Source organism: Prosopis cineraria, unplaced genomic scaffold (genome assembly GCF_029017545.1).
Source record: "Prosopis cineraria cultivar Desert tree isolate PC_DT_omini unplaced genomic scaffold, ASM2901754v1 PC6, whole genome shotgun sequence".
NCBI lineage: Eukaryota > Viridiplantae > Streptophyta > Magnoliopsida > Fabales > Fabaceae > Prosopis > Prosopis cineraria.
The window spans coordinates 3202792-3343939 of record NW_026555337.1 but is presented as its reverse complement, the minus strand read 5'-3'; the positions used below and the strand labels follow the sequence as shown (position 1 = coordinate 3343939).

At 34.9% G+C, this 141148-nt stretch overlaps 13 protein-coding genes, 2 long non-coding RNA genes and 1 other non-coding gene across 27 annotated transcripts in view; 7 read left to right on the top strand and 9 right to left on the bottom strand.

The window, feature by feature from the left end:
* The window catches only part of LOC129313652 (uncharacterized), a 2676-nt gene extending 1071 nt beyond the window's left edge, over window positions 1-1605 (bottom strand). The window contains exons 1-4 of one of the 4 annotated variants that reach the window (XM_054956929.1): window positions 1458-1605; window positions 1159-1333; window positions 143-1061; window positions 1-8 (exon numbers count right to left, since the gene is read on the bottom strand). The exon at window positions 1-8 is cut by the window's left edge and continues 111 nt beyond it. In XM_054956929.1, the coding sequence (XP_054812904.1) occupies window positions 1-8; window positions 143-862 (728 nt within the window). In that variant the 5' untranslated portion in view covers window positions 863-1061; window positions 1159-1333; window positions 1458-1605. Of the gene's footprint in view, window positions 9-142; window positions 1062-1158; window positions 1396-1457 lie in introns of those variants that run through there. The other 3 variants (XM_054956931.1, XM_054956933.1, XM_054956930.1) reach the window with 3 other exon arrangements.
* A 7046-nt stretch (window positions 1606-8651) lies between these two features.
* Window positions 8652-9725, bottom strand: LOC129314415 (uncharacterized protein At1g08160-like). Its single transcript, XM_054957859.1, has one exon. The coding sequence runs from the start codon at window positions 9601-9603 to the stop codon at window positions 9013-9015; it is 591 nt and encodes a 196-aa protein (XP_054813834.1). The 5' UTR covers window positions 9604-9725; the 3' UTR covers window positions 8652-9012.
* Window positions 9726-24236: 14511 nt separating this feature from the next.
* On the top strand, window positions 24237-31053 carry LOC129313514 (uncharacterized). Its single transcript, XM_054956700.1, is given in 19 exon segments — window positions 24237-25534; window positions 25627-25713; window positions 25796-26000; window positions 26089-26224; window positions 26755-26856; window positions 26973-27054; window positions 27140-27199; window positions 27283-27335; window positions 27424-27590; window positions 27857-28067; window positions 28321-28375; window positions 28482-28538; window positions 28658-28793; window positions 28796-28905; window positions 29821-29885; window positions 29970-30026; window positions 30114-30207; window positions 30322-30462; window positions 30549-31053. Coding segments are annotated over 19 exon segments (2889 nt in total). The 5' UTR covers window positions 24237-24568; the 3' UTR covers window positions 30654-31053.
* Window positions 31054-33585: 2532 nt separating this feature from the next.
* Window positions 33586-35332, top strand: LOC129314214 (cyclin-dependent kinases regulatory subunit 1-like). The gene is made up of 4 exons (XM_054957573.1): window positions 33586-33742; window positions 33824-33911; window positions 34009-34069; window positions 34947-35332. The coding sequence occupies exons 2-4, from the start codon at window positions 33859-33861 to the stop codon at window positions 35097-35099; spliced, it is 267 nt and encodes an 88-aa protein (XP_054813548.1). The 5' UTR covers window positions 33586-33742; window positions 33824-33858; the 3' UTR covers window positions 35100-35332.
* A 13111-nt stretch (window positions 35333-48443) lies between these two features.
* Window positions 48444-49076, bottom strand: LOC129312882 (probable histone H2B.3). Its single transcript, XM_054955662.1, has one exon. The coding sequence runs from the start codon at window positions 49024-49026 to the stop codon at window positions 48592-48594; it is 435 nt and encodes a 144-aa protein (XP_054811637.1). The 5' UTR covers window positions 49027-49076; the 3' UTR covers window positions 48444-48591.
* A 307-nt stretch (window positions 49077-49383) lies between these two features.
* Window positions 49384-51865, top strand: LOC129312883 (uncharacterized). The gene is made up of 2 exons (XR_008593751.1): window positions 49384-50741; window positions 51308-51865. It is a non-coding gene; the product is annotated as an uncharacterized LOC129312883 (long non-coding RNA).
* A 2520-nt stretch (window positions 51866-54385) lies between these two features.
* LOC129313806 (zinc finger protein ZAT5) lies at window positions 54386-55531 on the bottom strand. The gene has a single exon (XM_054957213.1). The coding sequence runs from the start codon at window positions 55313-55315 to the stop codon at window positions 54578-54580; it is 738 nt and encodes a 245-aa protein (XP_054813188.1). The 5' UTR covers window positions 55316-55531; the 3' UTR covers window positions 54386-54577.
* An 11082-nt stretch (window positions 55532-66613) lies between these two features.
* Window positions 66614-68196, bottom strand: LOC129314455 (uncharacterized). The gene is made up of 3 exons (XR_008594120.1): window positions 67635-68196; window positions 67091-67520; window positions 66614-66999 (listed from the first exon to the last, which is right to left on the bottom strand). It is a non-coding gene; the product is annotated as an uncharacterized LOC129314455 (long non-coding RNA).
* Window positions 68197-73193: 4997 nt separating this feature from the next.
* Window positions 73194-75887, top strand: LOC129313524 (E3 ubiquitin-protein ligase RZFP34-like). The gene is made up of 12 exons (XM_054956724.1): window positions 73194-73330; window positions 73409-73496; window positions 73583-73642; window positions 73767-73799; window positions 73920-73997; window positions 74276-74319; window positions 74421-74461; window positions 74580-74662; window positions 74758-74849; window positions 75177-75246; window positions 75354-75395; window positions 75485-75887. The coding sequence occupies exons 1-12, from the start codon at window positions 73275-73277 to the stop codon at window positions 75638-75640; spliced, it is 843 nt and encodes a 280-aa protein (XP_054812699.1). The 5' UTR covers window positions 73194-73274; the 3' UTR covers window positions 75641-75887.
* A 763-nt stretch (window positions 75888-76650) lies between these two features.
* On the bottom strand, window positions 76651-81358 carry LOC129313564 (protein SOSEKI 3). 4 transcript variants are annotated; one of them, XM_054956791.1, is made up of 7 exons: window positions 81154-81357; window positions 80627-81018; window positions 80450-80519; window positions 80106-80221; window positions 79157-80027; window positions 78180-78471; window positions 76651-78075 (listed from the first exon to the last, which is right to left on the bottom strand). In XM_054956791.1, the coding sequence occupies exons 2-7, from the start codon at window positions 80814-80816 to the stop codon at window positions 77998-78000; spliced, it is 1617 nt and encodes a 538-aa protein (XP_054812766.1). In that variant the 5' UTR covers window positions 80817-81018; window positions 81154-81357; the 3' UTR covers window positions 76651-77997. The 4 variants fall into 4 exon arrangements, 3 of the variants coding, with proteins under 3 accessions (XP_054812766.1, XP_054812767.1, XP_054812769.1); XM_054956792.1 differs by having other exon boundaries at window positions 76651-78073; window positions 78179-78471; window positions 80627-81357; XR_008594004.1 differs by lacking the exon at window positions 76651-78075 and adding an exon at window positions 78827-79019 and having other exon boundaries at window positions 78331-78471; window positions 80627-81358.
* A 19017-nt stretch (window positions 81359-100375) lies between these two features.
* On the bottom strand, window positions 100376-101974 carry LOC129313613 (uncharacterized). 2 transcript variants are annotated; one of them, XM_054956874.1, is made up of 2 exons: window positions 101814-101974; window positions 100376-101691 (listed from the first exon to the last, which is right to left on the bottom strand). In XM_054956874.1, the coding sequence occupies exons 1-2, from the start codon at window positions 101865-101867 to the stop codon at window positions 100978-100980; spliced, it is 768 nt and encodes a 255-aa protein (XP_054812849.1). In that variant the 5' UTR covers window positions 101868-101974; the 3' UTR covers window positions 100376-100977. The 2 variants fall into 2 exon arrangements, with proteins under 2 accessions (XP_054812849.1, XP_054812850.1); XM_054956875.1 differs by having other exon boundaries at window positions 100376-101717; window positions 101814-101957.
* Window positions 101975-113917: 11943 nt separating this feature from the next.
* On the bottom strand, window positions 113918-116501 carry LOC129313468 (shugoshin-1-like). Of its 2 annotated transcripts, none has more exons than XM_054956613.1 (9): window positions 115781-116501; window positions 115655-115692; window positions 115188-115296; window positions 115073-115096; window positions 114870-114956; window positions 114728-114772; window positions 114540-114633; window positions 114396-114459; window positions 113918-114307 (listed from the first exon to the last, which is right to left on the bottom strand). In XM_054956613.1, exons 1-9 carry the CDS (start codon window positions 115913-115915, stop codon window positions 114085-114087), a joined length of 819 nt encoding a protein of 272 aa, XP_054812588.1. In that variant the 5' UTR covers window positions 115916-116501; the 3' UTR covers window positions 113918-114084. The 2 variants fall into 2 exon arrangements, with proteins under 2 accessions (XP_054812588.1, XP_054812589.1); XM_054956614.1 differs by having other exon boundaries at window positions 114888-114956.
* Window positions 116502-116737: 236 nt separating this feature from the next.
* On the bottom strand, window positions 116738-122403 carry LOC129313467 (uncharacterized). Of its 4 annotated transcripts, none has more exons than XM_054956609.1 (13): window positions 122105-122403; window positions 121746-121917; window positions 121595-121657; window positions 121381-121486; window positions 120861-120965; window positions 120699-120775; window positions 120387-120569; window positions 120014-120102; window positions 119633-119824; window positions 118796-118934; window positions 117951-118175; window positions 117808-117865; window positions 116738-117074 (listed from the first exon to the last, which is right to left on the bottom strand). In XM_054956609.1, exons 1-12 carry the CDS (start codon window positions 122356-122358, stop codon window positions 117818-117820), a joined length of 1653 nt encoding a protein of 550 aa, XP_054812584.1. In that variant the 5' UTR covers window positions 122359-122403; the 3' UTR covers window positions 116738-117074; window positions 117808-117817. The 4 variants fall into 4 exon arrangements, with proteins under 4 accessions (XP_054812584.1, XP_054812583.1, XP_054812585.1 ...); XM_054956608.1 differs by having other exon boundaries at window positions 116738-117070; XM_054956610.1 differs by having other exon boundaries at window positions 116738-117070; window positions 118817-118934.
* Window positions 122404-130288: 7885 nt separating this feature from the next.
* Window positions 130289-130422, top strand: LOC129314697 (small nucleolar RNA Z247). Its single transcript, XR_008594208.1, has one exon. It is a non-coding gene; the product is annotated as a small nucleolar RNA Z247 (small nucleolar RNA).
* A 2903-nt stretch (window positions 130423-133325) lies between these two features.
* Window positions 133326-134075, top strand: LOC129313211 (secreted RxLR effector protein 161-like). The gene is made up of 2 exons (XM_054956175.1): window positions 133326-133762; window positions 133829-134075. The coding sequence occupies exons 1-2, from the start codon at window positions 133326-133328 to the stop codon at window positions 134073-134075; spliced, it is 684 nt and encodes a 227-aa protein (XP_054812150.1).
* A 4237-nt stretch (window positions 134076-138312) lies between these two features.
* Window positions 138313-141040, top strand: LOC129314625 (probable glucuronoxylan glucuronosyltransferase IRX7). Its single transcript, XM_054958103.1, has 4 exons — window positions 138313-138817; window positions 138901-139262; window positions 139380-139630; window positions 139792-141040. The coding sequence occupies exons 1-4, from the start codon at window positions 138520-138522 to the stop codon at window positions 140270-140272; spliced, it is 1392 nt and encodes a 463-aa protein (XP_054814078.1). The 5' UTR covers window positions 138313-138519; the 3' UTR covers window positions 140273-141040.
* Window positions 141041-141148: the final 108 nt, after the last annotated feature.

Sequence of the window (141148 nt, the reverse complement as noted above, 5' to 3'; positions counted from 1 at the left end):
AGCAATGCCTACAAACATTTAACAACCCATCATCAGTTGCTACACTCATTATTAACACTACAAAGCTTCAAACTTTATACAGCCAAGAGGGGCAAATATATATTCTCCGTGAAGACACAAGTTATTTTTAGTAAGGACAAACCTGAATGCGATTGCGATGGGGAAAATGAGATACAGCCCGATGGCCTGACAACTCCTGAACTTCTCTCTGTCTTTCTCTCTCAGCCTTGTTTAGCATATCAAGCAAAACCTGTCTGCCACATAATCTGCGAATCCCTCGACGAGTTTGATCACTCTGGCCTTCATTTTTAGTTATAACAAGCCCATCACGAACACGTTCAATTTCTGCAGATTGCCCTTCTCTACTGTCCTGCTTGATACTCATCTGTACCCACTCTCTTATGATTCTTACCCTCTCCTGCTCTGTTTCGCCAAGCCACTCGACCCTTGACCTGTTGCTTCTGATGGAGATGCTGGACGCATTATCTCTAGCGCCACTGTTCATCCATTCTCTAAAGATTTTCCTTACTCTTTCCCTTTCAAGATCTCCAAGATCAGAAGAGTTTTCACAGCCAGAACTGTTTAACTCGTCTTGCTTATCACGAGATCCATTTTGGCCTTGTGATTGGGGCCAAGTCTCGTTCCCACCCAAGACTAGAACATGCCTCTGTTCACCAATGAAACCATCAGTGCTTGGTTGAGCTTGACGACTCACCTCATGCTCATCCTCGATCTCTTGCCATATCTGCAAAAGTGAAGATGACCTCCCTCCATCTGCACGCCTACTCGATGATTGAGAATAGGAGTCCCTAAGGAAAGAAGAGTCAAGCACTGACACATTGTGCACACCAACAATAGCCATAATTTATTTTTCCCAACAACAAAACAAATCTTTACAACCCATCTGCTCGATGCACTAAAATTCGCATTAGGTAACAGGGGATGGAAAATCAAAGCACTCCTTTCACAAACAGGTCATTTTATTTGGCTTTATAGTTGTTAGCCCCATCAGGAAAAGAAATTTCTAACTCGGTAGAGCGATACTATAACTATACCTTAGCCTGCAAAAGAAAAGAAACAATCAGTCACATCAATTTTGTATCTAATCCCTTCCTCCAAGCCAGATATATAAACTTGAAAATTGATAAAGTAACTGACTTGGGTTTCAATTTTGGTATCTAATCCCAACACACTGAATCTCATGATTCCAATGTGAACCTCGGATTGAACAAGCTCAGGGAAACTGAGCAGAAATCAGCCATCCGGCTCACTGCATTCAGAGAGGTGGGGTTCTTGAACTGGTCTCCAAAACAAGAAACCAGGAACTCCATTTCTAATGGAAAATAAAAAACCGCAATGCTCTTAAACACCCGAAGACAAAAAGCGACGCAGAATTCAGGAATGTGATTCAATACGAATATTTAAGCGAAAAAAAGGTGAGTAAAAGTGAATCATACCAGTAAAGTTGTGGTCTTTTGTTTAGAAGTAAAGGAACCGAAAACTAAGATGGCAAGTGTGAAGTACTTGTGAGAGAGAGACAGGGTGCGAAGGAACATGAAGGCAGCAAGAAGAGAGGTCAAAGCGGCGAATTTACAAATAATGAATACGGACACGTCATTGGCTGTGTGGCATTTCCATATATAAATAAACCGATCGAACGCTCTTACGGTCTCGATGTTGATATTTTTGATCAAATCCATTGCCATTGACACGTGGTGGTCTTCCTGACCGTTGAAGTATGTGTTCCTATCGTAAATTGAACGTCAAGTCTGCGTAATCTGATGTGGTTTATTATTTCCCATTTCTTTACTTTTCGGTGAATTATCAAATTAGCTCTCCCTCCTTAGTCATGAGATTAAGTTCCAAATAAATGGAAAAACAAGCCAAGGGAAAAAGATCCGTTTTTGCAAATCCGACGACACTAACGGCGTTCTATCTAATTTCACTTCTTTCTAACGGTCTGTTTAATATAATTCAAGAAAAATATAATAAGATGATAATTCATCTTAGATTCGGATACTGGTGCGTGCGGCGATCCTCTTTCACGTAATGAATGAATGAATTGAGAAAATGTGCATCTCTCAATTTTTGATGATGTTCTTTAATTTCTTCATTATGAAGTGTATGTTCTTTGCTTTCGAAAGATCTGTAGTAATATATTGTTCGTATTAGTATTCATATTCATAAGATATCTTGCAATTTGAAAAAGCATTCAAACAACGCTTGTCAAACGCGTTAAATTATGCAAGCATGGCGTGATGGCATGTCATGCATCTATTTATTTCCGTAATTTCTTTTTACTTGTCATTTGAAATTTTAAGACATAGGTTAAGATATAAAATATTTTTTACCGAAATTTCTGATATGTCTTTATTTTAGTAACTAAGATTGTCTTAGACTTTAAGTCAGCGAAGATAATGATATACTATTTGGAAAAATAATAATGTTGTCTTGACATTTTAAAATGACTAATAAATAAAAAAAATTAGCAACGACAATTAGCAACGACAATTATTTAAAGAAAAGGAAGAGAGTTCATTGGTGACCATGCCATGCATGCTATATATTGATTTGGTTACACTAATTAGCATTGACAACTGATAATAATGCATTAGTGTTTATTATTTAATTATTGCAATCGCATTAGATCACACCATGATTAAGTGTTCTGTTTAAGCCCACGTATAATATAAATCACTTTTAAAAATTTTCTAAAATTCTACATTTGTTTCACATAAACAAAAATATTTTTTAAAGAATAAAATTTAATCAAATCCCCCACATTCAGTTTTATTTATAAATTACTTTCAATATTTTTTACAAGAATAATCAAGGAAATTAAAGTTTTTAAAATCATTAACTCTGCTAATTTTTTTTATATTTTACCTATATTAAATACGTTTTCAAAAAATTTTAGTAAATAATTCATGTGGTGCCTTATAAAAAGGACCATAGAACTTCCTTCAACTGCTTTATTTTCTTTTCAATTTCATCATCGACGTCTTGAAAAATTTGAGAGCATTGCCTCCTTTCATCCAAACTAATTTAAATTCTTACTGTATGGAATTGATATTATCAATGCTGCTTTATTGGTATTTTTATGATGTATTTGACGTGTTTAATTTAATATAATTGCATATTAAAACTCAAACTTAAAATTATAAAATAAGTCAATTTAACTCCTCGAACAATCAAACCAACCGCCCCTCTTTCCAAATGATTTATAAATAGAGACGGGGAGGGAGGATACTTAATTAATCATTGTTCAAGAATCTCATCCGTCTCTACAGTAAACTATTCTCTTTCTTTGGACTATACAAACATGACTAAAACGCAAGGCGATAAGGAAAAGGCTAGGAACTTAAATGACCATCGGATCAGCTAATGAAAGAGCGAGTGCATCGCAAATTTAATGGTTATTAATTTTTTTTTTTTTTTGGCCAATGAATGGTTATTAATATTAACTGGACATCTTCTAAACAAAAACTCTGAAAAAGTCGGTTCCCATTAAGTAATCAAAAGGTTGGCGGCATAGAAATTAAAGTACAGTCATCATTAGAGTTCCCAAAAAGGCTGACTCCACCACATGGCATGCCTTTGTGATCTCCCCACTCACAAGTGCCATTAATTGGTGCACTTGAGTCTCCTCAAAACACTACACAGATTTGGATATGTTAATCTAAAACTCAAATTTAACAAGCTCAAGAATCAAGCTTTTTGTTGGGAAGGAACCTGATGTTCATGGTCGTGTCCACCCAAAGCTGCTTCAGTCAAATCATCAGCTTGCTTTATATGCAACATTTGCATATCACGTGTCCTCTCCAACCTTTTTTTTTTTTTTTGGTGATGCGCTCTTTAACTTTATTATTACGACTTTATGATACTTGATGCATTTTTAAATTTATTTTTTCGAAATAGTTTAAGAAGAAGTATCGTAGTTGGCTAAGAGACCTTGACTTATATGAAAACGAAAAGTTTTCCCTCATATTTTATACCGTTTTAGATATCATGACCTTTTCCGCTATAGTGTGAGCTACCATTATATTTAGTGTATATAATGATTAAAATTTACCAGAGAAAGAGCTATAGGTATTCGGCGTTTGGTATATACGTCATGTTATCCCGGATGATTTGTGTGTGTGTGTGTGTGTGTTATATGCGATGATATAATAACATTTAAAGTCAGTCTCTATGCGCTAATATCATATCTGAGAAAAATAAAAGGTGACATGAACTGTTATACCTTAGTTATATAATTTATAATGACCTATATCTAGGATGTACTCCTCCAATCCTGTTTAAGAGGCATATTTTAAAAGTAATTTTTACTTTAAAATATATGATATTTTGTAATAATTAAATTATTTTTTTAATTTTTTTTAATTTATGTAAAAGTATTTAATATAGTTATGTTATTATTTAAAATTGAGATAAAAATAAAAATATATATATTTTTTATAATATTAAAAAAATTAATTTTTCTTAATAGATATTGCAATGCGTGAAATGTCATGATTTGAAATATATGTGATGGCATGCCAAAATCTGCTTAAAAGGAATTCGACGTGATTTTTTCATGATAACATACTATTGAATCACAACTGCTATATATATATATATATATATATATCAGCATATATAGTATAAATGTAGCAATTGGAAACAATATTGACAGGCACCCAAAGAGTCAGAAACAGTGTTCCAAATCAATTGTCAATAACTATATTTGGAAGAAATATGAATAATTAAAAAGTAGAATGCGGGCACACATCAGTTAATGTGATTTGACTAGGAAGACTTTGTGCCTCTTTGAATGACATTTGAAATCAATTTTTGGGATTAAAATTATAATTTTATAAAAATATATTTAAATATTTTTACTATATATTAAAATTAATTATAAATCTAATTTTATATTTTTTAAAACTATCTAAATATTTATTATACATGTTAAAATTAAATACAAATTCAAAATCATATATTTTTTATAGATGTGCAGACATTTCTATTTATATCAAAATTAATTATGAACAAAAAGAAATGAATTGTAAAATAATTTATATAATTTTTTAGATAAATTCTTAAAAAAATATAATTAAAAATATGAATTAAAAAGTAGGTAATAGTAGCTTATGAGATAATTATAATTATATATTCATAATTAATTTTGACATGTATCGAGGCAATTGAATCTTTTTAAAAAAATTATAATTTTAAATTTATAATTGATTCTAACATATATCATGGATGTTTGGATATTTTTTTGAAAAACATAATTTTTAATTTATAATTAATTTTAATGTGTAACAAAAATGTTTGAATATATTTTTACAAAATCATAATTTTACCTGATTTTTTAATTCTACTTTTTAATTTTGATTAAAATAAATTATGTACATCAATTATATTTAACATTAATCACATTAATTAATTTTTTTATAATTAATTATATCAAACTGAAATTTAAATACATACATATATATATATGTGTGTGTGCACGATTTCTTGATTGTCTATGGATGGCCTGGAAAGAGCAGAAACGACATTTCTTAGAGTTAAAGGAATAAAACACGAGAGCTTGTAGTGGCATGCGAAGAAAAGAAGCAAGAGAAAAGAAAGGAAACTTTAATTTTTAACCCAAAGCCTGATCTAATTGTTTGGTCACTTAATAACAGGCAAGTGAGATGGAAGGAAGTTGAGACTCGAAGCATTACAATTGCCGACATTTCAAGAGAAGCAATAAGAGGAAAGAAGCAGTGTTTGAGGTGATCGATCAAGTTGGACAGATTAGCAGTCGTGAAATGAAGCCCACGTCGATCGAGCGAGTGGGAAGTGGGGGGTTATCCTCATCTACAACCATCGATTAACCCATTCCTGGATATCTTAAACTAAATTATTATTTCCATAAAAGGAGGCTTAATCATGGTGATGCGACAGTGCAAGGACAAACACAATTATACAAGTTGCTCTCCAAGTTTAATCTTCATAGATTCTTCTCACATCACCTACGAACCATACGGACCCTTGTCTCTTCCCTTCGTCATTTTTTACCAACACTCTGCGCCCCCGCAAAACGTACATCCTATCAGTATCACTCTCAGCCTCTCTAGCCTCTCATTAATTCTTCTTAAATGGGTTTTATTTTTCATTTTAGTCTCTTTAGATATATGTATATATATGCGATGTTTAGAGAGTGTAAGCTTTTTCCCACCATATGTCAGACATGATAAACTCTCCATTATGATATTCTCTGTTCATATTTTTACGGATCCAGGGTGTTCTGATTTTGGAAATTAATGCTGCGTAGGGCCGCAAATGTCCGCAAAGGAAATGCCGTCCAAGAGACTGTTTGACTGACTCGAAACACATCTCACACTTATCTATATTCCTTCTCCCTAACCGATGAATGTCCTGTAATCTTGTTCATGCACATGGCAGGTTCCCCCCTGAGACGTCGTTGCTCCGATCACTTCCATGGTTCCATCATCCTCGTCTCATTGTCGCCCCGAAAACGATTTTCCATAACCCAGATCAGACCAAGTAAATAATGCACAAAAAGTCATTGTTTTTTACGTACCTCGGGGTTCTGGTATTCACCAGCAAAGGGGTTTATTTTATATGTACGCCTTGATGGTTCGCTCCACATGTTCTTCAACAGAATAAGCTCGTCGTTTTCCCAGCACATAACTGCAATCATGCAATATTGCGTAGGCAATGCTTTATATTCGAGTGCGTTAATTTGTATGGCGATGGGACTTTTACGAATGCTGATCTTAACATGTCACAAATAATTCAAAAATCTTTAAATATATTATAGGTGTATTTACGTGATCATGTACGTACGTGTCCCTAAAATCTTTAAAAAACACCTAGATGAGTGGAAAGGTTGGAGATCGATGATGTTGCACACCCACAAAATCTCGAGAAAGAAAAGAAGGAGAACATAGATGTACTGCCTTCGATTCACTTTATTAGGTGAAATGGTTTGAGTCATTGAATTGATAGCGATGTTTTATTTTAAATAAAATATCTAAACTATCCTTAAAAAGTAAGAGAGAGATAAAAAAAATAATATTCCTTCTATTTCAAATTATAACACACTTTTAGAAGATTCAACATTTCAAAATATAAGATATTTTGACAAAAATAAAGTGTTATTAATGATACTTTTTCAATCTTACCCTTATCATGTATTCTTTTTTTCAATATTTTTTTTATCAATAAAATACTGAATGAGGGGTATTTTTTAAAATTTATATTTTTATCTTGAAAAAGTAAATTATAAAATATATTTAATGAGCTCTATTGATATGTAAAATTTTATTTAAAATTATCTTATAATTTAAAATGAATAATGTATTATATAGTTTATTTATTTTTGAGAGTTATATTTATAATACTATTAAATTTTATTTGTTATATTTTTATTATATTAATATTAAAGAGATTAATAAAAATAATTTATAAATATGGCCGAAGGAGCATCCAACAATGTGCGTACAAATTAAGGACGTTGAGAAAGAAATGCAGTGTTTAAACGTGTAATGGGGTTTTGTGTGTCATATCGTATCAAATCTTGTCTGTTAACTGCTCCCCCTGCGCACCAAGGTCTCCTGCAACGCTCCAATCCACTTGGGTCCAATTCGTGGGATGTATTTATGTTTGCGCCATTTTTCTTGTTGCTGAAAGGCCATCAATTACATGCCAAATTGTCATGTATTTTCAAACCCCCCCCCCCCGGGGTGCTTTACAGCTCAAGTACTCGCAATTAAGTTCAACAAAGGAGCCCGACCACCAACTTGTCCTGTTGTTTTTAGGTTTTTGCCTTGATTGACACCTCTCTTGCCTCACTCTTTTTCGGAAACGCATCACACTCCAATCATCGCTTCATGATCTTTCTGAGTAATCGTTGTCCCCAGAGAAAACGCCAAGAAAACAGAAACAGCTGTGGTACTAATTAAGTACACGTTACAGTGTTTACTTTGTTGGGAAATATGCGAATGCCAAGAGTAATTTATCCTTACGCATACTCTCGTTTTGCTTTACTTGGAGAAGTTGTTTCCTCCTCAGCATTCACTTGAAAGGTTGGTGGCTTGGTGGAAAATTGAAATACACCACCAACCACTGACCCCGTAGACGTACTACACCAGCAAATCCGCAGTCCAATGCCCATCCATATATAAATGGGGTCATCTGCTTTACAATCCTTTTTGTTTCCCAGAATCACAGGCTTTGGAAAATGTATTATCTTAATCAATTGAAAATAATCATTATTATCTTCTTTTCGAACTAGTAGGATTTACCGTTTTTATCTTGATTCAGAATTTATAGGGGTTTTGTAACTTTGTTATGTTCAAAGTTAGTGTTATAATTTTAAATGTGGCCCTGGTTTCAGGACCCAAATGGTTTTTCCTAAAGAGGTGCTCTGTGACTCTGTCCCTGTATTGTTTTTGTTTTGGCGTGCTAAGGAGTTATATTAGGCCCGTGAATAGTGCACATCCAACTATATAATTGGTGTTAACAAAGAATGCTGCTTTAGTAGAAGCCCAATAGTGTAACTCTCCAAAAACAGAGCCCAATAAAACTAGAAGGTTGGTTTACTCAAATGGAGGTGCCCGACCAAGTAACAGTAAATAAAGATATAACAATCATCTTAAAACAGACATCCATGTAGCATAGGAACACAAATATTTGACATCCATATAGCCTAAGGAAAGACCAAAAGAGAACCTGTAAACCGGAAAGGGGGGGGGATCAAGAATGATGATTGTAAAGAATACATAGTAGAATCTCCAATTACAAAACAAGAGAACAAGCAAACAAAAAATTGGAAAAAGAAAATGACGAGAGCACCGAAGCCATGAGAATTCTGTCACGCCAAATACTATTTAATCAACACAGTAATTGGGATTGAGTTTGCATATAAATTCGATCACCGTCATTAGATGTACAAACACCGGCAGCAATATTTCCCTGAACATGGATAGCAATAAACCCGATTTATGGGCTGATTTAGAGTTCTACGTCACAGTAGACCCTCTCAAAGCCCTTGGACTCAGAGAAGTGTACCAGAACGGGAGAGCAAAAGATTCTCATGGTTCGTTCCTCTGATTTCCACAGCCTTACCTTGAACCGTATCCTTGCCTTCATCAACACATCCAATTCAATATCCCCGGATCGCTTCTCCAGCCTCAGGTCCTTTGGCATGGACCCGTATAAGGCCACCGTCTGAGAAGTGAGCCTCACCTGCAAACGAGTCACATTTCTATGTGACTGGAAAAATGGTTGAACCCCGTTGGTCGCTAGTGTCTGGTCCTTATACTTCGCCGAAATCTCCACGGAATCATAGTAAAATGAGACTCTAGAATTGGGGTTGTAAGATCTTATGGTGAAATCGAAATTGGCATAGAGGTGATTTGCGTCGGTTAAGTTAAAATTGTGGATCGAAGCATTTTCTACCGTGTAAACCAAGCCTCTAGGTTTGAGAACCAGCCAAGTTATGAGCACAGCAATGCCCAATAGGATCACCAAGGCTAAAATTCCAATGGCGATGCAACGAAGGAGGCTTGAGCGTTTTCGTGAGGGGGGAGGCGGAGTGGCCATTTCTAAAGGTTGGTTCTGCGAATTATACTGTAACCGTGCTTAAGAATGCAAAGCAAGGAATGACATGTTGAAGAAGCAAATGGTGTGCATATATCGTGGTGTGCATATACCGTGGTGAACCCGATGTAAGATATCTCTCGGTTGTCTCTTCGTAATCTTTCTTTAAATTTTTATTCAACACTTTTCTCTTTTAGTATTTCGTGTTCCAAACTCAAGACATCTAAGGGATTGTTCAGGTCCAGAATTGTTCTTTTCTTCAGATTCAAGTATTACTTCCATTATAGTCACAAACAGCACAGTAGCTGTGTTGGGAATAAAGCGATATCGTGTGCCTATCCAGTAAGGTTGGATTAAACAAACACAGCAACTTTTAGGCGCACATCTTGCGTCCAAGATTGGTGAAATAAGCCAATGAATATGAACTAATCCAATGGGGTGTACCAATGAATGTCACCAATACTATAACACCTTCTAATGATAAGTTTTGGTTCCTTAGAGCTCGATGAGGAAGGAAAAGGAAAAATGAAGGCAATGCACGGCACAGCTTTGCCCAGTGCTTGAGATTAATTTAATGAGAAAAGAGTACATGAATATGTACTGGCTCGGATTTTTGAATTAGGGACAGGAGGGAGAATGGAATATGCCACCATCACAAGGAATGGTCTATTTGATTCCTTCTATGAGGCTTAATTTTTAACAGGGCTATGCGTGGATTCTACCTTTGGCTGCACGGAATTCCAAAATCACTGCAATAAGTTGATGCCTTTGTTTGCTTCTCGGGTTAAGCAAACCACAAGGTGTTATGAACATTGGATGCCATAACATATTGTATATCATCTTTTGCATTCTAAATCCAATCTTGTTCAGTGTATGTGTACTGATTGAATTTGACAAGGGAGATGACACTTCAAGTTTTACTATTTCTTGTATGCCTATGTCTTGCTTCTTTTTGAACTTTTCATTTTAAAAATACATCAGTGCCCACCTTTTCCCCCAAACCCGCCGCTAGTTTAAAAAAGAGAGCAAAATGTCCACAATTTTGTTTTTCCTTTGTGGTTCAAGTGATTGAATCCAGGGCCCTATCTGTTTCCTGCCTCTCAAGTTCAAGTTACACTGTCAGAAAGATTTAGTTGTAGGAGATTTATAGTTTCGTTTAACTGGACTATGGACTTCTCCTTTTAACCACCTAAACTAATAATGAAAACTGTTAGCATCAGATGACTGGATGAGGACTAAATGACAATGTCGTTTTCACTTCCACATGTGCTTGGACAAGTTCTCGATGGCAAATAAACGAGGATGAGGTACATCTAGTTGAAATCCTTGCAGTTGGTTAAGGCATGATGTTGTGTGTGTGTGTGTGTGTGTGTGTGTGTGTGTGTCCAAATCAGACAAGACATGGTGAAAATGGGCAGGTCATGATCATCCAATCCTAAACCTGCTATAACAGAAAAATTCTGAGCCAATATGATGAGAACAAAGTATATACATTTCTAAAGTTCTTGGTTCTCCATTGTGCCTGAGTCCTGACCTAAAAGAGCACCTCCACCTCATTCTTTCCCTTACATGGATGGTGACTTACACATGCCAGCCCAGCCTTCGTACGCTATTCTTAAGCACAAAGTGGGATGAAACTTCTGCTAAAACTACCATTTTCCAGATTTAACTTAATATTATATTTTGAACAATAAAAAGACATTAGTTTAGAATTGATGGGAAAAGAAACAAAACTTCGTACCCAAACCTGCAGCCTCCAGAAGGTATGCTTAACGCGCTTCAAATAGCACTATGACTGGCTCAGTCCAGAGATGAAACCCGACGCTGCCACGTCCCATTTAGCGCGTGGGGCCGCTAAATGGGATGGAAGGATTATTTGTAGGGTGGGAGGCAAAAGGTTTGTGGAAAGAAAAAACGAGTACTGAATGGTGTGGACATGAGGTGTGTGGAGCAGCGAAGGTGGTCGACGCATATACCTTGGAAGATGCGATTTTTACAAACCCCTTGAGAGAAGGAAGCGCCCATTGGATACTGAAGCTCCCTCTGCTTTTTAAACCCTGTCATACTTTATGATTTTCTCACCTCCTTCTAGCAAATTCTCACCCATGAGTTGAAGTCTTTCCTCGATGGCTCTCTGTTAAGGACCGGCCGGCGACTTCATCCCTGCCTCCCCCACCACCGGAGTTTCCATATGGCCAAAACTTGGGGTACAATTTTTATGTATTTGCTATCAGGTTCTCATCCACTTGCCATGCTCTTCTTGAAGAATCTAGCTGATGGCAAATATAATGCTGAACTTTACCTATGTGTTGTCCTTTGACTTTCTGGTGGCTGGGGGATGGTGGGACTGGGAGGCGGCTGAAGGAGATCAGATCATTCATTTGCAGAAAATTGGGTCATTCGTAGTCCCTTTTTCTTCCACAGGGCAACTTCAACTCTTTGGCATTAACTTCATTCTGTTTTCTTTCAGCTTTATGTGGGTCTTGATGCTTGACCAGGTTTGAAACTAGAAGTCGTCTGTCGGTGATTTTGCTTCGGTTTTGTGACTTTATCCGCATCAAGCAATCTACTGGGTGAGCAGTAGCATTATTGTGTTAGTATGTTGAAGAGACCAGAACTATGTGATATCATCTTATTTTGTATTGCCATCGACATGCATGTTGGAATCACAATAGTAAATAAATTGAGTATTTAAGGAGTCGCTCATACAGTAAAGTCATTTTTTCAAGGAAGGTGTGGTGCGGTATGGCTATGTCTCTGCTGTGTTTATATCTGAGATACTGAAAAAATCTATTATCGATTGCTTCTGCGGATTCAGAATGAACAATTGAAATCACGTGTTTTGAAACGAAGAATCAATTGATCAGCTCCAAAAAGAAAAGGTGAAAATAATAATAACAATAAAGCATCAACACGTGGTGGCTTTGACAGAAGAACCACACGATCGTATACAAATTAAACCGGTAGTTCCAGGTGCTCAGCTACCACCGATAAGCCCCTTTTTGATGACTTCGACGGGAGACATGGCAAGGCAGAATATTTAATTAATTAAATAGCACAAAGTGCCAAAATAAACGTAAGCAGCACAGATTTTGTATTTCAGTCACTCTGAGTGTTTAAATTCAAAAAAAAAATTGTAATTGATGTTAAAATTAATTGAGATTAGAAAATTGAAGTTAGAAATGGTGATTTATATTTGAATACTTTTCTTTTAAGTCAGTTTAAAAAACTTAAATTTATTTGGATGATATGATTTAAAAATCAGTTGAAATATATAATAATAAAAATGGACATAAATTTTTTTATATATATTTTTTCAATTAATTTGATAATTTTAGGCTAAAATATTATTAAACTTAAAATAACAATCTTTTAAAAAAGAAGATTACAAATATAAAAAACATTGATAAATCAAAAATCCTAATTTTTTTAAAAACATTGAATTAAATTATAAATTTTAAAATATTCAATTAAGAAAATTTAATTTTTTTAAAAATTCAGTTGAAAAAACTAAATTTATTTAGATGATAGATTTCAAAAACTAGTTTACATGTATATGATAAAAAAGAATATAAATTTTATTGTATGTATGTGTGCGTGTGTTGGCAAAAAAAAGCGTGCGCGTATGCGCTCTGTATGTATATGTACATATATATTGGAACTAATTTAATGTTTTTAAAGAAAAATATTAAGCTTTAAATTATAACTTATTAAAAATATCATTAAAGGTAAAAAATGATGATTAAATTCAAAATTTTAAATTTTAAAAAGTTAGAATAAGTTGGTAAATTATAAAATGTTAAAAATAGTAATGTGGCTCCATTAATGATTATTTAATAGTTCAATGAAGTTAATGTGAGTTAAGAAAAGGTAAAAAAATCTTATGGGTATTATTGTATGGGAAGATATTGAATCTTAAAAGCGAATAGGTGTTTGAGTTAATAGTAAAAGTTATCCCAAAAAAGGTATTGATGAATTATATTATGATTAATTGTAGAGTAAGCATATTTGATATCATTAAAGCTTTGTAAAAAGCTTTGGGAGTGAGTATTTGAAGGATAAAAATGTTTGAGGTAATCGAAAAAGTTCTTTCTTGTGCTTTTATGTGTTAATTAATTTATTGATTTATATTTGATAATTTAAATGTGTGAATTTCAATTAAATGCAAGTGTAGCATGAATTACTTGAAAAATCCACTATAATAATTTTGTAAAGTTCGATGATATGATATATGCAAATTTCTATGAAACATTGTTAGTGGGGTACCATAATGTACTTCTTTAGAGTTCAATGATATGAGTCGACGGGGAGTTCAATGATTATGTGCTTGGTAAAATTTAATGACTTGATGTGTCAATGGTTCAATGAAATAAAAATTGTAAAATTCAATGAAGTAATATTTATGGAGTTTAATGAAATGTATAGTCGAAGAGTTCAACAAACGTGTAAAAGAAGAGTTCAATAATCTGATTATGCGTATTCATGTGATTTGCATGTGTGAGATTAGTGTAGTGATGATGCTATGCGTGCTTGACATGGAGAAATTGCATGCCTTGAAATATTGCTTATTTATGCATTGCATGATCATGAGAGATAGGGAGTTCGTCTAAAAAGATGAGTAAATAATTAAACCCATATGGTAAGCCTTCCACCTGAGCTTAATGGCTTGCTTGGATTATTTACATTATTGTCCCACTTGTTCAACGAGAGACTGTCCTGCTGGTTTAACAAGGAACTCAAACTTAGCTAGTTATCCACTTGCTAAATAGGAAATTAGTATAGGGAGAATGACACCCCATAGTATGAGAAAATGGGAGAAACTATGACTCACCAATGAGAGGAAACCTTGGCTGAGTGATCTCTCTCGCATGTTTTGGTTATAATAGTCTCAATTTATAAACGATCCCAATGTGTTATAGCCCACGGTTTCATGTCAGAGGCATAAAAAAATATAAAGAAAGTGTGATCATGCATCTAATGATAAAACCCTGGTGAAATAAGTCATGTGATTAATCCTACTTCCATGTAAAATTGTACTATTCAATCATCATCTTATGAGCATGCATTGTTAGGAATGAGAATATTGAATTATACTCTTGATTATGCTAAGTGATTTTAAATAAAATATCCTTGCCACTCACACTTAAGTTGATTGATATGCATTAATATAAGTTAGATAGACTTTAATTATTAAAGGGTTATATTCATCCCACTATCTTCAATATTACAAGAACTAGTTTAAGGGAATAACTGTTGTCAAATTGTGCCTTGAGCCACGAAGCATGGCATAAAGGCTCACTAACCATGACGCAGATGCAACGAGCCACAACGTATGCCTCTATTTTTGTACTAATTCACTGTTTTCTAATTTTACGCAAATGTAATGATTCATTTAATGAACATATACTCCCGCTTAATTACTAAACTGTGATTTTTGATTTGTAAATATTGTTTAGGATATTTTAAATTATTGAAAACATAGGATCCTATTTGTGAAATTTGACAAACTTGTCATTTTTACCTCGAGATAATCTCTTAATTACTTGAGATTTGAAGTTAATCAGGGAATAGTAAGGGAGATTTTACAAGACTCATCTCTCTTGTTCAATATATTACAAGCTTTGGCTCTGATGTAGAAAAAAAAAAGGATTCTAAAAGCTTAAAAATTCATGGAATTTCTATTGTAAAGCTTCCTCGTTTCATTTATTTTATGTAATGTATTAGATATTGCTAATCAAGTCATATTTTGCACACATTTACACTTATAGATATTTTGAGCCCTGCAATGTTATATGTGAGATGCTAAAGTATTAATAAGGTGAAAATATTAGTGCAAGTGTAAGGACATTGATTTGATTATAACTATGAATGTTGATTGTAAAATGCAGTGTTAAAACCTCCCACTATAGTTTTTTATATTATAAGGGTTAAAGGGTGAAAATTTAATACTATTAAGTATATGTACATGTGATATGTTGTACAGGCAGTTCTAAGTCTTTTGAGTGCACTTTGGGTGTTAGGGATTGCTTTTGGCACATGTGTGGAGTTTTGGACACCCTTGAATTGTGAAAAGTGTGAAAATGTGTTCAAGTGTTCAACTTTCTTATATAACTTGATTTGAAAGTAAAATCCATTTCATTAACTAGTTTATGAAAGGAGCTTTTCGTACCTAAACTGTCTCATTTGGATATCGGATGGGGAAATAGAGCACTCAAAGGTCGCCCTGGGTTGCTATGAAATGACAACAAAATTGCTACCTAATACATGCAACATGACACGACGGGTGGCATAGAGAAGAACAATCATAGTGCATATGCACATATTATGGTGCACTATCCTGTTTTTCATAACTTTGATATTTTTCAAATGTTTTTGAATTTTTTCACTCTTCTGAGTTATTTCATATTTCAAAAATATTTTTTTTACTTTGATTTGAGGTGATATTGAATGATGCTTGAGCAATTTGTAATTTATGAAAATTTAGAATCTCATTTCTACAAATTATAAACTTGATAATCTTATTGGATCAATCTAATGATTACCTTAAATTTAAATGTTAAAATGTAATTAGGTAAGAAAGATATAACAAAGTGCATCACGTATAAAATAATAATAAAACACATAAGCATGCTTGAAAAGATTAAATCATATTATTTTTAATTTCTGAATCAATCAAGCATGCTTGATCGTTTTTACAATCAAGTCATCACTCAACAAAACTAGCATGTTTGTAGGAAATAAAATAATTATATAATAGTTCCAAAATCACACGGGCATGTTAGACAATTTAAAATGTAGATTTATAACGATCAAACAAGTCTTTAGTGAGCACAACATTTCAAAAATAATTGATATATATATATATATATATAAAATAATATTTTTTATTATAAAAAGAATAATCATTGCTACCAATTTTCCAAACTAAAACTATGCGTACAAAAGCGTGCTCAACGTCATCAACTTAAAAGCTACTATACAAAAATTAATAATAATAAGTATAATTTCTTAATAAGTCTCAATAATTTATTTTGTCTATAAAATCAATTCTAGCAGTTTTCGATGTTCCCTATGTAATCTCCAAACTATTTTATCCATTGACTAAATTAATTTCTATAAATTTTGTCTAATTTTTTACCTCTATAAATTTAATAAAAAAATTATATTCAAATTTTCCTAAAAGACTTAAACTCTATCTCTAAAGTTTATCTCCCCATTTTTTCGTTTCATCTGTGTGACTCTAGCTCTTATATTCATCTTATTCATAAATGAATTTAAACTTTGAAGAAATTTTATAGCTTATTACATTACAAGTGAGTCAATATTTATCTATCGTGAACCTCTCATGACATTAAAAACTACTTTAAAGTATTCAAATCAATGATGTAAGCAAAATAATATATATAGCCTCTTAAGATAACTCACTTGCCTTTTTAACAACCTATGGGAACATCTACAAATTTAAAAATCTACCTATTTCTTGATTTCCTTACCTTATCGGGACTTGAAAACATCAAAAAGAAAAATAAAATGGGAAGCTATATTTCTAACCTAAATTTTCAAGCCTAAGAATAGATGAAACTGGATTTTTAGAATCCAACAGGCAACAATGCCCATATGAAGCTTTCACATTTGATCTGTATCTACTTCTCGTGGTGCCGCCGACCGGGGGAAAAAGAACAACTCCCTCGCGCAAGAGCACGCACCAACACACCTAAATTTTGTTAATTAGGTAAAAATTAATACCCACAAGGTTTAAACAAATAATGGGCCATGACAGACCCACAGGGCTTAAACAAATAATGGGCCCGTGGCCCATTACTTGTGAACTATTATTTTGTTAATTAATTTTTTCAATCCATCTTCTTTTCTTTTAAATTTTCTTTTACTTATTTTATTAACTTTATATATATATATATATATATTAACTTTTAACTTCTCCCAAGTATCTTGTATTTTGATTTTATAGATATTTTAAATCTTCCATTATAATTAATCTACAATTGAACAATGTCCCTTTTAGAGCACAGAAGATTAAATCTTAAATTCTGTATTTTGCATCCATATAATTTAAATAATACTTATATATCTATTTTTTTTGAAAAGATAAGTTAAACTCCCCATTTTTCAATCCTACTTTTTTTTTTGAACGAACCCTTTTGCAATCCTACTTAAACTTATTAAATTTCTCCTTCCTAAAAAATATCTTGGAATAAAATCCTTAAGGTTTATTCAATTTTGAGCAATTTCTCCTCAAATAATTATATGGTAAATTCCAATTACCATAAAATATTTTCTTCCTAACCACTTAAATTTAAAAATAAAAATATGGGGATGTAACACTAATGGTCCAATTCAGAACGCGTGTGAGATACACTCACCTGATATCCTTGTTTCCTTAGCTAATTTTGTCGTGCACTGTTAAAATCTCAAGTTTAAAGTAGTTTAAATCTACAAAAGAAAAAAAAAAACACGAAGAAGAAACTTTAAATTGTATGCAGCTCAAAAAAAAAAAAAAATTACATTATACGCTAAGAGATGATACGAGGTGCTTCCAGTTTGTTTGACATCTATTGTTTTGACTTTTGATGAGCAAAAATATCTTGCATGGGCATATGAAAGGTCTAAGCTTGTGTTACAAATTAGAAATATGAACCTAATCTAAAGTTTATATTTTTTTTAATGGTTCAGTCTTGAGTTTAAAAAAGTTTGATCTAGCCTGAAAGTTTATTTAAAAATTTATTTAAAAGTAAACATTTTAAATAGACTTATATTTTTAGTTTTAGACGTCTCAGATATACTTTAGAATTATTATAATATACAATATAATCTGATTTATTAACTACAATATATAATAATTGATACGACTTACCAGCTACAATATAATATAACAATAAAATAACAACATTAAAAACTAATATATAAATCAGTATGATTGAAAGCATAATTAAAAAAAATAGATTGATTAAAAATTAAATAGTAAAATTGATGCATTTTTATATATATATTACATAATATATGTATAAATGTATGTATTTAAGTAGGTTAGTCCATTGAATTTAAATCTAAGTCTTAAAAAAAATAAGCCTGGCTTATTTAGTTAAATAAACTTAAGTAAAGATTTGAATCTAACTTGAGTCTATTTAATAAATAAATTAGATTATGTTTAAAGTATGTCAGATTGCACGTCACTATCACGAGCCTGGCTTATTTTTATCTCTAAGCATATAGATGTAGCCTTAAAGTTAAGAATATTATGAACCAACAAGTCTATTGGGCTGGTTCACTTAACTCATTAATAAGAGTGTGTTGGATTGGAGAAAAATCAACCTATATTTACATGATTGGCTATTAAATATTAATAATTAACAATTTTATATGATCAATGTTTTGTTAACTCGATATCCAAATTTTATGATTGATGGTAAAGATGAATGGGACATTTTAGTGCTTAGATTGTGAGACTGTTTTGCAGTAACTTGACAATTTTGTTTAAGCCTGTGATTTGTGTTATTTGCTTCTTAAATTCCTATTTGTTCAATCAACTTTGTTTATGCCATGTTTTGAGGGATTAATGTTATAGGTAGAAATTTGATTCGAGAAACTTCCATGATTTTTTTAAATATGGTAGGCCAAGTGGGTTATTTCACATCTATTGCTGGAAGCCTTGCCAGGACACGTGGATCCCATCATATATCATATTGTACGGGCCAAGTTGATCCTATCGCAGATGTGGCCTTGGCCAAATTTAAGAGAAATATTTAGGGAGATCAAATTTATCATATTATTTATAGTCCATTTAATAAAAACAAAACATTTAAATGGTATTAAATATAAATTGATCCTAATATTAGTGATAGTAAAAGAAAGGTAGGAAATCAAATGTGCATTCTGTTATAAAAATAAAATCAATTAAAAAAATGTCATACAAGATTTTATTTAGATTACTTTGAGTATTTTAATTAAACGGACTATAAATGATGTGGTGCACCTAATTTACCTAAGTATTTCTCCTAATTTTAATTATAAGTAGCGTGGTTTTCATTTAAAAACTTGTGTGTGCTGTGTCATTTGAAATCTAAACATAAGGTGATCTTGTTAGGAAGGCAAGGACTTAAACTTTGTGACTTCTTTATTGCAAGGGAAATAGTAGACTCATATGTAAGAGAAAAAAATGTTGAGATGTCAAACCGCATGTTATTGGGTTTTGGTTAAACCTTTCACAAGTTGGTTTTGCTTAAAACTTTTGGGTAATGCATTGTTTGAAATCTAAAAGTTAGCTTGGTCTTTATTCAAATATCAAGGACTTAGTGATTGTGATGTTTTTAATACAAGAGAGCTAACGGGCTCATATGTGAGGGAAAGATTGCTAGGATGTCCATGTATGAGTGAAATTGTACACGTATAAAAAACTCTACGTTGAATAAAGTTGAGTGTTTGAGTTTAATATTAAAAGAATCCACACTCTCAAGTCTTGAGATTTAAATTACAATAAGATAGGAGAAAGTTCAAATGATGTAGAGTGCACAAATTTCTTTTGAAACCTAAGCTAGTTGGCTATTACTATTTGAATTTCAAATAAAACTTTTTTTGTCTATTGGTTAACAAAATAAAACTTTTATAACACTTGCTAAACCTATGTAACATTAGGCCCATAAATCATGGGAAAGTATAATTGATCTCCTTACCAAAGAGTTTTATATGCAAATTAACTTGCCATATAATACATATAAATAAACCACAACTCTATCTATCATTAGATATATTCTTTCTTTTTATATAAAAGAAGGATAAATTATCCTTCAATAGCACCTGTATTGTTACAGTCTTTTATGAGAATACACCTTAAGTTTTCATCAGGTTCATAAACCATATGCAATCCATACCACACACTTAAGGCATTATTTGCATGACAGTCTATGGCTAAATTTATCCGACGAGAGACCTATGATATGACAATATCCCTTTGATGATTCAACATCTCTCAAATGTCCATAATGAGGTTAGTATCCTTATGAGTATCTCTGTTACCTCTCTGCACAAGCTAAACAACATCAAAATAGTCCCACTGAAGCATAATCCTACGATACCTTACTTCCCAAGCGACCTTAAGGCTTAAAAGAATGGCCTATAGCTCAATAGAAAGGTTGTGCCCTTTGGTTAGTGTCGACAAGAAACTAATGAGGAATTTACCTGCACAGTCCCTAATCAGCCTGCTAACGCATATTTACATGAATATTCCAAAAAAGCTCCATCCACATTAATAACAACCCATCTTGGGTTCAAAAGTTGCCAAATTTCCATAGGGGCTGAAGTCGCTCATCTTTCCCATTGGATGCCTACAACCTTGATAACTGAACTAGAGATAGATGAGTAAATACCCTAAGCTTGTGTAACTAGACTTTTATTAAACTAGTTTTGGCCTTCAAAGACGCGCTCATTGCGCGATCTCTATAATCACCAGTATAGCACAATAAACATAGCATTACAGTCAGAGGAAATAGCAATGGATTTATTTCTAAGGTTCTAGCTTATGCATTATTTTAACTCCAACCTAAAAAACTTATGTTGATGCTAAAGTTGCACTAATTCTAGCCATATCTGATGTGCCTTATAGCAGTCCCTTAATGCATTAGGTGAATCTTCTCTAGGCCCAAGGCATTACGAGTATGCATTGCTTGCACACATTCCTCTTCTCAATCGTGCAGCATTAACGAGCAACCTATCTTGGTAGCCAACCCACAATAAAGTCTTGCATCTTTATAGTGCTCAAGCTTTCCAGATATATTGCCAAACCTTATCCTTACTTCTATCAAGATCCACCAAATTGTTATAAGCTGCTTTAATTGACATAATACCACTCTGGTCCCCTTTCCACTGCATATCAGAACCTTTATTAATAACTTCACAACTTTTCAAATGTTCTCTCAAGCGACCTTAATCCCTACCTATCTATTTGATCCACTGCGTTTAGGAACAAATTTAGGTAAAAGATCTTGGCTGCATTTGCACTTTATACGTATTATCTTCACCTAAAGCGTGTCACGCTATTTAATTAGATTTCGCCCCAACTTCATCATGCATGACTAATTTTGGAGTGTAGCATGTTTGATCCCTAATCCACTAGAATAAGGTTGACATACTCTGTCCTAGCTAATAAGGTGGATTTTCTTCTTTGTAGTAGTATGCTCCTATAAGAAGTTTCTATTGCTTTAGTCAAGCTATTCACAAGTGCTAGCGGGCAAGAAATCCATTTGCATAATGTATCCCAAGATGGCGCCAATGACAAGCTTAATCAATGTCGATCAACTTGTAAGAGAAAGTGTCATGGCCTTCTAGTTTGATAAGTGAGCCTTCACTTTGTCCACCATATCTGCAAATGAGTTCTTTCCTGCCTTTTTATGATACAAGGGTACACACAAGTACTTACCTAAATCAAGAGTCTTAGTAAATCCTAGAATTGAACTAATCTCTTCCTTATGAATGTTATGAATATTCTTTAAAAAATAGATTATAGTCTTTTGAACATTCACTTTCATACTCGAGCTAGCACAAAACCTGTCTAAACAATCACTAATAACCCCTACTTGGGTCATTGAGGCCTCAGTGAACAAAATAATATCATCAGCAGAAAAAAAAAGACAAGAAGCAGGAGGGCCAAATTTATCGAATCTAACAGGATTCTGATTGCCATCCTTAACAGAAACTTGAATGAGATATGTTAATCTCTCCATACATATAACAAGTAAAGATAAAGATAGCAGATCACCTTGGTGTATACCACGTGTAGAGAGGAACTCCTCAACCTTACTGCCACTCCATAACAATTGCATAGTTGCTGTGGATACACTATTTTGGCTAGAAGTGAATCTTCATTGAAAATGAAAAGAAAACATTTTCATGCTTAAATCCAAGAAGAAAAGACGGGTCCACAATCTTGGAAAGGTTTTTTTTTTGTGTTTGTGCTGAGAGAGAGAGTGTAAACGTTATTAGCAGCGTCGTGGAAGGGAAACATGGTGTTGTTTCACTGGGCATATTTGAAATTGGAAACTAGACATGGGTAGATCTATCCAGCTCAGTAAAACCTTAAACAAACCCAATAAATTTCCTCTACTACCCTTCTTTTATGAATTTTCTTGATTCCCGACCTCCCCATCATTGCCCAGCTCGCGAAATTTCATCAATTTCAAATTACTTTCTGCTTTCATCATAGGAAAAATGACATTGAGAGATGACAATAGCAAGATAATCACAGCTAAGGATCGTTAATTGTTGAAACTGCATGTTAAGATTTAGGTTTAAGAAAAATAAACGGGTGAATGAAAATGCCTTACATGGCCGTCGTCAACATGACCCTAAATGCAAATTCAAGAAAGTTGGTTATAAACATTGAGAGATCAATCATCAATCAATCATGTTGTGAAGTAGCTGTAAACTGCGAAAACATTTTAAATCTTGAAAGATTAGTTATCAATTTTAAGAATTCACTTGTAAATTTTAAAAAATTAGTTGTGAATGAATTATAAATTATAAATATGGATCAATCTATGTTTTTAAAGAGATAACGATCTGATTTTAAAAAGTCTTCTTTCATATTGATTCAAACTTTTGATATTTACAAAAATTTTCATTATTTATAAGTAATTTGTAATTATTATAATATTGTGAATTGAAATTCGAGATTTATAATTATTTTTTAAAATTGTACAAATTTTTATAGTTTAGATTCGCAGCTAAAATTTCATGATTTGCAATATCAACTGTACCAGTACTTCTATGTCCATTTGTTTTAAAAATGACCATTTTTTAATTTTATAAATGGATAGTCCTGATATAATATAATTAATTATCTAGAGTGGTTCCTAAATGCCATTTTTTCCTTCATTATAATCATCATCGAACTTTTTTTTTAGCTAAATTATAATTATTACCCACTTGAGTTTACAAATCCAATCTGTTCAATAACTTCCTCTCGGGTTACATAATTGCTCCTTTTTTCTGCAGACCACATCGACATGCAAGTGTATTTTATTTTAAAATAAAAAATTAAATAAATAATATTTTTCCAATGTATTTGTTTGTGGAAGTTTCATGGGGGTAAAATATGCACAAGAGCGTTGGCCAAAAAAAAAAAAAAGAATATGCACAAGAGTGTTGGAAAATCAATTTTTACGACACTGCAGAAAAAAAACTGCTTTTTTATTTAAAAATATAACATATTTTTAATTAAATTTTACTCATAAATAGTTATTACTTTTCAATTAATTTATCTTTTCATATTTACTTCTATTAATCACCTTACAATAAATATAAAATTATTATTAATAAAAATATTTTTAAAAAATAATAATTACATCTCAAAAGATTAAAATATTTTAAAATTTTAAATATTTTATTTTTTAAAAATATTTATAAAAAAAAACTAACTGAGGCTTTTAAAACTTTGGTGGGATTTTTGTTTTTTAACACCCCCAACTCCCAAAAAAAAAAAAAAAAGATATCTGAGAACTAGATTGATAGAAATCACGCAAGAAGCGAGGGAGTCCATATCGGCCTAATTGCTTTTTATTTAAAAAAAAGCGCCGAGTACAAATACACAAAGCACGAGGGCTAGGCATAAATAGGGAGTAGAGGAAAAGACAAGGAATCACCATCGCAGGGTAATTTCGTCATCCATGAAAAAAATGCGTTTCTCTTCTTTCGCCTTCCCCAAAGAAACCGACCTATTCTCCAAGTCGTGTCTCCAGCCCAAATCTCTCTAATCTTCCAACTTCTTCCACAAACCCTACCCTTTTTTGGGGACCGTTCTCACTCTCGCAGACTCCGAATATAATTCTATTTCTTGTGTTTCAATTCGTGCTATTTCCTGTCAATCTGAGGCGCATGCGATTTATTTTCGGGATCTGGGTTTCAATTCCTACTCCTCTTCTATCGGGGTTCCCGTGATTCAATCAATTTTTGCGGGGCTATGGCGAACGGTAAGGATTCCGATGAGTTCCTGGTGTTATCGAGGGTGCGGACGGGTCTGAAGAGGGAGTTTGCATTCGCCATGAAGGCGCAGTCCGAGATCTGTGGATCTTTGGGACGGACCCGCGGCAGCAAAAACAAAAATGGGGTTCAAGATAGTCCTGTCAACAAGAGGTCCAAGAAATCTAGTTCCTCTAGAGACGAGCAGAATGGCGCGCAGCTGGTGCCGGAGGATGTTGTCGCACCCATTGTTTTGGAAGATGTCAAGGGAAAGGAGGTAAAGGCTGTAGAGGATATGGAGGATGTTATGAGCGAGGAGGAGGCTAAAAGTGATGTGGTGGATCTATCGGGTGACGACGAACCCAAGAACCCAGTGAGTGAGCCGATGGTTAAGAGGGAACCCATGGATGAGGCTGCAGTGCCCATTTGTGATGAAGAGCCCAAGGGCGATGATGTAGAAACTTTGAGCGACGATGAGCCGAAGAGTATTCCTACGCCGGAATCACTGAAGGAAGCTACAATGGAAGATATAGCCCAACCAATTTGCCAACACGAGTCCAAGGAACATCAAACTAACGAAGACGATTTACAGAAGTCTTTAACGACCGAGAACCTGAGCGGGGGAGAGACTTGTTCTCCAGAGGAAAAGGGCGCTAATGTGACTACTCCCGTATTGCTTAATGATCACAACAAGGTGAAGGGGCCACCGAGGCGGTTTACACGGTCGGCTCTAAGACAACAGCAAGATGATCCGAAGCTATCAAATGATGGAAAAGAAGCTTGTGATGGAGCCATTGGATTTGGTGATGTTAAGAGGGAAAGCGAGGATGCTTCATTAATCACTACGCCAACTCAAATAAAAATGTCGAAGAAGAGTGCCTTGAAGAAGTTCCCGACGAAGCTAAAGGACCTTCTAGCTACGGGGATTCTTGAGGGTCTACCTGTCAAATATGTTCGGGGAGTGAAGGTATGGCCTTATTTCACTATATAGTTCTAATTATTGTCATTTGGGAATTGTTACTTCAGGTGTAAGTCTAACGGCGTTTGAGAAATTTGTAGGCACGAAGACCTGGAGAAACTGGGCTCCGAGGAGAGATTAGACGCTCAGGGGTTTTGTGCTATTGCGAAGTTTGTAACGGGGTTGAGGTAGTAACCGGAAGATATGCTTGATAAATTAATTTTCTTTATATTCCTCGGTTAACTTTGTGATTTTTTTTGCTGAAAGTAGGTTGTCTCACCCACCGTGTTTGAGCTGCATGCTGGTAGTGCAAACAAACGTCCCCCAGAGTACATATACCTCGAGAATGGGAATACGCTCCGTGATGTCATGAATACATGCTCGAACGTTCCCATGGATGTTTTGGAGGAAGCAGTACAGAAAATCCTTGGGGGCTTCTCCCTTAAGAAATCTGCAATCTGTTTGAATTGCAGAGGTTTGAAATCCATACGTTTGATTTCTGTTTTGTCCATTTGCTTGCTTGTTCCCAGTAAACTTCAAAGTTGATTGTGTTTGCATTACAGTGGCAATATCTCAAGCTGGCACGGGATCGTCAAGACTACTATGTGATACTTGTGCGGGGTTAAAAGAGTCTCAACCTAGCCATATTCAAATAACTGACGCTAGCAATTCCTGTTCTCCGCCTGCAGTTACTCTCAGGTGTCTTTTTCGTTTTTGTTAAATAAAATCAGCACGTATGCATCTTATAATAATCGGGGTACATTGGAGAGTACCAGAGAAGCATGTGCCTTATTTCTCACTTCGTTAATTTGTTTACCTATTTGTTGTATTTTTAGTCTGGGGTGCTCGTACTGTGAAAACCTAATATTTTTTCTATAAACGCTGTGAACACACAGCATTTATTATGCTGATTAGAAGTTAGATATTTGTCTTTTAAATTTATTCATAGCCATGTTTTGTGAGTCCTTTTAATTCTTACTTTTTCTCTCCCATTTTTCTCATGTTAGACATTGAAGATTACGACACGTGCTAGGGATTTTAATCTTTATTATATTTTTAGGTTCGTCCAGTAGGCATATTTTTGCCAGCATCAAACTTTGAATTATCATATTGCACGCCTGTATTTAAATGCACGTACATTAGATGTTATGTGATGTTTATATCATTAAGTGGTTGAGATCTCTGCAAACTGGTAGAGTTATCATTGTTGTGACATCTATATATTCCAGATATCCCAGGTCTCCAGAACCAGTTGTTGTTCCATCGACATTAAACAGTGGGATGAAGCACACTTCTTCTCATGGCAAGAGTCAAGGAAGAATAACTAAAAAGTGAGTTTGTGCTATGCATATCTAAGACATTTTGGTGGGTTATCTGAAGTAGCTTATTTTGCTCTCAAGTCTTAGTGGAGTTTTGATCTTTGCTACCCACGGGTTTTTTTTAATAGGGATCTGCGGTTACATAAATTGGTTTTTGAGGAAGATGTGTTGCCAGATGGGACTGAAGTCGCCTACTATGCTCGTGGACAGGTCACTTTTATTGACATGGGTTACATGCTTTGTCTATTTTTTGTCATTTGCTTCTTTTCTTAATGTTCTGACGTTGTTTGCACAGAAACTCTTGGTGGGTTACAAAAGGGGGTATGGAATTGTTTGTAGCTGCTGTGACTCTGAGGTTGTTTTTCTAAGATGTACTATATAATGTGTCATATATATGGTTTGGGCTATTCCTTAAACTCGCCCCCTTTTGATGAGCAGGTAAGTCCCTCACAATTTGAAGCTCATGCTGGTTGGGCATCGCGACGCAAGCCGTGAGTTTTTCTTTGTAATCTGTTATCTGATGCCTTGTGTTTTTGGGAATTAATTTCATTTTCACTCAACATTTTTTCTTCATTGCAGTTATCTGCACATATACACTTCCAATGGAGTCTCTCTCCATGAATTGTCCATTTCCTTATCCAAAGGTCGGAGGTTTTCTACCAATGAAAATGATGATCTCTGCAGCATATGCTCGGATGGAGGGAGTCTTTTGTGTTGTGATGGATGCCCAAGGGCCTTTCACATAGGTGAAACCAATTTTTGAAATAACATTGTATAGTTTTTTTATACGTGTACCAATACTGAATAACAGCTGAGATGTCTTCAGTAACTTTGATGCAAAGAGATTTTCATAGTTTTCTATTACCTCCATTTTTTTTTTTGTGATTTTCTCTCCTGCAACTTGAACTTCAGAGTTGCTCTTGTTTTTGGTCATCCTAAGTGGTTTATGTTTAATGCTTTAGTTTTAATGAGTGCTGGATTAACTTTCTTATTTTGTCGGGGTAAATTGCAGACTGTGTTCCTCTGCTATGCATTCCGACTGGCACTTGGTATTGTAAATATTGCCAGAACCTGTTCCAGAAAGACAAATATGTGGAGCATAACATGAATGCATTGGCAGCAGGAAGGATGGCGGGGGTTGATCCTTTAGAGCAGATAAACCAAAGATGCATTCGCATTGTCAAATCTGTAGAGATTGACCATGGTGGATGTGCATTATGCAGGTGATTCCTCGCATTCCTGGAGTGCCTCCATATTCAAACTAAATTTTTTTGTGATCTTTTCTTCCTTTGGAATCTGTTGTAATCAACAATAATTTTTTTTTTTTGGATGTCATATGACCCTACTATTGCTGTGCCTTAAATATTCCTGTTTCACTAAAAATGTGACTTCTCTTTACCACCGTGTTTGATGCAAGTCTACAGTTGGTTGACACTACTATAAACTTCTGATTTTTTCCTGATGTCGTGTTCACAGAAGCCATGATTTCAGCAGAAGCTTTGGTCCTCGCACAGTGATTATATGTGATCAGGTATTGGTTTTGTGCATAATAACTCACCATGTTTTGATAGATGGATGTTTTAATGTATATGCCACTACTCTATTCAAGTAAAGTCTTGACTGACATGCTGTTGCAGTGTGAAAGGGAATATCATGTAGGCTGTTTGAAGGAGCATAACATGCAGAACTTAGAGGTGCCTGAAACTTTTGTTTTAAATTTTCATTGTTAGCCCTAATTGAAGTTTTCTTGCTCCACCCAAAAATAAATAAATTTAATCATATATACGGTTTTAATGGAGGTTATTTTTGCCAGGAATTGCCTGAAGGAAATTGGTTCTGCTGTACTGATTGCAGTCAGATTCATTCTTCTCTGCTTAATTTGGTCTCTTGTGGGGCGGAGAATCTTCCGGATTCTCTTTTAAGTATGATACAAAAGAAGCATGAAGAGAGGGCCAAGAAAATGGGGGTGGTCTAGATATAAAATGGAGAATCTTAAATTGGAAACTGGCTGCTTCTGATGAAACTAGGCAACTGCTTTCCAAGGCTGTTGCAATCTTCCATGTGAGTTTGTGTTTCTATACTAGTTGATGTTGATTTTTCATTTTGGTGCCTATCTTATCCAATTTAATTTGCTTGAGAGCTAGTTGTCATTTGGAGGCTGTGACCAATATGGGAGTGTGCAGAAAATGGGAGACTATTTGTTCAGAAGAAGGCATAGTGGCCAAAAGTCAGATAAGACGGGAGTAGTGATAGAGGTTGGGGGTGGGGGTGGGGAGCAGTTAAAAGAAGTTTTTCAGTGGGATGTATGAAGAGAATAGCCAATGGGGATGGAGGGAGAGGATGATTTGGTTAGGATCTGCAATTAGTCTCCTCCCCCATCTGTTTTTTTTTTTTTTTTGGTCTGCCATTCGAACTTGCAACCTATAGGCTGAGTGTGCAGCACACTGACCAACAAGCTACAAGTCTACTTCTCCATCTTTGTTGGTGTTCTATGCTGTTGTTCATCTATGTTTGTTTTAGTGTATGTAGTTGGAGTGCCTTAATATGTACTTGTATCCCTAGGTGCTTATATGAATTATGGACCGAACTTGTGAGTGGAAGTAATATATTTCAATTCTTTTCTAGTTCTTGTGTAAATATGTTCTGTTATCTGGTCATTTTGTGAGCTGTTCTGGAGGCTATTAGTGGGGTCCTAACAGAGGCTTACTGATGCAGAACAGTTATAAATGGGGGAAAATTGGGGGGGGGTTAAGTGGGAGAATCAGAGAACTCTTGGGGAGGAAGTTGGGAGAGTTCAAAATGGTCTGGTCTAAGTCTCACCCTACACTGACTAGTTATGTTGGGAGCCCAAGGATAACGTTAAAATAAATTATTATTTAATTGAAGTGCAAAATTCTATTTCTAGTTTGTAATATTATTAATCAATATCAAAATTGGTAATCTTATATGCAAACTTAACTTTATATTGTTTTATAGGAGCGGTTTGATCCAATAGTTGATGCAAGTTCAGGCCGTGATTTCATTCCGACAATGCTTTATGGGTAAGCACGATTTTCTTCTGTATTGATTTTCTTGCCTTACATGATTTGTGAGTGAGTTTTACTCTGTTGGTTGGATTTTTACAGTAGGAATATCAGGGGTCAAGATTTTGGTGGGATGTACTGTGCAGTGCTAACAGTCAAGTAAGCATGCGGGTGGAATATTTTGGTGGGATGTACTCCTCTGACCAAATGCTTTTTCTTGCTTACGATTTTTTTTTTTTTTGGCAGCAAAGTGGTTGTTTCTGCGGGCATATTTCGTATATTTGGAGCAGAGGTGGCAGAGCTTCCCTTAGTGGCAACAATTGCAGATTGCCAAGGACAGGTAGTTTTATTTCACTTGTTCTTGCAAGCTGTGAGTTTGGGGGAATATTACAAGCTGCAGAACATTCTATTGAATGACCATGCATATTCTGACTGGATATTGTTATTTTTGTAGGGTTACTTCCAGTCCTTGTTTTCTTGCATTGAAAGGCTGCTTGGATCTTTAAATGTGAAACAGTTTGTCCTGCCAGCTGCTGAAGAAGCTGAATCAATATGGACAAGTAAATTTGGTTTTACAAAGTTAGAACAAGATGAGGTACGTGTATTATTTGTGTGCTTTTGGCTTGATTTGGTTCCTTGAGATTCGTTAGTTGGTGGACTAACAGCCGTATAATGTTACAGGTAAACAATTACAAGAGATATTATCACATGATGATATTTCAGGGGACATCAGTGCTGAGGAAATCTGTTCCTGCACCACCCGACGTGCGCGTGAATGCTGTGTGAACGAGGAAATTTTTGCGGGGGGGCTTTATGGCACAGTCCTTTTAATATTTTTTTTCCTTTTTTTTGGCGGGGGGGGGGGTGGGGAGGGGTTTCCGGGGTGCAGACCACATTTCATTTCAGTGTATGTACAGGGATTTATCTTTTTTGGTGTACAGTTGAACAGGCAAAAACACCTCTAGCTGTAATGATATTTTTTGTAGCACAGAAATGGAGGATAGAACGGCGACATAGGGGAAGCTAGGACAACGCAGATTCAAAATTAAAAAGAAAAAAAAAAAGAGTTGATGTTAAAAATTTTCCATCACTTAGTGATATCTTTTTTTGGGAATCATGTATAATTATTTTATCTTTTTTATTATTCAAGTCATCTGAGAGTGACCCGTGCCACTTTTTTAGTAGACGTTTTATGTGAGTAACATTGGACGCTTCAGAATAAATTATTCAAATTGTGTAGTATGATACAAAGGTATTTTTAATGGGAAAAAAATTCACTTAGTTTAAATATTTACACAAATTCATTTGGTCGTCTCATTGTCCCCCATCTCAATGAGCAAAGGTGGTGGATGCTTTTAAATATAAGAAAATAATTAACTTGTTTTTAAAAAATTGGTGTGGTGTTATGATTATGTATAAAATTGAAAAAAGTGGATTAAACTATTCTCACAACTGATGGAATACATTAGTCGAGTGAAAGTAAATATTAACTTTATAAAAATTAATTTTTAAAAATAAAATAAATGTTTATTGAAATTTATAATTATAATTTTATTTATAAACAAGTAATTTTTTTTATATTCGAAAGTTAAGCTATCCATGCTTTTCTTTCTTCTAATTCCCTGTATTCTCGGTCCTGTCTGATGTACTTTTTTCCAACTTGGCTTGAATAAATATTACCCTTTTAGCCAAAGTAGAAACAAAGAAGTTGGTTAATGATAAACAGTAATATTGGATGAACGATTTTTAAGCAGTGATTGGTCTTCTTTTATTTCTTGAAGGTTACACTCTTTTGACTTGACAAGCTAACATCAATTAATAGTTGACTTTTTTAGTTTCAGTTTAAAACAAAAATAAATATTTTAAAATTTTTTAGAAAAGATATTATAGATATAGACCTCATGCGTGATCTAAGACAAAGAATGCAAGTCAAGTATACTTCAAAATTTTAAATAAAATATGTTGTTTAACTTTTTAAAATAAACTAATCAATTTTTAAATAGTACAAGTCTGTTATTTATATTTTTAAAGTGCATAAGGATAAAAAAAATTCAAAAACAAAACAAATTTCTTTTTAATATGTGGTGGTAGTAAATTATACAATAGAACGAATTATTGTTTAATGTTTAATTTATGTAGGGAGACGTTACTTTTTTAAATAATAAATTATTATTGATATTTTAATATAAATTGGATAATAAATTATAAAATAATTTATGTAAAATAGAATAAATTATTTATATTTTAAGTATAAACGAATTATTTATCTCTATTAGTCCCTTTGTACAAAGATGGAAGACATTTTTATTGTTTCGAGTATAGTTAATGTACATTTTTTAAAAATACCTATAATAAATAAATTATTTTAAATAAAAATAAATATTAAAATATAACTATATTAATTTAAAAATAATTAACTATTTTATTAAAATTAGTTTCCATTAAAAATAGGGAAAATGACAGAAAAAATTTATTTAAATTAGGTAAATGATAGATTGATATGACGAAATGGTATAATTCCCCTGCAGTCTCTTAAGATCTTTTTATCATTAGGGAATTAAAAAAAATGACACTTTTGCCTAGACATTCATCAGAGTTGAAAATTCGCAAGTCTTCATTCACAATTTTGATTCCAATATTAACAAGTTTTGTCTCTAAATTCACAATAATTTATTAATTATTTGCAAGTTCTGGCGTGCAAGTCCAAACAAGCATCAGAGTTAAAAATTCGCAAGTCTCCATTTACAACTTTGGTTCTCAGGTTAAAAACTTTTGTTCCTAAATTTGTAACAATTTATTAACCATTCGCAAGTCTTGGTGTGCAAGTCTAGATAAGCATCAAACTTGAAAATTCACAAGTCTCCATTCACAATTTTAGTTCTCAAATTAAAAACTTTTGTCCCTAAACTAACAATAATTTATTACCCATTTGCAAGTCTTAGCGTGCAAGTTCAAACATGCATCATAGTTAAAAATTCGCAAGTCTCCATTAACAACTTTGGTTCTAATATTACCAAGTCTTGTTTCTAAGTTCGTAACTATGCAACAAGAAATTATAATTTATCAATACCCTCTAAATAAGCATTGGTGCCTACGTTTTTTAGCTTTAAGCATGGAGAAAAAAATGAAAACTTCAATCATTTACACACACCCACATCAACTTCAACTGTTACCTATGAGAGGAAAAAATTTTAAGGAAGAGAGAAAATTTACCCATGTACAGCATACGCAATAGAGAAAAAATGTTTGCTTATATATATATATATATATATCTCTCTCTCTCTCTCTCTCTCTATGCATAGCAACCAAACAAAACAAAAACTCATGTACAGAAATTAAAAAAAAGAAACACGAGAAGAAGGAGAAGGAGATGAAGGAGAGTGAGACGGATTAAAAGAATATCATGAATAAAAATGTGAATGGAGAACTTAAGAACCCAAGACGGATCAGAAAATTTGCAAGTTTTTTTAGTGAGGATTGAGATTTTTGTTTATTTTAAGAGTAATTTGGTCATTTTATTTGATTTTTTAATGAAAAAATTTTTAAGAAATTTTAAAAAAATTATATCATTTTATAAAATCAATACATCGTTTACCTAATTTATATGAATTTTTTTGCCATTTTTTCTTTAAAATATCTTAATTTTTTAACGCGGGAGCGTCTCTATTAAGAAATCTTTTTCGCTTACGAATTTACAATCCGACCCCTCTGTCACTATCCTCGAAGTCTTGCCCTTTCCTTCACAGGTCTCAACTCCTCTACATTTTGTTCTTATTTCCGAATTCCGACTACGGTTCTCTACTCAAGTGGAGCCCAGGGCCTCAAATCTTGAACCCTCCTTTCCTCTCGCTGCTTTCTCTGATTCTCTCCTCCTGGTAGTTTATTATATTCCATTTTCTCTCTTGTCAATATCAGTTTTTCCGATAATTTTCTTCTAAAGTTCTCTATCTGCGCAGGTTAAAGTACGAATTGACAAACCCTAGAGTGAGAAATGGGTCAGATCCAATATTCTGAGAAGTATTTCGATGATACTTATGAGTATAGGTAACCACATTTGACTACTGTCTTCGCCCATTATCGTTTACTTATCGTGATCAAGTGTAAAATTCTCCATCGTGACTCGTAATAATTGATTATTCAGGCATGTGGTTCTACCTCCTGAAGTGGCCAAACTTCTTCCCAAGAATCGTCTTCTTTCTGAAGTATGTGATTAGGGTTCTCTTATCTATATGCTTGTTTTATGATTAGCCTTGATCTTTTCATTACATATACTGTATCAGTCAGATTCACAGCCAGCATAGTGTAGTCTAGACTCTAGATTGATAAATTCTTGTAACCCACTTTTGATCGACGATTCTATAGAATTTAGAGACGATTAAATCTTCGTGCAAGGTTAAATAAAGGCTTAAGTCCTAACGAGTGAGCCTTTATCCACGCTGAAGATTGATTAAGATCTTGCGTCAACTTTCAAAACTGATCATTAGTAGGCTTTTTTATCGATCTGATCCCGAGTGGATGTACATGGTGTATTACGAAAGATATAATAGAGAGGAAAGAAATGAGAAGGACAATGACCAGATATGGATCCTATTTATCATGCATTATTTTGTGTCACTTTCTTTGGTTTTTTCCACTTTCTTTTCTTTATTTGAATGAATAAATATATAAATGCACAGGATGTAGTTTGGTTTTTATCCTGTAAAGATTAAGGGTCATTGGGATGGATGGATGCAGACAGTGACGGCCTCTCTTGAGGCTATTTATTTTCATCATAATGAAAAAAATGCGTTTTAATGATTTACATGCTTTAATCAACTGATGTGTCTTGGGCTATTCATGTAATATTCTCTAAGTTATCCTTGTTTTAGTTCACATGTACTACGGGTACAGGGCAGTATGTTCTGTGTCTCTATCATTTTATGATTTTAACTGCTCAAACATACTTCATTATAAGTTATTTGGATCTGTTGTATGCTGAATGATATTTTCTCAATTTTGCTACTTCTTTTTAACTGATTTCTATCTACTAACTTTGCGCATTTTATGAAACTCGGAACGTTATGTTGCCTTTTGATATAGAATGAGTGGCGTGCAATTGGAGTTCAGCAGAGCCGTGGTTGGGTTCATTATGCAATTCATCGTCCTGAGCCACACATAATGCTCTTCAGGAGGCCGCTGAACTATCAGCAACAGCTGGAAAACCAGGCTCAGCAAAACATGCTTGCCAAGTGATCCACCTTCGGTTAAAATCTGAAAACAGGTCTAAAAATTATCTGTATTTTAGAGTTTGATCGAGGATGCGTTGTAAAACCTAGCACAATGGTGGACCTCTGTAGTGGTTGAGATGGGTTTCAATTAGCATATGAACCGTGTTCTAAAAACACGAGTTCTCTCATTTCTGAGACTCGTTATGTACCATTGGTGGACTAACCTGCTGTGTTCAATGGATACATACTTCACTGTCACTTGTTCCAAACATTTTGCCGGTGCTCATTAGGCAATGTGTTTGTGATTTTGTTTTCTCATACAAGGTTAAGGTGCAAATCTACTTATAGAGTACTACTTGCATCCATAACTTAAGTATGGTACAATTTTACCTATGAATTCTCAAAAATTGAAAATCTCAATTCGTAATGTGGCCAAATGTCTTGTAAAGATTGTGGGTGTCACCTATTATGTCATCTGTGAATGGATTAGGGGTAAAAATATTCAACAACAACAACAACAACAACAACAACAACAACAAACTTTTATCCCATTAGGTGGGGTCGGCTACATAGATTGCAAGATGCCATTGTGCTCTATCATTTATCAAACTTTTAGGAATATTATTAATTAAGAGATCGCGTTCCATAACTTCTAAGAGTGTTCTCTTAGGTCTTCCTTTAACTCTCTTAATCGGATTCAAAGTTATATGTTCCACTCTTCTCACTGGTGCCTCCTTTGGTCTTTTTTGTACATGCCCAAACCATCTCAATTAATTTTCTACCATTTTTTCCTCAATAGGTGCCATCCTCACTTTTTCGCGTACGTACTCATTTTGAATTTTATCTTTACGTGTATGTCCGCACATCTATCGTAACATTCTCATCTCTGCTACTCCAACTTTATGTTCTTGCTGTCCCATTAAAGCCCAGCATTCACTACTATATAACATTGCCGGTCTGATAGCAGTGCGATAAAACTTTCCTTTAAGTTTATTAGGCACCTTACGGTCGCAAATAACTCCTTTAGCTTTTCTCCAATTAAACCACCCAACTTGAATTTTATGTGAAATATTTCCACTGATTTCGCCATCATTTTGAATAATGGCTCCCAAATATCTAAACTTTTCCACTTGAGGTATAATTTGATCTCCCAATTTCACTTCCAAATTATTGTCGAATAGTCCTTTACCAAATTTACAATATAAATATTCCGTCTTACTTTTACTCAGACAAAAACCTTTCGACTCCAATGTCCTCCTCCATAACTCAAGTTTGCAATTAACCTCTTCTCTTGTCTCTGCTATAAGAACTATATCATCCGCGAAGAGCATACATTTCGAAATTTCCTCTTGAATATGTTTCGTCAAAACATTTAAGATCAAGTTGAACAAATAAGGACTTAGAGATGATCCCTGATGTAGTCCAATCTTTATAGGAAAATCCTTTGTTTGGCCACTAGGCGTTCTTATACTAGTTTTTACCCCCTCATACATATCTTGTATGGCTTTAATATAAGCAATCCGTACTCTCTTTTTTTCCAACGCTTTCCAAAGCACTTCTCTTGGTATACGGTCATAAGCTTTTTCCAAATCAATAAAAACCATGTGTAGATTTTTATCTTTACAATGATACTTTTCCATTAATCTCCTTAGTAGATAAATCACCTCTGTAGTTGATCTACCTGGCATAAAACCAAATTGATTTTCAGAAATACTTGTCTCCAATCTCAACCTGTGCTCAATTACTTTCTCCCACAATTTCATTGTGTGGCTCATGAGTTTAATCCTTCTATAGTTAGTACAATTCTAAATATCTCCTTTATTTTTATAAATAGGAATTAATGTATTTCTCCTCCACTCATCAGGCATTTTCTTGGACCGTAAAATCACATTAAATAACTTAGTTAACCATCTCACTCCTTCTTCACCTAAACATTTCCACGCTTTGATAGATATACAATCAGGTCCGTTGGCTCTACTATTTGTCATTTTCTTAAGAGCTTCCTTTACCTCCTTATCACGTATTATTCGATAGAATGACAAATTTTGTTCTCCTTCACCAGTTACTAAATCCTCCAAGTTATTAGATGAATCCTCTCCATCATTGAAAAGTTTAGAAAAGTAAGTCTCCCATCTATTTTTAATTTCATCATTTGTAACTAAAATTCTTCCCTCTTCATCCTTAATACACCTTATCTGTTCTAGATCTCTTGATTTTCTTTCCCTACTCTTGACAATCTTATAAATATTTCGCTCTCCTTCCTTCGTCTCAAGGCTCTTACAAAATTCTTCAAAAGCTTTACAACGAGCTTCACCTACAGCTCTCTTAGTTTCCTTCTTAGCCATACGGTACCTCTCCCAATTTTCCTCATTGTTACACAAATGTATGGCTTTAAAACAGTTCTTTTTATATTTGATTTTGTCCTGTACACTATTATTCCACCACCAAGACTCCTTATCTCTCAGACTAGAACCTTTTGATTCTCCCAAAATTACTTTTGCAACCTCCTGTATTTTTTTAGCCATATCCTCCCATATGATGTTAGCACTTCCCTAAGATTCCCAAATTCCTTTATCCAAAAGATTTCGCTTGAAAATATCTTGCTTCTCATCTTTTAATTGCCACCACCTAATCTTTGGTGTTACTACTTGTCGACGTTTTTGGATTTTACTCATAATACACACATCAAGGACTAGGACCCTATGTTGTGTCGTTACAGCACACTAGTACAAAAATGACTTTTTACAGCGGTTAAAAATGACTTTTTACAATGGTTAACGAGACGATGTTGTTTCAGGGGATGTAGAAAGTCCCTCTTTTTACATCGGTTATAGAGCCGATGTTGAAAATTATATACAAGAAAATTAAAAAAAAATTTACTTTAACTTTTTACACCGGTTCCGATCCCAACCGGTGTAAAAAGTGCACCTTTTACACCGGTTCCTTTTACACCGGTTGGGATTGGAACCGGTGTAAAAGGTACACTTTTTACACCGGTTATTACCATAACCGGTGTAATAACTGGTGTAAAAGGTGCACATTTTACACCGGTTGGGATCGGAATCGGTGTTACACCAGTTATTACCATAATCGGTGTAAAAAATATTATATTCTACAACGGTTGTGGTAATAACCAGTGTAAAAAGTATTTTATTTTATTTTATATTATATTTATTTTATCAATTTTACCCATTCCTGTGCATAGAAATTGCCAAATCGGATAGCCCAATTAATTTACAATTGTTTATCAAGTATTTATCAACTATACAAAGCTATTTAACTATTAAAAAAACTAATAATTGTCTAAATTGTCAAAATTGCCATTCCTGTGCATAAAAATTGCCAAATCAGACAGCTCAATTCATTTACAATTGTTTATCAAGTATTTATCAACTATACAAAACTATTTAACTATTAGGAAAACTAATAATTATCTAAATTGTGTCAACTATCAAAATTAAAACATGTCTAAAAGTAACAAAAAACCTCACAAGTTTTCCACAAAATAGGTTGCCCAACGTATGCGGATGTCTTCAATTTCAGCTTCAGAAAATGCATCCAAATTGTCGAACATTTAAAATTTAATTCATAAAGTAGGCATATTAATCAATCTCAAATAACATAATAAAATAAAATTTTTAAAAATATATATATATTTACCTCTTTTGTAAATTCGGTCATGCCTAATGTGATAATATTGAGCATGTACCTCATGACATATAGACCGCACAAGTTCGTCCTCACCGGTAGTCTATGACTCTATATAAGAATAAATCATAAAAAATTAGTAAGAAATCTTAATAGTTGAACATATTAATAAAGTATAGCATCACCTTTGGCTCAATCCATGTGGGATCCTTGAGCTCATGTCCATGTTTTTGTAAGACTACATTTTGATATGTTCTCATTGTCCTATGATCAAGATTACCAAGTTAGTAAAAATCTTCAAAAAAAAATTAAATTAAATAGTTTAGTAAAAGTATTCTTACAAGTCTATCGTCTTCTTCATTTCTTTCCCAAGTTTGTAATGGAGGGAGCATAAAAAGACGACAGTGTTACTCTTCATTGAAAGAACAAATAACTGCCAATGGTCCTTGCTAAATATGATACAAGTTAAAGTAAATCCATATTAAAAAACTATTAATTATAAATTGATTCTTACGAGTGCACATATGGAGCCATAAAAACGTCCTTTTTGACTTCACATATTCTCTGTTGGACGTACGTGGCCCTTAACTCTGGAGTATTACCTTTCTCTGTCATGTGATGAGGGCAAAGGAATCCAAACTTATCACCTTTGCCCGATGTAATGCATAAATGATGAAGATACCTACAACAATGCAATTATATTAGTTTACTAAACTTGATGATTAAGTTTACTTACAACAATGCAATTATATTAAAGAAAAATATACTTACATCATAAATAGTTCAATGTGTGGTGTGGTAAGTTGATTATTTGACAGAAGTCGAATCAAATCTTCCCGTTCAATTGTCACTATCATGTCTTTCTTGCCCACAACCTCCGAATCCATTTCTAAACTCTTGAACTCGAATGATAAATCATACGCCATTAAATCATTCGCTGATGCGGAGTCAACGAGGGTTGTGGAAGCTTTGGGAGATTCAATGAGGAAAGCTTTTACATAATAAAAAGACAAGAAATAATTAATAAAAAACATATATTAGGAAGTTGCTACATAATAAAAATTCATGAAATTTCATACCACAGCTTGAACTAGATTCACAAGTCTCTTGGGCTATAGGATAAAATTGCCAACAGCTTCAACCACAGTCTTCACCTCATCAGTAGGGAATGGAACAAAAGCATCTGGTACTTTTGGATCTGCAACCACCACTCTTACTTGATCATCTTGAATTTGCGTGTGGTGGATGGTTGACCCCAAGCTATAGATGCTACCAAGAGCAACCAAGCATTTATTAGGATCTTCTAGAAATATCTCACATGGTTCACCAATGTTGTCACCAGAAAGACCCTCTGACACATGCTCAAGAATATTACTCCCTTTTGTACTATAAAATGCAGGAGATGTATGAACTGGTTCAGCAGTTGTCTCCTGTCGTGAACTCATCATGCTCATCATCTCCTCCTTCATTTGCTCTTTCATTTGTAGAAGCCGAGCTGCAAATGAAGCTTCAAACTCATCCTTAGTCTGTTGCCTCACAGTGGATATCAATGTATCAAGCTCTTCTCTAGCCACTACACCTCTTGAATTGGGACGTGCAGGTGCTTCAAAGTAGTCCTTAATGCCCACACCATATCCAACGCCCTTCACACGACCCGGATGCTCTGGCTTGCCTGTAGCAACTGTTAAGATATTATTTCTGCCCTCTGAAATGAAGCTTCCTTGGGCTTGTTGCTCCTTAAGAGTATCCTATAATATAAAAATAAAAATATTAATTAATAATATATACAATTGTATAGAAATTTAAAGAGACAAGGAATAATAATTTTACTTACAATCCTCTCGGCAATCTCCCGTGCTGTCTCACTTGTATAGCCTCCTTTCTTGTACTGATATCCATATCTTCATTTCTCCTCTCGAGAGATAGGTGATGGTGGAGAAAGGAGTATGGAAGGATCAAACTTGGCTTTTTCTTCTCTCTTCTTCTGTTTCTCTGCCATCAGTATATCATCAGCTCTAGCATAACCTCCACAAGACAGGGTGTGGGGGCATTGATTCTGCCTAGCCATTTCTCGCCCTTTAGCTCGTTTTTCCTGTTAATAAATTGAATTTTAGATTTATAATTGAAGTAAATCTAAATAAAACTTAAATAAATTAAAAGTTAACAAACCATAGCCTTTTCAGAAGTTCGAATCTTGACAAATTCTTCCCAAGTATCTTCATCAAGGAACTAGTATATATCAAGAGGATTGGGACGAGCCTAACCCTCTGGCAGCTCGATAAAGATATATCTTCTAGCAAGATCAGTCTTAAAATTTCTCCAACGTGTTCTATAGTAAGAAATCAACTTGTGTCGACAATCTTGATTAGATGGAACATCGTATGTGAGCTACAATGAAGACATAAGATAATAATCAATAATTACCCAATAATATATAACTATAAAAAATTTTTAATTTTTAATTACTTACCTGAATACTTTCCCAAATCTGTTCCTTCACACGTTCTGGCACATCAGGCCAGTCCTCAAACACAATAGGAGGCTTGGTACGTGATAGGAGGCCAAGAAAACTAACAAACTTGGCTTTATGTGGCCCTATCGGATTCCATCTCCGGTCAAATTGAATTGATAACCTACGCCCAGCACTCCTACTTAATGTCAGATCTCTTAATCGTGTGCCACGTCTCCCCCTCCTCACAGACTGGCTCTGACTCGGCTCCTCACTAGGGGTGCCCTAACTTAGCTCCCCACTAGGAGCAACATCACCAATTGATTGGCTCTGAGTGTCATCACCTTGATTCTCCATATTCCTATTAATTCAAATAAATGAAATTAATTAAAAAAATAATCAAAGATAAGATAATTAAGAAAAACAATCCCACAACATAAATTTAATTGAACTAAATTAACATACTTTAATTTCAAAACTAAACTCATATAGGGATATTCTCCCATATCCCTTCATGGTGATCACTTCTTATGGCATATTCATCATCTACTTTATCTACTACATCCAAAATTGGTAGCCCACTTGAGAAGTTAGGAGTTTCAGAAATATCAAAATTTGATTCATGATCGTCATTACTATCAATCATCCTTTTTCCTTTAAGTGCTATTGACCAATTTTTATTTGCTGGATCTGTGACATAGAAAACTTGTTTAGCTTGGTCTGCCATAATAAATGGCTCATCTCCAAAAGTTAGTTTTTTAAGATTAACCATTGTAAATCCAAACTTATCATCACGAATACTATTGACGTCAACCCACTTGCATTTAAAAACAGGAACTCTAAATTTTATATAATCAACCTCCCAAATCTCTTCAATAACCCTAAAGTAAGTCCTGGATGCTAGTTTAGGTTTCATATCTTTTAAACTAGAAAAGTGTACGGCTTCAGCCATTATCATAACTCCATTATTTTGCACCGTACTCTTCTCATCCAAAGACTTTGTATAAAAGGAATACCCATTAATATCATAGGCACTCTAACATATAACATCAAAGTTAGGACCTCCAGCCAACCATTTAACTGTTTCAGAAACACCACTTTCATTCAAAATTTTTTGCTTGAACCAATTCACAAAAGTCCTATTATGCTCTTTCAACAACTTTTGTTCTGTCATTCTCATTCAATAATTTTTTGCCTTTAAAAGTTCTTTATGAGAAGATATGTAATCTTTAACTTCATCAATATTATTCAAGATATATAAATGTGCTTCTTGTAATTCATCATGATTCATGCTCTTCACTGATACTCCACGTGTGCCTTGACCATATTGCCTTTTCTCATGACGAGATTTAGGAAGTCCAATTGATTCTGTACTTGACAAGTAATCAGAACAAAACTCCATAGCTTCTTCAGCAACATATTTCTCAACTATTGATGCTTCGGGTCGAAATGGATTTCTGACATACCCTTTCAGTATTTTCATGTATCTCTCAACTGGGTACATCCATCGCAAATAAACAGGGCCACACAATTTTACCTCCCTTACTAGATGCACTGTGAACCATAATGTCAAAAAATGTAGGAAGAAAGTGCATTTCAAGTTGGCACAAGATAGTACAAGCTTCTTGTTCTAACTCTTCCAGTTTACAGGGATCAATAACTTTACTGCATATAGCATTGAAAAAGAAACAAAGTCTGGTTATTGTAAGTCTTAAATCTTCTTTCAATATGCCTCGAATAGCCAAAGGTAATAGCTGTTGCATCAAGACATGGCAATCATGAGATTTTAAGCCTACCAGTTTCAACTCTTTCACAGATAAGCTTCATAATATTTGAAGAATACCCCGAAGGAACATTGATTCCATGTAAACACTCACAAAAACTTATTTTCTCAGATTTGCACAATGTATGAGAGGCTGGGGGACAATAAGTTCGTTTACCTTCTGGTCTTGGGTATAAGTCTTCCCGTATTCCCATTTCCTTCAAATCCAATCTTGCATTCACACCATCCTTAGTCTTACCTGGTATGTTCAGAAGCGTTCCAATAATACTATCACACACGTTTTTCTCCACATGCATAACATCAATACAATGCCTTACTTCAAGATTACGCCAATATGGGAGGTCAAAAAAGATAGACTTTTTTTTCCATATGCTTTTTGCACCAGTATTCTTTTTAGTCTTACCGAAGACAATATTAATGTTTTCACACGTTCATATACTTGATCCCCAGTCAAAGCATCCGGAGCATCATTGTGTTCTTGGTGATCATGAAAAGCTTTCTTCAATCTACGATATGGGTGATCTCGTCTAAGAAACCTCCGATGGCCAAGGTAGACTGTCTTCCTTCCATGAAGTTGATGGTAGTTTGTGCTTTCTTCACAAATTGGACAAGCTTTATGACCTTTCACACTATAACCAGACAAATTTCCATACGCAGGAAAAATCATTTATAGTACAAAAGATCATAACACGTAACTTAAAATTCTCCTTCTGATTTGCATCAAACATTTCCACACCTACCTCCCACAACACTTTCAAATCTTCAATCAGAGGTCTTAGGTAAATATCAATATCATTTCCCAGTTGTTTTGGTCCCGAAATCAACATGGATAGCATCATGTACTTCCATTTCATGCACAACTTAGGTGATAGATTGTAAATCACCAAAAGAACAGGCCATGAACTATGTATACTACTAAGACTACCATAAGGATTCATTCCATCGGTAGAAAGTCCAAGCCTCAAGTTCCTTGGCTCATTGTCAAATTCGGGAAATAATTGATCAATTTTCTTCCATTGAGGAGAATCGGCTGGATGTCGAAGTTTTCCATTAGATATCCTCTCATTTGCATGCCACATCAAGTTCTTTGCATCATTAGTATTTGCAAACAAACGCTTGAACCTTGGTATAATTGGAAGATACCATAAGACTTTTGTAGGAGCCCCCTTCTTTTTGTACCGTGGTGTCTCACATTTCGGACACTTCTCCTCCCCTTCAAGCTCTTTTCTGTACAACACACAATCATTAGGACATGCATGTATTTTTTTATACTTCCTACTCATTGGACATAAGATCTTCTTGGCATCATAATAACGATTTGGTAGTACATTGCCCTTCGGAAACATTATTTGAAGTAACTCTAACAACCATGTGAAACTTTGATCACTCCACCCAGCTCTTGTCTTTAAAGTAACTGGTTTTAACACCCCAGATAACAAACTAAAATCAGTGCACCCCGGGTATAGAGGCTTCTCTGTGTCAGTGCACAAGTTATCATACACATGTGCTCGTTCAAAAGCCTCTTCCCCAACATCACGGATCATGTCCTCTAATTAATCTTCATTCGTTTCTACTTCATCATCAAGATTATCAACTTCCACACATTGAGATGTGTTACTATAATTTTCCAATCGTTCACCATGCCAAATCCATATTGTATAATTTTTGCAAATCCCATCACAAACTAAGTGCTCTCTTATTTCGACAACACCTAGTCTCCTCTCATTTAAACAATTAACACAAGGACAATAGAACCTTTCACTATTGTCAACAGCATTTTTCTTAGCAAATTCCAAAAATTCTTTCACCCCATTACCATACTCGTCACTCGTTCGTCTAACATTCATCCAACTACGATCCATATGTCACCTCCTAAAGAATATAACTAATGTTATTATCTTCAAACTATTTTAAGAAACTAAGTTCCTAATTAAATTAAGATTTGAAAAAATTTCGGTAGAATCTCCTCTAAAAATTAGATCTCCCAAGACTTTTAAAAAAATTTGCAAGAGAAAATTGACAATTTTAAACTAAATAAATGATCACATACAACAACCTGAGGCCTTATGAAGCCACTAAAAGCAATCCCAGCAACAATCAATATCATTAAAAACTAAATTTAAAAAAATTAGAGGAAAGAATAAATTAAAAAAAATTTTGACAGAGTCTCCCCTAAAAATTGGACTTCTCAAAAGTTTTAGAAAATTTTACACGAGAAAATTAACAATTTTAAACCAAATAAATGATCACATGCAACAACCTGAGGCTTTATGAAGCCACTAACAGCACTCCCAACAACAATCAATATCATTAAAAACTAAATTTAAACATTATAAAATTTAAAAATTTATATTCAACACATACCTGGGTGGCGGCAGTTGCAGCAACAACGGCTCAACACGGAGAGTGAGGGAGAAGGAGTGGTAGAGGGGGGCAAGAGGGAGGGAGAGGGGCAGGGGGCGGGGGAGTGAAAGGGTGGGCAAGGGGAAAGGGGGAGGGGAGTGGGTGGCGGGACGAACGGGAGGGGAAAGGCCGAGGAAGGGGGAGTGGGAGGGGGATGGGCGGCGGGACAAGGGGGAGGGGATGGACGGCCGAGGAAGGGGGACTGGGAGAGGGAGGGGGTGGCGGGACGAGGGGGAGGGGGAGGGGGTTGGGCGGACCTAGGGGGAGGGGAAGGGGGCGGCGAGGGGAAGAGGGGGAGGGGAAGGGGGCGGCGAGGGGAAGAGGGGGAGGGGGAGAGGGGTGGGAGGCGAGGGGAAGAGGGGGAGCGGCAGGACAGGGGGAGGGGGCTGGGCGGACCGAGGGGGAGGGGGAGTGGGCGGCAAGGGGAGGAGAGGGAGGGGGCTCGGCGGACAAGTGGGAAGGCTGGGCGGACGGGGGAAAGGGGGGCCGGCGAGGGAAAAGACAAGGGGGAGGGGGAGTGGGCGGACGAAGGGGAGACGAGAGGGAGGGCATGAGAAGGAGGAGAGGGAACTGATCAATGAAGGGAGGAAAAAATAAATTTAAAAAACACTTTTTACACCGGGTGTCCAGGCACCCGGTGTAAAAAGTATTCTTGTTACACCGGGTGCCTGAACACCCGGTGTAAAAAGTGACCTTTTTACATCGAGTGCCCCCACCCGATGTAAAAACTATACTTTTTACACCGGGTTCCTAGGCACCCGGTGTAAAAAGTTATCTTTTTACACCGGGTGCCTCGACACCCAGTGTAAAAAGTGTCACATAATTCAAGATAATTACAAAAATGCCACCGCCTTTATTTTTTACACCGTTTGCCTTCCAATCGATGTAAAAAGTACCCCATAAATTTTATATTGTGTACTAGTGGCATCTCCGAGGATCACCTTACAATTTTTACAAAGTCTTCTATCTGTGTTCCTAACCAAAAGAAAATCAATCTGTGACCTTGAGGCTCCTCTTTTGTAAGTGATGAGATGCTCATCTCTCTTCTTGAAACAAGTGTTGGCAATCTTAAAATCATACACCAATGAGAAATCAAGAAGAGTTTGTCCTTCATTGTTTAGCTCTCCAAAACCAAAACCACCATGCACCCTCGCATACTGACCAGCTTCCCTCCCGACATGCCCATTAAAATCTCCTCCAATAAAAATCTTTTTACTCTGTGGTATGTGTCGAATCAACCCCTCCAGATCCTCCCAAAATAATTCCTTAAGACTGGCTTCTGTCCCGACTTGCGGCGTATAAGCACTAACAATATTAACAGCCTCATGTCCAATTATTATTTTTAAGGAAATAATTCTGTCTCCAATTCTGCTAATTTCTACAACGTTCTTCTTCCACTCCTTATCTATAATGATGCCTATTCCATTGCGTGCACTTACTTTTCCTATATACCAAAGTTTGAAACTCTTGAATATCCTTAGCTTCTTCTCCATGCCATTTTGTTTCTTGCAAGCAAAGGATATTGATTTTTCTTTGAATCATAACCCCTACAACCTCTACAGATTTACAATTTAATGTCCCAACATTCCAAATACCAAATTTAATTTTGCTCTTATGGACTAACTTCTTTAGCCGTGTGCGTCTAGAATGACGCGGTAGCCCTTGCTCATTTAACACTACATCCGGGCGCCAATGCAGCGGCTCTAACTCACTTATCACTGTACTCGAGCCATGCAGCGCGTTACTTACGGGCAAAGACCTAGCATTAACATTATAACATCTATTGTTCATGTTCATGATAGATTCAACAAAATTTTACATTGGCTATTAATGGCCTAACACAACGCTCCTTTACCCGGGCTTGGGACCGGCTATAAACATTAGCGAAGTTAGGGTTAAAAATATTCAAAAAGTAATAAATTATGGTGCATTTTTTTCCCATCAATTCTTAAAAAAAGTTAAAAAATTCCTAATTTGTGACAAAGGTAGATGTAAAAGATGTTGATATTTTATTTAACTTAAGGTGTAAACGTGAAAATATGTATTCAGATTTGTTCTAATTGACAGAAATTAATCCTACCTACAGCATTCTATCTTGTTACAAATCATAGTTACATCAAAATATTTCCATTCAAAACTCCTCAATAATCTACCCCAACGCCCTTCTCTTGCTACTCAAGTTATCTCAAACTCTCTTCCATCTATTTAATTTGGATAAATATTGTGCTTAAAGTTTATGCTAGTTAAGATATTGAACACTTTTATTTTCTCATTTACACTTTAGATTAAATAAAATTTTAAATAGCTTAACACTTATAGTCAATTAATACTTGACAAAGTATGTCTCTGTTTCATATTGTGGATTTTTGCTTATTTTTTAGGTTTTATGAGTAAAATTGCACCATAAAATGATATATGGATATTTTGCTTGCAATTCATTTACACGCAATGTAGCAGGTGCCAATCTTTAATGCATGTTTGGCTTATGTCACAAATATAAAATTTTTGCACTATTTTTTAGGATTCATAAATAAAATCGTAGCTAAGGATAAGGATGTGAGTAACTCTTTACATCAAAACCCTTGTGGAATTCTCTTTTCCACTTTTCCTTTTAGCTGCAGCTTCTAGAATCTCGAGTTTCCACAGGAGGGAAGCACAATTTTTTTAAGAAATTGTGGAAGAATGAAATTATTTCAGTGAACATATTTTTTGAGGTAGATTGCCTGCCTTCTACGCAAGCTCCTTCAAACGTAAATGAATCGATAACAATTTTGTTCGCTTCATCTGTTGATATTACTCAATACTCATCCCAGTTTCAGTTGGAAGAAACCACAATCAGGTGCCTTAAAAGCCAGATTCATCTGATAGGTTACCTTAGCATGTACCCAACATCCCCTTGAACGCAATTCAAGTTCAGGATTATTTATAATGATGGCTGTGTTATGTGGATCCTCAACAGAGATAAGTATTTTACCTGCTATGTCAAGTCTAACGCCAAAATCTAATCATTATTTGCTCGTTGAAATTGATCACCCGATTCCTCAAAAAAGGAAGATGACCAAGAACAAGAACAGACAATATTGAAATGAGGGAACTGACAATTTAGAGCTTCATTTGCATCACAAAGAGAAAATTACAAAGGCTAGCATGTCCCCACTTCACAAGTGTCGTGAAACATCGGATTCGCACTTCTAATACCAAAACCCTAACAAGCAAATACATAAAAAGAAAAACCTAAGAACTCGTGAACTTGGTAACAGCCTTTGTACCCTCAGAAACAGCGTGCTTTGCCAGCTCTCCTGGAAGAACCAGTCTCACTGCGGTTTGGATCTCCCTAGAGGTGATGGTCGGCTTCTTGTTGTAGCGCGCCAAACGAGAAGATTCCTGAGCTAGCTTCTCAAATATATCGTTGATGAAGCTGTTCATTATCCCCATCGCCTTGCTCGAGATTCCTATATCAGGGTGAACCTGCTTCAATACCTTGAAGATGTAGATCTTGTAAGTCTCCACGCTTTTCTTCGACTTCTTCCTTTTCTTATCAGAACCACCTTCCTTCGCTATCTTCTTCTCTGCTCTAGGCTTCTTCTCCGCAGGCGCCGGAGACTTGTCAGCGGTCTTCTTCTCCTCCGCTGGCTTCTTCTCTGCTGGCTTTTTCTCTGCCTTTGCCATTCTCAGAAAGCTGATTTTCTTTGTTTTAGACAATCAACGCGAGAAACAGAGGAGTGCGATTTGAAGAAAGGAGCAGAATTGTCATGTGAATTTATGGGAGATGGCCGAGAGAAGTGATTCGTTGAGTGGGTTGAGTTCGGATCGGTGACGTGGAGGGTTAGATTTTCGATTTTTGAAGCGGACGGCTATGATTCATTTGTCATTTTTTGCGAATCTCTTTTCCTATTTGGCGGGAAGGATTTAGGCGGGCGCCCGAATGTTTTAAAAAAGCGCAGAAGTTGAAGTCTTGGAATTTGAAGGATTTGAAATTTTATTCCAGAAAAGAGGGGGAGGTTTGGGGGGTAGTGGTAGGAAGATTCGAAACTTTAAATTTAATTTTCTTTTTACCGAGAACATTTAAAATTTAAACTACGCCAAAATAAAATGACTTCTTATATTCATGTTTTATTTATAATATGATATAATTTTTATATGTTTTATATTATACATTCCTTTTTTATATAATATCTGATATTCTATATTGCCGAATTAAATTTGAGCCTTATTATATTCAAATGAGTGATGCTCTTTCGAAGACAACTTCTAATTTTAAAGGTTGTGAATAGTTTTAAAGGCTGTGTCAGATCACAAGAAAAATAGATTAAAATTCTCAAGCAATCTAACATTTTTTTTTTTTGGTAGTATGGATTTGGGAGAACGTGAAAATAGAAGAGGAACCCATTTTTTAAGTTGTTTGGTGTGCAAGATCTCATTTTTTAGAGGAATTTAATTCCATCAAAATTTATCGTGTTGCTTGTGAGTAATTTTTTTTTATTCAATTCCATCAAGAATATAATAACCATGTTGCTTGTGAGTGATTTCTCTGCCATGACCTCGCCATTGCCGCTGCCACTGACTCTATGACTTCAAATTGTCCCCTCTCGACTCCTCAATCCTTTGTCTCCCCTCCTCAAGCCTTGGATCGTGGCCTCCCTCTTGGAGGACTTGATCCCTCAATGTCCTCAATCATCGATCCCTATCATCTCTCATTGTGTTTCTGCTTCTTGATTATCCATTGTCTCCATCTCTGTCCTCTCGAAGAGTACTTCCATAGGAACATTGTTGTCTTTGAAGAAATGGAAGCTTTTGGATTTGTTTTAATAGAGCAGCATTGACGGAAAAGGTTTTGGGTTTGACTGTGCTGTTTTGTTTTTTGTTTTTTGGTTTTTTTGTATTTTCCAACAAAGATTGTCTTTTTTGGGCAAAATGCATGTGCCCGCTCATAAAGCTTGCCTCTTTTTGATAGTGTCTATTTTTTTTTTTTTTTAGTTATCATTGGTGGTTGATATTTGCACAAAAATGGTGGCTTTTGGTTCTTCCCGGGATTGCTAGTGTCTTTATGGTGGCCGATTGTTGGTTCTATGGTGGCAAATGGATGTTTTTTATGGTCAAAGTTGTTTTTTGTTGTGGGTATAGTTTTTATGATTAGGTTATACTGATAATTTCACATTATAAATAAATATTTTAATTAAAATTTATATTACACTTTTATAGACATACCAAATAAATTTTTGAAGCCACTTCTATTTTAACTTTCACTTTCGTCATAAACTCTTTTGTGCTACCACATGAGATATGAAATAAACTTTTTATAATGTCCTTCTTTGCAGGAATAGGTGTATGATAGAAATATTGTCTTTGCTGGAATAATAAACAACAAAGAGTTTAAAGTAGAGGTTAATCTTTCATCTCCCCATCTCAACAGTATCATTAAAAATATGAATAGGTCATATTTGATGTAGACAATTTGAGCAATTAGAATGATGCTATTACTCATAGAAGTCTTATCCATGATAAGTGAGACAAGTGAATTAAAAGGTTTGATAAATATAATACTTTTCATTATAGTATTGATATTAAGTTTCTACATACTTTTAAGATTCTAACCTTTTACTAAAATGGCATATTTGTTAATGTTTTTTCAAATTCAATAGAAACACTCAACTTCATTAGTAAAGAAAACTTTAAGCCCCGCCCTCTTTTTGACACTATGAAAAGAAACAAGGAGCTCATCGTGAAAGATTACATCGTGATCTTTGATTACGGTTTCATAGAGACTGAAATATGTATTGATTGGCTTGTTCATTGGGTGTAACAAATAATTTCAATGGTAAAATCATAAATGACACATCATTTAGGTGTAGAGATATCCTATCAAAAGATTTGATTTATTTTTTGTATCTTTCTCCCAATTTACCCATGCCTCTTTTTTTTTTTTTTTAACGAAGCAATTAATGTGCAGGAGATCGTGCACAATCCCTGACTCCGATTATCCATTCACACATCCGAAGATGAGACTGCAGAAAAAATTTACCTGTGTATGCAAATGCAAGGCTACGCGTGGGTGCTTTACCTGTCTCGTGTCACTGTGTTCATGTTTCTTTAGGCTGCTTACCAGACCCAGGCCCCATTTATTCCAAACTTTGCCAAGAAGTTAATTACGCAATATGGTGACTATTTCAAAAAGAAGAAAAAGATCATTAGTTAGGAGGTAAGTGCTGGACTCACGAGCCGTAATGTATTTTAATACAACATTTTAGCAGCACGAGGATCTCACAGCACCTCAACTCTCACAATCGCTCATTTTCTAACTTGGAGCAAAGCTTATAAATATATACTCCCTCCGGTCCTATTTATAAGTCATTTCTACCAACCTCATCAATACCAATACAATAAAAGTACAAGGAATAAAAGTAAGTAAAATTCCAAACATGCCCCTATATAACAAATCTAAAAAGTAATGTCCTATTACTTTTTCTCTCTCATGAAGGGTAATTTTGGAAATACCTCTCAAATATTACCTAAAAAGACGCACCGTGACTTATAAATGGAACCAAATACACCTTCTAAAATTGGACTTATAAATGGGACCGGAGGGAGTATCATTTATTTAGAGACCGTTGTTGTTGCTGGCCCCCCCCCCCCAAAAAAAAAGAGGTTCAAAATACAGATAATGAATTTTGCTGCCCAGTATCGAACTGGGGACTTCAGATATTGTGTTCACGGACTTTTTGGCCGTGGCAACTTGGCGCAAACCCTCTCTCTAGTCTTGGACACAATGCAAAGCGAAATTTTTGAAACCCCCCCCCAAAAAAAAAAACATTTTCTGAGGACTTTCTCGTTAAATCTTTTTTTTTAATTTGGTAACGTAGATATGGATTATCATGTTTAACAGGATAAACTAGAGTGCAAAATGGGGATTGAATTATCTAGCACAGGATTGTGTAAAAATTTAATTGTTTGAACAAATTCAATTCGGTTCAATTCATAAAAAAAATTAGTCTAAAGAACTCAAGAGATCAAAAAGATTAAGACTAAACATTTAGACCATTTGGCTTGGCCCAATTCTATTAAATAATTTTAATATAATTTAAATATATTTAAATAGTTTGAAGTGTGAATGCAATATCTCTTTTATCCACATTTTATCCTTATATTTAATATAATTTTAATTTAATTTATTGTTAAATTATTGTTGTGATGTATATTAGACATTTTTATGGAGTTTGTTACATGTTGTTGTTGATGTTGTTGAAATTATGAAGTTAAATCATTTGAATTGTAATTAAAAATATTTTTTCTACTATTGTTAGAGATTGTTATGAATTTTTTATGAGTATAAGTATTTTTATTATTTTAATTGAATTTATCAAAATAAAATGAATGGTTAACTCTCATATAGGGAAAAAAACAGTTAAGTGAAAACTGAATTATTGGGACCATTTTTTTAATCATATAAATCAAGTATGATTCTGTTAATCTTTATAGCTAGATTAAATTGAATTATGAGTTGTCTTATTTAATTTTTTTTTTTTAAAGAGATTAGATCTTGAATTTAATCAAAATTCAATCGCGCCCGATCTTTTGTACAAGTCCAATCTAGCCCACTCTTGTAACGTGGTGAAATATCCGCATTAGTGTTAGGAAGGGATCTATCGTGCCTGTTAAGAAATCGAGGAAGCCGAACACGTGCGAAACAGATTTTTGGCCGGCCTAATTGGAGCGGAAGAAAGGACAAAAGAGAACCACTGCTTGTTAAGTTGTTATAATAGAAAGGAAAGGAAGGCCAGAGGAAGAATGAAGTGGACCCCGTAAATTGCGTCTTGTTTTTGTCCGGTGCCGCAACAGGCCAAATTAGCCCAACCAAACACCGGCGAATCGGTCGAAGCAAGCGAACGAGAAAATCAAAGGTGCTGTATCTCTTATGTAGAAAAGGCGGCCTATGCCGACTCGTGACTGGGCTTACCAAATACGACAATGGGCCCACTACGAAACCAACTCATCCATCGCCACTTGTCTTGCCCTTCCCCCCTTCACCATAACTCCATTGTTGTTTCGTCCATCGTGTTTAGCAGCAGTAGCTCTCAAGCTTGTTCATTAATTACATCAACCACCTCTTGCTCCACGCTACACACACTTGACAGCCGTGCAGTCTGGAAAGCACGTCACAGCCTCTTTACCATGACTCGGTCTCCCTCTTTTTGGGTAAGGTTGGGTTTGAGGATTGTTGGAATTAGAATAGGGATGAGGAGTAAAGGGAGAGGTCACTCTAGAAGAAGGGAAGCTCTCCAAAAGTACATGCGTGGTAGTGTGTGTGTGTGTGTGTGTTGTTCCTCTTGCAATCCTGCACCTCACGCAATGCCTATGTGTCCACATGCTTCGCTTGCCGCACCCACTCTCCACAACGTGCACTTAACTCCCTTTTAGCCTTTTTTATTCTACGCCATCCTCACTCTCACTCTCACTCTCACTCCCACTCCTCCTTCACAATTATGCCCCCGCTCACTCCGTTTAATCCCATCTCACTTCTCCTTGTCCTCTTTCTATTATCCACTCCGGAGGAGAGAACATGTCAGCAATAAATAACCAACCACAGAATTTGGAGTTGGCGGGGGTTCTGGCATTTATGGATTCAGTTTTCTTGTGTTTTATCCTCTCTTTGTCATTAAATGAAACACAGTGCGTGGGCGACAAAGACTGAGAGCGAGAGAAATAGAACTCTTAGCATTATTATACACACACACACACACACACATATCAAATAAAATGACGAGCACCCAAAGGGAACCTAATCCACCACTTTTGGTTGTCCTTGTGGCTGTCCACGCGCCATAGCCTGAATATGCCGTGCCATATCCCCCTCTATTTTTTAAATACACTCACACACAATTTCTCTCTTTCTCCTCAAAAAATGTTTACCAGTGGAGAGTATCGTAACTTTTTGAGGACATCGTAAAAAAGAAAAGGACCCTTGTCACTCCCTTTTCGTGAATCAAAGGCAACCCAACAACACCACTAGCCATCTAACTCACTCAAAGTATTCCGGCTCCGACAACAAACTATGTTATCTATTCATTATAAACTGAATGAATCGTCCAAAGAATACATAATTGTCGATGCTAATTAATAATTCTGAATTAAAAACAAACGCTCTATTTCATATAATTCACATTGATCGTTCACCTCCACACCTCTCACCCCCAACCCGGGTGAAAAGAAAAAAAGCTAATATTCAATAATGGCAGTCCACCAAAGCCGAAGCAGACAGCACCAGAGACTTCTGCGCCGCCGTGAACTGGAACTTGGAATCCCGGAGATCGTCCTCCGGCGCTGGCAAATTAAGATCCAATTCCAGAACATTCCTTTGCTTCAATCCCGCGGCTGCGGTGTTGGCCGGTGCTCTGTGCCTCCTCATGTGGCCACCCAATGCTTGTCCGGACGTAAACTCCGACCCACATATCGAACACTCGTGAATCTTGGCCTTGTTGGTCGCTAGTTGAAGAGAAACCTGAGAGCTCCCTTTGAATTGATCTTCCCCTCCTTCTTCAAACTCAAAACCTGCAACTTGTGCGGCGGGTGCTTGTGGGGGCTCAACCTTAGGCTTCTTGTGGCTTGCCCTGTGTCCGCCCAGGGCTTGAAAGGAAGGGAAGGATTTGTTACAAGTTCTGCACTCGTAAACATAGAAGCCGCTGATATTCTTGGTGGTGGGAGGCTGCTTGTGAGGAGCATCCCCGCTCTGAGCCAAGAGAATCAAGCAATTAGCCATGTCTTCTTCTTCTTCTTCTTCTGTGGCGTCCAGAGTGGCGGAGGCGGAGGAATTGAAGGACAGGTTATCATCGGCGGAAGCAGAGGAGGAGGTGGAGTGAGTGACGCTGGCGGAGAAGGGCCTGTGGCGTTTCGTGCGTTTGCCCTTGGCGACGTTAATAGAGGTGGTCGACCCCACAAGCTGGTCTGTGCCATCCACGTCCATTTCTGGGGCCAAAAGAGGAAAAGAATGGAAGAAGAGAACTTTGAGAAATAGAGGACACCAGAAGAGGATGGTTTAAGGAGAGAGTGAGGGTTCACATATGTGTGTGTTGCGTGGTGTATGTATAAAATATATATATATATATAGAGAGAGAGAGAGAGATACGTGGAAGTGAGTGAAATGGGAGTAAGAATGGGTTAATGGGTTTGTTATTTGTCGTGTGTCTGTGAGAGAGAGAGAGAGAGAGAGTCCGTAGTCCATAGGAAAGGAGGCGTCTTCAGTTTATAAACAAACAGCTACTAACTCTGAAACAGCCTGCCACCCCAAATCTCCCTTGCGCTTCCAAACTTGTATGTATGTCACCATGTCTTACTAACGGAATTAAAAAAAAAAGAAAAGAATATCGAGCCTACCCTCCATTTCTCACGCGCTTTCACTCCACGCTTCATTTCTCGCCACACCTTTTTTCCCCTTCATGTTTTTCAACGGAGGTAGTGTCTTTGTTCACTCGATATGTTTAACTCAATAAATTAACGTGACTTTCCACCCACATAGTAGGCTATCTCATTTAAACACCAGATCTCAGAATTTAAGATTGTGTGAATATAAAATATATTTTTAGAAAAGTTATCTTTGATTGCACTGACAATACTTGAATTTAATCTAATCAAATAATCATATAAAAATATAATGTTATGTTGATATTTATAACATTGTCATCTATCTTTTTCGTTTTTTTGGGCCAACAAAACATTTTTATCTACCAATCAATGGAAACATTTGGCGCATCTTCTTACCAGTCTGTATTTAATATTCTCATGATTTTCAATTAGTTAGGAAAAACTAGACACTTATTTTGGATGGAATGGGCATGGAAGACTTTTTATTCTTTTTTTTTTTTAGAGAAGGGTGCGTGATACACATTTTCAACTCAATTAAATTTAAGGCGATCGATTATGACACGATGAGATCTATATTAAAATAAAACTAATAAAACTAGGACTACTCGGTTGAAAAAGGATTAAGGGGAAAAAGTTGCAATTAGAGGCAATAATAGTAAGGTGGGCAGGCATAAAATATTATCGATTGATTGATTTGTTGCATCTGAAAAATGTTATTGCTTGAACTGGATCAACTATTAGCTATTAATTGTAGCGTTTGTGAAGGGATTCATAATTTATTATTTTCCGTGTGTCAAGTAAATGCCAAGCACGACAAAGGACTCGAGTGTGTAAGATGCAACAAGATGAGACAAGCTAATTAGATGAGTTAAGCATGAAAATTAGAAAAATTATATTAGAATTAAGAAGATGAGGAAGATGATTAATCCTATAAGTCGAATAATAGAAGCATACATAGAAGAGAACGAAGAAGTGATAACTAAAGTGGTGAAAAAAAGTAGAAGTTAAAGAAAAGGGGTTGGTGTTAACGTTATGAGTCGGCTTCACAGACTCTTTCTTGGTTGGTTGATGGGGCATTAGGTCATTGAACCACATTAAAGTGCACAATTTGCACATCCCATTATAAAGCATAGTGGGGCTGCACGTTAAAAGCATGTTCCTCCTTTCTCACCAATCACACTGTTCCTCCAGTTCATTCTCACTCACCAAAATTTCATCCAATCCTGTTCCTTGTTGAGATAATCTTGTTCCTCTCGGTTAATTAGATAATTTCTTCTTCGTTTTCCAGAGTACAACAGGTTGAGGAATGAGGAGGTTGCAGATCATCTTTCACAAATATTTTTTTGATACCCTCTGAATGTGAATGGGGAGAATTAATGAATTAATGTGCTGCGTATAATTAATTATGTTATTATTCACACAATATCCATAGACATCACGCTCATCTTTGGAGCATACAATGTTTCTAAAACTCACCCAACTAATACTATCCTCGGAATAAAACTAGTATTCAACGGAAGGGAACAAACCACATGATGGCAGTGTTAATAATGTACGTAGATCTAATTCCAACTCGATGAGAACCAAACAGGAAGACCGATGGTGGTTAAGATAAGATGGCTTGTATTGTTGTGATATTACGGGTAAGGATTAGACTTTTAGGAGAGTGGGATACATGGAATAGAAGTACTCTTTTTTCCCCCCTGACACTATTAATTATTAAAATGTTAGTTACTCGAAGTGTATCGAAAATCATTGACTTAAAGGATCGTGTCCATTAAGACATGGTCCACCAGTAGGTGAGCCACTGAGTTACCCCTTAATCTGTATTATACCCTTGGGAACTCGGAAAGATCTATACCTACCTGAAAGAAAATTTCGCACCCATTGGTAGATCCACCTACAACTCTACTTCTTTAACGTCGGATCTCCGCAATTATAAGTGAATGCCTAATTCTTAATCATTTTCATATTTCAATTTCTTAATCTAATTACTTGACAACAGTCTGTGCGGGTGTGTTGCTGATACCAAGTGTTCTAGACTGCAACAGTAACTAAAGACCCAGTCTTTACGCGATATCTTTCATTGGTGAGGGTATCTTTTTAAAAAAAAAAAAAGAAAAGGACAAGAAGGAGGAGGAGGAGAAAAGAACGCTTGCATCCAAAGTATTGCATCATGTTTTGTCCAAACAAAAAAAAAAGAAAGTATTGCATTATGTTATGTGGTTCATGTACCACGCGTTGACCCAATTTTTGTGATATATGAACCATAGGTCATTCGGTGTGACTAGTCATTAATTAATATACTTTTGGCAATAAAACACAGGATATCGATCCGGATTACTTGATTACTCTAATTAATTCATTGAATTTGCTTTACTGAAAAATCATTGAATTGAATTTTAAAACACTTTCGTCAGTATTTAATTTACAACGACTAATTAAGCTGATATATATTGATCTCATCGGAGTGCATTTGATTAATTATTCTGCAGGTTGTACGCGCGATCAGATTTGATAGGAAATGATGAATACTCGTGGAAGATCCGGGGAAAAAAAACATTGACGTTTTAATTTAATTAGGCAAATTGATAAGGATATCCAGAACTTAAAATTCCTGCAACGCCTAATTACTTACTCTTTGTCACGTTTTTGTTTCAGTGTCTATAAGTAGACGGGCCAATCGGCACTCCACCTTCATATTCTTTCCCCTAACCATGCAGAACATAGTAATTTCGCCAAAACAGGAAAATTTATGTGTAACTCATCGATTTGGTAAATTAGGCCATCGTCAAGTACTGTGTAGGCACCTAAAAGAAGCCATTTTTGGCGTTCACTGGGAACAAGCTTTCGAAGGCCGTGTATGTAACTGAAAAAATTACTGCACGTGCATTGATGTTGATAACATATATGGACTTATATTGTGGTGGTCATGGTTGCACATTACCAATATATATATATATATAATGCTCCTTGTATAACAGTTATTTGAAAAATTGTTAACTATTGTATAGATGAGACAAGAGCATAACTGTTATTTTCAATAACTATTATATAATCTCTGAATTTATATAGTGGTTAATATGAATTACCGTCATGCAATCTTATTGTTTTTGTTTTGTTTTTTTACGAATTATATAGCGATTGCTTTAAATAACTATTATATAGTTTTTTTAAAAAAATTAATCTCATAGACTATATAATAGTTATTTATAAATAACTGCTATATATTTTTAAAATTTTATAGCAGTTATTTGAAATAACTCCTATATAATTCATTTTAAAAAAAATTTACCTCTCTCTATTTTTATGAATTTTACATCTTAGAACTTCTAAAACTCTATTTTCCTCCCACAAAACCTCTCTTATTCACCAAAAAGATGCTCCCCTTTACCAAGAATCTTTGTTTATGACCAACCCCTGTTAACCGTCGAAGGTACACCATGGATTATTGTCGTTGTCTCCATTGTCATCCTTAAGCATGGGTTTCATATGCCATGGGTTGTTGACGTCTACTAATCTCTTCCATTATTGCTCCTTAAGCTTTCTCTTCTATTGCTTCTCATGTTGGTATTTCCCTTTCTCCATGGTTGCAATCTTTTTGTGTCCTTCAATTTAGTCAACATACAACTAAAAAAAAAATGGATTTCTACTCTTAGAAAAAAGTTAGTCATTAGCTGAAGGTTTCGAAGTCATCTAGATCCGAAAGTCCATGCATCCCTTTCCATTGAAGTTGCCAATGCCTATTGGATCTGAAGTGGCCGTCATGATCTGGTCTTGCTCTTGCTCATTTGCCGAAGCTCATCCACATGCTTCGAGCCCCAATCCCGTGATCGTTTGATTTCAACCTCTATCCACACTCGCGTTTCTACCTTTAGTTATAGCTTCCATCATTTTCTCAAGAAATTTGTTTCTAGCCTCTGTCCATGCTTCTCCAGGTCATAAACAAAGTTGTTGAAACTTGGAGGGATATATAACTGCAAATGCCTATAAGTTATTTGACGAAATTTTCATGTCTTTCAACAGACTTAATAGTCTTGGTTTGCTGGATTAGACATTTCATAAATCCAAGTTTAGAAAAACTACATGTTTTTTAGAATTTTTAATGCTTCTAGAATTTTATTGTTAGATTTGTTGCTAGAATTTGTTTCTATATTGTATTAGTCTTCAAACAGTCTAACAGTTATTTTAAAATAATTACTATATACACCTCCAAAAATCGCTATATATTTGCTTAGAGAATAGAGAATATATAGTGCCATAATATATATAATGATTAGAAATTGTTATATATAGACAAAAATAATTGTTATAGACATTTTTTTAAAGTAGTGCCATAATATAATATGGACTAATAATATTTGAATAAGGTGCTACTCCCTCTGTCATATTTAAGGGAGAGAATAATTTTTTTTATCTTATTTATAAGGTATGTCATTAAATTTTTATCATAAATTTTTCTTTTCACTCTTTATTAAATATTGATGAAAGAAAATAAATTATTAATTAAAATATGTAAATTTCACAGGGATAAAGATAAAAAGCTTATTAAACTTTAAAATTTTTATTGATTTTAGTGAATATATTGAAAGTGAGTAATAAATATTATTGGAAGGGATTTTTTAAGAAAGAAGGAGGAGGGGCACATTGGAATAATATATAGTGAGGTGTGGTCGGGGGAGTCATTTGGGGTTAAGTCGGGAAGGGACATGGCCATGATAAGGAGTCGATGATCTAAAACCTAAATCGTAGTGAACTGACTTGATTGGTGGCGAGCAGCCATAAGCTTGTGGTACATGCTACCTAAGATCCATTCATCTGTCATCAGTTGGAGAACCAGAAAGTTAAAACCCCATTTTATTATAATTCCCAATTATTAGTTCCAGCCCAGCACACTTACCAATCCGGATTATTAGAAGAAAACTATTATCATGGGTAAGTGGTTCTTAGTTGGCATCGAGAAGGAAGGAAACAATTAAATCACCCTTCTGCACCTGGCGGTAGCAAACTTTAAGGTTATTAAAGGTCGACATTGCAGTTTTTCAAATGATTAGTAGAATAGGGACGAGACTGCTGCTTAATTTGATGTATAGTAAAATGAACACGTACATGTATACGCCAATTAATTAATCCATCCAAACCCGACGAACAAACAGATCTAGAGGAGTTTCAATGCACGGTGGGGGAGTAAGAAGGATAAAGAGAGGGACAATGGGGAGATTGTTGGCGTGGCAATTATGTGTGTGTTTATGTATGTGTCACGTAAATGTAGTGCACATCCTCCCATTTTTGTTATCACTCTATTAAAATCCCACCAAAATGGTCCATGACTCCATTCTACCCTTCCCCATTTCCCTTTCCAATTTCAAGGGTAGATATATATTAGTCATTCACACACACAAATGAATGATTATATAGCAAGTGTGTTCAAAATCAATACAAATTGATCATACCAAACTAAATCAAATTGTCATCAACCTGTCAAAATCAATTATAAATAAGGTTTGATTTAGTTTTTTTTTTTAGCAAAACCCATTAGATTTGTTCAGTTCAGAGCTTTTAAAAACTTAAATCAAAACAAACCAAGTCTTATTATATTTGTTATATATATTTTTATAAATTTACAAGAGTTTTATTTTCTCTTTTTCAAGTTTATTTATTTATTTGTAAATCATCAGTAAAAATAAGTCACAATTAACTGAATGTTATTTATAATTGTTTAAGATAATTTTTCAATTGTATAATCAAGTGTTTTAAAAATAATATATTTATTTTTAATAGTTAAATATGCTAATTAATTGTTAAAAGAATATTCCTTTGTGCTCAATAGATTTTTTATTGTGAATAATAATTAATAGTTAAAAATTATTAGTGACCATGAATATATATTGATAACTATAAAAAATATTTATTAAAAAATTAAATTTAATCCAAATCTAAATCAAATTGAATTAAATCGCTCGAAAAACCTAACCAAATCAATCAGAGGAACAAAATCAAATAGGTTATAGACTACAATGAATCAATTGGTTTGGTCATCGCGTTGCTCCTCCTCCGCATTAACAAACTAATATCTTTATATATGTTTCATTTATTTATTCATTCCCTTATGCCATCTTTTTGTGGCAATTAAGTACTTCTTCGATCTTTTTTATAATTTATTTTTATCAACCTCATTAATATAAATGTAAAAAAATATAAAGAATAAAAGTACATAAAATTCTAAATATGTTCCTATATAATAAATCTAAAAAATAATATTATATTGCCTTTTTTTCTTGTAAAAAGTAATTCTAAAAATATTTTTAAATATTATTTAAAAAATTATACTGTAACTTATAAATTAAATTAAATTAACTTTTTAAAATATCACTTATAAATAAGACAGGAGAAATATACTTAATTACAATAGGTGAGACTAAAGTACGCTTCAGCTAGCTACCAGAAAGAAAATAATAACTATGAAAGTAAATGGTTAGCTTTGATCATATTTATGTGATGGTATTTTATCCATCTTCTTACTCAACGACAAAATACTATGACCACTCTTTCATTTTGTTAAAATTACAAAAAAAAAATCTCTATTTTCAAAATCCATATTTTAGCTCAATCTTTAACACCATTAAAATATTCTGTTAAAAATTTTAAAATTATTAATATCTAGTTATCTTTTCTCTTTCTTAAAATTTTTAAAAAACTTTAAATAATTAAGCATGTCAGTATTTAAATAAATAATTTAAAATTTTTTCTTAAAATTAATGCAATTTAAAGAAAAATAAACATAAATTATATTGAGTAACTTATTAATTAGATTAAATTCTTATCCCATAAATTTTTTAATCGCATGCTTGAATATTATTGTAGCTAGTTTATATATTTATTTTTTAAAAAAATTAAAAAATAAATACATTTTCATAATTAAAAATTTTAAGATATAGATAAAAAATAAAAAATATATAAGCATTAATTTTTTTTTTGAGTAATTGGAATGATTTTTAGACAATACATATAAATAAGGTTTTTTTGTTCTAACATATGTAATTTAACGGTAAACTAATGATTAGGCAGATGGAAATAAAATCTTAAAAATAAAGAGAATATATATTTTTGTAACTGTTCATGATAAAAAAAGGTTAATATAAGTTTTAAAAATAGAAGGAAAATATTTATAATTAAAAAGAAATAAAAAAAGGATGTCAGAATATTTTATTCTATATTCTACAGACACATAAATATATATATATATATATATATGAAATATTGTTTTTGGGGCCAAGATACATAGATTTGTGCATATAAAGAATAGAACCGGTAATAAAAACATTCAAGTAGTGGACTCTAAGAGTATTCAAAATTAATATAAATCAATCATACAAAATCAAACAAACATAAATCAATCAATTTATAAATAAGGCTTGATTTGTTTTTTCTTTTAATAAAATTGATTAATTCAGTTTGATTTAAGTTTTTACGTCACAAAACTTGGACCAAACCAAACTAAGTTTTATTATATTTATTATATATATATATATATATATATTTTATAAATTTGCTAAAGTTTTTCCCTTTTTCAAATTTAATTATTTGCAAAGCATTAGTAAAAATAAGTTATAATTAACTAAATATTATTTATAATTGTTTAATTTTTTTCAATTTTATAATCAAGCATTTTAAAAATAATACATTAATTTTTAATAGTTAAATGTGCTAATTAATTGTTAAAATATTTTTTTTGTGTTCAAGAGATTTTTTCATTGCAGATAATCTTAATAGTTAAAAAATATTAGTGGACATGAATATATATTAATAATTAAAAAAATATTTTATTAAAAAAGTTTATACTTGATCTAAACAGCTCAAAAATTTAATTAAATCGGTTAGAGAAAAAAAAATTGAATAAGTCTCAGACTATAATGAGTGGTTTGGTTCTGTTTTTGTTTTTTTTTTTTTAAAAACCAAACTAAATCAAACTCGTGAACATCTTGGTGGACTCAAATACTCTAACTCCACTTTGTAACAACTCACACTGTCACACGTCATGGAAAACTTGGCAACCACTCATTTTTATAACAAAAGATTTGGTTAGCAAAAGCTCGATCATGCTTTTTACATTAAATAACAATATTACCACCAACCACGGCTGAGGGCGGAAAGCCTTGTCAATTACAAAAATCATGTTGGCAGAGATATTTTCAATTGAGCCCTGCCAGTGATGGAGTCAGGATTTTGAATCAGAAGGGATGGAGTCAAGATCCTCGACGCAAAAAAAAAAAACTTTTATGCCATTTTCAAATTTTTTGTATTTCTTTTTTTTTTCTTTTTATTTGTTTTTCAATTCAACTTTACAAGTGTAGTAAATCAGCGAAATGTATTCAACGAATTTATTTTTGATATTGAATCTTTATTTTTTATTATTATTTTTTAATTAGTTCCTGAATAGTGTCAAATTATTTGAGATAAGAATGATGTGTGTTTAGTTTAGTCAAATTTAAAGTTTTTTTATTTTTTAAATGATTGATAAATAATATTAATATTTAAATATAATGAAATTATGAGCTAATATTCATTGAGTTTTAAATTAAAAAAAATTAGATTTTAAATATTGGTAAAAAAAATTAAAATGAATTTAAAATTTAAAATATTAAAAACTTATACCTCATGCATATCATTTTTCCCAAGTTGATGGGGCATACATGTCGCTCAGCCCATGAGCCCGGCAATGTCCACTTATTAATAGATATGAAGTAATTAAATAACTATAAGAAGAATCGCCTGTGCTCATCATTTACCAATATTTTGTGTGGCCCTCGATGTTGCAATTTTTATCAAACGACTATTTCTAACATTTCCCCCTCAATATCAATAATCGGACCACGCAAGATGGGATCCAAGACAGTGACTTGCCCCAGAGAAACCATTTTATTTTCTGATTCATCAAGTGATCGACGAATATAAAGTCCACATCATGATCAACTGCTTGATACATGAAAGTAATTGATTAAAGTAGAACATATATAGAGACCGCCGGGGGGGGGGGGGGGAAGCGGGCTAGATGTGTTTCTTTGGTTGTGGTTATTGTTATAAAGTATTGATTCGTATGGTGGAAGAGAATCGAATGAAAAGGTCAACCTTTAGGGGATGAAAACAAAAAAAGAAAAATTAAAAATGGCATTGGCATGCATACTTGAGAAGTAGGGGATGAACTACTTAATGACGTGGGAATAAAAGTCATGTTGAATGCCACGGGAATGGAATAAACAAGAAAGCCTGGTACTCACCCCACTGCTCCTGCTTGCAACTAGACACCCCCCCACCTTCATCATGGCTAAAACGGTTCTTCGTCGGCTGTCGGTGAAGCAACCTGGCTATCACAACACACTCTTATATATCAAGTCATTCCAAACGCTCCTATTTATATACATGGTGATCAAAGGACGAAGCATGTGTGTGAGTGACGCAAAGATAGCTCATACTGTTATAAGTATGGGTACAATTTCACAAATTAAATATCCACTCGAGGCAGAGATGAACTCACGGCTTACGTTTGCTTGAGTACTACCCAATGAAGTTTCGTTATCCAGCTGATGTCACAGCAAAAATCGTGGAAAAAATGAATTCTATTTACGCTGAGGCGATATCAATTGCAAAATGTTCTGGCTCGGGTCTTAGAATTGTTGGCAGTGTCAGGCAAATCAACTTTTAAAGGGCACATGATATGAATGGTTCTAATACTCAGTGAAGCAATGCTAGTAAGTGACGAACACTGTTTGATGCTGTTGCCACTTAATTGAGTGACAATTAAGTGAAAAGACAGGGCATTAGAAAACAGAGCGTCAAGAGATGAATATTCAATAGATGCTGATGATGAGACGGTCCCTTCAAACATACGAGGGTGGATGAGGTTATTTAGTGAGGGAATTTCAGTTTCAGCTGAGCTTAAAGGAGAGCATGGGGTTGAATTGCTGAAATTGTGAAGCACGCACGCGCGCACGAGTGTATTAACCATCCACGTAATTTCCATGATCAAGTCAGAGCGAGAACAATGCAGTGCCAATTGATGCGTGGCTCACAATTTGCCTCTTCAATGCAGCTTCAATAATGTACAACTAAAACCATTCCTACACTGTAGTTATATCCAAAGCTTGAAATCAATGACACGACTTGACTGCCCTGAAGCCGAACTCCTTGCTGTTCCCAGTCCAAGACATCCAAGTTGGCAATTTTATTCTCATGAGTTCTGGCTCGTTCTGTTGAACTTGTCAAGGATTCCGTTTCGAATTCTAACGCTGAATAATACTTCATTATTTCATTTTGCTCACAGAAGCAGTGGATGATAATTTGACATAACCAAGTGGAGAAATAACAAGAATCTTCACGGCCTTTAACACGCCCACTGAATGGCCATATCAAGCCATTAGAGGACATCTCGACAAGGCACGCGCCTCCAATATTAGTTGCTATTGCCTGTCACAGAGTGAAGTCAAGCCAACATGCACAATGGATCGGAAAACTTCCCATGGAGGTTATGATACAGCGGTTAATTTTGAAATACTCGTGCTTTTCTGACACGTATACACATGGAGTGGCTTCTGAACACAGCAAACAGAGAATGGAATCATCCAAATGCGCAATGCTTGTAAAAGCATTTTAGGTGTTTAGTTTTTTCTTTAAAAGATTATAATTAATTATTGTCTCTGACATATATCAAGGGTACATTTCATAGCTTTAAATCTTTTGATCTTTTCACTAAATGACTAAAATATATTTTTTGTTTATTAATTTTTAACTGCACACAATTTTAAGTTTTACAAAAGAAGCAAGACTAATAAAATAAAATCAGAATTAAATTAGCTGATTTATAAAATGTAATTTAAGGTTCACATAAGTTTTACTAATAGCATTGGACAAAAACGATGATATTCAAGATTTTCTAAACATATTTCGTGGGTCATGTACCAGCCATTAATTACACGTCGTTGTACACGCTAGTTCAACTAGTTTAATGGCGAGACGATTTGGATTTGTATCCTGGAGTGTGACGCATGACGACACGCCTCTTTGTCTCCCGATCACGGTGTTATTTTGTCTATTACAGGACGAAGTCCGCTTCTAGACATGAATCTTCACAGTGGTTTCATTACAGGCTTACATTAAAATAACACTGAAACGAAGAGCCAAGCTGACTTTTTTTGTTATGAACTCGAATCCTTGGTTGAGAAGAGCGTCAGTAGTCAGCCACAGCTTCAGATTTGGGAGGTTAGTTTCTACCTCACAGCCTTGGTCGACCTTAAACATTATTAATTTTCCTCAGGCAAAAGGCGTGGATATTGAACTAAATCTAAATACGTACATGGGAATAGGACAGAGCTTAACTTACTTTCAGTGTTAACGTGAGTTGAAATGAGTCACAAAGTGTGGCCAACTGTGAATTGTGAATGCTGTACCCTGACAGAGACTCAAGAGCCCTGTAGGGTGAGGAAGCCACCGCTTCGCCTTGGCTGGTTACCACCAGTTTCAGATAAAACTCACTTTCCTCCACTTGTATCACCTCCATCTTCACATAAATGCTTCTCTCCCACACAAGCCAAAAAAATAAACCTGCATGATCTTCTTGCAGAATATTAAATGGTTGTGTGCGCCTTGAACTCGTATCCTCGTGGGGCTTTGATCTGATCCTTGCTTGAGGTCTTGTGATGAGGCTAATATGGAGGACACTTCGAGATCTTCAACCTCGGTCTTCAGCTTCCTGTGCTTGCAGCTCCTGCAGATATGTTGCTGCATCTCCCGAGAATACTTGCCTTGTGTATCTGCAAATACACAGTAGTTCCGTTAAATCTTGCCACTAGTTTTGTTATGCTCACATGGATAAACACACACAGTCCCCGAATTGTTAAGCTCACATGATTGACTTGAAAACACACCTTAGTTATGTTGGGAGCCAGAGAACGCAAAGCATACAGCGCATGCTTCATTCGTCCTCTCCACCTCGTCTCAGAAATCAAAATGATGGAACTCTCAGCTTTCGGCCTTTGTTCTGAATTATCAGCACCAATTGTAGCAGCCGAGGCGGTCGTTGCAGAAGAATAATCTCCGTCGTCGCCGTCGCCGTCGTCGTCTTCGAATTCCTAATGATCTACCGATCTCTCTCTCTTGGCCTGAACGTCGCCATGAAACACGAGAAAGAGCTAAGCGGAGAGTGTGTGGAATTAGTTCATCACTGACAGCTAAGGCAGTGTCAGGACAGACAAATGGGTCGCAGCCCGCAGGGCAGGGGCTTGGAAGGAATTGGCAATTGAAGAAGATATCAGGTATGGGATCGAAGGTGAAGGGGAGTGAGCCTTGGCTCTCACCACAAATCAAATTAGTGAACTGATCAAAGTTTGGATCGTCGTCGAAGTCGTGTACGCCAAACTCATTCATGTTGTCATCCGTGTCATTCACATTCGACGTCGGCGCCATAGATGGATGTTGTGAAAGCCCTAATCCTTGTGATCCTTATCATGTATGTCAGTTTCTGCAGCTATTTATGTATGCCGGCCCGTAGCTAAAAGGGGAGGGGTTTGACTTTAATCTATACGGGTGGGACCAAGGACCAAATCGGTGGTTTTTTATCCACTTGCAAAAATAGTTTTACATTCATTTGAAGAAAGCTCCAAGAGAAAAGAATAAAACTTAAGGCATTTCAACTGGGGAGTTATAATAAGATCGATATTGTTCATATGAACCCAATTCAGTGCAGCATGCAAGGAATGTAAATGATCCAGGCACATCTAGTCACAGGTTTCAGTTCCAGCATGCTGGTTACAAAGCTGTATGTGGCGTCAGCATCTTGAACGTTACCTGGATTGGTATGCATACCGTGTCAGCGCACGCAGACATAAACCTGGATACAAGCCTCCCTGGTGGGTCGGTTTCTGACGTGCGCAAGTTACTATTATAGGCATGAACATGAATGGCGGTCTATGTATATTTATGGACTAGTGTTTGAGGAGCATAATCAAGCGGACATACATTCGCTAGTCTCGAGTTTGTATATTTTTACCTTTAATGTACAGTATAAACAAGGCGGTGCTCCAAAAGGACCTAATATTCTCATTGCACTGTAATGGGCCCTCTAGATTATTGGGTTGGGCATCACAAACATAAAGGCCGGATGAAGTGTTTCCAACGTTTAGGAATCGTCCGGACTGTTTGTCATAATTGGGCTCCAATGCATGTAATGGGCCCACTTGAGTATTGGGCGGCCCAATGGTTCAATCTCCGAGAAACAGGCGCCAGCTGATGGTGGGGATTTGGTGTTTTACGATAGTTGATTTCCTGGATTCAAAGTCGTGTATAAATCTGCAGTCTTTTCTGAATTTATGGTGTTTAGAGCGGTGGAGACTGGTTTGTATGTGCACTGGAAATTAAAATTACTAAATTAAATTACTACCCCTCTAATCTTGTTTATAGGTCATTTTTATTTTTTTATTAGAATTAATAAAACCCTTAACTCTCTCTCTCAAAATTTAATAAATTAATAACTGGTCATATACTAGTTTTAACAATAAAATGTTAAAAAAATTAATTTTTAGTCCTTCAATTTTTAACTCAATTCATTAATTATAACTTGTTGTGACTTAATCTATCAACTTTTGATACACTTGTGATTTAATCCTTATTTTTTAATTTTTTGTAAAAAAGTATCCTTACCAAATAAGAGAAATAAAAGAAATACTTATATCTTACTCTAAAATACCCTTCTCTTTTTCTTGACGTGAGATCTAAACCAACATGAAAATATATAACTAACAAAAGCTGATGAATCTAGTTACAGCGAATCATAGTTAAGGAACTGAGTTTCAGTTAAGTTAAAAGTTAAAAAACTAAAAGATTAATTTTTTAAATATTTTAACATTTAATAACCTTTCAAGTTTTAATGGGGGTAAAGGGATGAAAAATGAACATAATAATCATTAAAGTACCTCTTTAATAAGATAAAACCAAATACACTCACTCTATCCTACAAGTAAGACTAAAGGAATGCACTTTGTGTAAAGTTACAAATAGATCCTGTGAAATATACTTATTCACAAATAAGCTTACAAACTTTAGAAAGTAGGGTCAGATTTCGTGGGATGAGTGTGGTTTGAAATTATAGTGCAAATACAATACTGCTTTTACTTGTAATGCATGATCAAATTAAATATTGCATATGTGAAGTTATAGTTATAAAAAATTGAAGTGATAATTGTAAATTATTAATAAAATATACGTGAATGATTAGCATTAAACTTTTTAGTAATGCACGATTGGTTTAACTATTAAATATGTAAAGTTATAGTTATAAAATATCGAAGTGATAGTTGTAAATTATTAATGAGATATTTTTAAAATTCAAGTTAAATTACAAATTTAGGTTAAACTTTATTAGTAGCACATTATCAGTTTAATTGTTAAATGTGTGGACTTATGGCTGTATAAAGTTGAAGCGATGGTTGTAAATTGCCAATAAAATGATTGTAGATTATTTAATTGATGTAATGTATTTTTAATATGGGCATCATTATTATTACACTTCGATTTTAAAATGCACCCATGTCTCAAGAGACTCCACTATAATTTTTAAATTTCATGAATCTTATTTATAAATAACTCTACTTTATAAGATTTATATATAACTTTCTATACATTTTAATTACTTTGATCTCACTTCTGTATCTTTATTCCTCCTTACAACACTATGAATTGAATTATATGTGAGGGTCAAAACAAGTTACGTTACATGAAGTTATATTAATCCATGGAATTAAATTAAAATTCGATGGGTCAAGGATGATTTTTGTTCCAACTGTACTTGAAAAATTAGTGAGTATCTTGGACTTAAAACGAGGATCAATTTCATTTCTCAATGTCAAATATTCTTTTCATTTTTACATTGTCATTTCTTCATCATCAACAAGCCTCACATTATACATTTTTAAATATTTTTATTATAAAATATTGCAATTTAAGGTACTACTGATTCTTTAAGATAAAACTAAAGAGCAAAAAATGATTCTTTATTTAACATTAAATTACTAATAAAATAATTTTAAAAATTTGGGCTAATCTTTATTAGTAGCATTTAGCCAATTTAATTGTTAGATATGTGAACTTATGATTTTATAAAGTTAAAATGATAGTTGTAAATTATCAATTAAGTGATTGTAAATTATTCAATTGATATAATGCATTATTATTTTTACACCCCAATTTTAAACTACACTCAAATTTCAAGATATTTGATTATGATTTTTAAATTTCACGAAACTTGTTTATAAATAATTCTACTTTATAAGACTCATACATAAATTTTCATACATTTTAATCACTTTGATCTTGCTTCTCTATCTTTATTTTTCTTTACATCACTGTGAATTGAATTACATGTGAGGATCAGAACAAATTATGCTATATGAAATTATATTAATCCATGAAATTAAATTGAAATTCAATGGGTTAAAATGATTCAATGAGTATCTTGAACTTAAGTGAAGGTCAACTCTATTTTTAACTTTAAAAATTCTTTTCATTATTTACCTTATTGTTTTTTCATTATTAGTGAGCCTTATATTACATTTTTTAATATTTTTATTATAAAATACTGTAATTCAAGGTGCTACTGATTTTTAAGGTAAATTGAGAGATAAAAAATGATTATTTATTCAATATTTTATAATAAAAATATTATAAAAATTCAACATTGGTCCATTAACAGTAAAAGCAAGACGAGTTAGTGTCAAGGCTATCGAGAGAAAAAATTTCTAACATTGAAGAATAGAATAAATTTTTATTTAAGCTTGGAACGCTCACTTAAAATAAAAAGGTGGAGGAATAAAAACGACATTTGGTCTAAATTTAACAAAGAAGAAATTTAACAAAGAAGTATGAGTGCCTTCAACATGACTCCGAGCAACCAAAAGATGCTCGTGTCAGTGTCAGACGTCGTGCACGGGTAGCAGTTTTACCGCCCCCTTCCCAAACTGTTCCCCGTTCATTCCCAAACGCACACCTACTCGGCTCTTGCTCCCCATTGTTTATCACCGTTCTAGTCTTTTTTCTTTTTTTTTTCCCTTTCAATTCTACAATTATTCTAAACTATGCAGGGGGCGACCTCAGACCTCTTATCTTTTGGTAAATTTGAAACATATACCAATTTTGCCAATAATTAACATCATTATCTTTTAAAAATATTCAAAACAATTCAAACCGATTATATAAAAATAATTGAGTTGATATACAATTTGAATGCTACATTATAAATTTAATAGTGATTTAAATTTTAAATTTTTAAAAGCTCAATTGATAAATGCGTGTTCAACTTTAACGGTAAGAACGAAATTGTCTTAAATTTAATTGTTTAATATTTAAAAATGTACTTTTTATAAGTTTGTAATTCAAATCATCTATAACTTTATAGTTTAAAGTTTAAATTTCATATTAACCTAAATAAATGAAATAAACTAATCAAAAACTGACTATGGAGGAAGTCTAGTTTGATTTTCATCATAGTAAAATCTTTTGATTCATATCAGTTCAAGTTTTTATGTCTTGAAATTTGAACCATACCAAGCCATACATTATTATACCTATATTATATATTTTTATAAATTTATTTAATTTTTTTATCTTTCCCAGATTAGTTATATATAAATTATTAGTTAAAAATATATTACAATTAATTAAATATTATCTATAATTTTTTTATATTCATTTCTTAATTATATTTTTATAATTAAGATTTGTAAAAATAACATATTAGTTTTTAATAGTCAAATGTGTTAAATATTTTTTTATAATTAAATTTTATCAAAACACCTTTAATTATTTACTTAAAAATGGAATATATGAAAGTGGAGGAGATTAAAAAATATTAGGAAAATTTTGGCAGATGCAAAATCTTCACCACGCTTTAAAAATGGGAAGAGAATTGATGGAAGGTGAGAGTTGAGAGTCGAGACCGAGTTAGACAGACAGGAGTGGCATTTAGCAAAATAAAACCCGGGGGGGGGGGGGAGGGAGCGTTAACCGGTTGGCCGTTCCGGTTAAGAGCAAGTGTATGGCAAAGATAAAATAAAACAAGAGTAGCATTTAGCAACACATGTAGATAATAAATAAAAGATTTATTTAAAAAAGAAAACGGATTCAGGGGTGTCAGGGACCTTTCCAAATGGCAAAACCAGCTGTTGTTTTGTCCATTGCTAAGTTATAATATGTTGGGTCCAGCCAGAGCCCGTTATTATTATTATTTTTTATGATACGGAGCCAGAGCCTAATTTGATTAACGGTGACAACTGACAACATTTGGGTGTGACTGTGAGTGTGCGTGTGCCGATAACGTCGGAGACAAAGAGAGGCGCAAACATGAAGCGTCGTCAATCTTATCACCTCTTGCGTGTTGCCCTGTCAGCACCCTCCTGGCTGCCTCTTTCTCAATAACTCGTGGATTGCCCTTTCTCTCTCCCCGTCTTTCCCTCCCCCTCTCCCCCTCTCTATATATTCTCTCTCGTTATCCATTTCCTTGTCCACCATCATCTCTCATGGAAACCCACTCTCTCCTCTCTTCCTCCTCTGAATCCCCTGTTCAGCATTTCGGGTATGCTTCCCCTTCCTTTCTCTTCATCCTCGCCCTCTCTCCCCCGCTCATTCTTTTCCTCTGTTTTGTCTCTCTCAGCTGCAGACACTACAGAAGGAGCTGCAGGATCAGAGCACCCTGCTGCAATGAAATTTTTGGCTGTCGCCATTGTCATAATGAAGCTAAGGTATCCTTCTCTCTCCTTTCTTCTCTGGTTCTTCTCCTTCGCCATTGCCAGAATTGGCGGTTTCCCTTTTGTTTTCCTGTCAACAGAACTCCGACGAAGTCGATCCCATCCATCGTCACGATGTTCCCCGCCACGATATTACAAAGGTTCGCATTTTTCTTGCTTTCCAATTTCATCTTACCTTTTCCCTGTCATTTTAGCCTCGCTCAATTTTATGTACGCCATATTCCTGGTTTTTTACTCTTTTTTGTTTTTTGTTTTTGATTTCAGGTTATCTGTTCTTCATGCAATACAGAACAAGATGTGAGTTCTCTAAACTTTTCTCTTACAAGTGTTTTCATAACTTCACCGTTGTGATCAAAAGATAATTTAGAGAAATAATGGTGCGGTTATTCATCCATTATTTTTCTCCTGCACTACCAGGTTCAACAGTGTTGCATTAACTGTGGAATGTGCATGGGGAAGTACTTCTGCGCTACTTGCAAATTCTTCGATGATGATGTAAGTTTCCCAATGCGATCGACACTTTAAAAAAAAAAAAAATTTGACACGGCAAGCAAAAGCTTGAACAGGGCAAAAAGGCACTAAAAATATATATATATAAAAAAAAAAAGCAAGAAACTATAAGTAAGATGAAAACAGCATCTTCTCTTCTCGCGACAGTGCGATCAACATTGAATCAAAACATATACTCCAAAAGTTCCTTTCTTTCGGGTTCCATTTTCATGTCTTGGTTTTCCAAATTATATATTAAAAGAATGCGTCTCTGCATCTTCCAGATTTCGAAGAAGCAATACCACTGTGATGAATGTGGCATCTGCAGGTGACATCTTCACCCAGTTATCTTTTTTCTTTTTTCTTTTTTAAATTCAATCTGCAAACTGTCATCACCAAAAATTGATTAGGATCGTTTAATTTGTACAGAACTGGAGGCAAGGACAACTTTTTCCACTGTATGAGATGTGGTGAGATCAACGTCTGAACACATGAATGAAGGCTTCTTCTATAAGCCCAAACATAAAAATTCCAGATTTCCTTTTCCGCTTTGGCTGATCAATTTGAATTTGCTCGTGCTTGTTTTAGGCTGTTGCTACTCTAATGTGATGAAAGAAGGACACCGATGTGTCGAACGCGCAATGCATCACAATTGTCCCGTTTGTATTGAGGTAAGGCAAAATCAAATGAATTTCTTTTCTTCAATCTTTAAAGAAAGTTCTCTGATGGTCAGTGAGATGATTTCAATTTCACCCCCAATTTGTAGTATCTATTTGATACCTTGCGAGACATTACCGTCTTGCCTTGCGGCCATACCATACATTTGGAGTGTGTTAGAGAGATGGAGAAACATTGCAGGTAAAGCTATTTATACATCTCTCTCGTGAGTGTTTTGAGTTAAACTGATTTGTGACTATAGTTAACCTCGGCTAAATATTTGGACCGGCGACAGCAAATTTATATTATGGTTCAAGGACTGGCCTTATACAAATTTTAAGGCCCAGTAGGTTTGATCGAGGCCTATGAAGCCCAATCCTGGAACTCATTAGAAGTCTATTTGCCTTTGGGCCATGCCAGTCCATCAATGAGTGAAATGTCACTCAATCGTTCTATGTTGGCTCGAGGCCCCTATTTATAATATTGAGAAAATCTTGAAAGAAACCAATTACTCTTTTGATCTTTCAGGTATTCATGCCCTGTTTGCTCAAAATCCATATGCGACATGTCAAGTCTTTGGAAGAAGCTTGACCAAGTGGTATGCGCGCGCGCTTTTTTCTTCTGTTGATCAGATTAGTTGATATTAGTGATGGATTTGGGCTTTCATAGACTGACTTTCTGGTCGGTATTGGAACTTTGTGATAGATTGCTTCAACACCAATGCCTGAAGCTTACAAAGACAAGATGGTAAGTAATGACCAGGACAACCTTTGAACAGTTGAGAAATGGCACATTAATGTTGCAATTGAGGTAACGAGGTTGTTATCTGGCATCAGGTGTGGATACTATGCAATGATTGTGGAGTGAACTCTCAAGTGCAATTCCACGTTGTTGCTCACAAGTGTTGGAAATGCAACTCTTACAACACAAGACGGAGACAAGGAAGCCCTAGCCCTGCGTGCACTTCTTCAGTGACCGAGATGGTGAGATGAAGCTATTGAAGTGGGGAGAAACAAGGGAGGTCTTGTGAAAATCCTTAGCTCGAGTTTTCTTGATTCTTGTTCGAGTTTATTTTGATACATATTGAAAAACAGGGTAGTAAACTTGCCTGGGAAAGTATGCAAGTAGGGAAGTTCTGTGCATAAAAGCAGTGACGGAGCCAAGATCCTGGGTTAGGGGGGTAATGATGGAGTTAAGATTTTTAATAAAAAGAAGACATTTCTGTCTCTTTTAAATCAACTATTTCTCTTTTCTTTTTTCTTTTTCTTTGTTCCCTATCTAGCTTTCAATTGTAGATTAATAAGTGTAGTGAGCTAGTGAAAAACATTTACCCAATTTACTTTTGAGTTTTAAATCTTCATTATTTATCATTGCCTTTTTTAACTAATTCTTGAGCAATATTCAGAATGAGGAGCGAGTCTATTTAATCATATTAATTTTTTTTATTTTTTAAATAATTAATAAATTATATTGGTGTTTAGGTATAGTGAAATTGTAGGCTAATATTCATAAGGTTAAGTTAAAAATTTGAATAGATCAGAGCTAAAAAAGTAATATTGAAATAAGTTTAAAGTTTAAAATATGAAAATAAAGAGGTGCAAAGTATAATAAATAAAAGATATAAATTACAAAATATAAAAATCTATATTTTCAAACATGTCATTTTTTTCAAGTGCCCTCTCTCAATTACATGTCCTCTACTGCATAGAAGTCTTTTTCTCAATGCAATTCCTTGTTCGTTGCCTTTCCGCTTCATCGGTTTCCAGAGCATGAAGAGTTCATGAAATCACTCACGAGCAAATAATAGCAGCTTAGGCAGAAATGACTGCAAAAATTGATCAAATATCACTTTCAACTTAAATTACACACCTCTGGTATCTGTTGTTATATTCGATTATATCGTGTTACAAGCATATAAATACTAATGCGCCATGGTATTTTCCAAAGCCAAGCTTAGAAAGAGAGCAAAACAAATATAATGACTAGTTACCAGATTTCGAAATTGTAAAGAACGTATAATCTGTAGTTAAAATTCAAAGTATGCATCTGCTTATGAGTAATTGCATACCAACACAAGCAGCAGCAATGAAAAGCGGCAGTTCCACTACAAGTTGGGCTGTCTTCAACTCACTCTTCAGGCGCTTTTCTATTTAAATTTTGTATCTACTAAAATAAAAAAAATTAAATATAAAAATAAAACAAGATTAAATGTGGAGCATCTAAATGACAGAGGATCATATTCCGCGGCTCCTCCAAGAAAACACTTTGCTCAGGTGAAAAAGACTGCTATGTGAGAGAATCAACACCAGAGACCAGGTGGCCTACGTGTCCTTTAAGCAGGAGAAAAGCCAGCAGCAGACAGATTTCTTAGCTCTTCAAGATCTCAGTGGCCAGACCAAAGCATGAAAGTACCAAGTCAACCACACCTTTCCAAACGAACAAGAGTTTTAGACAAAGTAGCGTCGAGGACACAGGTAAGGAACCGCTTCAAAGCTTCCATTTCCCTTCAGAATCCCCTCGTCCTGTTGCTCTGCCTTAGTCTTCGAAAAAAGTTCTCTTTTTCGTGTTACTGTGTACATGAGCCACTCATATACTACTAATCTTTCTGTGGCACCTGATTTCGCTTACTCTGGCTTACATAGAAATACTACACCTTCACTTAATCTATAACAAGATATTATTAATCACTTGAAACAAAGCGCTTGGCAAACAGCATCATAGCTATTGACTCGATCGCTCCAATTATCTTCTTCCTCATCATTGCTGATCATTTTATGGGCCTCTCGACTACAAACAGCAAATCGTCAAATTCAAACCGTCTACAGCGACTTCGATTCCAACATATGGTAAAAAAACACAAACACACACACTTTTAAATGCCTTTTTATGCTTAAGCTTTTTGTACTAGCGTCGTTATCCGAGCTATGTTAACAGGGCGTTAACTCATGCTTGGCAAGATCAACGTCTGTGCCCACAGAGGGGTTTGAAGATGACCAGCACTTTCTGGCATCTTGGAACCCTAATAACGTAACAAAACTCTAGTTTTCCAAAAAAAAAAAAAAAAAAACCAAAGGGTGGTAATAGCCCAATAGGAGACTCGTACTGTTTAAAAAGAAAAGGGGGAAAAAAGAAGGGTTACAATACAACAAAGTGAGCGAACGCTTAAACCTGCTCAAAAAATTTACAGGAAATGGACCACCGGGGACCACACCGGCCTCACCACCTTTCCTTTGCAGCAAGTAGGTTTTACGAGACTGTCGCGTGGACCTACCAATATATTTACCATCATGCTAAATTCAAACTAAAGCTGAAAACCAGCAGTTTTGCCCTTTGCCTGACCAATGAAACTTTAAATTTGAGAGCTGCTTGATGCTGTCTCGAAAAATGGTTTAGATTGGATTATAACCCGAGCTCCCGAAGCAAGCCTGTTGGGTTAAAATTAAAATTATAAATAAATATTGCTGAAAACTTGGAAAACAAGCTGACATATGTAAAACGTCAAGAGAACCAAGCTAGAGCCAACACTTAACTTTCTTCAATTTGGATCACCTCCTCTTCCTTGCATGAGTCAATCTTCTTCGATTGCTTTTTGCCCGTTGAGGGTTCAGTTATCCTCTTGCTGCTACCATTTGATGTCACAGGAGATATGCTTTTGCCATCAGTTCGATCCGAGGAGTTTCTTGGTCCATCAGAAACAGGGGATCTCATGGATTCACTTCGTGAATGCTTGCTAAATGAAGCCTTGATTGATCGTAGAATACATTTTGAATGTCCTGCCGATGATTCCTCCTTGTCATCTTGTGGATTGAGTTCTCTGCAGGCCCTGCACATTTGCATGCTAGATATGTTACAGAGGAAGATTAGTCTGGATATGACAATCTAAGCCGATTAGGAAAGTCTAGATTCGTTACATGGGAAGATTTATCAGGATATGATAACCGCATCAGATAACAATCCAAACCAATTAAGAAAGTCTGAAGCAAGAATTTACCAAGCCAGTCGTGATAATTACTGGTCCAATGCCTTTTAAAAGAAATCTCCATCGACTCATTTGTCTTTTAAAATAATAAGAACAGACACTTGAATGAACAAATATGACTCCAAATTGAGAAAATTTCTTCCAAGTGCAACGATATATCTATATTGCTTCGTTTTTCCTTAAAGAATCATTTACTTACAAGGGAGGGGGGGGGGTTTATTGCATCAACTGCAATCCACCTGAATTTTTAGCCTAGCCTGCCCTCATCCACTATGTAACATGAATCCAAAAATCAGTACAGCCAACCCAATAGAGCTGAATCATTCAATATATCATCCCTCAAGAGCTCAACTTCAAATAAGCAAGGCTAGTGCTGTCCACGGTACAAGTAACTAAACATGGAATGCACCACCAAGTGTTGTGAGATTGGATTGATTTGCCGGAACCATAATTTGTAGGAAAGGAAGCAATAACTCTTCCAAATACTAATTTGTAATGTTGTAAGAATAATATTGAAGGCAAAACCTACCTTTCATCATTGTAGGAAGAAGAGCGTTTCAGAACATTTTGTCCATCTGCTTCTTCCTTTGGTATCTTGGTCTCAATTAAGCTCCCACTAAAATATTCTTTGTCCTCCAATCTCAGAGCCATCAGCCTCGGATTCTCTGCTAGGCAATCAAGTTCACCCAACATGATAGAAGTTGAGAACAGTGGAGAAGGGAACTTTGAATGGGAAAACCGAGGCTTATAGGATGGAATAAGACCAAAACTGTGATTTTTCACAGATATTGACCCACAAGAGATCAGTTGCATCAGCAAATTTGAGGCTTTCAGTCTTGTGTTGGCTGGGACCCGAATATCTTCCTGTTCCAGAATCCTAAAGCTGTTCATCTTACTAGCATCAGCTCTAATCAAGGATTCCAAAGTTTCAGTTTTACCACCAGAAGACAATGGACTAGAAGTTGAGGGAGGAGGAGAAACTGTATCCCTACAGATTTCTGAATTATCTTTCACTTGTTGTGCTAATGCTTGACAGGTTTTATAGCATTCAGGTACTGACAAACCATCATCTGTTGATACACCCCTTGTGCAGGTTTCCAGTGTTTTATGTCTGCCACCACCTTCTTCTGTTTGAGTTGATGCATCAGCCAATCCATCAGTCTTATAGATTTTGTACTCTGTCAAGCTAAGAGTGGCACTCTTTCTAGCTCTAGACTCTGGAGAAGCATCAGAGGAACCCGTATGTTGTCCAGGGGAAAGCTCATCATCTTGGGACTGCCTTGTCTCTTTCCCATTCAAGCTAGAGGAGGAGGAAGCTTCATCATGGCTCCTAGAAGAAGCTGGTTCCGGCAACTGCTTCAGGCTCTGTAGTTTGACATTGCTAATGGGACTGTAACGATCTGTAAGACAAATCACAATGTTCAAGGTCTCGTGTATTAGTTCATTCAGGACCTAAATACAGCAGTTATCATATTTACCTGAATTGGATTCCTCAAAGAGCTCTGATCCTTTGAGGACATACTCATTGCCATGGGCTGGCAGTATTAGATCATCTTCACAGAGATCATGCCACACAAATCCATTCTTGTAGCTTCTGAATAACATAATTAAGATATAAATCTATGATGAGAACCATACTAAATGATTTGGTTGTAGAGACAAAAACTTAAAGCTCAAGTCTTAACAACCTTGATAGTTCCATCTCAAGTCTTAAGTTAAAACGGATGAAGGATAGTTACACGTTCTCAGAATATGTTTTACTATAGGTTTCGCATCACGTAAATCGAACACCAGGAAAAAAGAAAAGTAGCATTTTTCTTACCTCTTACATGACCATGAATACAAAGAAGCCATTCCTCTACCTCTTAAAGCGTTGAGCTTATCAATCACATCTGCAAACAAAAAGTTCCTCAAAACCACACACCAGTACCACAAACACACGAGAATAAATCCCAAAAGAGAAAAAGAGAAAAGAGTTGGTCATTCATTTCATTAGTACCTCTCAAGTATAGTCCATCTGGAGAGGAAAGCGGGACCTCCATGAAGTGAGGATGCTCTAGTTGCCTGTTCCGACACAGATAGTAAATCACCGGTACTTTCCGATTCTGTTGGTATTTTGGCGACCTCTCCGTCCATACTTTAGCCCTCTCCGGACTCACTTGACGATACTTCTTCATTCGCGCGTCCATACCCTCATCCAGAACCGCAGCCAGACCAGTCGTCGTAGAATGGAATCTCCCTCAAAAACTCAAACCTCTCAGCTGCGATTCCTCGATCGAAGCTCTACGGTTTTCTTTGCTTCAATATTTTTGGACCTGAAGAAGAACCCTATGGTACACATATCTTCAATTCGCAGAGAAACATCAGAGTTGCAAATTTGCACCCTTCTCACTAAGTGGGAAAAAAAATCGAAATTCAGGTGAAGGAGCTGCGCTGCTGAGATGGAAGTTATGGAGAGAAGAAGCGGAGAAGAAAGCCAAATCCTCAGAAAAGTGAGAGAGGGGAAAAGGGAGGAGAAGCCGTTACCAGTGGATGGAGAGGTTGAGAAACGGACGCCCGCATTTAAAGCGTTGACATAAAGACACTGCGGTGTGGTGGGAATGGGTTGCAGGAAGACGATGAAACAGACAGAGACGAAAGGGAGAAACTTGCAAATAATTTTTGGCTGATGTCGCTGTGAACTGTGAAGTCTGAAGAAGTGTGAGAACTGAGTAGCTCACTCTTCTTCGGCTTTTACCCTTTTACCCGCTTTTTATAGTACTCTGTGGTCTTCTTGTTCTTTCTCAATCTTCCACCTTGGCCCATCCTACTTCAAATCAACCGCGCTTAATCCCCAACAAGATCGCACGGGGGGTAGGAAAATTTTATTTTATTTAATTTAAAACATTATAGAGAGGAGATAAGTGGTAGAAGATTTTGATTTATTTAACTTAAGTATTATTTAATGTTAGCTGAATATAAATAATTTAAGAAAAAAATAAAGAAGAAAAAAAAATTTAGATCATTGATAGAAGAAATAACAAAAGATTGAGAAGCAGCATAGTGGACAAAGAAGCCGTGGATGAAAAAAAGAACATGAGAGAAAGTGAAGGGCTAATAATTGGGAAGGACAGCTCGTGAAAAATGAAAAAAAAAAAAAAGGGAAAGAGAGAAACTTTGCTGTTCAAACAACTGTAGATCTACAATATTCTTGGCAGATTTTACAGTATAAGAAGATGTTTTATAGACTTGGCAGTTATAGTTAGGTTCCGAAATTTTAAATCAATGATAGTTAAGTTGTGATAAAAAATTTAAAAAAAGTTAAAATTATCAATTTAAATAATTATAAATTTAAAATTTTTAATTACAAATACATATTTAAATATTAAATATAAGTCTAATATTGTAACAAAAATTTTTATTTATAAATATTTAAATTAATATTTATAATTTATTTTTTAAAATTTTTTAATCAAAATTTAAATGTTATTAATTCAAATTTTTAAGACCTACTCCCTCTGTTTAAAAATATAAGATATTTTTAACTGAATCTCACCTCCAATAAAATAGTTACCTACTTTTCAACTAACCTTATTTTTTTATATTTATTTTTATTAAACATCCTATAATAAATATAAAATCATTATCAATAGGGCCATTTTTTTTTAAAAAAGTAGTGATTACACTTTAAAATATTAAAAATATTTTATATTTTTTAACATCCAACTTCTCAAAAAATACTTTATATTTTTAAACGGAGGAAGTAATTGTCGTTCCTCTAAACTTAGGTTTTATCCATCAATCAAATCATATCAAACAAACCTGTTTTGTCTCTCAAATTTCACTTTCTATTAACTATTGATATTAATTAATAATTATTAATTACTATATTAATGTATTGTTATCATAAAAAATTATTTTCTTAATTGTGTATGATGTACTAACCATCTAATTTAATATTAAGAACTTATTTACTTTAGTTAACTAATAATTAAGACTAAATTTTCCTTTCACAACGTTGAATTTATTGCACTTTTTTTTTTTCATGGAACCAGAGCACCGAACAGAAAATCATAGCAATATAAATCGGTTCAATTGTAAATTTAAAGAGCAATATATACTACCAAATCTAGTGTAATTGTACGTGTGAATTATTACAATTGTTACTATTTAAATTTAAGAATTTGTAAATCTGTGATGAATAAAATCATTGCTGAGTGTGGCCTAATTATACACTTGAGCATTGACAAGCATCATTATAGCCTATAAATAATGATATGGAATCTGACGCAGTACGTTTCTTTGAGTTTATATTCCCGCTCAGTTAAAACAAAACGATTGAGTTTTAAAACGAACGGGGATTTTGGTTTGCTGTCTACGAGGCCAACTCACACCGCCATTAACCCTTTTGTTCTTTGATTTGTTTTCTTTGTCAACAACACTATATGAACATTATCAACCAAGTTCTGTTTGAGGGAAGCTGGCTTTGGTGAGCAACTATGTGATGTTAGTATGGCTTGTATTAGTAGTCTTATAGCTAAGGTTGTTTGAAATGGCAAACCCTTTGCTACTTTTGGCCCTTCTGGAAACCCAATATCATTGTGCAGTTTCAACATTTGTATGGAGACGTTGAATTACATGATTGAAGAGGAAGTTAATATTGGCAAATGGCAACCTATCAAACTTTGTCAAGGATGGGCCCTGACTTTTTGATTTGTTCTTTTGCGAATGATTTGATTCTTTTTGGGGAAGCTTCTATATATTAGATTCAATCTATGAATAGGTGTATCTTGAAGTTTTGTGCAATGTTAGGTTATAAGATGAATAGAAGACTAAACTCTGTGCATGCACAAATGTACAATCGAGCTCCAAAACTCAATAATGATTTAGGTGTTGGCCTTATTGGTGATTTGGGCAAGTATTTAGATATATTGCTTATTCATAAGAGAGTCACCAAAGGGATGTTCTCATCAATCATTACAAAAGCCAAGCATCGTATATTGAGCTAGAAGTATAGGTTCCTCACTTTAGCAGGAAGATCAATCGGCTTTACCCAGTTACTTCATGCAAACCATCCTTTTCCCTTTGAGCATCCTAAATGATTTGAAGAAAGTTAAAAGAGTTCCTTTAGGGAGATGGAGAGAGTGCTAAGAAAGTACATATCTTGGCTTAGGATGTTTGCAAAAACATAAAGACTATGGTGGTTTGGGGATAATAAATCTCAAGAACCAAAATTGAGCTTTCATTTGGAAGTTATGTTAGGGTTTGGTGACTAATCCGAGAGCCCTCTAGGGGTAAGAACTAAGATCTAAAAATAAATGTAGGGATGCACATACTCTTATAGTTAAAAAGTGAGTAGGTGCTTCTGTAACATCTTAAAACTATGAACTTGGTTAATTAAGTTTAATGAGAGTAATTAAGTGAATTAATATGGTATGTGTTTAGAGAGATTTAATAAGTGTATTTGATTGTAATTTCAGCCCTAAATCCCAGTCCGAAGTGAAGTTGAGCTCCCTAAGCATCAAAAGTGGAGGAAAAAGTAAAGGAAAGTTCTTTACGCCATATGCCATGGTGCGAGGGACGTTCGCCATGGCATATAAAGACATGCAATAAAGGAATGCATGACCAACTTTTTTGATATATTGGTTGCGAAATAGATGAAAAATTAGAGGAGAGAAAAAGGAGAAAACACAAAGCACGATATTACTCTGCTAGTGCATGTACTTGAGGATCATTGGAGATATTTTTAGAGCTTTACAACACTCAAGGTAAGGGCATTGTGCTTCTCTCATCTCTTTTCTTCCATTTTTATAAAGACTTAAGTTAGGGTTTAAGTTGGGAGAGTTTTTTTTTTTGGTCTACATGAGCTATGGGTCCGAACCTATTGACTAAAACTGATATAATAGGAGTTGCTTAGAATATTTAAACCCCACATTAATGGTTTTGAGTTATTAGTAGTTGGGGACCATTAATATTTGAAATTAGCAATCAATGAGGTTGTTAAGAGTGTTGATAATCATTACTGATAGTTTAATGACTCATTCATATTAATGTGGGTCATCAAAACCTAGTAAGCTAATTAGGTATAATGAATAGTGAATTTATAACCTTGGTGAGAAGGAGAATGTGGAGTTGTAATGTCGAAAATTGCTTAAAAATGGGATAATAATGATATCCTTATAATTGACTGTAGATTGTCTAATTCTGACATCATTCAAGCCAATTTAGAAGCTTTGGAAGCTCGTGTTTTAAGGGGCAAACCTTTTCCCTCTCAAATGTTTAAGGTAATCGAGGGAAATCTAATATGTATAGTTGTTTATTAATTAGTTATTTGTTAAAATAAATGTATTAGAACTTGATTGGTGTTAGAAAACTATTGATGCAACTTTGACAATGTGGTTATTTATATGTGTGAAATTGTTTATTATTATGGAGAAACAAATGTTTGTCATTTACGTATATGACTAGTGATGTTGAATAGAAAATATGATATTGTGAAAATGTGCTGTACGCGATATTTAGTATGTGAAGTATGATAAAGTGAGAAAATGGTATGAGATATGATATAATTAATGGTTGAATTGCATAAATATGTGTAATATGTGCATAGCATGATCATTGGTAGGAGTTCGCCTAGAGAGAGGAGTATATTAATAAATCCACATAGTACTGGTGGCTTACCATTGTAATTAAAAGCTTGCCTTGGCACCAACTGTTGGAACTAGGAGGTAACCTTAATTTGGGACCGTCTTACTAATTCTTCAAGAGACTTAAACCTAATTAGTCTCCACCAGTTCATGAGAAGGCTAGATTAGGGGGTACGTGTAACATTTAAAAAAATTAAACATGATTATTTAGCTTAATGAGCGTGATTAGTAAATTAATGAAAGTGTGGCCAAAGGGGCCTAATTGATGTAATTAATTGTGATTTCAGCCTTAGAATTGGGTCTAAAATAATGACAAGCTACCCAAGCAAGGGAAGAAGAAGAAAAAGTAAGGTGAAGCCCTTTAGGCCACATGCTGCGGCATGTGGTCAATTCACCGCAGTGCATAGAGGAAGATTTAAATGCAACGGGCCTTTTTGTGCCACGCGCCCAACGAAGGGCTTCATGTAACATCCAAAAAACTTTAACCCTGATTCATTAACTTAATGAGGGTAATTAGTGAGTTAATGAGATGTGTGGCTAGAGGGGCTTAACTTGGCATAATTGATGTGATTTTAGCCTCAGAAGTGGGTCTGAATCAATGACGGGCCACCCGAGTAAGGAAAGAAGAAGAAAAAGTAAAGAATTATTTTCTGTGCCACAAACTGCGGCGCGTGGTTGATCCGTCACAGTGCACAAAGGCAATTTAAATGACGAGCTCTTCTATACCATGCGTTGCGGCGGAAGGCATCGTGTGCCATAGCGCATGGCCAAAAATCAGATATATCTAATTCATTTCTACATAAGAAAGACAAAAAAGGAGAAGAAGAAAAATGAAAAGCTCAATTTGGCTCTGCTAGGGCATAACATTGGTTTTATTATTGATAGATTAAAGCTCCCAAACACCCAAGGTAAGATTATGATGCCTTTGTCTTTCTTTCTCTCTCTCATTTGTGATGATTTATGATAGGGTTTTGAGTTGGGAGATGGATTTTTGATCCATAGGAGTATGGGTCTGATTTCATTAATTAAAATGAGATTAATGAAAGTGGTTTAATGTATTGAAACACCTCATTATTGATTTTAGAGGTGGATGGCCCATAGGAGCATATATTATCTAAAAATTGTCATAAAAATGGTAGTTGGGAGTGTTTAATATGCTTTAATAATGGTTTGAGGTGTTACTAATAATAAGGTACATTAATGAAATTTAATGAGCCCATTAGGTATGAATAGGTAGTGATTATGAGTTGGTTAAAAATAGTGTGTATAGAGTTTTATGTTAATGAAGCTTCAAGAGTTGAATAATGATGATGTTCTTGTGGTTCGGATGTATGGAGGTTCATTTTGGCACTACTCGAGCTTGTTAAAGCTTTGAAAAGTTGGTATAATAAGAGATAAACTTTTGACTTTTTAAAGGTTTGAGGTAAACGGGGGAAACTTAATCTTTATAGTTGAATGTTAATTGTGTTTGTGAAATATGATTTATGAGTTAAATTGATGATGCATATTGGCAAAGTGCTTGATTTGTGAAGTGGTTTTTAGGAAAGAAAACTTTGATTTTGCCACCCTTAAAGTTTTACAAAAAAATTGATTGTGAATTATTACTATAGGTAGAGAATTGTGTTACATATGTGAGTTTATGTGTTATGAATCATTTGTCAAAAATGCGTAGTATGTGAAATATGTGCATAGCATGATCATTGGTGAGAATTCACCTAGGGAGAGGAGTAGATTAGTTAAAACCCACATGGTATTGGTAGTGACCGTTGAAATCAGGAACTAGCCTTAGCACCGATCATTAGAATCAAAAGGTAGCCTCTATCCTATGGTTGTTTCGGGACTGTCCCACTTGTTTTATGAGGGACTTGAACCTAACTAGTCTCCACCAATTTTTGACGAGGCTAGATTAAGGGTACGACACCCCATGTTTATTAGTATTTGGAAAAACTAAATTACATAAATGAGTGAGTTCACCCTGATCAGGTAGCCCCTCACAAGGAGAAGGCTGGGTTAGTCTGTGAAGGACATAGCCACATAATAGCCACTAGTTTTGTGTCGGAGGTAACAGGAGGATATAAGATTGGCATATGATCATGCATATTAGTCCGGCCGCATGATTGTTAGTTTTATAGTTTAGCACGTGTTAAGGGCATATGGTTATTATTTTTGCGACCCTGTGTTATGTTCTTGTGAAATAACATGAAATGGTGTTCTATGACAAGCTCGGTCATATGGTTGTTAGTTTTATGAACCGTGACCTAATGTTATGTGATATATGTGCTTATTTTCCTAATTGCATCTATTTACAACTGATATGTAACTGTAAGGGTTAAGTGAAACTTGGTTACTGAGTGGTTGTACTCACCCCTCAATTCTCAATATTTTCAGGACATAGCTCATTAGATCCGAGTCTGAAATAACATACAAAGGCTTAGGATTGGTGGAGTAATCCTCTATATGCCTCTCTTTTATTACTTTCATGTATATTTGTTAATATAATTGCCAACTAAGATTAATTGACATGACTTGTGCACTACTTGCATGATTTTGTATATAATAGTGTATTTTATGCCTTGGGTTAATAAACTTTTGTTGTGAACCCGTAAATAGGGCCAAAATACTTGTGCAAGTAGAAATAATGAAACATATGTAATTTGAGAAATTTAAAATAAAATTATTCATTTTGTGCAACTTTTTCTCCCCCTTTATGTTTGTGAAAACTGGGGTTGAGTGATGTTTTTATAATATAAGTGCATTTAATTGTGTGTGGTGTGTTGCACGAGTCCACAAGAATCTATTGAGTATAGTCGGAGGGTTAATGTAAGCTATTGGCATGTGTGGTTGAGTTAGGACACCCCATTTGGGAGATTTTGTAAAAATATGGTTAAAATAGGTTTTAGTGTCTAACTTTTAATAAAAAATGAGTTTGAATGTGAAACCTGTGTCATTAGCTAGAGCTAGGAGAAAGCTTTGTATAGACACCGAAACCACCTCAATTGAATGTTGGATAGAGATTTGGAACATGTCGAAAGTTCGCTCCCCGTGCTGTCAAATGATAGCAATAGTCTGTCAAATTTCATGCAATGTGCAAGGCGCATGGCACAGAGGAGACACGTTGCGGCGCACGTGTCATATTCTATACATAATTTATTTTTGAGTTTTAAAACTCACTATTTAGGTCTCAGTTAATTTTTAAGCTTTCGCTTTGTTTTTGAAACTCTAACTTGGAGTCCTTAAATCATGTTTGAGATTTATATTGTTGAAAATTGGGATTCCTTTAAAATAATTTTGAGAAATTGCTTTTTTATTAAGCTTTACACTTTGGTAATCCTTTAAGGGTTAAATCCTAAATTATCATAATTTGGAGTTAATTGCAGTTTAACCTCAGGGAGGTTACCCTTTGTGCTACGGCACATGACCAAAAATCTGATTTAATCAATTCATCTCTGCATATAAAGAATAAAGAATAGGACAGGAGAAATATAAAGGCACATTTAAGACTTTGCTAGGGCATATTGTTGGAGCACATTGGTGATTGTTTGGAGCTTTCAAACACCTAAGGTAAGTATATTATACTCTCATCTTCCTTTTTCCCTCACATTTATAGAGATTTGAGTTAGGGTTGAGATAAGAAGTTGATTTTCAATCCATAAGGGTTATAGGTCCAAACCCATTAATTAAAATGAATATAATAAGAGTTGTTTAAAGTATTAGAATACAACATTAATGATTGTTGAGGTGGTCGGTTCATGAGAGTAATAAATATCCAAAATTAACATAAATGAGGTAGTTGAAAGAGTTTGATATTCATTAATGGTAGTTTAATGACTCATTAATGATTATGTGAGTTAATGAAACCTAGTGAATCCATTGGGTATAAATGGATAGTGATTTATAAGATTAATAGAATAGATATGTGGAGATTGATATTGTTAAATTCTTAAAAATAGGATTATGATGATATTCTTGATTATAATTATAGTATGAATCATTGTGGCACTATTCAAGCTTGTAAGAAGCTTTAAAAGTTGGTATTGTGAGAGATAAACCTTTGACCTTTTAAAAGTTTGAGATAACCGAGAGAAACTTAGTTTATATAGTTGAATGTTAATTGACTATTTATGTAACATGGTTGATATTTGGAATTATTGATGCATCTTGGCAATATGATAAACTTGTGAAATGGTTTTTTTTTTGGAATGGAATTCTCTTGCATGCCACCTATTGTGATTGATGTGTTATCTAATGGCATGATATATTGAAAATGATAAAAATTGATATTTTAAAAATGCACTATACGTGGTTTATTTATTGTTAAATTATTAGGAGTGAGAAATTAATGGGAATTTGTGTGGGGATTGTGAATTGAGTCACATTTTCATATTATATATGACATGTGCATAGCATGATCATTGGTGAGAGTTTACCTAGGGATAGGAGTAATTGGTAAATTTACATGGTATGGACAATGACCGTTAAAATCGGGAACTTGCCTTGGCACCGACCGTTAGAATCAAGAGGTAGCCCTTATCGTATAATTGATTTTGGATTGTCTCACTTATTCAAAGAGAGACTCGAACCTAACTAGTTTCTACCAGTTTATGATGAGACTAGATTAGCAGTACGACACCTCATGGTTGTTAGTATTAGGGGAAATCGAATTACATAAGTGAGTGAGTTAATCCTCGCTTGATAGCTCCTCACAAGTGAAAGGTTAGGTTAGTCTATGAATGACATAGCCATTGAATAGCTACCGATTTTATGTCGAAGGTAACATGAGGGTATAAGGTTGGCATTTGATCATGTATTTAAAATCTGGTCGTATGGTTGTTAGTTTTGTGGTCCGATATGTATTAGAGGTGTATAGTTGATATTATTGTGATCCCATAATGTGCATTAGCATTATGTAGATATATATGTGTGCCTTAGACTCGGTCACATGGTTTTTAGTATTTTGAACCTTAGCTAAGCTTACCATATGTGTTATGTTTGTGTGTTTTGCCTATTTGTATCTGTTTACAATTGATATACAACTGTATAGATTAGGTAAATTTTGGTTACTAAATGGTTATACTTAGCCCTCTATTCTCAATATTTTTAAGGCCTAACTCATTAAATTTGAGTTGGGGGAAACACACAGAGGTTTAAGATTTGTAGAATAATTCTTTTATATGCCTTTCCTTGTTATTTATGTGTATAAATGTTGATATAATTGTCAATTAGATTTCATATGTTATTTTGTACTACTTGCATTATTAAAGCATACAACTTGTATATTTTATGTCCTGGGTTGTGAGTTTTAGTTGTAAATCCATAAATAGGGTCAAAATATTTGTGCAAGGTATTTTAAATGATTTAAAATGAAAATAATGGGTTTGTGCATGAATTTCCTCCCCCTTATATTTTATGAAATTGGGATTGAGTGGTGATTTTGAGATTTATGTATTTTTAGTTGTGTATGGTGTGTTTCATGAGTCCGTTAGAGTCCATTGATTGTGGTCGAAGGATCAATATAGGCTTTTAATACTTATGGTTAAGTTTGGACACCAATGTTATGTCTTATGTGAAAAAGTGGTAAAATGAGTTTTAATGTCCAAATTTTGTAAAAAAAATGAATTTGAGTGTGAAACATATGCCATTAGTTAGAGTTTGGAGAAAGCTCCGTGTAGACACTGAAATCACCTCAATTTGATGTCGAACAAAAATTTAAGACACGTTTAAAATTTGCTCCCTGTGCTATCATTTTGATAGCTAATATCTGTTAAATTCATGCAATATGCCATGACTATGGCGCTTTACGCTGCGGCACATGGCACAGAAGTGAGTGAGCCGTAACGTATATGTCTTAAGTCACTGTGCTTGTGTCATTTTCTACACAAAACACAATTTTGAGTTTTGAAACTCATTGTTATGGGTCCCTAATGATTTTCAAGCTTTCACATTATTTTAAAACTTTGATTTGAACATAATACGTGTTTGATAGAGATTTTAAATGTTGAAATTTTGGGATCCTGATGTATTAATTTAATAATTTTTTCCCTATATAATTTTACAAACTTAGTAATCTTTTGAGGGTTTAACCCCTTGATTACCTCAAATTTAGAGATAATTATGGTTTAGTAAGGGAAACCTTATAGTACAACACCCCATGGTTGTTAGTATTTAGAGAAACAATAATACATAAGTGAGTGAGTTAACCCTGACCCGATAATTTCTCACAAATGAAAGGTTAGGTGAGTCTGAGTTGTGGATGTAGTCACCGATTTCATGTCGAAGGTAACAAGATGGTATAAGGTTGGCATTGATCATACATTTAGTTCCAACTACATGGTTGTTATTATTGTGATTTAATGTGCTCAGGGGAACATGGTTGTTATTTTTGTGAACCCAAGATATGTATTTGTGATATATCAATGATATGTGTTGCATGCTCGATCACATAGTTGTTATTGTTATGGCCGAGGCTATATTTGCTATATGTTTAAGTGATAACTGAGTTTATTACCATTTATATCCATTCTAATTGATATGTAACTGTATAGATTAGGTGGACCTTGGTTACTGAGTAGTTATACTCACCTCTCATTCTTTAATATTTTCAGGGTTTAACTCATTAGATCTGAATCAAGGAAAAAGATCAAAGGCTTAGGATTTTGAGTAACTCCTACTAATAGGCCTCTTATATTTGTTTTTATGTGTATTCAATATTATTAATTTGCTAACTAGGACTCATATAGTTGTTTTTTACCTACTTGCATTATCATTGTGCAAATCATGTGTATTTTATGCTCTGAGTTAGTGAGTTGTGATTGTAAAATTTGTATAGGCCAAAATACTTGTGCAAGTAAGGAAAAGTATATTTTAATAGTTATGGATAAATATTGATGAATTTATGCAAAGTTTTCCTCCCCATGTGTTTTTGTGAAATTAAGGGTTGAGGGTTGAATTTAAATATGTGTGTATTTAAATAGGTGTGGTGCATTGCACAAGTTCAAAATGATTCATTGAGTATGGTCTAAAGGTTGATATAGGCTTTTAGCACATGTATGTAAGTTTGAATACTTTAGTTGTACATATTTGTGAAAAAGAAGTAAAATTAGTATTGGGTGTCTAACTTTTGATAAAGAATGAATTTAGTTGTGAAACTTGTGCTATTAGTTAGAGTTAGGAGAAAGCTCTCTGTAGATACTTGGATCATCTCAATTAAATGTCGAACGGAGATTTAGGATGCATCAGAAGTTCATTCCTTATGCTGTTAAACTCGATAATGCATCGCGACGCATGGCATAGAGGCAACATGCCACAGTGCACTTGCAGTTAGTCACGGTGCACTTATACTATTTCACTGTTTTAAGGTTTTATACAAATGCTTTGATGTCTTTCTTGATTCCCACACTTTAGTGAACATTTTAAACTCTGATTTGAGATTATTAAAAGTATATGAAATCATTTTAATTGTGAAAACTTGGCAATCCTTTTTGAGTTAGACTCTTGATTACTTTAGCTTTTGAAATTAATAGTAATTGGAGAAGGAAGATTACAGCTTCTATCATTTGGAGGTGCACTATTCAGGTGCTAGAATCTTTTCAATAAGGAATAGAGAAGAGTGTATATTATGGAAAACAAACCTCTTTTAGTTCGATAGATGGTTTCCTTTAAGAAAGTCACTCATTAATTTTGTGGTGGAAGGGAAAGAATTCATTGACATTAATGAAAAGGTGGCTGAGTATATTATGGAAAGCAAACCTCCTTTGGTTCGATAGATAGTTTCCTAAAAATGAGGCCCTTGTTTCGAGTGAGCACGGTGGAGAGGATAAACACGTGGCTTTTCTTTATTGATGTAAATTATACTATGAAATATGGCTACTCTTTTATGTTTCCAAGTATGGAGGTTGATTGTAATCCTATATGGTGGAGAATTTGGAGATGGCAAAGTTTTGAGAAAATCAAAACACTAATATAATAGATAGCTCATGACAAAGTTTATACAACAGCTTTCTAAGAGTAAAGAGGGATGGAGATTGCATGTCCTTATCCTTTTGGATGCAATGAATTGGAGGACACCATGCACTTGTTCCATAATTGTCCTCACGCAAAGAGATGATAGAGGGAGTTTGTACGTATGGATTATATGAAGACATTTCAATCTTTGAATAGATAGGTAGAGCTAGTAATATGAGTCAACATATGGGTTAGCTCGTAGCAGATTGCGGATTTTATTAGGCAGGTTGGCATTTATATATGGGCTAACCAACGCTGTTCACGAGCTAACCCATTAATTAAAAAAAATTTCAATATTTTTTTAATTTTGTTAAAATTATAAATTCATATCTTTTCAAGTTTTTTGTGGTAAAAAAGCATATTTTCTTCCTAAAAATTAACTATTCAAGTAATAATACAACTCCTTCTAAATCATTTTAAAAAATATAACACAAATTTAAAATACAAGACACTCCAAAAATATAATTAAACATAATATGTCACAAAATGTTGTGGTTAACCAAATACATTCTATTCCAATTTCTTATTTTGTTTTTACTGTGACACGTTTGAATTTATGTAACTTGTGAGCAACTTCGAACTATTCTTTTGCTTTTTGTTTTTTCCCTTTTTAATTAGAAACAAAAGTTGAATTTAGATGCTTGAAAAAAAGATCCCATGCAACTCTATAAAAAATATATTATTTTTTAATCATAAATTTAATATCATTTTTATCTCTCTACATGACTGTATATAAAAAGAAAGACCATGATCTTTTCTTTCTTGACTTTTTTCAATGGAAAAAAGCACTAATAAAAATAGCATTTATTATTTAATAGTCACTCTTTTAAATAAATGAGTTCATTATTTAACAATTACAAATTGTTAAATAATAAGTAAGCTAACTCGCCAACCAACTAGTTAGGTTGCAGTGGATTCAAATTATGCAGGGCGGGCCAGACCTGACCCTCATAAAAATGAACTCGCTTTTTTTTTCAACCCAATCCACTTATTTTTGCGGGTTGGCAAGTTGAACCCATGGGCTCAACCCATATTACCAACTTTATAGATAGAAATGGCTTTGGTGGAACATAAAGAAGGTTTCTTGGGATGTTTTTTTTTTTTTTTGCTATATTTGCTGGGACATATGGAGGAGTTGTTGTAATTATGTGTTTCAAGTTCAAGATAATTGGGTGCTTGAAGAGCCATCTATGTCATTTTTTAAAGTAGTGGCGGATCAAGAATTAAGACATCAATTGTCCCAATTGCATTTACATGATTATCATGCAATACAACAATGTGTGATAGGAGGAGTTGGACTCAAAGTTGATGGGTCTATGGCTCTATGCTTGGTGATGGTTGTAGCTTTGGTGGTGATGTGCTGAAGGATGTTAATCATTCTTGGATATAAGGTTTCAACTAAAAATTGGGGCATGTTCCTTTTGTTATTGCTAAAATTTATGAGATCTTTGAAGGTCTTGAATTATGTTGACAAAAGAGATGCAGGATTATGGATTTTTTTGTGATTGTATTGCTCAAACCATATCAACAATCACAAGGGACAATCATAGTTATCATTTCTTTTAGAGTATTAATGAAGCTATGAAATTAATTGTATGTAAGAACTGGATAGTAAACTTTTAACTTTTTGTATAGAGAAGATAATATAATGGTTGACTATCTTCCTAAGTGAGCCTATAGTTTACCTAATGATGTTAATTTGTTTGATACCCCACCATCAACTAATTAGAGATGGCTGGTGTAGGTTTTTTGGCTTGATTACAGTATGGTTTCTTATAATGTTTTTACATTCTTTTGAATGAAGGTAGCATGTTCATATTCAAAAATTATTATTAACCAAGGATCGAGCATAAATTAATCTCCACATATACATTAAATAATGATCTTTTGTATACCCTTTTCATATAGAAAGGGAAGCAAAGCTCTTAAACAAATATGGGGTACAGACATCCCTTAATAGTAATAAATATACAACCAAGCTACCTGACCTCAAAAAATCAATCCAGAAGCAGCTTATAAAATTCTTGAAGATTCCCATACTGATTGTAACGCGAAATGCCTCACATGCTATGCTTTTAAGACGCTTTTATTTTTTCATTATTTTGTGGCAACGGCTTCTCTCTCTCTCTCTAGATATATATATATATATGTGAGTTCGTGGTCTAACTTTTTAATGTATGAGTAAAATTTTATCGGTCTTCTCTTCATGGAGAGAGAATTACTGTATACAGACATATAGTAGTCATCAACATACCATTTCATATCTGATCACGTTCATAAATATATTAAAGCCATCCTAAAGTATTATAATGCATTATTAAGAATGACTCTCGCAAGCCTTTGCACTAGTAACGTGACCAAAGGAGACTACAAACAAGTTAACCTAAACTTATACAGTGCTAGCCAGGTGCTAGAGATCCAATAACACCAACCCAACTTCTTCCCTTTCTTTCTTTGTAAGAAGTCCATTACAATTAAGAGATCTAATAACACCAAAAAAACCTTACATCAGTTGAGATGGATGCTTTTGCAGTTGCAAAAATTCCCTTTTCCTTTAAAATTGATAACATGGGAAGAACATTATGTTAATATGCAGACCAGGTCATATACACATGAGAAAGAACACTGTCTTCCTTTTATTTAAAGGATAGGTTGCAGAGAGATCTTTCTTTTACCTTCACTTGCTTTCTCCACTTTATATTTGAAATTCGAAGCAAAGGAAACTTCGGACTCAAGAATTTTCTGAAAGCCATTGTTTGCTTGTCACTTTGTTTTTAAATGCTGTTCTGTAAGAGACACCTTCCCGCTTTGTGACATACTTTTGCAGTTTACAGTTTCTCAGTGAAGCATTTAGTTGAAATTTAGTTTTAGACTATTATTTAAGGTTCTGGTGATAGTATTCTTCAACGACTACTATTATAATCAAAACCTTATGATTAAACATACGACATGTGAAGCTAGGTTTTACTTCTCTTACCTACTCTGTTTAATGTCTCCTCATTTTCCCCTCCCTTTTCTCTTTATTAATGATCATCAAACATTGGCCAAACTGGAGTCCATCTACAAGATTGAAAGTGAAAACCACTTTCTAAGGCAAAACGTGAGTGATGAGAAAACGAAGGGGTATTGAAAGTGACCAGAAACAGCTGAAACCTTAGAGCTATTGAGTTAGTACTAGACTCTCTAAGTAATTAAGCTGTGTTATGGAATCCAAACAAAAAAGAAGCAACATGCAGAATTGGTCAAGGAGAATATCATAATATGATGGTACTGTTTACTCACCTAACCAAATGAAATATACAAATCACCTTACTATCCAATAACGATTTAGCTGCATCACCTAATGGCCATCTTTATTGGATGAATAGGTGCACTCCATTTACTTTCAATTATACAGTGAGCACATCCAATGAAATTAAAAGCAATAAAATTAATTTTCTTTTCCTTCCTTTGTCACCTGGTATGAAACTATGAATACATTACATTTGATGTACGGGCACTGACAATGCCATAATAATGCACACGTGCAAGGTGGATCACCAGCAAATATGTACTTACAATCCTTTAAATCAAATCCGATAGTCCCCCAATGATAATCAAGTATTATTAGCACTTAATGCATTCAATGACTTGTCATGAAAGCTGCCAAAGCTACAAAATTAGAAATAAAACCAGTTAAGTGCAATGTCAGGTCCTTCTGAAGTTGAAATTGAACAACTTCAATCTGTGCATCTCAAGTGACCAGCATTTGTTAGCATGATGCATAAGAAAAACTTACTATAATGGAAAACCATAAAGCCCAATATTTAAAATACAAAACCGATTAATTGTGTTTGAACTTGTTTTATATTAAAATTAGATACAACGCTTCAAACTATATTTGGACACTCCTTATTTTACTATATCCTGTGGCGCGTCAATATCCATACATGTTGGACTAGACGGTTGTATTCATTTACTATCCCAGCAAATTAACGAGCTATGTACGACTGAGGGTGGCCTGTATATTAATCCTGGTTCTAGCTAGTTATTCACTTGATATTTTGTCATCAAATTTTTTAGTATTAGAACATAAAAAAAGTTTCACATTTAAATATTAGAAGATAGATCATACATATATAAGCTTATGAAGTATCTAATCAAATGACTTAAGCTATTTTGATGGACTATATTATCTTTAAGCATATTTAATATAAGAAATTTAATATGATATCATGAGCCATTTGATTGGAGACAAAAAAAAAACAAAAGAAAAAAAATGAAAGAATGAAAGCTGAAAAAAAAACAAGAAGAGATTAAAAAGAAAAAGAAAGAAAGAAGGAGAAGAAATTGATGTGTGCGCGCGCACGCGTGTGAGAGAGAGAGAGAGAGAGAGAGAGAGAGAGTATTAGAGTATAAAAAAAGTCTCACATCTAAAAATTAAAAGATAGATCATATATATATAAATTTAGGAAGTATCTAATCAAATAATTTAAACTATTTTGATGAAGTATATTATCTTTAAGCATACTTAATATAAGAAATTTAATATTCAGATAGTAATCATGTCAGAAATATTGGTTCTGTTAGTATTAATCCCAAGAAAAGGAGGCGATCTTAGAATGCTGAGAACTTAAGGGTTTCAATCTGGCTTGGCTAAAAAAGCATGATTAAGCTAAGTTAATGCTGGAACACAGTTTCTTTTACAGCAAAAGATGGCTCGAATGGTACAAGGGGAAATTGAATGGGAATGTGAAAGTGAAATGCTGAACGAAATGGATCATAATGAAGAGAGAGAGAGGTATTAGTGAATCGTGATGGATCTGTTGGCATCCTTATCCTCCACAAAAGGTAGCCATTGGGTACCGCTGCTTAACTGGTTGCAGCAATATTAATGATCCATGGCCAAATATCCATATACTCTTTCTTTCTTCAGCAACTTGTTCTCCGCTAAATGAGGAAATCAAATTATACAAATAAGCCTCTTGGTGCAACTTTATCGGCAATTTTATTGACGATTTGATTTCACATCAAAACTCATTCCAACTGTCAACTAATTGTTTGCAAAGGGGCTGCCGTTGCCACTTGTATTACAGAAATCTTTATCCAGACTTAAAGATTCGAACAGTGTCATGATTATGTGAATGGACAAGAAAGTGGACACCTTCACTCTGAGGGTAATTCGTCGACCTTTGTATGGTACATACACATGTCATGCTGATAATTAAATACACATGAGATTGTGGCCAACCAAAATGACAATCAGAGGATAGCTAGGCGCCGGTTTGATGTGAAGCTGCCCAATTCATCAAAGCTTTTAAGATGAAGTCAGCTCAGAAATTGTTTATTTTTGCTGATGTAAGGTCCACAAAACAGGTCTACTTTTCTAGTGAGGATTCTGAAGCAGCACACAAGTGCTGAATGAAGTGCATGACTTGTGAGGTTTTATAGAATAGTTCTGGTGGCTTTGGCTCCTCCGGAGCAGACTTTTTGCGTGGGTGAGAATCATTAATGCATAGGGCATACTTAATTAAGAGTACACTTTTACTAGTAGGGTATGCTTGTATCCTGGGTACCAGTTTCCGTTACTCAAGGCAAGTGAGGCAAGAGGGACCAGAGAGCAAGCGGGAGACAGACAAGAATCCGAGGAGGGAGGACAGAGGGAGGGCACTTAATTGCCCTTCTCATAGGGCAAAACTGAAAATAATTGATGGGAATTTGACTGAATATATACAAGTCATCACGGATGAAAAGACCAAGAGAAGTAATGCAGAGGCTGAACTCAACCGGGAAGGAGTGGTCGAGTTAAAGAAGAATAATGAACAAATTGAGCAAAAGAACAGAAATGGTTTAATGTGTGAGATGTTTGAGGAGCAGTGAATAAGGTGGAGGCTGGAGCGAGGGTATGGAGAGGTCATAATGGGTCGGACCGCAAGTGAAATTGAAATTTCATACAAAGGGCAGGTTGGATTGTAGGGGAAGGCAGCAGAAGGATTGGCGTAAAGGAGACGCATTGTCCTCAAATGCACAGGAGGCTGCCAGAGAAAGTGCCCCCTTGCCTAATTGTTTTGAACCATCGAGTACGAACCGGTTCACCGGTCAACGCTTATGTTGTCGCTAGCAAGGGTGTTTCTTCTTCAAGCTTCCGCATTCTCTGGAATACTCTCACCGCTTTTCTCATATTACTACTCACAACGTCATATTTATGAAGTCTAGATTCAAGTTGACTCGAAACTTGTATGTTTTTTTTATGAAAATTGAATGTGTTAAAAGACTAATTATATAATTGGATGGTTGATAATTTGCACTTTAAATGGGACGGGCCTTTTTTTTTTTTTAGATTTTTCTGCCACATTTCCTAGCACAGAACATTATAATTTGTTTTGATAATATTTGTTTGCATGAAAATATATACCAAAAAAGATTGCGAGAGATCCATTAAGACATAATAATTTGGTTGAAAAAATGACATGACGTCAAAATTAAAATAAAGGTCGTTATGGATGAGATGATAAAAATCTGAAATTGAAACGGCAGAGTTGGGCCGCTGGTAACAATGGACTGGGCTTTGAGGAGGGGTAAAAGGAGAGTGACAGCCACGTGGTGGGGCTTGCGGGGTTCAAAGCCTCCAATTGACCAGAGCTTCCTCATATTTTGTCTTGTGGGATGCGGGTCGCGCCATTAGCGGACTCGTCCCCTGTTCTCTCTCTGACTTCCTTCCTCGCCGTCTCCTCCCTGCTCTCTCTCATTCACCCTCTCTCCTTTCCTTTCCTTTCCTTTCCAACTGTCTACTACTCTTTCTTCCGTTCCCTCTTTCTTCCCCTGCCCTCATTTTCCCACTAGGTTATTTCATATCCCCACCAGAGCTAACACAGAACAAAAAAGGAGCAGTTTGGTAACAGCATGTTTTTTAGTTGACAATTGTACTGAAATGACGAGTGATGAATATGAGGCAGGAATAACGTAGCCCATGTGCAGCGGGACACATTAGTTGCTTTGACAGAATAAATTATTTATTCTTCTTTTCTATGCTTTCCCTTTGTTTATATCATCGTCTGTTAGTACTCAGTACAATCCCATGGCCCTTTTCCGCTTCGTGGGGGCAGAACGCGGATGCAAAAGCGAAGCTTTAATTCACAAAATTACTACTCATGAATTCCCTGAGAATAGGGTTTTTTATATAAATATCGATATAATCATACATCACACCAGCAATGAATCCGTGCCCTGATTTGTGGGTCCGCCCGACCCGACATGCAGAGCTCAACTAACTTCAGGCTTCACCTCCTCTTGTTGGTCACACCCAATCTCCCAACCCCAACGACTCCACAACCACGCCCATCTCCTCTTTTAATTGTTTGATGTGATCTTAATTAGATCAATCTCTCTCCACACACACACTCTCTCTCTCGCATCATTCACTGACTTCAGTATCCTAGTTACATTACATTACACTTGCATGGATAAATCAAACTTCAATGTTTCAAACTCGTCCTTTCACCTCAAAAGCCAAAAGTTGAGGGTGAAAGAGAAAATGCCAAGGATCAATTCTTCAAACTTCCCAAAATATTGCTAGAAAGCCTAAAATCAAAGCACTCGGTTAACTTCTTTTCTAGAACAATCACTGTACATGTGCTAGATGAGTCGCTCTAACCCTTAAATCCTATCGACTTGTAAATATATATATATATATATATATGAATCTCCCAAAAACGCTACGTGAGCAAATCCAACCTAGTTGCGGTCATTGAAGTACAACCCTTTGGTACTTGGTGTCCATGGGAGAGTCAGACCCGTCACACAATGCCCTTTTTCTGCTGATTCTTCCGCAGTTGGTGGCATTCATGAAGGAATCCTGGTGGAGGAGCTGCGGTGGCGCCGGCGCGGAAGGTGGTGACGGGATGGTCACCGGGGGAATCTCTGAGGATTCTAGCGGCGGGGGCGGGTGTCTCCATTGAGGGAGTGGTCCTGCCAGGAGCAGAGTCTGGAGCAGAGGCCCGGCTTTCATCACCGCCTGCAGAAGCTTTCCCTTTTCCGGTAATGGCTTGTCCTGCACCAGCTCAATCGTGGATTGCGTGATAGATCGTGGCGCCGGAGCCGGCGGAGGGGGTAATTGGGGCTGAGGCATCCGATCAATGACCGGAGACGAGACAATGCTTTCTTCACAATCGGATGATGAAAGGCCATTGTTGGAGTCAATTCCTCTTCTGGGTTCATCTTCAATGCTGGAAATCCCAGACAGAGGAGCCGTTTGGTGCTGCTGGAAGACGAGCTTCTCGAAGATAAGTCTCTGGCATTCCTCTTGTGCTTCGTCCCTTTCTCTCACGGCCCTGTCGAGCAGATCCTTCAGATTGAGCAGCTGGTCATCCCTCTTTTTGAGCTCCTCTTGGACTGCAGCCCTTGTTTGTTCAAGCTCCAGAGTGGTATACAAAAGCGACTGCCTCAACTCCTCCATTGACTGCATCGTCAAAGTTTCACAATACCCTGAAGAATTAGTCCCAAAATTCCAGAGAGCAAACAACATTACACACATATGCGAAACTTAAATACAGAGTATGGAGATAAGAAGAGAGCTTCTACCTTTCCCTGGCAGTAGTAGGCACAAGTGAGAAGAGGGCTTCGCTGAGTATCCATGGCTTTTCCAGGAGAAGACAGAAAACAAAGATAGTTTTTTGCTTTGTCAAGTCTGAAAGAGAGAGAGAGTTAGGAGGGTGAAGGCAGGAGGGTCAAGTTCTTTTATAGGGAGTCCAAGATGCTGTTGAGAGAATGGATTGGTTTCTCACGGAGGGATTGGAGAAAAGCACAAAAAGCCAAAAGGCCAGAAAAGGAAGGGCAGTTCCTATTTCCTACGCCCTCACTCTCTCTCTCTCTCTCTCTCTCTATGTGAGCCTATCACATCAGTGATGGTATTTTTGGTAACAAGCCCATGGCACTATGTCTATATGCGTATGTATTTATATATATATATATATATATCTCTTCAAATTGGCGCGGGGAACTCGAGTTCAGCGATAAAGGCGGGAACGAGAACTAGTCGTCTTCGGTTAAACTTTTTGCGAGTCCTCTTTTCTGGTTTTTTCAGCCCCTTAATGACTGTAGCATATCAAAATTTGAGAAAGTGGCCCTAATTAAACTATAATGTATGTGCCTGTAATTAATAACAAAAATAAACGATGGCTGCACTTCCACGTGCCAGAAAACAAAAAAAAGCTTCGTCGCTCGTCACTCCTCATACTCAAATCATCTTTCTCTTGGTCTTTTTTCCTCTTCAAAAAAAAAAATTGATTGTATTTTTTAGAATTTAGGTCATTTTTTTCTTTTATATCTTTGATGTGTCTGGCCATTTTTGGCCAGGCACACTTATCCTCGCGAATTGTCCTCACCCGCGTGTTACATCCTTGGGTGAATCCGAACAGGTACTTTAATTTTGCCTCTGTCTTTAAATAATGCATTATTGGCGGGGTGAGATAGAAACATATAAGCATTTGCGTCTCTGAGATATCTCGATCTTGTGCTTATCTCTAATCGATGCCAAAATCATATTAAGTTGTTCTTGTAAGGTTTCGTTAATTAGGTGAGATTTTTTTAACTTGTACTGGAAATTTGGGGGAGACATTTTGTTTGCTAGCACAAAGAATTGGTTTTTCCATTGAAAATAGGAGCTTGCAGATCGTCTCTCCATTCGCTTGTTTTTCTCGCTTGCTTTGAATAATTCGTGAGTGGCTCTCTCAATATATCAAACAAATTGGCTGTCCGGTAGTGGACTCATCGCCCCACTCCATCAAAAAGCTATTGCCGTTTTGTTTTTCCCCCCCTTAACGCGTACCAGTCGCATTGTCAAAAATAGAATGGCTGCTTGCTGGCTAGCCAGTACAAGGTATATGACCCGGGTTAATATTTTTTTGTTCTGTTTATAATTTTTTCATCCTACGTTTGCATATCATTAACTTTTTCTATCATAAGTTTGGTTAGAGAGGATAGTGTGTTATTATTAAAATATATATACACTAAGAGCAAGGTTACTAATAAACGTTGATTTAGTTGGTGAAGATTTAACTCGTAATTCATAAGTTTATAAGTTTAAATCTTGCTATTGATACAAAAATTGAGTTAATGGACAATCTATAACTCACTTAAATTTTATTCTACAAAAAAAAAATGGAGCAAAGTTAAAAGTTTATTCAATTTATATATTATTATTAAATGACAGAGAATATGACTTAAATTTTATTCGTAAATATTCATTCTTGTACACAATAGTATCATGTTTACATTTAATGCGTGTTTAAAAAAATGATAGGTGTCTATGAGGGCATTGAATTAGCTTATTTCAAAATATTGAATTTGAATATTGAATACGTGATCTCATTGAATAAAAATATTAAAGGCATTCTTAAAACAATCATGAAGTCATCATTAATAGTATGATATTTCACCCAATAAGGACTTGGATTAGTTTGGAAGGATGGTATAATACCTTTAAACCATGTTTGATTTGATGGAATATAGATAACAGAATGAAAATAGGAGTGAAAATAGCCTATTGCCTTGTTTGGTGCATGGGATAGGTCATTCCAATGAAATGGCCCATCATCTTATTCAAGCTAATCCCCATTCTGTCAAAAGGTCATGGAAATGAGTTCATTCCTTGGAAATAAATTTTTAGATGATTAAATTATTTTTGATTATAAAATTTTCAAACAATCCTACCCTTAGTTGGGCTTCTCGTCTCGTCTTCAACAAACCAAATTGAGCTCGACTTCTTTCTTCTATCTTATGCAAGGGGAGTCTATGTTTGTCATTGCTGATAATCGCTAATCTTCAATCAAAGTCGCTGCTTAGTTGGTTACTGCCACTCCAACTCTACTATCGTCTCTCCTACTTCACCATTGTCGTTGGTCGAAGTTGCTATTCGACTCCCCACCGGCGCTCTAACTTCACCGCCACCATCATTGCTTCTCCCTCCTTTTCTTTTTCGCTTTTTAGACTTGCAAATCGCTTCGTTGTAGGTGAGGGGAAAGAACTTCGATTGTGTACCAAGGAACAAATTGTAGGCATGTCCTGGATTTGTGGAGTTGGACATCATACTTGAGATAGGAAACTCAATCGATGAAGATGGTGATTGATCATGTCATTAATTTTTTTTCCCAACAAATTAGAAGATATGGTACTTAGATATTATAATTACATATATTAAATGAAATTTACATTATCATTACATTACCGTACCAAAACATGCTTAAAAAACTCATTCCCGCCTATTATTCCAATCCCACTTTCATTCCTATTCTCATTTCCATTTCATTAAAAATCATTCCACCATACCAAACAAAACCTTAGGTTTTTTAGGATAGCAGGTGATGGAATCAAAATAAAATAAAATAAAAAACTCCATAAAAATTAGAAGTAATGACTTTTTACCTGACGTCAAGCCTACAACTTATGAATATACAAAATTCAATAACATAAGGCAAATACCATCAGTATATTAATATTAATATAAAACAAGTAAGAAGCGATTCTATTTACATTACATGAGCCATCAGCCGTGCCTGTGTGACTTTCTTATTGGAGGGAGACCCATCCTAGATGCCTTGATACGTTATCTATCCGGAGGTTAATTGCGACGCAATAACTCCATTTTATTTTCAAAGCGTCCAATTTATTTTATTTTATACGAAAACAGGAAATATATTTATCATGATTCTAGTCATTTAATTCAGTAAATTAAAATGGTATGATGAGAAATATTTAAATAGATCGGGTGCATCATATTTTTTACAGTCTATCCAATTAAAATGCTCCAAATAATTTAAATAAAATTTTGTGTGATATTTTTTAAATTAATTTTATTTTTAACAGAATGTACATTTAATTTTTTACCTTTTCTCTCTACTATCATTAATATCAAAATTGATTTATATTTAATATCATTTAAATATTATATTTTTATTACACAAACTATATTAACGTGATCAAATGTGGTAAAAATAGAAAATAAAAATGATAGTGACGAATTCAGAAGCACGGCGATTAAGTTAAAGTTATTTGAACGGAATGTCTGCTCATTAGACAATTTGGGACACGCTTTGTAGAATATGCCAGTCATTTGTGGGAGGGCAATCATAGAGATGGACAAAAGTCACATGATTAATTAATTGGGTAATTAACTGGATGAAAATTACATTAATTTCGTCAAATTACATATCATGAGAGCGTGCCCTGGGAATGGATTTGATGGTTCTCAAATTAATTTAAACGCAAATTGAAGACATTACTTTTCCTGACGTGCGTTTTGGCCATGTCTGTAGTCCAAATAAAAAAACGAAATGGTAGTTTTCTCCAGCTCATTATTCTGGATAAGCCAAACAAACCATACGCATGTGCATGTGAGGTTGACAAGGAATAGAGTGTGATGGAAAAGAAATAAGCATTTTAGCTGACGACTTTGTAATTTAGTGCCAGTAAATTTTCATACAAATGATAAGTCGTGGATTCGATTTCGTTTACACTTCGGAAATTTTTTTTTTTTTAAAGGCCTTCCAATGTGTGAAGAAGCATTGTCTCGCTGGACATGTTCATAGGAGCTGTGTCTGAAAGGGTCAAGGGAATGGGTCAGATAACTGGTCAGATAAAGGAGCTGCTGACCCAACTTTTCCACCACTCCAATTTGCCATCGGGTGATGGCCATGGACGCCTTTAATATCAGGCAATTATTCACGAATTATTTTTAAATTATAAAAAAATTGAAAATAGTTTAAAATCCTACCATTAAAAAAATTGTATCTTTTAAAAACTACGCTTATATACTATACAGTACTAACTTTTAAAAATAAATATGAATTTTATGATTTTAATCAAAATTGTGATAGGTCCTCAACAAATTAAAAAAAAATAATTGTAAATATCAATTCAAACATTTATAAATTTAAAAATTCTAATTATAAATATAATATTTAAATTTTAAATAAAAAATTAATTTACAATTCAAGTTCTCGTTTACAATTATTTAAATTAATATTTATAATTTATTTTATATAAAATTTTATTAAGAATTTAATTCATCAATTTAAAATGTTATTGTCATTCTACCTCTCAGCTAAATGCATTTTCCCACACGCGAAGAGGAGGCTGCTGTTTGACTAACGATGATATTTCGTATTTGATATAAATTATATTTATAAGTAATTATTAGAATTAGAAATTAGAAGCATGGGCTACACCCTACAAGTTTTATCTTGTTGTAGAGTAGGACACGTGTACGGTTTTGGTCTTGAAAGATTAAGGAGTGCTTGTTTCAAGAAAGATAATTGCACAATATTAAGGAAATATCCACAGATAAGAGTGAGAGGACGGGTTTGATTTGCTTTTACGGTCATTCTCTACATATTTCATGACGACCTCTCAGTTCTCACGTCTAGCTTTTCGGTTTTTCTCCAAACTGGTTTTATGAAATACTTCAAATTTAAAATATAGCCTTTTTTTAGAATAGTGTACTGTTCACATTAAACGCCACAGTTAATTCAAAGTGTAGTTGATTGTATGAAGTATTGAATTATACATTGCTTCTGGCACTTTTAATATGCATCACGCATATTTAAAATTTATTTTTTTTAATCTCATGAAAAATTAAATAATTAGTACGTCATGTGATCACTCCTGCAAGTGTATAGTATCACAATAACAAATTATCCAACATCTTTCAAGTGTCGAATTTATAAAAATATTACACTCTTATTAATTTAAATAATTAATAGTTAAAAAAAATAGATAAAATGAATTGTTTGATAAAATATAAATAATAAAAAAAATCAAGAAAATGACGATGATAAAAACACAATCACGTGAATCATTGGGGTTTATGATTCACCCTATAAGTTGTTAATTTTTACCTTTTGAGTTGACTCTTTAATTAATTATAATAACAAATATTTCTAAAATATCTTAATGCTCTCCTAAATTATCAATCTCTTTTTAATTAGGGTGAAATTGTTCTCATGATACTCAAATAATTAATTAAATCGTGAAGTTATAGTAAGTCACCACAAATTTTCAGAACTATCTCTAACCTGATTGTTTATGTCTATTTCTCTAAGTCATCTATTTACCTCCCAATCCATCAAGATTACTTCTAGATTTGATTAAATGGTGGCCAGTTGTTAAATAATATGAAAAACAAGAAAAATAAATATAATTAAAAAAATTCATAAATATAAATGTAAAGAGTTAAAGCAAAGAAAATAAAAAATAAATTCTCATTTAGGTTACATCTTTATCCCAACTGGATAATTTAGAAATAAATAATAAAATTAAATAACATTGTTTTAAAATTCTCAGTCATAAAAAACAATAAGGACTAGAAAAAATTATTGTAATTTGTAGCATTCCTTAATGATTTTGCTTTCAACCTTCAAAATACTTTTACAGATTCCAAATATCTTAAAAAAAGTTCTTAAGATATTCAAATAAGTAATTAAATGTCTTTCCTCTTGATGGATGAGAGTATTTATAATTAAAGTGGAGGCTCATTATTTTATTCTTAGTTGATGTGGAGCTCTGATACACACACACACACACACACACACACACACACATATATATATATATTTGCCCCATGATTTGATATACGAAAATGTAGTCCTTTAACACACACTCTCTAACTAACTAACTATTTTCTTTTCTTTTTTTACATTCTCTTCTTTTATTTAATCTATTATTTTCTTACAAAATATAAAAATAAAAGATATGAGTGGATTTTAGGAAGAATTACATTAAAGTTTCACATAATAGAATTAATCACTACAAAGTTCAGTGATAACTGATTGTATTGTCAATCTCTTTAATTTAGTTGTTAATGGGCTTTGTAATAATCAATTTTTTTGTGTGGAACTTGTATGTAATTCTCTCTAAATTTTATATCAAAGTTTTCTTTTATCTTATAATTAAGTGATGAGAGAAAATATATAAATATTAATTAAATAAATGTGAAATCTTAATAAATATAATCAAATTTAAATCAAAATCTATACTTATTTAATTATAAAATATACACTTATCACCATGTTATATATAGGGACTTTTACATATATAGCCTGCTTTATAAAACCAAGCTTAATAAACAGCCACATATTTATTATATTTTACATTATGATCATTTTAATATTTAGTTAAGCTTCGTATAATCAAACTATCATATTTACAAATAACATGACCTTCTTTTAAATTTTTTTTTAGACAAAAACCCTTTTTCAAATACTCAAAGATGGAGGAGAGATTCATTTGACTTTCTTTGGCAAAAAAAAAAAATTGACAAGATTAAACATTTTTGTATTTATAGGATTAAATTATATTGATAAATTTTTACTAATATGATTTATTAGTAATATACAATTATATTATTGCAAATAAGAAATACAAAAAAAAATAATTATTTGTTTAAAATAAATTAAATATAATTCATAAAAAATTTTAGACATTTTAACTTATCACAAAGAATTAAATACCTAGAGTAACAAATATCATTTTTATCATAAGAAATGATGAGATTAAGCATCCTGATATCTACAAAATTAAATAGTGTTAATGAGTTTTCACTTATACAGTTTATTAGTAATACATAATTGTATATCATTGATATACTATTGTGAATAAAAAATATAAAAAAAACATAATCATTTGTTCAGAATAGATCAAACACCAGCCCTAAAAAATTATAGATATATTGGCATATCATAGAGAATCAAACACCCCTCCACAATAAAACTTTTGGATTTACATTATTCATCTTCGAGTAAAGAAGCCTAGCAATGAGACTCGTTTGTAAAAACATAAAATTGAACCGCTCATGCTGGAATATTTCTTGCAAAAAAAATTTAAGGATAACAAGAAAATAATCTTGAATATCACCTTAATTCTTTAGCCTACCAAGAAAAGAAAGGGATTATTGTGAAATGGGAAAAATATGATGAACGTGTGTGCAGTAATTTGATTCAGTTAATTAAAAATTAAATTTATTTATTTAGTTATAGAAGATATATTCATGTACCAATTTATAGAAAGCATTTTAATAATATATTTATTCTATAAATAAAAAAAAATCACCACTAATTAATTTTATAATTGAATCATATTTTAAAATATTTAAAAATCTCATTCATAATTTATAAAAATTATATTTTTTATGATCATTGTGTCAATTTACTCTTATATATATTAGATCAAATTTAATTATTGGCAAATTCAATTAACAGTAACTTTAATTTATCAGCGCGGTCAATTTTATTTTCTATCTTCATCGACCATATGCGTGATAGCACGCGCGCGTCTCAGCAAGGGCGTGCAGCATGCTATGTCCATTCGTACTTTTGAAGCATAATCCCATGCTCCTTCGGGAAATTATAAAACATGCATGCCGTCTTATCCTAAAACTTACCTCTGTTTTTTTTTTAAAAAAAAAATTGTTTCTAACACACTCATTTTGCTCTTAAAAAAAGAGATCACGATAAAGGAATCAGATTGAACAATCTTATTGATTGTCGATTCCATCATATAATTGTTTGCCTTAAGCGTGTTATATGAAGCCATAATATATATAACTTGGATAATAATGATAGCATGGCCTGATATATATATATATATATATATATAAAGAGTGGATCATCTGGTAGACGTTATTTCTAGAAGGCGAAAGAAATGTTGAGGGAAAAGCAATATGGGAGCATAAAGAAAAGAGGGAGACATGATCGAGCACTACTTTATGTTTGTTTAATTACAAGAATAATTGCCCACTCTACGCCAAGTTATGAATATTTTAGCACACAATCATCATATAATATTATAAATATGTACACTTTTACAAGCATTAGCTCCTCATATCAATCTAACCTGGGGGGACCAATTCATTGCTGACGGGCCCCATATTCTCGTATTTGGGCTGCCCTTCAATTGCTACACACACAGACACACGACCAAATAAGTCGAGCAAAAGAGCATATGATCTGGTTGGCATGGTGGAGTGCAGATTTTTAATAGGAGTGATCAGAGGCAATGAGTCCCAACCCTTTACATGCCTCATGCCTGCAAGGGGGTTCCATTACATGCTTTCGAATTCTATATTATCAGAATCAAAAAAGAAAGAAAGGAAAACCAATTAATTAAGCAGATCATGATCATCAAGAAATTAAAAATGCTTCCCCACTTGGGATGCAAATTGAATTGAGATATGGTTATTAGAGGTTGATTGTCGGCCAAGTATAAGGTAATTGTGGATGTTAAGGTGTGGTTTAGCAGTTGATTCCAAATTAGACAGGAGCACGTGAGGGGGCGTCTGTGTGTAGCCTTCAACATGCTTTTATTTTGGCATCTTCATTTTCTCGTCTTAGGAGTAACCTTCACTTCACCTCCCCCATCTCAGTTATTTTTGTTCCTGTCCTTCAAAAGTACAGCATTCCGGTATTTCCCCTTTCTTGTGTGTCTGACTCTTTCACATAATTTGCTGTTTAGTGGATATTACACAGTTATTTCAGTTTACCCCTGCTGTTCCTTCTATCATTGTGTTATCATTTAGTTACATTACTAGAAAACGGTGGAATAATGAATAGTTGTTGAGGAATGTTACTTTAATTTAACTTGGTCTGCCTTTGCTGACCATGCATGTAGTACAAAGTGTGGTTGGTTGGAAATGTTGGTGGAGAAGAGATTGGGTTGGTGCCATGGGATCGTATCTTTTGTCCATCTACTATAGCGCTACGCGACACACAATTTCAGCACTACCTGCCACCTACTCTATAACGTAACTTAACTCTACGGCTTGTGAATGTATTCAAGTATTGTTTAACTTCTTTAACTTGCTTTAATATATCGGGCTAGCCACTTTGTCGCTCTTTAACGTGTGCGTGCTTGAGTTAAGGATACAAGAATAGAATGGCTTTAATTACACTTGCTTGTGTTGGGTGGAAATATGTATAAGTTGGGGGCCGGAAGATAACAGTTACTACAGTAAATGGTTAATTAATTAAGGGATTTAGTTGGAATCTTTGCTTTAAACACCAAAGTGATCCCAAAGATACACACACTGTCTCTCTTGTGAGAACAATGACACCTGAAAAAGAACTAACGAATTTCTTTTGGGGACAGTTAAAGGAGAGTCACATATACCTCTAGTCTTATTTGTATGAAAAGGTCATATTCTTATCACCGAAAAAAAATGTCATATTCGACGCTTTTGACTCTCCCGCTTTTTACACATACCCAGGGGAAAAAACTATTGTGCTTCTCGCACGCATCAAATCTTATAGTATCAGTTTGATAATATGCCCTTAGATATTCTTTTGGCTCGTTTGTATTTTCTGTGAAAACGGTGTTTCTTATCCTTGCTAAAAAACATATCTGCATTAATAAACTCGACGACGTGCGCATGAAAACTTTCGGGATATTAAAAGGGTGTAAGTACTGTAAGTCAGACCTCTGTGCTCATTTATTGATAAAATATATAAATAATTTTTGAATCTCTGATAGTAATGCATGCGTGCATATGAGTGGATACCGTGTATCCACACTAGCGTCGAAGTGACAAGTGAAAAGAAGCTTCGCCTTATGCGGGCAGGCAAATCTTTGAATTGAAGAGCATGCGTATCTAAATAAATGTTGTGTACGAGAACCCTAATCTTGTTCAAACACATGATCGGCAACTGCTAGTTGAACATATCACGGGTTACTTTCAAGCGATATGAATCAAATCTTTAGACGAACTTAATTAATGCACGGCCCAACAAACGGGGCTTTGTTTACCGGTTCGTGAATTATTGTACTGTACACTCATGTAAACCATGAATCAAGCCAAATTGCTAAAATACCATAGCAAATGGATGCAATGAACAAACAAGCCCTCATTTACACGAGAATGAGAGGTTACTCACATCAAAGATTCAAAGTTTATAGAATAATATATTTTTTTCAAAAAAAAAAGTCGTAACTTAACTACTCATTTACTCAAGCGGATGTAAGGGATCTTTTAAAAAAGAAGATGAAATAGGAGTGACGGTTTAATTTTGTTGATTGGGAAGAAAATTTTTTGGATGAAGTGACAAAAGTGGGGTCGTAACGGCTACTACCTGTCGGAAGGGAGAATCATGGACATGAGCTTTGCCTAGAAACCGTGTGGGCTCCATGAACTCGAAGAAATTAAAAGGAGGGAAGGAAATAAAGAGAGAAATAAATAAATAATAATAATAATAATCAAGAAAGGGGAAAAGTGGGGGGTCAGTTAGGGGCAAACTTTTTTATTAAAGTCGCTTAGGTGGGTCGTCAATTCCATCTCCAATCATATCATGTTTTTGCAGATCTCTGGAATCCCAAGTGGACGTTAACCCTCGACTCCGGACCCCTGCGCCCTAAAGTTTTTCTTTTCTTTTTCCTTTTTGTTTTAAATTGTTTATTTTAATAAAATCCATCTTATGAACAGATATTTCAAAATGGTGAATTCAATTTTAACGATAGGGTAACCCGTCCCCATGGACGCCAACTCTATTAGGACTCTGACTTCAACAACGCCATCTTCCAAAAGATCCCATACGATCTCTAACTTTACTCCCTCCGAGCGGGAGCCACATGCAAAGAAATTATAATTCAATTCAGAAAAAAAATATCAAGTTTTAAAGTTGCTGCTGTTCCTTTTTCAATTAAATTTTAAATTCTTAATATAGGACGAAATTTAAAAATTTTGTTAGATAGTAAATATAAGACGAAATTAAAGCAATTAATAATTTTTATTGAATTTTACCTTATATTTATTTATTATCATTTAAATTTTTCAGCAACAATTTATAACAATAATTACTTACAAAATTATAATTAATAATTTTTAATAAGTGAGGAGTTTGTTCGTGAGAATAGTGTGTGCAAGAGTAAATTATTATTAGGAAGGAGAGCATGTGATATCGTGCAGGGTTGGTTGATGAGAGGGTGACGCGTGGCAGAATGATTCCTAAGAAGAGATTAGAGGGTGGTAATGGCACGCCTTTCCAGGCTCCAGCTCTCTCCCCTGTTTTTAGTTTTGAGTCTCAGGAACGGGTGGCCGCATACTGCCCAACACAATCCTGTCAGCACATGGTCCTTAACAGTAGATTATAGTAACTTGTCCGTGTTCCTCTGTTAAAATGTCTTCCCAAAATACGTGCGAGTGTTTAGTCACAAGATCAAACAAATGGAATCCGAGTGTTGCTGCGGATAAGGCAGCCCATGATGGGAGGAGGGATTAAAGCCGAAGCAAGAACCAGAATCAAAGTGGCATCATTGTCTTCGGAGGACCTTGTTAATATAATATGGAAATAAGAGCCGGACCCACACGGTTTTATCCCTACATGCTCCCCCCTGCTCTCAACATGCCATCCACGATTCTCCTCTTGACTAAAACTCTCTTCTCACATGGCCGCACACTTCCGTCACGTCTCACTCCCTCGTTACAGCCCTACATTAACCACTGGTCTCACATGCCTTTCCCACCCTCTTCAAGTTTAATATCATTTCACCCGTCCCTTTCTTCTCTCTCTCTCTCTCTCGTTTTTTTTTTTTGCCTGAACCTCTAGTTGGGCTTCAATGGCCTCCATGCTACATCGACAGACCTATAGAGTTCCATGGTCTTAGCAGGCCCCGGCCCCTGTCTGGACATTGTGCAGCACTAGGACTTTCACTTTTCAGACAGCGATCAACTTCGGCTACATTAACACAACCGGGTTTACATGTACAACATAAGAGCGTGGGACGCATACCATGCACAAACATTCAACAACATCAAACTTGACGACACACATGGTTCCACGACTGTCTACAAAACTCCTTCCTTTTGGTGAATTTATTCTAGTCTCCGCAGTTTAACTTCCGGAGGAATAATCTCCTTGTATGGTCGATCCTTCTCTCTTGTTTTTCTCGGGGGTTTTCCGAATGCTTCGCCTTCTTCGCCATGTGATTTCAGTATGTTGAGAGGAGTTCGAGCATTCTGTGTTTGGGATGAGTTCTCCATCATTGGCTCGTATTCGTGGGGTTTGAAGCTTGCAGATCGTCTCCTCGGTTGCGACCTGTGAACCAAAAAAGAAAGAGTTGTTACGCCAAATTCTTTTGAAATGTCGATACTTTTCTCAGCAATGGCAATGTATTCATCAAAACCTCATTCCTTTCTTCTCTTTGCTTTCATTTGCATCCTTTGTCGATCCAGTAACAGAACCTGTAGCTGCGAAGTCACATAACTATCTTAAACACGACTGTGAAAAGGGGAAAGAGTCGATGAAGAACAGAGTTGCAGGCATTTACATCGACTCCTTTTAGTTGGTTTTCTGTTCCTATCGCAAAGCTTTTCAACATTGCTGGATTTCACCAAGGGCTGCTCTGCGCTTTCCACTCCTTCCTGAACCCAATCAGAACAATTTACATGGAAAGCAATGCAAGAAAACCCATTTACCAGTGCTCTCAAAGGGTACACAATCAAGAGTAGAGATTACCTTTAACAGTGAACCATCGTTTTCATTGTCCGCATCTTCAATTCCCTGCAAATAAGATTTGTAATAAAACAGACCATCTGATAACTACAACACACAAATCTACCAACACCGTTGTTAATTATGACTGAGTATCGAATACGACCTTAGATTTGAAGCATACCTTCACTTCAGAGTTCTTCCCCTGAAGCAAGGCAGCCTTGCATAAAATTTCATGCTGCAGAGCTTTCATCTGAGATGAACATCCCAGAAATAGTAAGTTAAGATAATGAAGGTTAAATTGGAGTTCACATATACCATGGCTCTATCCTCCAAAGAGGTGGAAGCACCAAGATGCTTTCAACCTACCTTTTCATTCCCTAAATTAAGCTCCTGCAAAATCAGCAACACATACTGTCATGTCATATCTTATCATTGTTTATTGCAAAGTGACAGATATTCAAAATGCAGCTTGGAAACTTACCGCCAGCATCTGGCTGTTTGATTGAGCAAGATTCCAGTTCTGTTGTTGCAGTTTCTCTATATTGGCTCGCAACCTCAGCAGCTCAGCTCCACTCAGTTCAATCATTTTACTTTTCAGGTTTCAAATTAAAGGAAAAGGCATAATAAAGGTTCATGATGGAGGGAAATCTATTCACATTTGCGCCATGTAATGGTCCTTGAGTTCATTAACTTCATGAACTGGAATGAATTGTGTTATCAAAACCACACAAAGAAATCAGGAAAAAAAAATTAAAACAGTGAGGGCTAAATTAAACTTCTAAATTAGAAAGGGGTAAATTTAACGAATCATACATACTTAAAAAAAAAAAACGCTCACTCCGATCTTGACCAATATTTGATATGTACGGAGATAAAACATGCACAATATCAAAGGTAGTAAGAAATCTTGCCAAAAAAAATATATATATATATATATATTCAGGATACTCTCTTTCTGCTACAAGCTGCATCAGAGCAGCTTTTTCCTGCAACAGAAATTCATGTTGAAATAAATAAATAAATAACGGCTACTAATACTTCAAAAACGAATAGAACAAAGAAGAAAAGATGTACCTGTAAGAGTTGCTCAATGCAGTTCTTATCGGCAGGCTTTTCTGCTTGATTGCAGACTTTTGGTTGCATTTGTGTGTTGGTAATATCAAAAAGCTTCTTCCGCACTAACTTTGCAATAGATCTCTTCACCACCATTCTCCCCTCCTATTCCCACACAACTCAACTCTATGCAGAACCAAATTTAGTTTCACTTATCCCCAGTTTGATTCATAGAAAGTGAAAGAATTTAAAGAGACAGGGCTTCATTTCAAAGTCATGTGGAGTAGGGGTATAAATATAGATAGGGTTAAAGTTGAAGCGAACGACACACAAGCAATTGGTGTTCAACAGAAAAGATATAAAAATTGACCAGTGACTATAGAAAAAGAAAGATGGGAATCGCTGGATACATAGACAGATAAAATACAAAAGATGAAAACAAGTCTGGATGGAATCTTTTGAGCTTCTTTCGCTCCTATACTCCCGCTTCGGTCATTCTTTGAATCTAAAGATTGCAGAACAACGTAGGATGGTGATATAATGTGAAAAGGGAGCAGAAGAATATAAGAAAGAAAAGAAGCCAAAGATAAAGAAAGGAAGAGACGCAGATTCTGCAATCTTTAGACCAACGGAAAATTTGAATATTTCAAAGCGTTTCAAGCTTCGGTTAAAATTTGCGCGGGCACGAAGATTTTCACTCCAACGCCAAGAAATTTAGAATAGGCGCTCCAGTTACTGAACTTCTAATGAGAAGCATAAATTACAATTGTACTGTTAAGCTCTGTTGTTCGTACGTCATGGAAATCCCAGATTTTCTCGCGCAAGACATTGTAAGGTGTCATCCAACGTATGAATATTGCTATTCAGCGTGATGATCTTATACAAGTATTTAATGCCTACGAAACAACCGTAGACAATCATCCTCGATTGAACGTTGTTGACTTTATCCATCGCACAAAAACACAGGCACAATAGCAGTTACAGAAGACACTACATTGTATATATGATGTTCATATGTACATCGACATGATGTCTAATTATAGCTGCAGTTAGTTTTTTTTAAAAAGAGTTGCTTTCATTTTACAATCTTGGATGAGCAACCGCTTTTAACCACAGCTCAGGAAAAAAGCAAAAATATTCACAAAGCACCATTTTTGACGTTAGATTGGCATGCCAGTATCTCAACCTGCGGGTAGAAAGAGGGCATGCATTTCTGGCAGACCTCAAGCTTTTACACTCTTAGATTTGGTGATCTCGTGACTCGTGCTACGACCAGAACAAAATTGGCTTAATTTTTCTGACGTAGTCCATCTACCTTAGCCACAAATAAACAGCCAGTATTAAGCGATGCACTCTAAAAGAATCAAATCGCAGAAGTTCCAATAAATGATGGCATGAAGTATATCACCAAAGAAACAAAAAACAACGAAAGCAAAGAAATCATGGCATGCAAGGCAACGATGTTGAACTATAAAAACAGTCAATTTCTGGTCACACTATGTTATGATGGAAATGAACGGCCTCTAAATTTTTCTCCAGAAGGTCTGTCCAAAATGCTAGCTATTTAGTTCAGATGAAATCATTCCAGTGCATCAACATCACCGGACCATTTGTAATGGGCGCCTTCAAAATTTCTTGTTAAATATTGCTAAATTATTTGTTGGTAGTTGATATATTTATTGGCAAATAGTCTTGGGTGGTAGACTTATGCATTCACCCAATTAGTATTTACTCTTGTAGTTGCTAGGTTATTCATCTTCCTATATATATATTCTTGTGCTTCCACTCTCCAAACATAAATCAAGAGAAAGTGCATTATATTTCTTTATTTTACATCTCTTAAGAACACGCAGGAGACTGTCAGTTTTCCAGACTCAACCAGATCCTTGCCCCAAAAAAAATCCCGCACCATATGTCTACCAGACTTCTGTTTAATGAACTATACCATTGGATGCTTTTCATTCAAACATGTTAATTCTTACATTAACCTCAGCAAATTATGCCAAAAAGAATATACAAGTCTTCTGGGGATAGAGTCCTAAAGATACCTGCAACCGATTATTTGTTGATGAAGAAGTGAAGAAGATATGCTGCTTTATTGCGAATCTGTAGAGCCAAAATTTATTTCTATTATTAGATCATTAACTTAATAAATCAATGGTTAAAGATGAGAGAAAGTTTGATTACAAACCTTTGATGCATGAGAGCGTAGGTCTGTGCTGGAGATTAAACTAGAACAATTTTTAAGGTAATGACAGAACATCTCATAAAGTACTGGATTGTCTTCAAACACTGGGTTAGACAAGATCCAATTCTCTGCCAAAGCTAAGTATATGTACATCTTAAAGAGGTCAACGCTCTTGTCTTTCAAATTAATTGCAACTAGTGATCTAAGTATCTCATCTCCACTGCTGACCTGAGAAAAAAATATAAATAGGTAATCTCAATATCTAAGGAAAATAGGACCAAATATCTGACACTTGCATAATTAATTTGCTAGCAGCCTCCGAAAGATTCTAGCATTTAGAAAGAGTGCATGGTCTACCATTTTAAGTCACTCATTGGCTTTCAGATTACAATAAACTGACGGACATTCAATCACCAGTGATAGACTATAATTAAGGAAGAACTCACAATCCCCAGGCTCTGGCTTATTTACTTGCAAGAATGCTTAAATAGAAGAGGTAAGGAAATTAAAATTTAACAACATCTATTATTTATATATATATATATAATATATTATATTACAAAAGATGACTGCTCAACTATAAAATAAACAAAGGATGACTTTTCACTTAAAGTACGATGCTTATCAGTCATAGTACCTCTTGACAGATAATCAAATACACACACATTAACACTCCAAAACAAATGATTATATTTCTAAATTATGTTATACTTGCAACCAATAATTAAAGCGTAGTGAGCTTTGAAACAAGTAACAGCAATGGATACACCAATAACTTGCATGCCATATGCAAACTCTCAGTGATTTGAACTTTCATTCTACACTTTATAATCACAAGCATCATTAACCTTGGCAGGCAAGTAACGTACTCCATCAAAACAAGGAAGCAAACTTTCATAAGCCACAGCACTACGAAGTTGTTTACAGCGAGAGCTGACTTCTGAAATGCATTCAACAGCCTGAATGCAATTCAAATCCTTTGAGACTCTGCATATCCAATAGAGAATGAAAAAGAGAGAGAGAAAAAAAAAGCAAGCAAAATTAGAAAATACGCATCATCATGCTCCTCTAAGGAACACTATTAGTTAAGGTGTACCATTAATAACAATCATAACCCAATAAGGAACTTGAAAATGTATAAAACATAGGATCTTAAGAGTAAGAATTAAGTATCTTCTATATGGAAAGAATATCTTCTCCAAGCAAATTCTAGATTCTCAGATACATATTTCCTCACCAACACAGAAAAAATCACCACCATTGAAGACAGAACTCGGTGACTAGCACCAACTTCATCATGATCCTAACACCAGCAGATCAACTGTGCCTACACGATACTGCCAAGTGTGACTATCATGAACAGATCATTTTAGTACAATGGTACACAAGGATGCCCATAAATTTGCAGCAACCATCCCTTGTAACCCATTGAATACATTATATCCTTTTTGAAGCCCATGACAATACCCCAACAAAGGCTCATCATTCATCAATAGATAATTTATAAATTATATACTTGCAATAACATTAACTTTAGTAGATACCAAGTACAATAGGAAATATCAGGCTGCCAATTGAAAAGTGTTGATAAATGAGCAAGTTAGCAACCAAGTACAAAGCAAGAATGTTCTTTAGTTTTGCCAGCATAAAACCCCAAAGCACAAAAAAAAAAAAAAATCAATAACCTGCAAGCAATAAATTTTGCTATATTTTCACAACTTGAACTCCACTCCTGGTCTGTGAAGTAATTGACAATCGCTTGCATGCAGTCGTTCAGAATTATCAAAAGGCCTTGAAGTTGGCGATCCAAAAATAGACATATAATAACTTCAATTATCTCTTCAGCTTCTACAGCAGAGAACATAGCTTTTTGACTCCTGAAATGACCACCAAGAGATGTGATTTTTTTAGCATCTCAACTTCCGGTTAGTTTCACATGACATCAATAGGCAATGTTACATATGCAACCAAGAAGTCAGTTGACATCCCATAAAAGAAATGACGCCATGCACATAAACTCCATAATTTCGTTTAGGGAAGTCCTAAGAAGAATCACTATTACTTACCTTATCAGACAACAAGCAGTTACAAATCTGACCCAAGCCCTGATATTTTGGGGTGGCCCTCCAGGACTCGAATCTAGGGAAGTTGGAGACTACCATTGTCAGAAACACAGTAAAATGCAGCACAATATTTGTAAATTCCACATGACATGATACAGAAGTACAGTCATCAATAAATCAAGTGAGATTGGAAAACAAAGTTGATTATTATCATTAAAATACTTAGCTCTACTATATACATTAACTACCAATTAACCAGATATTTTGATATCTCTAGATGCCTTTTGCAATTAACAGTGCCAAAAGGTCTAACCTAGAAGAGTTTTATGTCACCCAGAATTGCTAAAATTAAAGTAATTCTTACTTATTATTTTACCATGAATGTAGTCCACCTTCCAAAGTCGTGTACCTGGATGTTACTAAAACAAATTTGAGAGTTACCCGTATCCACAGTTTCAGCACTTGATGAAAAGTTGAAGAGAAACCCATAGATGTCAAGAGCTGTTCTCAAATCTTTATAGCTGGGAAACCAATCGATCTTGACAGTTAATTGGCCGTCCTAGTAATGAATGATAATTAATCCCAAATATGATAAAGCATCCAAGAATAAGGAAAATAGCTGCTCTGGAATCTTTTTTATCGATAGTGTAATCATCCATTGTATGAGTAGAAACATAAACAAGTTTACCTCTTTAGTAGATGAAAGAATTGCACACCAAAAATCACATGTACAAGTTTGCATCTCTTCTTTTGTTGAATATAACACTGAAAGAAAAGTGTTAAGCAGCCATAAGATAACATTGTCCCTATGATAAAACCAATAAAATCACCATGCAATTCTTCTACTCACTTTTATTGAACGCCCAGATAGCTATTGATTTTTCTACATGTTGGCACAAGAAAACCAATTTTGGAAGCCACCCATTGATTAATAAACCTTCAAGAAATTTGTCTCCTGAAGGAATATAAAATTTTAAATGAGTTAATGCTTAACGCAAGCAGCCACTGATTTTTCTACATGGTGACACAAGAAAACCAATTTTGGGAGCCAGCCAATAGCCATTCATTAATAAACCTTCAAGAAAGATGTCTCATGAAGGAATAAAAAAGATTAAGTGAGTCAATTCTTAAAACAGGCGAAGCCACTCGCCGATTAATAAACCTTCAAAAAAGATGTATCCTGAAGGAATACAAAAGGTTAGCTGAATCAATACTTAAAACAGGCCTGTTTGTTTCAGGCACTAGCATATAAACAATATACTGACATAACACTGGCTGAAATCAGGATTTTGAAGACTAATGAGATGATTAATTGACAATAGTCAATGTACATTGATTAAAATATCTGGCAGATAAAACATCAGAGAGACCTTTCTCTGTGGTCAATTCCACAACAGAATTAAGATTGTTGTTCACAAATGATTGTACGATGTTGCAACTTTCAAGTTCAGAGAAATCCAGAGGAGGAAAGGCTTTCTGCAGGTCATAGAATGGAGATTTAATAAATCAAAAAATATGAACAAAATTTAGGAAATAAAGTAGTGAACCATATATAAGAAAGGACTGAGTTTTGACTCGGATAACCTGGTCTCCAAAAGCTGGCACTCCCCAGCGGAAGATTTCTTCTTCGCCACCTAATTCGTTCATCTACATTAATGGGACAGCAAGTCATCATACAAGGGCAACTTAAATATGTCAGCAAAGTAGAAGTGAATGAGGGAAAAAATTATTTTGCCTGCTTTTCACATTTCTCAACAATCTTGGACAGCATAGCTTCATTGTTATATTCATCATCATCCTCGTGGCTATTCTTCCGGGCCTTGGCCTTTTTGGACTGCTTCTCTTTAAGCTTATTTTGCTCTATGTAATGATCATTAAGAAGATCATCCAACCCAATAACCTTCTTCCTGGTTATAATTCAAGTGTTAATAAATTAACTTGCTACCGTAAAAAGCCAGAATGGGGCCTCGCGTGCAATTTATCAAACCCGCTATGAATGAAATAGCATCAAAGTTTTAATTTTTCATCTAATGAAGCATAAACCCTCAGAGAGCAAGTCCTTGATTAGCATAATAGTGGGGAAAGGATAAAAACCTTTTCTTGTTGTTGGTGGATGGGACCTTGAGAAGCTGGTCTTCTCTCTCGAAATCCAGAGGATCGTCCATGTTGATCATTTGAGTCAGGTAAAGACTATACTTTAGGTTTTTATAAAATCCTTCCTTCGGATGAGAAGCGCCAAGGCGGTAAAGCACTTCAAAAGCTTGGTGGCATTTTATCTGTGATACGACTTCGGTCCGGGCCAACCCGTGAAACCTTTGCTGGCCGAGTTTGTTTTTGGCGGGGAACATCAGAAAACCTTCTGGTATCCACGTGTTAGAGATTGGAATTGGGGGGAGGGGAGGGGGGAGGAACATTAGGTGCTAGGATTAGAAGTGTTGCTTAAACCTATTTCAATTGACTCAATGTTACCTCGATCATATCATGGCAGATTTTGTCTCAACTCAAAAATAATCAGAACAGAACTTTACAAAATGAAACAAGAAAAGAGTTTGGGACGAGATGGGATACGGGGTTACCATTGGGACGTCCCGTCCTGTCTTGAATATTATCTATATTATTTTTTATTTTAAATATATTACTCATATTAATATAATTTAGATTTATATTAATTATATTAATATAATTTATTCTCATATCTATATATTTAATAACTTTTATTTATATCGTGTTTCTTGCTTTATTTTCAGAAGAATAATTAGCTTAACACATATCAACTAGAGTAAAAGAATAATGATTTGATGTTGTGCTTGACTTGCTTGTTGTTGCTACTCTTATAACCTAAAGATCACTTGTATTTGCTATTAAAATGTGTAGTTGTGATTAATGTAATTTAGTAATTGACTTTAAATTGCTGTGATTTATGTACTTGTGTTGTTTTGATTTTAAATTTAATTTTATATAATTTAAAATTTTAATGGACGTTATGATCTATATCTTTCTTTGATATTATCCGATTTATCAAAACGGCAAGACGTCTCGATCTAGTTCCGATTTCATCCCAACTCCTAATGGGATGGGATGACTCTCGGGACAAGACGGGAACCGATTCAAAATTCAGTCTCAATATTTTTTAAAGATAAGGGCATCCTGATCTCATCTTATCCCATGAACACCCCTAATTATAATCACTAGCAAAAACAGGTGATTGGCCATTTTCATAATATGCTCTGCAAATAATAAGAAGGCTTATCAAAATAATAATGACAATTGACCAAGTGAGTGTGGCACATGGTAATTGGTAGCAATCTGGTCCTTTAATTATCATTTCAAAGTTCAATTATTAAATGTGTGTATGAAGAGCATTATTTTCTTAAATAGTGCTAAGATTTCTTGAACAATTAGTTTCATGATTGCTAGCTATGGTTTACTTTGACAAAAAAAATGACAATTAACGTCATCAACTTCCTAATGAAAAACATTAACTTGAAAATGCTCATTAAAAAATTCAATGAAAAAGAGGCCAAGATAATGTATAAAAAAGGAAAACAAAATTGAGATCAAAGGACTCAACTTGGTGCGTGTAATATACACATTGATATTACGAGCACAAAACCAGACTTACATCACATAATGGTAATCAGGAGTCATTAAAACTCTAAACTTACCTTAATCAATGAGGGTTAAAAGTAATTTATAAGTTTTGAAAATAATTGAGATTTCAAGACCTTTCAAATTGTTAATTTGAGCTTAGACATAAGTTTTTTTAAGTGCCTGAAGTATGAAATAATATAAAAGTGAATTACACAAGAAAACAAAGGTAGGAAGGTCATTTTTGCCCATTCAAGTACATATGATGTTGCTTATGTGCCATATATTGTTGCGTGTGGCATGGAAAGCCAATACTTGTCACTGTGTCATGCTATGACATGTCACCATGCCCTGTGACACGTATAATTTTTTATGATAGCATTTTGCTATCATGATTGCTTGCCGTGCGAACTCTTAGTGTACGCTATTTTCACACTCGATGTTCAATTAAAGTGATTTGAATGCTCACACAAAACTTATTTAATAATCTAACTAAGAGCATAGATTTTAGTTCAATCTATGACTGATTTGAAAATTGGATACTCAAATGCCAAGTGATCATTTCTATGTCATTTTCATGCATCCAAGTGCCTCGACCAACAAACTTGTGCCAGTAACCATGACTGGGGCTTAAATCACATATAATGAACCAGGGTGTACCTAAATGAATTGTTATAACAACAATAATTTATTTCAAACCAAATTTAGCTACCCAAAAGCTTGAATTCTTACAAAATAGGACCATATTTCACGCTTACATATAATCTATCCCTTGGCAAAACATTTTACATCATACCAATTCAAAATATACTCAATATGAACTTGTACTAGTATCTCAATTCCCTTGCCATGTGCATCACAAGCACATATATCCTAGTCTAAGATACCCACAATATCAATTTGTACAAGTACAGACCAAAATACATATACTTTTTTAATTGGTAAACTATATACTTATAATAACATTCATATACACAAAACCAAATAGCTAAAGCACTACAAGTAGATGTCCCACTACTCATTGCCTGTGTCTTTTCCTCAGCCCTTATTTTCCTCCGAACTTGGAATAGAGGAAAACAAAATCTGAATAACGAAGATAATTTATAAATATTTATTAATAAGTAAAGCTAAAAAAATACATAAAGCAGGATAATAAAACATGTGCTATAATATATAACATCACGATATCACATGCATGATCATAATATTAACTCGAACATTTGCAACAATCTTTGACGCTATAATACTAGCCAAATCTAAATAGCCAAGACCAACTCACCTTCTACGGGAGAATTGCTTGGCTAAATACATTCTAACCTACTTCCAAACTATGAACTCCATCTATTATACTTGATTAGGGTGTTATTTACTCTAACTCTATACTCTCTCAAGTGCTAAAGAGTATACATCATGGCTAAATTTCCCGTGATAACATTGCATAATATGTTTGGTACAATAGATGTCCTGTGGTGTTAGCCTAATCATGTGAATTTCAAACATTATATTATTTTGGGTGAACTCTCACCCTCTAATGATTATGACTCTCCCACATAATACAGTCAATGTACTCTATCATTTAACCTTTAGTTAAAACTCATCTAATGAAACATATTAGTTTCTCTAAAAAAATTATTTTTCTTTTCCAATTCTGCAAGTTATGAAATCATGAAAATATATAACGTCAGATATTTAATTTCATGAAAAACTTGTAAACAATTTCACATGTCAATAAACAATATAAATTATCCTGTTATATCAACTCTTTAGGTACACAAAGGTTACCCATGGACCGTGGTAATTCAAGCACTCCAATAGTTCCTTCAACCTCATATGTTCCAATTTGTAAAGTCTATAATGTTAAATTAAACACTATATATTAATTTGCTAACTTATTCATAAGTATTTTTAGCTAAATTTAGTTAAGTTTAGCTATCTAGAACACCTAACTTTTATTATTGAGTTAATTAAAACTACAACCAACTCATATTATCTGTATTCTACGCTTAAAAAGCTAAACTATTCACTTAATCGTCTCCCACGACTTCAAAACCCTAAATTCCAAGCTAGGGTTTGTCTAAAAAAACACGATAACTACTCCTTATAAAATAACTTATTCAAGATGAAGAAACTCAAATCAAGCTCCCTTAATAACATGTAAGGTTTAAATTTATCCCATCTCTAACTCCGATCATGTCTACCTATTATCTATAATCCAAAAAAATAAAGTAAAGGTGGAAGAGAGGAGTATGAAGCTTATCCAAGTGATTGACAATCTAAGTTGGCTCCTAATTGCTTCCAATTTGAAGCCTTAACAAAGGTTTACCTAGTCTTCCTTTATGCTCTCTCTAATTCTCATGCTTCCTTTTGATTTTTTGGACCTAGTTCGCGTATTAATTGTCTAAAATCCACAATGTGCACCATGGTGCATTGTGACATGTCGTGGTAGGTGGCATAGCACTTTCCCTTTGGCTCCTACTCGTAGACCTAGTTTGCCCAACTTTCATCCTAGCTTGATATTGAAGCTGTCCAGTAATTCAAAATATTAATTAATAACCCGATATCATGAGCAACTTAATTAATCAACTATTTTACTAATTCATCCTTTAATAATTAGATTTTAGATTTAAAACTTGGGATGTTATCTCATGAAGGATTGAGGGCCTTGGATCGGGATTGAAATTGGACAATGCTGACTTTTTATGTTTGTTATGGAATAATGAAAAATCAAATCTCAATCCCAATTTTATGTATATGGGATTATTCAATGGCACCATGGCCCTGGCATTGAAAACTCATCAGTGACAAATTACTCTCAAGTCTTAACCTTATCCCTTTGTTATCTCTTTCACCACTTATTAAGAGCTTACTGGGCAGCCATAGGGGGAGGTGTGGATTGAGCAGCAACACAAACAATGTTGTATAGGCGGGTAAGCACTTGAGATGAAGGGACTATAAGTGTGTAACAATGATTAGATGTGCAGGCAAGATGACGACTGGGCAAAGTGGATGAAGAGATGGTAATTGCAATTGGGTGTGTGGGCAAAACGATGAATAAGGAATGAGAAGTGGCAATATGCAAGGTACAAATAAAGCAAACCATTGAGCAGCGATTGACACGAGAAAAATGAATGTGTCTACATTTGACCATTTCTCTTTGTCCCAAACACTAGTTCATTTGAAGGTAGCAAAAACATTTAGTCATTGTTCAACATTGGTTAAAGTTTGAAAAAAGAATGGGATGAAGAATATGAGGGAAGTTATGTACTTCCTGTAATTTTTGTTTGATTTGAGTCATCCCATGACATGCCAAAATATCATTTTAAGGTCATTCCCACTCTCAATCTCATTACCAGCCCTTTAAAATTTAATATCCCATACTAAACAGGGCCTAAAAGTTTAGTCAGAAATGATCATCATTTATAATTTATTTTTATTACAAGTTCCAGAAATATCATTTTTCATATTGTTCATTTAGCATTGACAATAATGATGAATGAAACATTTTAAATCGTGAAAATATTTTAATCAACTCGATAGTTCATCGTAGAAGTGTATTCTTGAACTTAATTATGCTATGCTTTGACTGTTGACAAATTCAAATTGGATACGTGAATTAATTTGGAGAAATCTGCATATTTTTTATTTTTAAAGAAGTACAGAGGGCCTGCCTAATCAATAGAGAGGGTTAAAAACAAAGCCTACCCACCAAAAAAAGAAAGCGAGTTAGTCTAATCGAACGTATGTTTGTTTTAGCAAGTGGTGGGTTGAGCAAACAAAGTATAGTGCTTCACCGCAATCCACGTCTGTGCCCAGTGCCCACACTCCCAAACACTTTCAAAAACCATAATCATCTCTCTTCCTCGTAAACAGACCCAAATGCAAGAGAATATGACATAGAGATGAGAGCATGTTTGATATATGTTCTTGGAACAATTTTTTGTTTTAAAAATAAAAAATTGTTTGAAAATGTTTTTTATATTACCTACTCTAAAAAATAAAAAAGTTAAAAGTTATTTTTGGAAAACTAAAAAATTGAAACATCTTTTAGGTGTTTTATTAATTTTTGTCCTGCAAAATTCAAGAAAATGCAGAAAATATTATGTTTTATTAAAAACAATTATACTATAATGATGACAACAACAAGAAGTCTTATCTCACTATATGTGATCGGATTCCTTGTCATACCTGTAGTTTGTTTGGTCTCAGAGAGACTCTGTTGAAAGACGAATGGTAGATGGACCTCGTCAGCATATACCAGAGAGGGCAGCTCGTGTTTTCCTCACATAATAGAAGCAACCCAAATAATAATAATAATGACCCTATTTTCAGGGGCAACAAGCATATATGACCGAGCCATGAGCATGATATTCCTATTGAGAATTGACAAGAAGTGAGATTGAAGGCAGAAAAGCAAACAATGATTGTTGATAAGCGGAGATCCACAGTACGCCAGTGAAAGAACGCCCATAAATAAACCATTCAAGGGTCGAGCACATACACTGTCAGGAGTACATGAGAAGATGTTCCCACTTCCCAGAGCCAAACCCCTTTTCCATTTCCACCTTTTTATCCTCTCGTAATTGCTAAGATTATATGGCCATACCATGTGCTGACCCAGCTCATGCCACCTCCATCCACCTTTCTCCTCACCTTCACCTCCACTCCTTACTTCTCGGTGATATCTACAATCTAAATCTACATTTTTAAGGAACCTATTCAATTCCCTTTGCTGGATGAGCAGTATAAATGGAAAACAAACAGGGTCCCATGGAGCATGCTTTTTTCCTTCTCTCTCTGTGGATCTTTACTATTATCATTGCGTTCAAGCTCGAAAAGTACTGGGTCACATATTCCAATTATGGCCCCTTGCCCCCTCGTCATGCTCCTATTGTAAAAATCTTGGTCGGTGAAATTGTAAGTATGGGTTAACACTGAAAAGGACATGTCTTTTTCAATGCCTGCATCTTGAGAGGTGGGATCAGTGTAGCAGTTGTCCCCTCTTGTCCAAAGCTATTATTGGCAAAGGGAAGATAGATTTTTTTAGCATTAATGTAGCAATGCTGACACAGTCTGGGTATGAAGTATGATATGAGAAAATATAACGTTGTCCTCGTTTTATAACCATACTGCTTTTCTATATATATATATATATATATTTTGTATTGTCAATTTTGTGATTTTTTTTAAACGCCACCAAATTTGTCAAGTTGAAGGATTTGGACTTGTCAATATAGCCCATGACCTCCCAACTGGTTAATGGAGGAAAACTCCTAGCTTGAAGGAGAATAAATTGAACGAAAATGCATTGCAAGTTTGGTGAGTACGTACCAAATTAACACTAATTATGGTGAATAAGGTGGCAAAACACTGTTAACCATTACAATGTGGCTGTTTGATTAGGTGGGAGAATCTTCCTAATCTGTCACCCAAGTAATGTTATGAAAAGGTGGGCATAATTACATCCGAATGCAGCAGCATTATTCAGATTCCCCCGGATCGCCATTTTTACTAGGAGAAAATTTGGAGTGATGGTGGGATTGGGAAGTCTTGTTGAACTATAAATCATTAAAGACAGTGAAACAATCGAAGGTGGAATTATAAAAGAATGGTTATAGGTGATTCTGATATGCACAGTGGGACTTTATTTATTTTTCTAATCATTAGCATTATTATTGGAGCCACGACCCTGTTCCATTACCTTAATCCTAATCTAATCTCGAGAAGATTCATAATCAGGTCTGCCTTGGAATCCCTATGCCATTGACCAAACACCATTTTATTTGTCCAATTATAATAATGACTCTAAGATAAGATGTGGTTCTTGTTAAGGATATAGTCCAACATATCCAAACCAAGCCCATCATAAGTTCAAGCCCAAGTATAAAGTCTAAAGATATTAGGTTTAGCACTACAGAACATACTAGAATAAAGCATGTCATCTAGATATTTTATAGTGCTCTTCCATTAGGTTGACACGTGTATAGTAGTCATGCTTGTACCATATTGTGTAGTGCTCTGCCAGTATGTATATATGCGTACAGTGTATCAATCATTGGTAATGCAATAATACTACACTTTTCCAGCCAATATTTCTTGTCTCTTTGCTTTTCTCTAACTTGGTATCAGAGCTATGGCTTTAACCTCAACACTGCTTTCCTCCTCCGCATCACCTTCAAGCACCACCGTGCCTCCCCACACCCCTAACATTGCATCTGTCACTGTTACTCTTCCAAAAATTCCTACCCTTATGTCGTTAAGCTCTCAAGCTGTCTCTGTTAAGCTGGATAGAGACAACTATCTTCTTTGGCAAACCACCATTCTTCCTATTATTCGTGGTTACCGTTTAGAAAGCCACATTTCAGGGGCAAAGTCGTGTCCCTCTGAATATATCTTTGAGAATGATGAACTCACAATCAACCCTGCCTTTCAAGATTGGGATGCTAATGACCAAATGCTAATGGGATGGTTATACAACTCCATGACAGTTGAAATTACTGCTCAGCTCACTCACTGCAAGTCTGCCTTTGAGTTATGGCAAGCTGCCAAGAATCTTGCTGCTGTAAGTTTAGGCTCTCGTGTTTTGCTGCTCAAGTTAGAGCTGCATCAAACTCGCAAGGGCTCGCTCAAAATGCATGAATATCTTTCAAAGATGAAGATAATTTCTGATAACTTGCTTATGGCTAGTAGTCCAATCTCCATTATTGATCTTGTTACTCAAGTTCTTGCAGGTCTTGATTATGATTATAATCCAGTTGTATGTCAACTTGTGGATAAGAAAGATATTACATGGGTAGAGCTTCAAGCTACTTTGCTCACTTTTGAGAGCCGTCTTGAGCAACTGACTCATCTTACCTCTTCCATGAATGCTTTCACCGTTACTAGTCCTTCTGCCAACTTTGTTCAAGGACGTGAAAACAATCGCGGTCCCTGGAGAGCTGGTTTAAATAGGAGCAGGGGAGGACGTGGAAGAGGAAGGATGCCAAGGAGCAATGGTGGTCGCATTGAGTGTCAGTATTGTAGGCGCTTTGGACATTCTGCTGCGGATTGCTACTATCTAACTCAAAATGTTCAAAGGCCTGCTTCAACTGGAAACACAAATCTACGGGGACCTAATACTCCTCCCTACTACAATGCCTTAGTTGCAACACCTAATACAGTTCATGATCAAACGTGGTACATGGATAGTGGAGCCAGTCATCATATCACTAATGATGTTCAAAATGTTGAGCAAGCAGTAGGGTATCTAGGTAAAATTACAGTATATGTTGGTAACAGACAATCTATCCCAATTCTAAGTAGTGCAGACAGTAACATGAAGTGTTTTAATGGTACAAAGGTTTTACTTAAGAATGTTCTATATGCTCCTTATATCACTAAAAATTTAATAAGCGTTGCAAAATTGTCCAGTGATAATGCTGTACTTGTGATTTTTTATTCAAAGATGTGTTATGTGAAGGACAAGAGGACAGGAGAAATACTGTTGCAAGGAACACTTGATGAAGATGAAGGGCTCTATAGGATTGATACAAACAGAGGACCATGGACTGCTGTAGTTTATAAAGTTACCTTAGGACGTAGAATACAATCTTATAATGAGCTCATAGAATGGCATATTAGACTTGGCCATCATTCATTTGCAATTTTGTCCAAAGTTTTACATGATTGTAATTTTGAAATCGGCAATAATATACCTTTGTTTTGTGAAGCTTGCCAATATGGAAAATTCCACAAATTACCATTTAATCCATCTGATTCACATGCTTTTTGTCTACTTGAACTCATTCACTTAGACGTGTGGTGTCCTGCTCCCTTAAATTCAACAAATGGTTTCAAATATTATATACATTTTATGGATGATTTTAGTAGGTTTACTTGGATATACCCGCTGCGAAACAAAGGAGAAGTGAAAGCTGTGTTCATACAGTTCAAGAATCTGGTTGAAAATCTATTCAACAACAAGATTAAAATGTTTCAATGTGATGGCGGAGGTGAATACTAAGCTTTACAAAGCATTTTTCATGAAGCAGGAATTCAATGTAGAATGTCTTGTCCATATACCTCAGCACAAAATGGAAGGGCCGAAAGAAAACATCGTCACATAGTGGAAATAGGTTTGAGCATGCTTGCACAAGCAAATATGCCATTGTATTATTGGTGGGAAGCTTTTCAAACCTTTGTATACATTATTAATATGCTTCCTACTGATGTTATTGCAGGTACAAGTCCTTACCATGTTCTGTACAAGAAAACTCCTAATTACAAGAGCTTAAGAGCTTTCGGTTGTGCTTGTTATCCCAACCTTCGACCTTACAATCATCACAAATTGGAGTTTCATTCTACCAGATGCGTTTTCATAGGTTACAGTGGATAACACAAGGGTTATAAGTGCTTAAGCTCCTCTAGAAAAATTTTCATTTCCAGACATGTGACATTTAATGAGAAAGATTTTCCCTTCTCCAAAGGCTTTATCAACAAATCTCAACCTGTTATTGTAACTTCTCAAATGACTGATTCTTTTCCAATCAGTTTCTAACAATTTCAGATGCCTAGCTCAGATTCCACTACTCGAATTGGGCCAGGAAATCCACTAACTGCTAATGATATTCAGATTACAGAGAATCTAAATATAGCTGTCTCCCCTAGTTCTGCATCTCAGCATGTTGGACAATTAAATTCTGCTGAAGATAACTTGACAAATAGCAAAAATGTCAAACCTGATAATCTTAACAGCAACAGTGATAATTCACAAAGTTCTATGCCAACTCCTAATATTCCAATGTCAATGAACTTAGAATCATCAAGTACAGAATCAGATATTGCTCCTCCGCTTGGTCATCCCATGATTACAAGATCAAAAAGTGGGATAGTTAAACCTAAATATCCTTTTATTGGAATTACTTCAACGGCATTAGATCATTCTAAGGAACCTTCCACTGTTCGAGAGGCTCTTTCTATTCCACAATGGAAAGAAGCTATGATCAAAGAACATACAGCTTTAATGAAGAATCAGACATGGGATCTAGTCCCATTTAACAATCAAAAAGTTATTGATTACAGATGGATCTTCAAGACTAAGTATATATCTAATGGAGTAGTTGATAAACATAAGGCAAGACTAGTTGCCAAAGGTTTCCAACAAGATGCAGGAGTAAATTTTGGAGCAACTTTCAGTCCTGTAGCTAAGATTGCAACAATCAGAATCATCTTATCCCTTGCTGTGACACTCAACTGGCCATTGAAACAATTAGACATTAACAATGCCTTTCTCAATGGTTTCATTTCAGATGATGTGTTTATGATGCAACCTGAAGGGTTTGTTGATTCAAAGAAACCACACCATGTTTGCAGACTCCGTAAGGCTCTCTATGGTCTTAGACAAGCTCCACGTGCTTAGTTTGATAGATTGAGTAGAGTGCTTCACGACTGGGGATTCTACAACACTAAGAGTGATAACTCTTTATTTGTTCTTACTACTGAGACATATGTGATCATTCTACTCATCTATGTAGATGATATATTGATAACTGGGAGTGAGCCTTATAAATTGCAGAAACTCATTAAAAAACTCAATGATCTTTTTTCCCTTAAAGATCTTGGTGATTTGCATTATTTTCTGGGGTTTGAAGTTCGAAGAGATTCTTATGGCATTTTCATACATCAAAGTAAGTATATTGAAGATCTATTAAAAAAATTCAATATGTTATATGCTGCACCATGTAGTACTCCCATGGCTGGAGGAAAAATCTTAAGTGCAAATGAAGGTGCCCTTCTTAAGGATCCCACAGATTATAGAAGTGCTCTAGGAACATTGCAGTACTTGACAAACACCAGACCCGACATCTCATTTGCTGTAAATCATCTCAGTCAATTCCTCAGTAAGCCCACAACTGAACATTGGAAAGGAGTGAAAAGAATTTTCAGGTATTTGAAGGGTACATCTCAATTTGGCTTGTCTATCACACCTTCTCAGCTTTTAAATATAACAGCCTATGCTGATGCGAATTGGGCAGCTTGCCCAGATGACAGACGATCAGTATCTGGGTATTGTACATACTTGGGAGGTTCACTAGTTTCATGGTGTTCCAAGAAACAAAGTGTTGTGTCGAGATCCAGCACTGAATCAGAATATCGAGCACTCTCTAATATTGCAGCTGAACTTGCCTGGTTATTTTCTTTGCTATCTGAATTAAAAATTTCAAAAATCAAAGTTCCTGTTATATAGTGTGACAGCATTAATGCAGCAGCTCTTGTTGAAAATCCAGTGTATCATGCAAGAACGAAGCATATTGAGATTGATGTGCATTATGTTTGTGATCAAGTGCTAGCTGGGAAATTGAAAATCAAATATGTTCCTTCTAATGAGCAGAATGCCAACTTTTTTACTAAACCGCTATACAGGGCTCAGTTTGTATATCTTAGAGACAAACTCAAAATTCAGTCTTTACCCTCTCGTTTGAGGGGGGTGTTAAGGATATAGTCCAACATATTTAAACCAAGCCCATCATAAGTTCAAGCCCAAGTATAAAGTCCAAAGATATTAGGTTTAGTACTACAGAACATACTAGAATAAAGCATGTCATCTAGATATTTTATAGTGCTCTTCCATTAGGTTGACACGTGTATAGTAGTCATGCTTGTACCATATTGTGTAGTGCTCTGCCAGTGTATATATATGCGCACAGTGTATCAATCATTGGTAATGCAACAATACTGAACTTTTCCAGCCAATATTCATTGTCTCTTTGCTTTTCTCTAACTGTTCTTTGGTTTTATTTTGGGGAAAAACCTTAATGCACAAGCAAATTATTTACTGGTTGTCCTTTACAAAACCATGAAAACTCAGTGCTATCCTGGCATGCTTTGTAAATCATGCGGCGAAAAGCCTCTTGATTTTCCACTCGGGTTGTTTTCATATAGCATTTAATTTTCTTAGCTTGAGGATTTCCCGTATAACTTCATGTTTTACTTCCCTTTTCACCCTGCATGTGTGCGCTCTTAGGAGAGCATGTTCAATTACTTTGTCGTGCACGCGAGAGAGAGAGAGAGAGAGAGAGAGAGAGAGAGAGATTGATTATGAGGGAATCAATTCCACCACTCTTTCCTTCTCTCCTCACCTATCCATATTACTAGTAAGATTATGGGGTCCTATTGCCATTGGCCTTGTCACTGGGCACACAACACAGGGTCAAGTGTGATATGAGCGATAGGTGAAGCAAAGTAGCCAAGCGAGAGCTTTTGCAGACCAATTAAAGTGGTCTGTTTGAGCAGGAAACTTTACAAAAATGCAAAATGCAAAGTCCTACCATCTCACTAATTTATTGCCGCCTTTTTCCTTTAACTTTTTGTGTCCTTCTCCTTCCAATTTATTATAATATTATTATATTATCATCCGTTCACTTTTCAAATCCCCGTCCCATGCCTCCCATCGGAATGGATTTGCGTACTTATCACAGTGATGAACACCATGACGTTTAATATTATAATAAAATTTAAATTATTCAAATTTTGATTTAAATAATCTAAATTTAAAGAATTATTATATATTTTTGTTTTTATCAAAATAAAATTTTATAAAAATTATAAAATAAAATAAATTAAATAAATTTTTTATTTTTAATATGATATAAATTAATTTAAAGGGTCTAATTTAATATCAACAATTTTATAATTAATATATATTCAAATGTATTTTGTATAGGTCGGACTAACACCAAATTAAATCTAAACCATATTAAAAATAAAAATTATTTTATAATTTTTATATAATTTTATTTTAATAAATATAATATATCATAATTTTTTAAATATGAACCATTCAAATCAAAATCTAAATGTAGATGATCCAGACTATTACAATAATGAGCACCATCGCAAACCCAACCTGCCTCCCACCCGTCATGGTTTGCCAGCTAGTAATTACTTGTACTTAATCCCCTCGTTCCAACCCCAGAAATACAACATTGAATGCTGCCGTGCGTCATGGGCTATGAATGAGCATTATCTTCGCCAACAATAATAAGCAGACATATCTTATTCTTATTAATACCATGTTTTACGTTATATCTACTTCCATCATTGCTTGCCGCATTCAATGCCCCGATCAAATCGTGCCTCCTCCCATTCACATCATCGCTCCCATTTTATGCCAAAATTACCACGGTACTTAAAAAGAAAAAAGAAATTAGTTGCAATAGACATGCCTGCAAATTCCAAGAGCATTCACTTGAAACCAGCAGCCCAGAAAGTATGAAACATATGCTCAAACTCCAGTGTCTCCAAACTGCTTTTGATTTTTTTTTTTTAAAAAAAAACAGTTCTTTTCTCATTCTTGCAAAACAAAAACATCGCACATGCGAGCTCCTGAGACGCCCTCGAAGAAAATGACACGCCATTCACAACCCGCTCCTTAAAAAAATTATCGATACGAATAATACAAGTTTTGTTTTTGTGTCAGAGGCATTTGGATTTAGCTAAGACTGCTCGCATTACACTCATTAAACGAAGAGACATGTTTTTTTTAGCTTCAGGCTAGTAAATAAAAAGAAGGGCTAGGTATGCTTGCTCCTCCATTCCGTCTAAAATACAAGTATTTTTTAATAATAATAATTTATATACTAATAAATTTTTTATTTTTGTGAAAATATATAGTATTGTTTTTTTATTTTTATCCTTAGTTTCAATTTAAGTGAGATAAAAGTTATAAACTCGCTTACATGTACAAAAATCTAGGTTAATAAATATAAGAGATTGGATGAAAAAAATCTTATAGATAATAAATTGCTTATATTTTTGACAAGGATTAACTTAGAAAGTAAACTTATACTTTGCATCAAATGAAGTTAAATTTTTTTATTTCATTGATTTTAGAATTATTAGAGTCATAAAATAATAAATCTAGCATGAATTTGATTAAGTCCGTAACTATTTACTGAAAAACTGGACGGGTGATTAAACAGGTTGGGATTATAGTTCATATGCCAGTGAGTGGTCAAACCAATAATGACTAAAATAATATAATTTAACCAAACTATATAAAAAAAATCACATATAATATTGAAAAGAGCAATATTTAATTAAAAGGTACATTAATTTCTAGATAAATAAAATATTAATATAGAAGTAGATTTATCAATTAGGGTTGACTTTTAAAATGTTAGTACCAAACAAGCTAAATATTATAAATTTGATTATGCTTTATGATTTTATTTTGCAAAACTTAGCCTTGACTCTTAAAGTTGAAGGTTGTCCTTATAGGCTTTAACTATATTTTTTTTCTTTCTTTTGAGTAAAAAACCTAAAAAAACACATTTATAATCTTAAAAAAAGATACTGCATATAAGATTAAGTTTATGAAAAATAAATTTAAGTCAATCCACCCCACAAACAAATATGTAAAATTCAAACATTCAAGTGTAATGTCAAGTAACGATATCAAAATTAACATTAATAAAAATTAAACCTTTTTAATATCATTAACTAAGCCTCAATAAATGAATTCATAAGTTAAATCTTGACAAATGAATGAGCAAGGGAGGAATAAGTATAGGGTTTTTATTTTTTTTAGTTGGATACATAATCTTTTATTTTTTTCAAATTATTTTTTTTAGTTTGAAATAAAAAAAAAAAAAAAAATTTAAAAGAGCTGGTGTTGGCCTTAAAGGCCAACCCTTTTAAGTGTAATTCTTTCATTTTGAGGCTATCGAGCTGGTCTTTTTAAATTGGCATTAGCCTGTTATTTTTTAACTAAATCTTTTTATTTTCAAGCTTAGAAAGGCTAATCATTTTAAATTAAATTACTATTTTTTATCATAAAGTAATGGTTTAGCCATGATTACTTTAGAGCTTAAAAGGATAAGTTTGATAGACTCAACTTTAATTAACAACTCAATATAGAAGCCACATACAATTCAACAAAATAACAGTTACCCAAGTATAAATAATAGCTATTTTTTAAATTCAAAACAATGCAATTTTAAGTTTAATAATGAAAAAAAATCAATTGGTTGGACACAAGCTAAAATTTTTATCAGTAGAGTAACATGGAATAATGATATTTAAAATTTTAAAACAATAATTTTATAATATTTAGGTTCCAACAAAATTCTATAAAAAAGTAATTATAAATATTGACTTAAATAGTTATAAGTTTAAAGATTTTAAAACAGTTAAATTTTAAAGATAATCAACAGTTGAGATTCTATTTAAAAATATTTAAATTAATATTTATAATTAATTTTTTTAAAAAATTATAAAAAATTTAACTGCTATAAATTTTAAATTTTAAAAATTTATTACTATCCTTTCAACTAGTTTAGTGGTATGACAGGCAACCCGACTGAAGTTTAAATACATAAATATATTGCTTATAAAAAAATACATAAATATATTAATTAATTTTGGGAACAAGATTTGAAAAGGGGCGAAAGACAAGGGAACAACGGGGGGCATTTGATTTGAGGGGGTTGAAAAGGACAAACTCTGAGAGGACTGAAAAGCAAAGGCACAAGTGGTAACCGTCTGATCCATCGAGCCATGTGACCTCTGAATCCTCCCCCTCCCTTTGCACGACATTTTCCTCGCTTTTCTAAAATCCCAATTTTAAAATCCTCCTTCAATAATTGGCCAGCGTTCCGCCATTACTCCCCCACGCCCCTCTCCGTATTCTCCCTCTACCTTTATTATTTCTTTTGTTTATGTTTTGGTGCAAAAACGAAGTGCCAACAAACTCTAAACTCTTGCCCTCCCCCCCTTCCCTCCTCCTCTCGCCTTCTTCACATTCCTTTCACTCCTCCTTCCTTCCTTCCTACTTCTTCCTCTCCCTGACCAGAATCCGAAAGCTCTCCCTCAACTACTCCTACTCCTACTCCTGCACCTTTCTCGCCTTTCGCATTCCCTGCCGTCTTCTCTGATCTTTAAATGCAATGGCGGAGCACAATATTAGACCCGCCAAGAGCAGGGTTCTCTATGTCAGGATGAAGTTCCTGCACAGACACTCTAGGTCACCCCAAGAACGCAGCTGCTTTCACTCTCATTACAAATGGGTTCTCTGGTTTTCCTTCTCACTTTACTTCTTCGCTTCCTATCTCATCGGCAGCGATCCCCACGCTCAGCTCGGCTCTCTTCGCGCCACCCCTGTCTCCAACACCGAATCCGCTCTCCTGTCCAGTGCCCTTTTCGAGTCCTCTCACATGGCTCCCCGGCAGCCTCGAGCCCCTCTGGGTGCGCCCAAATTTTCAACCTTTTCTGCTCTGTGTTTGCATCCAACAATAGGAATTTCACTCGAGGGCTGTTCATGTTTACAGGTGCGTTGAAGAACCTGAAGATTTTTGCCTACGATTTGCCCCCGAAATATAACACCGATTGGCTTTCCAACGAGAGGTGCAGCAGTCATTTGTTTGCGTCCGAAGTGGCCATTCACAGGGCCTTGTTGACGAGCGACGTGCGCACATTTGACCCGTATGAAGCTGACTTCTTCTTCGTGCCCGTCTACGTCTCCTGCAACTTCAGCACCGTCAATGGTTTCCCCGCAATTGGTCACGCGCGCGCTCTCATCGCTTCCGCAGTGCAACTCGTCTCATCCGAGTATCATTTTTGGAATCGAAGCAGGGGGTCCGACCACGTGTTCGTCGCTTCTCACGACTTCGGTGCTTGTTTTCACACCCTGGTGCGTTTGATATTTTAGGTTCACATGCTTCGGTCGCCAGCGTTCTTATGTTGCTTTCACGGTTTTAAATCGCGATACTTCTGTGATTTGAAACTGTTTTGTTTTGGGTCTGAGAAGGAGGACGCGGCGAGTGCAGATGGGATACCAGAAATCTTGAAGAACTCTGTTATATTACAGACATTCGGTGTTCAATACGAGCACCCATGCCAGGACGTTGAGAATGTGGTGATACCACCCTACGTATCGCCGGAAAGCTTGCGGAACACTCTGGAGAAAGCTCCGGTGAACGGAAGGCGAGACATTTGGGTGTTTTTCAGGGGGAAAATGGAGGTCCATCCGAAGAACGTCAGCGGACGGTTTTACAGCAAGTAATGAATCCCATCTTTGAACATAACTCCTCATAATCAAAACTCTTAATCATGCTTTGCGCTTTTGGAAACTGTCGGATTATCTTGCTTTCGTTCTCGGTTAATTTTACCGCATTGCCCTTCACTAGTTGACCTTGACCCACGGTCGTTCTATTTTGAAGGCGCGTGCGGACGGCGATATGGCGGAGATACAACGGCGACAGGAGGTTTTACCTACGGCGGCACAGATTTGCGGGCTACCGGTCAGAGATTGCCCGGTCAGTGTTCTGCCTGTGCCCGCTGGGGTGGGCCCCGTGGAGCCCTCGGCTGGTCGAATCAGTGGCGTTGGGCTGCGTGCCGGTGATAATCGCGGACGGGATTCGGCTGCCGTTTGGATCGGCGGTGAGGTGGGGGGAGATATCGGTGACGGTGGCGGAGAAGGACGTGGGGAGGCTTGGGGAGATACTGGAGGAGGTGGCGGCGACGAATCTGAGCAAGATCCAGAGGAAACTGTGGGACCCGAGCACGAAGCGGGCCCTGCTGTTCAACAATGAGATGAGAGAAGGCGACGCCACGTGGCAGGTGATGGTGGCGTTGAGCGAGAAGTTGGACAGGTCCTACAGGAGGTCGAGGGTTTCAGGCCAATTGGAGAGCGACACGTAATGTGGAAAGAGGGGTCTTTCCAACGTGGATAGGGGCTCAGCGCGGCGCATGATGGAAGACAGCTGGAATACTTCGGGGGAAGGGAGAGAAGGAATTTTGGGGATAGAGGTGGGACGCAGAGTAGCAGAGGAAGGGATTTGATTGGAGGGGTATGCGGTTTGTCAGAGAAAAAGTTGACCACAGTCATAAAGTAGAGGAGAAATATCATCGAATTTAAGAATGGAGATGGCCAAAAGCTGTAAACCGTGAACAAGATGATTTTTGGGTGTTATTTTTTTTGTAAATAATAAAAATAGAGGAAAGGTGAAATTCTTTTTGGAGATGGAAATATTAAATAAAAGAAGAAGGGGCTGAAATGGCAGAGGTGTATTGCGTGCGGGAGGTAGCCCGGGGGGGGGGGCTCAGGTGTCAGTAGTCACGGGTACGGTATGGGTCTCCTGGATCCAATACACACGCTCCAGTCCAACCCCATTCAAGAGCAGCTTTTGTGGATGAAATGGATTTGAATGTACAATTCCCATTAGGTTTAATTCCCATCGGTTAAAGTACAATTCGGATCAATTAGATTTACAAACCTCATCATGGACGCTATTGGCCTTCGCTCATCCGGTATGTTTCATTTGTAGATTAAAAATGAAAAAAAAGGGACCCTATGATCAATCTCAGTCTTTTCGTTTGTCCTGTTACGTGTTTTCCCCCAAAGTTTGAATGTGAATGTTCCCTGTTGCGAAAAAGGAATATTTAATGACAAAAACAATTAAAATGTGATATCTGTGGGTCAAATATTCCGATTGATGCAGAGGCTGTTCTATCACAAATTTATTGAGGCTTCTTTGCAACTTTAGTACTTGTTACATTTTTGGTCGTGTTCTGTTT

What these genes read in the sequence shown, in the direction of transcription:
- LOC129314415 (XM_054957859.1), bottom strand. Translation starts at nt 9,603, where the DNA reads ATGGCCACTCCGCCTCCCCCCTCACGAAAACGCTCAAGCCTCCTTCGT.
- LOC129314214 (XM_054957573.1), top strand. Translation starts at nt 33,859, where the DNA reads ATGGGTCAGATCCAATATTCTGAGAAGTATTTCGATGATACTTATGAG. An exon ending in GATGATACTTATGAGTATAG is followed by an intron (nt 33,912 to 34,008) that starts GTAACCACATTT and finishes TTGATTATTCAG; the next exon opens with GCATGTGGTTCTACCTCCTG. An exon ending in AGAATCGTCTTCTTTCTGAA is followed by an intron (nt 34,070 to 34,946) that starts GTATGTGATTAG and finishes CTTTTGATATAG; the next exon opens with AATGAGTGGCGTGCAATTGG.
- LOC129312882 (XM_054955662.1), bottom strand. Translation starts at nt 49,026, where the DNA reads ATGGCAAAGGCAGAGAAAAAGCCAGCAGAGAAGAAGCCAGCGGAGGAG.
- LOC129313806 (XM_054957213.1), bottom strand. Translation starts at nt 55,315, where the DNA reads ATGGACGTGGATGGCACAGACCAGCTTGTGGGGTCGACCACCTCTATT.
- LOC129313524 (XM_054956724.1), top strand. Translation starts at nt 73,275, where the DNA reads ATGGAAACCCACTCTCTCCTCTCTTCCTCCTCTGAATCCCCTGTTCAG. An exon ending in GATGAATGTGGCATCTGCAG is followed by an intron (nt 74,320 to 74,420) that starts GTGACATCTTCA and finishes TAATTTGTACAG; the next exon opens with AACTGGAGGCAAGGACAACT. An exon ending in GAGATGGAGAAACATTGCAG is followed by an intron (nt 74,850 to 75,176) that starts GTAAAGCTATTT and finishes TTGATCTTTCAG; the next exon opens with GTATTCATGCCCTGTTTGCT.
- LOC129313564 (XM_054956791.1), bottom strand. Translation starts at nt 80,816, where the DNA reads ATGGACGCGCGAATGAAGAAGTATCGTCAAGTGAGTCCGGAGAGGGCT. An exon ending in TATTCATGGTCATGTAAGAG is followed by an intron (nt 80,222 to 80,449) that starts GTAAGAAAAATG and finishes TATGTTATTCAG; the next exon opens with AAGCTACAAGAATGGATTTG. An exon ending in AGGTGATCCAAATTGAAGAA is followed by an intron (nt 78,076 to 78,179) that starts AGTTAAGTGTTG and finishes TTTTAACCCAAC; the next exon opens with AGGCTTGCTTCGGGAGCTCG.
- LOC129313613 (XM_054956874.1), bottom strand. Translation starts at nt 101,867, where the DNA reads ATGGATACTCAGCGAAGCCCTCTTCTCACTTGTGCCTACTACTGCCAG. An exon ending in CCTACTACTGCCAGGGAAAG is followed by an intron (nt 101,692 to 101,813) that starts GTAGAAGCTCTC and finishes TTGACGATGCAG; the next exon opens with TCAATGGAGGAGTTGAGGCA.
- LOC129313468 (XM_054956613.1), bottom strand. Translation starts at nt 115,915, where the DNA reads ATGGTGGTGAAGAGATCTATTGCAAAGTTAGTGCGGAAGAAGCTTTTT. An exon ending in CAGCTTGTAGCAGAAAGAGA is followed by an intron (nt 115,297 to 115,654) that starts GTATCCTGAATA and finishes AAACCTGAAAAG; the next exon opens with TAAAATGATTGAACTGAGTG. An exon ending in AGGTATGCTTCAAATCTAAG is followed by an intron (nt 114,773 to 114,869) that starts GTCGTATTCGAT and finishes TCTTATTTGCAG; the next exon opens with GGAATTGAAGATGCGGACAA.
- LOC129313467 (XM_054956609.1), bottom strand. Translation starts at nt 122,358, where the DNA reads ATGTTCCCCGCCAAAAACAAACTCGGCCAGCAAAGGTTTCACGGGTTG. An exon ending in TTCTTTCATCTACTAAAGAG is followed by an intron (nt 120,570 to 120,698) that starts GTAAACTTGTTT and finishes ATTCATTACTAG; the next exon opens with GACGGCCAATTAACTGTCAA. An exon ending in TACGTTACTTGCCTGCCAAG is followed by an intron (nt 118,176 to 118,795) that starts GTTAATGATGCT and finishes TTTTTTTCTCAG; the next exon opens with GTCAGCAGTGGAGATGAGAT.
- LOC129313211 (XM_054956175.1), top strand. Translation starts at nt 133,326, where the DNA reads ATGGCTGGAGGAAAAATCTTAAGTGCAAATGAAGGTGCCCTTCTTAAG. An exon ending in ATTGCAGCTGAACTTGCCTG is followed by an intron (nt 133,763 to 133,828) that starts GTTATTTTCTTT and finishes ATAGTGTGACAG; the next exon opens with CATTAATGCAGCAGCTCTTG.
- LOC129314625 (XM_054958103.1), top strand. Translation starts at nt 138,520, where the DNA reads ATGGCGGAGCACAATATTAGACCCGCCAAGAGCAGGGTTCTCTATGTC. An exon ending in GCAGCCTCGAGCCCCTCTGG is followed by an intron (nt 138,818 to 138,900) that starts GTGCGCCCAAAT and finishes TCATGTTTACAG; the next exon opens with GTGCGTTGAAGAACCTGAAG. An exon ending in AGCGGACGGTTTTACAGCAA is followed by an intron (nt 139,631 to 139,791) that starts GTAATGAATCCC and finishes TCTATTTTGAAG; the next exon opens with GCGCGTGCGGACGGCGATAT.